This window comes from Vanessa tameamea, chromosome 6, assembly GCF_037043105.1.
Source record: "Vanessa tameamea isolate UH-Manoa-2023 chromosome 6, ilVanTame1 primary haplotype, whole genome shotgun sequence".
Classification (NCBI taxonomy): Eukaryota; Metazoa; Arthropoda; class Insecta; order Lepidoptera; family Nymphalidae; genus Vanessa; species Vanessa tameamea.
The window spans coordinates 5,815,635-5,959,813 of NC_087314.1; the positions used below are offsets into that span (position 1 = coordinate 5,815,635).

The window sequence follows — 144,179 nt, forward strand, 5'->3', positions numbered from 1 at the left end:
GTCGTCTGCAGCTTCACACGCGTTGAATTACGCGTACTTCATACCGCCGTACCTAAATATCGAATCACAATAATTGTAGGTGGTTTGTTTCCATTAAGATAGAAATAGAATCATAAAGAACTCTGCAAATTTAAATTTTTATACTTCTAGTTACACATCTAAATATACGATTTGACCCATCTATATAATCATATAATTGAATATATTTAAATAAATCTCACGAAGCACTTATACGGTCTAAATGAATTTACTAAAACAAACATTAAAATGCTTTAATTAAGATGCCTCGAGCCAAAAATAGCTCAAGATACATAAATTAAAATAAACTGTCGATACCGTATCAGCCTGTACGAGACGTGCAGATGGACAGCTGATGTATAAGATCAATCCTGAGCGGCTACCGGCGCGACGGGTTCGTGTCGTCGCCACATACACCACTATACGCTATCCACGCAAACTCAAAGAAAATTCAACTGTAATAAGTACACATACGACTTAATTTTCTATAGACAGTTATTTAGTAGAAGTATATCGTTTATTTTGTGTACGACTCAATAAATTCCTAACCCGGGAGCGAATGTTGGACGTATTAAAAAATCTGCAGACATTGTCTCGCGGTTGTGGCCGCTCGGATTGTTTTTTGTAGACGCTTTATCGACTGTCATACGAAATAAAACGTATTATAACGACTAACTGATACTCGGTTTTTATACATTTAAACATTCCTCCAAATAACGAGTCGACAGAATGTTTGTACCGACTTAAAAAGTGTAAGGAAATGCAATATCACAATATTTTAAATGCCGTTAAAGATTCTTTCTTTTTATTTTACATTACCAAATCAGAGCAACAGGACGACAATATCCCTGTAAAAACCTTAATATTTCAAAGCCAAGCAAATAAATCAGTCCACGACAAAAGGTCCAATAAACTTCGTAAAATTCGTCCCGAGTGCGTTTCCGAAACGATCTAATTAACAGAATATAATTGGAATTCCCGAGATTACAGCGACATCTTACACTAAAAGCAACTTTGTGTCGCGCTGGGGGGCGCCACGTTGGCTGTGATTAACGCTGCGCCCGCGCTTGTTTCACTTAATTAGCCCAAAGACACGCCGCATTCACACTCCAACGAGCCTAAAAAGGAGATCTCAGTTAGCTCTAAGTAGACGCCTGTGTTACGCGATTGTTCGTTTTGTTTCGAGATCCAATACAGATTATCCTATTTAGGTAAACATTCCCTACAATATTTAATATTATTATTTTAAATTTCAGTCCAATTAATGTTTACCCGTAACAAACGAAATTGTGAATGTACATGTACGGAAACAGTGGCAAAAGAAATAGACAATACATTAACGTACATGGCCAGGATCACGCGTTACATAACAAACATAGTGCAAAACTCGTCCACGACAAAAACTTGACGTTGCATTATGAAAAACAAAAAACCTCGCAAATACACAATACCGGAGAGTTGTGAGCAGTATTACTTCATTCCGCGCGCAGCTTCGGCAAGGCAGCGGCAATGTGAACAAAAACGAAACGAACCTTGCAATGCGGCCAACGGTAGCTAAATAATAAGATCGCACAACAAAATAAAGAAGTGCTCTCGAAACAAAAGGAAGGCTAGTGAAATAAGGCGAAAAGGTTTAAGGAGTGACGCGGTGTGGGCCTGCGCTCATTGTCTTCTAACCGCGCGGATTGAGAAACAATGGATGCGATATTTATATACAAACCGAAATATAAGAGGCATACATGACTAATGGAAAAATGTATATAAATAATATTATATAAAATTAATAAGAATTAAGTTAATAAAAACAAGGACTTAATTATATAAATTTAACAATTTATATAAATGTTTTCCAACTCGTTTAGCTTCCTGTTAACAATACTAACGATCTTTAAATGAATAATAAGCAAATTTGTAGTCATGTTGTATTAGCGGTAAAGTTGTAATTGTCGACGAAGTTACTATTTAAGGCGCCGGCGCTGAACACAACAGAACCTCACCGCATGACAATGAAGAATCAATGTTGATGTAGAAATACAACACCATTTAAGCCATTTTGTTAATCCTATGATAGGAAAGCTATCATTACAATATCACTCATAATGAATAATGACACACAAATACATTCATACGTAATAATCAAATAAATTATGGACACATTCATCCATAAAATAATATAATTCATGCACATTATACATTATATGCCATATCAATAATTTTATACTTCCATTTCCAAAAGGATACTGATAAAAAAATCGCTCGCAATGGGACTGGCCGTGGTACATCATTGTTGCTTCCGATACGTGCTACCATTCGTGCCACGTCGATTTTTTTTCAACGTCCTTAAACCAAGGTATTAAGAGCCAGATTCCCATGACAAGCGCTAATTAATGCTGAGAAATCATATAGGAGTCTCAACCCGGCCATTGATAAACTGACAACCAGAAAAACTTATGGCGTCTTGTAAACTTTTGTATTGTTTATTATCTTATTGTACAAAAGCGTAGCTGATTTCATTAAACGAATTCCTTTTCAAAATATTAATATAACAACGACTGAGGTCAGTTAATAAATACAAAATTAAAAACAATTGTACTATATATACGATTAAATAAAATTTCATTTTATTTTAATTTTATTGCATCTTGAGAACTGTTTTTTTTTTTATATAACTGACTATTACAAAAATTCTAGTCGATAAAACAAAAAAATCTTATCTAAAGATCGCGTGTACAGTTTCCTTTTAATTTGTTTTAGATATAACTTATGATCAGCGATAAAGAAAAACTGCACGTATCGGACGAGCAGCAACAGATTACAGCAGCGTGGTGAAATAGATTGCAAACCTTGTTAAGAGAAGATGCTGTTTTGGGCATAACATTCACGGACTGATACTGGCGACGTGCCGCAGTGTTTGTTTTAAAATTAAATTTACATTACACCAGCTATACACATGATGAGCACTTAACTGATGATCTGACTATGACCTATATATTAACTGATGACTCAACAATATTGAAAGAAAATACAAATCGTTGACTGGTACAGTCTAAAATTAGTGCATATTGCTATACAAAGCTTAACTTTAAACTAAAATATTAATAACTAGTTATCACCCGCGGCTCCGCTCGCTTTTTAGGGGTTGCACGTTAGGTGTAAGGCATAAAAAGTAGCCTATGTTCTTTCTTGGACATCAAGCTTGTTTCATTCCAAATTTGGTCAAATTCGGTTCGGTAGTTAGGCTGTGAAAGAGCAACAGACGGACACAGTTACTTTCACATTTATAATATTAGAATAGATGATATTATATGCTATTTTATAAAAGCGAATAAAGCTTATAAAAAATCGTTATTGTGTCAAAAAAGCATTAATTAAAGTTGCGTCATTTATTATATTTATCTATATTCCATTAAGTTACTCACTACCATTTAAATTTCTATGCAAAATATTATTTAGAACAAGTCGATACAAAATAAGAGCCGAGAAGGCCCAGTGATTAGAACGAGTGCATCCTAATCGATGATTGCCGGTTCAAACCCAGACAAGTTTTAAGACAATTTTCATGTGCTTAATTTATGTTTATAATTCATTTCGTGCTCGACGGTGAATAAAAACATCGTGAGAAAACCTACATGCGTCTAATTACAACGAAATTCAGGCCTTCTCCTCACAGGGAGAGGAGGCCTTAGCGAAGCAACGGGCTGTTAATGATATAATACAAAATAATAATTAAAATTTATAAATATATATAATAAATGTAAACACTGATTGGGAAGTCACTGGCCCCTAAGATACGGGTTCTCCTAGTGTAGGGGTACAGGGCCTCTTTGATGTATGTAATTTGATGTATTAACAATAAATATATTTGATATATAAACATTATTTCCATCGAACGAACCATTTTTTATCAATAAAATCAAACAGACTACATTTGTAGCGTTTAAAATTATAAAAAATGTCCTATAGTACACAAACTATCGTCCATTTACCCCCTCGACACGTCTCGAATAATTAAAAAAGTAGCCTATAGTCTTCCCAGGGACTCAAACTATATCTACACCAAATTTCAACTATTTCAGCGAGAAGAGGTAACAGAGTTACTTTCGCATTTATAATATTAGTATAGATCAATGTATGGAACTAGATAATAAAAATTCAAGATCTTGAAATGAGGCAGCAATTCGGTATTGAACCTCCTCGTTCCCAATTTCGCCGAGGGTACGTTACTCAACGTACGTGTGCGATCCACGGCCGTCACGTGCAGATATTTGGAGCTCAAAATCCACCGGTTTTACATTACAATTGTCGCTCCAACCTGCGCTCGGGAATATGATAAATCAGTACAATCGTGACAAAAATTGTCATGTCATGAAGTTTCTTTTCATTTGGTATTTTATATTTTTTTAAATGGTAAACTATGTTTAAATACACATACCAAAAGCCTAAATTTTTTTAGAGAACTATTAAAATATTGTGTAAATTTAAGATATCTGTATCGCAATATCATTGCTGGTTATTTATTTTATGGATGCTAAGCGGCCCTGATTCCCATTTGTCTTATTGTATTTTATAAAATATTTCCTAAAGAGAGATTTTCTCGGTGACTGTACGCTAGGCAACGTATCTCTGGCACCCAAATTCACTAAACCAGACAGCCATCGTTTAGATTGAGGTTCTTATTTCGATGTATATAAGGATTAAATATATTTTAAATTGTTATTTTACAATTTAAAGTTATATCCCTAGTTTTAAGCATAAATAATTTGTTATTGGCAGACATTTTAGGCCGGTTACCAGACTGTTACCAGCTCTCGGAATGTTTTTGCTGGTTGATTGGTACCACCATGAGAGTTGTTAATATGTACACGTACCCTAATACAAAAATGCAAATAGCAAAAATTTTCTTAGTTCAACACATCATTTGTGGGCTACCGATCGGTGTTTCCCATAGAGTAGAAAAGAGCCTTTTCTGCTAAACAATGAATAATTATATATTTTTAATAATTTATTTTTTTACAGCAAAAATAAAAACTATGGTGCTATCTAAAGCAGTCTAATCAATTTTATTTAATATTTAATAATTTATTAAAATATATTTTGATATTTTTATTTTACTTTAATTGGCAATTGCACCATCAAGCAACATAACGATTTAGCACGGAAAGTTTAATGATTTAATCTACGATGTTTTCTTACGCGGTGAAGCGGAGACGATGGCATAAGCTAGTGTGTGATAAAAGTGTAAAAATATATATTTTTTGTTTGTTTTATTTTCTCGTGCGAGTGATAGAGGTTTCGCGGAAGGCGCCCTAATGAAGATCTTAATTGGGTGCGCGCTTGTGTCCATGCCCTTATCAACATTGGCTCCTGTATGAAGTACTAGCTCCATAACGTTGCTGCGCTCCTGGTACTTTGGCGAGTTTATTGTTTTTAATTTATTATCTTTACCTCAAAAGTATTGATAAAATTTACCAAAAAAGGAGAAGAAAAAATACATTGGTTAGGTACCGTGATTTTAATTAAGTAAACATTTTGAAAGGTTGCGTGGGTACTTTTTATTTTTAATTTATTTTTTAAGTTTACAATAGGTAAACATAACGCACTCATTTCTCTGCCATGCTTGGCAAACCTTAAAGTTTCTGTAAGTTTGCAAAGTGAAAAGTAATGAACGCATATAATACAAATTAAATTAGCAAATAATAGACTATATTTTCAAATTACTGCATGTTCACTTATAAGACTGAAGGTTGAACTTGAACTTGGTTGACTGAAGGTAACGAGACCCAAATCTCGATTCAGAACGGTACAATATTATTATATTTCCGTCACATAAAATTCTTAGTAAGATCCTGATAGGAATTTGTCGTGTTACACTTTGCCTGCGCCTGATCGCTCTCAACGTGGGATTGCCTGTAGTAGACATATACATATATCCAGCGCTGAATATTATTATTATTTAAAAAAAAAATCATAATAGAGTTACATTCTTAGTCTTGAACCTTGTTAATAACAATTAATTAAAACAACAGCCTTTTATACTTAAAAAATGTCAACAGTATTTAAAATACAGCCTAGTGAACGAATATCATGTTACAAAGACCCCAGCAATATATTATAAAATCTAACGGATTGCGTTTGCTGACACACGTATACCGCCACCCTCGGGACTGGCCACCGCGTAACGATATACGATAAGCAAAAAATAAATAACGAAAAAACTTGGAAAAAAAATGTGCTCACGCGAAACAACCATTACAAAATAACTCCGCCGTGTAGCAAGTGATTCGATTTACCGAACGCAAATAGGAGAAGCGACTGACATAAAATCAATCGGCTGGCACGCGAGGCTTAACACCGAAATAATGTAAATTATTGCTCGTAAAAGTGTCATTTTCGACGTACGCGTGACGTCACAGCGAACGACGAGTCGACAAAACTTTGCGTAGAAATTCATACTTTAAATCTAAATATATAAAACGTAGTATCGCGTGACGGCAAATTGGTCTTCAGGAGTGGAAGTCGGGGAAAATCGTTTGCGCTCAAACTACCCCCGCTTTGTTATCTTTGTCATCAGTTAGACGTAACATTTGCATGTCTAGTAGATCTTGGTACCAATGGCTCACTGTATATCGGTATTGTCCACGGTACCATACCGTTTCACCGTCAAGTGTGCAATCTTCAAAACATGTATCTACAGAGAAAACGTACTGAAGACGCGGACGTCGGGTCGCATCAAAATCATGTTTAAAATAGGACAAAAGCTGTCAGAGCAGTAAACCTCAAACGTCGACTGCGCTTGTGTGAGTCTTGCGTAGTTACGAGGGTGGCCCGCACACTGGGACTCGGAGACGATCATTTACATACGGCGGGGTGCGGGTCGGGAGCGAGAGGGACCACCACCCGCGGGACTGTGCCCTCCCGCGCGCACGACAGAGACCACTATATTATTATCCTAAAGTAAAAAAACGAAAAGTGGGCGGGGGATTACATTATAGTAGCGAAAGTAATCGATATTCTGTTTTAGTACGCGGTTGTTAGTGCAACTGCAGCCTAAATACGCGAGGTGGTTAGGTCACGGCGCGACTCAGGTGACGCGACTCTTTAGCACCTTCGAGGGGCTCGTGTGAAGGACTACTACGTTTGCAGATTTACATCTATCGTAAACAACTTCCTTTTATAACTGTATATATATATCCCTCTTAGAACACAGACTGCTTCATAAAATCAAATGAAGCATTTATTTAATTTAAAAACTTTAGTTACACCTTACGTCAAACAATGTGTTGGTAAATCAGCAAACAGGTAATTCAGTAAACAGCAGCAGCAGATAGACTTACCACGTTTATTCAAATCAAAAAACATTCGCTTTATAATTTACACCGAGGGAGAATGAGGTGGCCCATTTCCATGACGTGAAACATTGATGCGGATTCGAAAGGACTTCATTCATTATTAACACCAGACGTTGGGTCAATGGGGTACCAAAGATGCACCGTTTAGAGGCAATGAGCCGTGGGTCATTTTGCGCATAATTTCACAACTCGGCCCCACGCGCCGGCCGTCGCTAAATGGACACCTTCAAAGATAAACGTTCACAAATTTATGGTCGCCTAGTACTACATATTTTATTTCAAGTCCTATTAGAAAGTTTTGTTTTGTTTTTTCGTTTTAGATTTTTTTTCTATAAAAATATCTTGCTAGGTCTTAGTGCCAACACAATTAACTAAGTATAATGCGACTTTCATTTTATAAAAAACAACTTACGAAATATTATTTTTGATAATTCTTTGAATTCTAATTATTAATTTAATTTACTCGAATTCAAATCAATATTTAAAGCACTATTTTAACTTTAAAATTGATATTAATACGTTTTATTGAAAGAGATCTGTATTATGGATAATTTCATGAGCCTTTCGTCGGCCGAGTTACGACGGCTACACAGCTCCTGAGAGATGATCGTCTCATTTTATGTTTGCATAACACAATGACATAAACTACATTTTACTGTATGTCCGAATATGCCCTGAGGGAGATTATGCAATCACTATTATTTCTTATGCCGTTGTAACTAGTTACTTACTCAAGACGAGAGCATATAGCAATATATTGCTATGAGAAATACCTTTATCAAAACAAATGAATTATTAAATTAAGACTCTTAGTAAATATAAAAGATTCACAATTACAAGATCATTCACAGATAAATTCATTTAAAAGAAAAATATTACAAAGAAATACCAATATGGCCATTTCATAAAATACGTATAAGTAAATCTGTATTTACGTTACGTTACGCGGCGTGTCGTAACGCAAAAATGGCGGATATTTATATAGTGATAAAATCCATTTACGAGCTGCGCTACAATGCGGGACGAACAAACTTTATTTCCATAGCTTTCATATCTAGCTGAGAACGACATTAAGAATGTACTGACGTATCGATATCGATAGAATGTTCTATTAATATTTTAAATTTATAAGCCCATTAAAAGTTTGTAACTGTTTATCAAACTATGGACTAATGAATAATCTATTTATTCATTTGTCCGACAACATTGATAGTTTGCTTTGATATTTTTTGCATTGACTATTTTTATTACAAAAACTAACAAATAATTCAATTTTCTAAGCTAGAAAGAAAGACAGTCAATCAACAATATTATAATAATATTAATTAGAAAAATATATTATTTAATTATATATTAACCCATTAAACTTGACTAGTTTAAGCAAAAAATAAAACGAAATCATCGATATTCAAAAACCAACACTAATGTCCAAAGCCACCCTCAGTTTTTCCTTCAATTTTCCTTTTGCGATCCCCGTTCACTTAATTGACGAAGAATTTTGATTGGTCCGGGTACCTCCGCCATATTTCTATGCATCCGTCGCGACGTCAATTTTTTTTTCCTTTTTAATTCCAATCTCATTTGTTATTCCACTCTTATTTTAATGGTTAGGTTCGTTATTGTTGGTCTCTCGAGTTGTCGATAATATTTTCGTCTCTAATTGCTCCGTATTCTGCGAGCTGAAGCGGTTTCGAGTGGAGCGATTTGTGATGTTAGATGTATGCTATGTATATTTGAATCTGTTTATTTGAAGATTTTTGTTTACACTTTTCGATATAAATGAGCCACCAGGCATGAGTGAACGGACACATTAAAAACTATACTTAGTTCTAGTTTCGATTCAAATATAAGTCTTTACTTACACCAGCTGCACAGATACTCTACGTTCCTTCCATTTTCGAAATTTAAATTTTCTAAAAGTGAAAAAAACATTTTTTTTATTAATCGATAACGTAAATTTTTGTGCATCAACTATGTGTATGTAGATTACTAAATCAAACTCATTATAAAAAGAAAACGATTTCAATATTTTTAAATCAAAGTATCCATTAACCGTTTTGTTCTGGTTATTGTATTTATTGAATGTTCTTAATGAAGTTCTCTTTTTGAATATCTACTTTATGTTTATGATATTTCAATCAATAAGAAAATAAAGCATTATTATTCAAATAAGCCATACAAATCATTGAATATTCGCAAGTGAATCAATACAAAAAAAAAAACTGGAGTGTAGCGTAACAAGTAACATTTCAATCGAGGTAGCAATTACTCGTCAAAGGCGGTACAGTTGAATGCTCAAATGATTAAACAGCGGCCGGCGGACGGATTGACAAAACGGCTGCGCGCGCGCCGATTCACTTGTAGCCGAGAGGATCGCCCAACAAATTTTCCAGAATGGTCGCCCATTGAAACGTCATCGGGGGCTTATTGTGCAGATATCCCAAGTCCTGGATGTGGAACCTTTCCTGCCTCTGAATATCGATGCGAAGCATTCTTTATTTCATGTGATGTAATTTTTAAATAGGATATTGTCCAATTAAGATCAACAAAATAAGGTTTTTCTCCCTAAACCTCGAAATAAGGGCGCTAACTCCGTAAGAAGATCAAATTTTGAGTGGTACAGACTCTAAATCACTATTCACTGTTATCATGTAACACATCAATCATTGATTTTGCTCACAATATTCTTCTGGTTTTGATAATTTGATCATATTTCTCACTGCTGCGCTAAACCTACATGTACAGTACAGCTGGCACTGTTGAACAAACTCCCAATAGATATCAAAAGGCTAAACTGTATCGGCAAAAACATTTTCAGAATAATATTTCAAATCTATTTTGAATGAATTCAACTTTTATTTGACTAAGACTTCTATTATAATTATTAACCATATTTATCAAAGTAACAAAAACACAAAATAATGTCACGTACAAGTTTTAGGATATAAAGTAAGTAATAAATTAATTTCTTCTTAATATTTCAAATTCTAGCTTCAATACCAACGAGCCTGTAACGCAGCACGGGCAGCGGATGCGTTATGAGAGCACAATGGCACTGCCTCTCCGATCCGTGTCGAGGCCGGCCAGCGCAGGGCTTTTACTGAGTAAGAAACCCACATAAATGAAACCCGAGTATCTTACAAAGGTTTCCACCGAGTCAACTCCTTATGTAAGGTACGTATATTACTCCTTTTTATTTAGATGATCCATTTGTTTACGTTTTATTACAACATTTATTTAATTAACAAAATCAGACAAAATTAAAAATAAACATTGTTATATACATAGCTTGCATTTAAAATCAAGGATAATTTATATTTTTTGCAAACGTTGTCTATACACAGGTCGATGAATGAAATAACTCAGGCTCACAATAATTGATTAAGCGCTATTAACATTCTGATCGCGATGTAACCGGCGCCATGTTTACTGTTCGCTACATTCATTGTGCTCTAGAGCTTTTAAAACTATATAAATATCCGTAGTTATAAAAGTAATCACTGAAACATCACTAGTTGAATAAATCATCTGCAGTTACAATTCGCTTTCCAGTTAATGAACGATCGAAATAGTACTCCTAAATATAATCACATTTATTGTATTCAAATTTAATCTATGATAACATCATATTGAGCTAATCTTTTTTTTAGTCATTAATAAAAACTTTTTGCGTTAGTTTATTAATTTATTGAGAGATAGATGTTAACAATACAATACCAGGTTTCGAATCGCGGAGAACGCAAGCGAAACCACGCCGAACAGCTAGTTTATAATATGAAGTTAATGCGTCTATATGATAAAAGGCGCTAATATCTCGAACTACCGGTCTGATTTAAACAATTCTTTTCGTGTTAAGTAGTCCCTTTTTTTAAGTAGGTAGGTATAAAAAATTACACTATGTTTATAAGGCACTGAGTACCGTTAACGACCAATCCAGGAAATTGTACGGAAAAGGCGTATATTGTTCACGCATGTAGTTTATTGAACATATAAACTGAACTGAACCATTACTGAATTATTTGTTTTGTATTTCTATTTATGAATTATGAATATCCTAAAACTATAATTTTCGAAATATAATATTTCGGAATTCAAAATTTGAAATTGGAACGTTAAATTATTATACATATTTCGCATTAGATGTTTTACGTTTGACGGTATTCAACAATAAACCGTGACTCATAATATTTTTATTATTAAATTTTCCTGTAACACTTAAGCTATTTAACGAGAAATGCCCGTTATGTATAGTGTAACTTGTAAGTCATACCGGAACATATATTGGTAATAATAGCAATATCAATGCAATGGTCGTAAAGCATATTTTTTATTGAAATGAGTGACAAGTGACGTCACTTTGAAACATTAATTTTATCTCATATTAACGACTCGTGTGCTCTGTACGAAATGTATTGAAATTTATTAGAGGTCGCATTTACCGGGTTTTACGCTAATTGGGTTATTTTCAACAAATGTAAGGTCGAAGATTTAAACAATTTAATGGAGCTTTATCGTTGATTTAACTTTATACTCTTACAAATTATCGATTACATTGATTTTCCTAAACAACAATGCATTGTTGTTGTTCAATAATATTGCTATGTAATAAGATACTAAATGGTAAAAAGAAGGCATTAGCAACCGCTATGTCTTTCATATATATATTATAAATTTATCTTATATAGTATACAAGTCGAATTCGAATATAATATCATTGAATTTTATTTCCTTACCAATTATTGTAATAAGTTTAATATATGCTACATATATAATTCAACATATAATGCTAACTTCAAAAAGCGACTGAATATTCAGGAATAAACGCTAATAGACTTCGTTTTCGTATTATTTTGTGGTTTTTATTAACGAAAGCGATAAGAAATATTATTTAAAAGAATATTTTTTTTATATATTAAAACATAACATTTCCTTCTGTCTAATATATCTCTATGTAGCAATACCTTATCAAGAGCTTAGAGAATTTGAGATAAAAGTAGAGTAAAAAGTAATATCCCACTGCTGGGCTAAACCCTTGTCTCCATTGAAAAGGCTTGAAGATTTTGGATTAAAACAATGTTAATAAAAAATTAAGATTGATATTGAAAGATATATAATATTAAGTACATAAGATATAACCAGATCCAAAAGCAAATACTCTTACAAAGCTCAAGTGAATATAACCTTCATTTGAGAGCTGAACTAATATTATTGCGAGTGCCCGACGCGCATCCCAGGTTCATTAACCGCTCCCCCATCCCCCCTACACCCCCACCACGAGCTAGAGATAAATACATAGTGCATGACTGTTATTATATATAATGTTTATATACATGTCTATGTCGATCTATTCGTATTACATTGTTTCAATCATAATTAGTGTTTAATTGACAAATCATTTATTCCAAAATGAAGGTTAGTTTCTAATAAAATGAAAACAAAATTTTTAAAATCAAAATCATAACACATAATTTATAGTCATAGTCAGAACTATATACCTGCATGTAATTTGGGTATATAATTAAATAAATATGTACGTCAATAATCTGTATTATAATAAAATTTGGAAGCGTCCATGATATGTTTAAAATATTATGATTCTTAAAAAAACATAGTGAAATTTATATGCTATATAAATTCAGATTACATTTCAAAGTATTTGAATTCAAATTACTAGTATAACTCTATGTAATTATACATCGTCGTACTTTTTCTATTGCTCAACGTATGTTTATATTTTATAAATGTTATCGAGTATTAACAATATAAATGAAATCCTACCTTTATCTATATTAGAGTAGACATTACTAACCCGCATTCTAAAAGCATCTTTATAATTTTCAGACAGAAAGCAGTGCTTCAGAAATATGCAAAACGTGAACCGAGCCCTTGACATGGACCTACTTCAAGACTTCATTATCCCGAACAATGCCCGTTAAAAGTTGACACGCACACAACCGAAACACGTGTTTACAAACAAGTAATTAGGGTGTGTGAGATAGACCACAGACTATGTGGTAAAGTTGTTTAGAAACATCTCAGTTACTTTGTATAAATAGTTTTAATATAAAAACTAAAATAATTCGCCACTATCAGTTCGAATACCTGTTATTTTTAGTATTAGTAGGTAATTAATTATCTATGCAAATTAAAGTTAGATATTACAATCAATAATTAATTGAGTCTGTTATTCTTGACTTGTTGGAATTATCAACTTGACTTCTATATGTAAACGATGTCTACTTTATTTGAGTAATTCAAAATAATCACATTTAACCTAAAATACGAAATGTATTATAAACGTTAGGCGGAAAATAATTGTTGAAATTGACAAATTTATACAATGATATACAGTATATACTTACCATTTAATATTTCGCCAAAGGTCACAAGGTTTGACGTTGCCTCGTTGCCTGTATATTGAAATGTTAGGAATTTCAAATGTATGACAAGACCAATAAAACTGTAAATAAAAAATATATAGCAATAAATAAATTTCTTAATCGACAATGAAATAGCATAGACATTATTCAACGCAGTGATGACCCTATGCCCTAACCTACTGCATTAACCAATCTGTGCCTCAGCCGTGAGCTGTGAACGACAATCGAGTGTGTGTGGGTACAGTCTCATGAAAAATGCATAAGATACGCTTTCGTACCGACTCCGCTGTCTTACGCACAGATGTTTCGATGAAAGCAAATTTTTGTGGCCGTGAAAAGTTCGCGCTGAAATTTTAATAAACACCACAAACTATTTATATTTCCTTCCATCTTAAACTACTATTTCATAGCTTACCAAATAACGAAACATTGATACAACAATCTCTTATACGTAATACAGTCCATTGCATTATGTCATTCCTATTTTGAACTTATTTTAAGCGTCCTAATTTTGCAAGTAGTAAACGTAAATAAACTATATCATGAGAAATATAGTAAGTAGGATGTCAAAAAAATATTTATAAGTTCACGCCAACTAATAGCTTGTATATGGTGATCTATTGTAATAATTTAGCAGACACAGTCCTTTGAATAATGTATGTATAATTAATAGTCTGGAATGTTTATCTAGAGCGAAAAAAAAAATGATTATGGTACAAATACATATAAATTTGCCGATACGAGCAGGGACAGGTTTACCAAAATTATTGGCATAGATATCTTAATTCGCTAGTTATGTATATGATAAAGCCATAGCCTCAAATATTCCAGACCAGTTTAAGAATGACTAATACAAATACTATTTATAAAAAAAACTTTTTACAAATGAAAAATTTAAATTATACACAAACGACCACATTGTGGATACACGGTCGGCTTTTCCAATTGAATACGGTTTTTCGTATATCTTATAGAATGGTTCAATACGATCATGTAAGAATTTCATCTTCGCCATTCTTATTAGATACCACGTTGAGTATTACCCAAATAGTAAAAGATTTAAAAATAACCATTTGCTATATGACCGTTAGACATAATTCTAAATTTGAAACATTTAATAGAGATACCGCTCTAAATATTTTATAGAGCTATATTTAAGAACATACGTTAAAATAGAATCCTATTCATGTAATATTTATCCACAGTATGTATGTTCGATTTGAAGACTGAGTGAGCCAGTGTACAGTCAGCCAGTTACAGGCAAAAGGGACATTACATTATTATCATTACTTAGCTTTCATGATCGTTTAATTAATGATGAAATAGTTACAAATCCTAATAATTTTGAACATTTTAACGTACCATAATTTACTGAACTAACTATTAATATTTTTTTTTTTACGAAGAAAGATCACGTGGTTTTATTTACAGTTAACAAACAAAGCGGTATCATCAATACTGCTGAAATAAAGACGAACTCACCCATATACCACAATGAGCATGACCTTATTCCAACAGCGACAAAAGTACTGAGCGTGGAGCGCATCGTAATGACAAGGTCGACGCCCCTTTCATCCCCCACCCCTTCCCACACACAGCTATCGAATGCTTCTAAAACAAAATACATGAAGAAACTGTTTTATCAATATCGGCTTAACAAATTCAATTAGTACAGTTATTATTATTATTGAAATATAGAGAAATATTTGATGCGTTAATAAGATTTAATAAATATTTTTGGAAGGAGATAAGTATTTAAAACTACTATAGTAAAGAATGTAATTTTATTAATACTTTATACATATAGTTAATAAAAATTAATACGTTTTCAGAAGTTATTTCCAAAAATTTAAACAAAAACACGAATCCTCTGAATGAATACCCCTAAAATAAATAAAAATATCTTTAAATAGATCATGATACTATAATATAAAACTCCTCTTTTTAATGATAAATTCGAACTATTAAAGTATTTCCGTACAAACTACTTATACATTTATAACAAAAACATTTCTTTCTGAACTACTTATATTACACGGAAAAAGTTCAAAAGTGGGTGTAATATCATCTCGTAAGCTGTTCTGAACTTTTGCGAATTTCTCGTCCAATTTTTAGGTCAAGATGTTGAGCAAAATCTAAACAGTTTCTTATCAGCACTTCGTCTATGATAGCTTAAGAGGACAGGCTGGCGATATCAAAGATCGTTGACAACACTTCACACGTAAATAGACTTACAAGATGGGCTTAGTTAGCTGTTTTGATTTAGACAGTTCCTAGTTGATGTAAAGCCGAGATGGCCCAGTGGTCAGAATACCTGAATCTTTATCAAATACCTATTTTGGGTTAAACCCGGACAAAGATCAATTAATTTTCATTTGTCGTATTTGTGTTCACAAAAACTTCGAGAAAAACCTTTATCATTCCATGAAAAACTACAACCAATCAGTATTAAGGCAGCACGGTGGAATAAGCCCCTAACCTTTTAAACGGAGAAGAACCTAGATATTTAAATTAATACAAAATGAATCTTACAAACTTACATAAGATTTTTTTATAAACAGAATTGCAGTCGATATAGTTAACATAACATATTCCATATCCTTATACATATATTTAATTCTTGAACAAACCCTTAGAAATATATATCCAACGTTGACACACGAACAGAAATGATCTATAATGTATTCGTAATGATTAATTACGTGCGATAATTAGTTCTATAAAATATTAACACCGTCAATTGCCGCCGTAGACAATAATTTAGTAAAAAATGACACTAAGAATGTCTATCGGGAAAGGATATGTCGTTTTTATAAAAGTTTTTTTTTATTTATTTTTAAATTTCTGTTTTATAAAACCGGACGATACCCTACGGCCAGGTGTACCCAGCGGTCAGAGGCATGTAAAAGTTTTTACGCAACTTCGACGCACATACGCGCGGTAATGCTGGACTATAGGCGACATCTGCCCGTGTTACTACCTCGGAATAGTAATAAGCTTACTTTCCAACTGACTGCGAGTACACGAACAACGAGCTCAGATCTAACTCACGTTTTCACATTATTGTTATTTCGAAATATTGAAAAAACTACGTTTGATTTCATATTAATAACGCAATCTTTAAGCGACCTCTTGCCTTTGCCTTTTTAACAGACCATAGAAGAACACTTCATATTTTTATAGAATATCCTACGTGAATGCTATTTTTTGCGTAATTATATTTGCATTTCTTATCCGCAAATAATTTTAAAACTAATAAGCGATGCTACTACAGTTAGTCGTTGGTTGCAGTTTTTGTCCACGTGTATGACATTGTTCAAAAATTTACAGTCAAAACTAGAATATTTCACAGCAATCATTCGGCAACAAAAAATAAAACAAATCGTATACGATTCGAATATTTTTCATACAATACTTTCCATGGCTACTTTTATAACCAACCTTACACTAATCTTAACTTTTTATTACAGATTGATGAAGTTTGAAAAGATAAAATAAATGGCGACGAAGAAGGCGAAACAAAAAATACAAGTAAAACATTTATCGATACGGGCTCATCATAACCTGTCACATATAAAACTAATCGTAGCAGATATTTACATCATCCCATGAAACAATCGTCAAGCCACACACAAGCAGATGTTTTCAGGACGGGAACTAGAAACAAAATCGCTAAAACTTAAGAGGGCGACGACACCGCCGAACCGCGCTGGAAATGTATTCAAATATATGCGCGATTAATTCAGCCTGCATAGCCAACGGGACGGTGTTAGTAGTGGCAGCCAATCTCACTTTCTACGCGGATCGATGAGGCCGTGACCTTCACAATGCCTCTTATTTGCCTCCTGCGACGATTTTTCAGACTTTTTCGGGACCTATGACTCTGGGTGAACTTGTTTTTAAACGTAGCTGGTGACATGCTTGTTACGGAGATCGATATACTCGATCCTCGCCATAGTTTTTGAACGCTTCTATCTCCAGGTGAAGATTATTTTGTTGAGATGCTTTCATAGAAGCCTTTAGCTATGTAGATTAGGATTCATAGGCCTCAAAAGATAATTGCATTGAAATGAATCATAACATGAACCAATGAAATCTTCAACACTACAGACCTAAGACAACAATTTTCCAAGGATTTATAAATTACATTTTAGGCTTTAAATCGGTTTTAAAAAAAGATAAAACTAATTATAGATCTTAAATGGTCCTACCTACGAACTTATATTGGTTTAAACAGTTGTATTGTCAATGTTGTATGAAGTGCTGAAAATATATGTATGTAAAAACGAATATAGCAAGTTTAAGAATAACATTTTTACGAAAAAAATTCTCGATTACAATACTTGTCGAACTACAAAGGACGAAATCGCATCAATACCCCCTCTATTACAGTTAAGAGCCCCCGTTTTACAACCAAAGGTTTGTTCAAAAGAAAAAGCGCCCTTGTAAAATTCCATTTCAGATCTCAGAGGAATTCAAGTACACGTAGAAGTGAGCATCGTATACACATAAAAATAGATAGTGTGCCGTGGTCGGGGCGTAGAAGGATGCGCGGGTATGTGTGTGTACGACGTGACACAAATACGCGGAGTACGTGCGCGCTGGTGTGAGTGGAATGCGGTGCACGGGAGTAAGTGTGTAGCGCGACCGATGAGTTTGTGAGCATCAGTGACGTCATGTACGTTTCAGTAATTTCATGGGAAGTCAATAAATGTAATATTAACTATGGTTTTTAATTTTTATTTATCGTAATGAATTAAAAAAAAAAACTTGTTTCAATAAACACACAAAATTTGTATTTTTTTTACCAATTGGTATGTATAAAACCACTAAATAGAAAATGATCCATTACTGATATATTAAAAAAGTTTTTATGTAATCCATAACCATCATTAAATGTTTAAACACACATACATTTTTAAATCTATCTTAAAATAGTTCTCCAGCTGAGTCTAGATCGAAAAATATGAAAAATAATATTTCACAACAAAAGATCCAGACGGCCTGATCGCAGTATGGCTACCCACACATACACAACGCTACGTGCCGTCGTCTTGGCAACGAGACGCATGCGTGGCGCCGCCTACCACCGCCCCCCCTCCCCCTCTACACTCAGTGCCAAGAGTACGGCGAGCAAATCTATTCTATATGATTGGTCATTGAAAGACAGGCTATAGGACATCGCAGGTTTTTTCCTAACGGCCATACGACACGTCCTTAATCGCCGGTCAGCCATCATTAAATGATTATGAATTAATTATACCTTTAATTGATTGTTGATTGATAACAATTTTTTGTACTTAAGATAAATATTACAACGATCAAAATCAATTGCTCATATGCTAAGTACAAGAGTTTGCAATGTAAAAAAATGCTTGGGACATTGATTTACAGGCTAAGTTTGACTGAAGTCAGCCTTAAGAGATTCGACTATACAAGCTAAAAATAATATTTCATAATTAAAAGCTATATTTGCAATAATAATAGTAATGTATTGTTATTCTAAATTACGCACATTACAGTAACAATAAAACGATCTGCTCCTAACAAAATATTAAAAAAGAAACTGACAAAAACAATCGTTTTTCATTACAATAATACATTCCGTAACGAGGACATTTACAAAACACTGCTTAGTACACAATAATGGACTTTTGAACGACATACTATATCTATAATATAATACCAGGCGAACATAGAGACATATGAGTTGGTCGAGAGCGAGCGAGATAGATAGAAGATGGCACACACGCACGATGGAAAACCTCACGCACACAACAACGCGCGTACGGAAATGGAATGTAGGTATTCGTCGTTGATAACTGCAAGGTACGGGTATGATTCCATCCCTCGACTATTATATAGAGGGTTCAGTGATTTTCCATTTACTTTCGATAATGGGAATTATTAATTTCGAACGACGTTGCTAATTTGTTCAATTTAAACTGATGCCGCCGTTTCGTTTGGTATCTTTAGAAGCTTATGACTGCGCTACGGCGAATGTTTCTTCAGTTTCGGGAATTTACAAATTTACCAATAGAACACGTAACAATGAAATATTTTTTGATGATGTCATCTATTTGTTATGAATCATTGGTCTTATTCAGGCCGCGAAAATATTAATTTGAAAACATTAAAAGGTAATTTGTAAACTGTTATGATTTAATACATAGTCTTAGTGTTCTAATTTAGAAGTTGAGTGAATTCTTATACATTTTTGTTGTCTGTATTCTATTTTTAAATTTCATTGCTTTACATTCAAGAATATATGTATTTGTACAAAAATGTTATATTATAAGTAACAATCGATGTTTATGTTGAAATACCATTTACCTATGACTTCGTTCATGCAAATGATTACCCAAATTTATTGTCGATACAAATACCTACATCAATTTTCGTGTTAAAATATATGAATATACAATTTCATGATCGGCGCAAAAGATACTTTATAATGTTTTATTTCATTAGCTCTAAGATCTTATTTAGCTTTTTATTGTAGGAAAACATCATATGTATACAAATGTTTTAAAATAAAAAACGAATATAATAAAAATTCCATCTTTTTATTTCATGTTCTTTGTATATGGGTATAACAAAGGAAAATTACTACAGCGATGAAACAATTACTAGCTTATTACCTATTTGTTACAAGTCAATAAATAATACAGATCAAATAGTGTTTCAGTACAATTTTATAAATTTATAACTTATGGAAGCAAAGCAATTCAAACGTTTAACATCAAAGTATTTTCTCGTTCTTAATGTATGCGAACAAACGTTAACTGAGTATTGTCTAAATTAAAAAGCGAGGTGGGTGCCCTTACTCCAAGAAAACCTTAATGATAATATTATAGTAACTAGATGAAATCCTTAAAACAGATTAGTTTGTTGAAGATCCGATACCGTAACCCGTCCATAGAGAATAGTCTAAAATAAACACCAAACAAAGTTTTATTAAAATGTCTACGCGTTTCGTTTACGTGGTCAGAGTTAAAACGAACGATAAACTTTTCCACTACAAATACGACTTACGATACGCTCAGCGCCATCTATGAACGAGTAGCAGAACTCCAGCGCTCATGGTTTGAATCAAAGTCTCATATTATGGAGAACAAAAAGTTTTATTATAAAAAAAAATAATAATAATGAATAATCACTAGCTGTTATGTAATAAGCGAACAGTGCAAAAAGCAGAGCTTTATAACAGGCGAAGGAAATAAATTCAAATGACCTTGCTTCATTAATGCGTAACATAAATTATACATGAGGAACATTATCATTGTTTGAGGTTTCAACTGCTTTTTCACATCGTTCAGTTCTGTAATAATCGCTTCGACTCGACACCTGACGTTTACTTTTTTAAACATATTATTTAGACAAGATTACGAGATATAACGTAACAAGATTATAAATACGTTTATGCTAATTGATATTTGTTTTATCGTATAGTTTATTAAGTTGACGAATTCTATAAAAATGTTATTCCTAAAGTTTTATTTAAACCTCTACAATTGTAACGTAGTACGATTCTAAAAACAAATATTGTTTATCTCAATTACTAATAATCCTAAAACAATATTTTAAATTCTGAAACGTACAGCTTGCATCAATTATTGTTTTTCTTATTTATTAACATATGGTATTTGACGTGTTCATAGATTCTAAGCTTCCTTAATCTCGTCAATATGTCTATCTGATAAATAGTTGGCTGTCTGTTTCACTTCGTTCGTTTGTTCGTTCAATGATAACAAATTCACTACAATACAAGTGATAACTTCTCTACATAAGTTTATCGAGCGTACATCAAATTGTCAGCGTCACACATATTTGGACTTACACAAAAACTGATCACTATTATGTAAATCATTATTAATTATAGTAACACAGCAATATGATTACATTCATATTGTTGTGTTTTTAAAAATGTATCTCGTGCGCAACGATGGTCAAAACATTATCAGACAACCTGCTTGTGTGGTATGAACTTCTGAGACAAATAACTCGCATAAATTCCGAACCTTCTCATAAAAGGAGAAATCCTTTTATAAAGAAGTAATATTACCCAGTACTTTTAAACACACTGAACCCTAAATGTAGATCATGTGTATCGTAGGTAGATCTATATAAATACTCGATATATCGGTAGATACTAAAAGTATCGAGGAAAACTTACAAAGGTTTGTTATGACACAAGTAGGTTCTATACATTTACGTTTCTCCTGAAATGTACTTCTTAAGTCGACAGACTTGCAGATAAGTTAGTTACTTCAGCTGCAACTTGCGTGGCCACAGACGGTCTGCAGATGAATGAAACTTTGTCAACTTACTGCGAAGATATATCGAAGCGAATGAGACCGTTCTGTACGTTTTCCGATGACTTTTATTATTTCATATCATATTATTTATACGAATATATACCTCTATTTTTTACCTATATTTTTATTCAGTTATATTTTATGTGTTTTTTTTTTTTAATTTATTTATGAAGGTAGACTTACAAAGCTGTAATTCGATGGTAGGTGGACCTTCGATATATTGCTCTGGAACTGCAAGTACTAACCACACCTTACACCGCCAATTAAGAATCTAAGATGTCATGTGTCTTGTGAATACGAATACATTCAAAGTTAAACTTGACTTTCAACCGCTTTTTCTTCGTATTGATGTTTTATGACAGAAAATAATTAACGAACCACTCAGACACCATTTATGTAACGGTTATGGTTATAATATTGATCTATTCAAAATTTTGGCAAACACTATTAAGTTAACAGCTAATTTAGTTCCTGTTTTAGTGCCTTGCTCACCTATAAAATAAAAACAATATAATTGGAGGAAGTTATTCTGAGAATATCAGCCCTTAGCATGGTATATATACTTCTTAGCAAGAAGTTACGTCTCGTGTATCATAATAATATTTATACCATCACTGTGACGTCGCTACCACTCTGTTCATTAAAGGAGCAAAGTCTGTCACGGTAAATGAGATGAGGCCACCGTCAAAACAGCAACGGCAGAGTCTGGAGAGTTGTGGAAACGATTTCTGAAGTAAATTTGAACTGTAAAACTGTCTGAGTAACGGTGCCGCTTTCATATAAACAATCTTAGACCAAATATCGTTAATATTATAGTTAATGCTTGCAATGCACTTTACAATTGGTATAAGCAAAAAATAAATTGCAATTGAGTTGACTTAGTCTGGGGAGAATTCATATTAATAAAAATTCATTAAAAAAAAGACTTGTTATGATATTATAAGAGATTTTCATAATATTAAAAAAGACCCTTTCTAAGCAGACCTGTATAATGACGGTAGTAAATAATTTTCTATACATACACACTGTCGTACATACGACCCGAGTTCAAACTAACAATATTTCCATGTCAAAACCCATTTCCTATATAACGCGGTACAGTTACGTGCATTGTCCCCATCGATCTGCGCCCGCGCACCCGACGCGCCGCACCAACCGTGAAATGAACAAAATATCGCAGCTGCGTTATATGCATAAAGAGTCCTTCGTAAACAAAGGGTGAACACATACATACGTATATATGACGTTTAAATACTAAACGTTGATATACAGTGATATATTCATAAATTATAGTAGGACTGAAATAAAAAGTAATTAGTTTTGTACAGGTTAATCGTAAATTCACATTGTATTTGAAATACAAACGTAATTTTACCTAGCATTGACTTCTGTAGGCTCATTGATTTACAAATATATTTTTATTATATTATATTTTATTATAGGAGGACCAATATGCCGAATTGTCGTCTCGGCTCCCACGGTCGGTCGCTCGCTGTTAAATAATTTCTACATTATAAAAATTTAATATATCATATTTATTTGTTTAAAAATTAATCCTAATTGAAGTTGATTTCTGTTGAAATCATACATTAGTTCCTGTATTTTTCAAATATTTAACTGTTTCAATTTTTCATCTTATGCAGGAATTTATCATTACAATTCCAAGAAATAGCAGTGTGTCATATTTAGCTATGAATCTACGGATTACCATTGATTACCTTAAAAGGCCACTGGCGTCTTTGTATATTTATATGTTAATAGAAAAACAATATATAGTTTTTGGTCGTTGGATATTTCAATATTTGTCATTCTCGAAATGACGTTTACTAATAATATAATAATATATTTACTGAATTGTTGATTTTTCTATGTTCGTTTAAAATAAAATAATATAAATTTTAAATGTATTTAATAACTATACACGATAAAAATTTACAAATTCGTCAAGACTTAACTTACATAATACACACTTACCAGTTTCCTGTAACATAACTAAAATATTTTTTATTATTAATTACTATTATTTTCAACAGAAAAAAAAAATCAACAAAATTTATCTACGCTTTATAATATGCAAATAATAATTATACAATCCTACATATTTTTAAAGTCGTACGTACATATTGATATAAAGACTAAAAATATTTTCTCATCAAAGTTTTTTTTATAAATTTTACACAACTTCTTTATAGCAAAGGAATTTTAATTAAAAAGTATATTTCAAAATGTATAAAGTGTTGTTCCACTAATTATAACTTTTAAGCCATTTTAAAGTAATGGACTATCGGGTTGAGGTAAAAACTGAAGTATTTCATTTAGCGCAATATATCTTAGCGTGGTGTTCTTATTAAGCCTTCAATGGCATGGCGAGTCACAGTATAAGGTAATGCAGCTGTCGATGGTGTATAAAAAATCCAAAGTGCCTTACAGCGCCAAATTAATTTTACTTTCTTATATAACACTAGTCATTGAATCATAATTTGATTGTTATTACGGATGTGGGTAAATGTATTCATAAATAAATAGTTTTGTATTTTAAGTACAGCTAGGGGTGTAAAGAAAAAAAGAAAACCATACGTGCAAATATTATTTAATGGTAAGTACTTCGCTTAGAGTTGATGTCGCCTAGAGTTACCAACCTAAGACATTATGTATTTTATTCATGTTTGCATGTTCCATTATTCTGGCTCACTCTTCCATCAACCGGTTTGGCGTCGAGTCACTGTTGAGGTGGTACCTATCTGAACGGGTATGCACCGACGTGCTACCACTATTAAATAAGATAGGTAATATATTCTAAGCTTTTAATTTTAAAGTCACATTTCATTTTTAACAGGTTTTAGGACCGCAGTACCAACAATTTCCAAGAAAATCTAAAACGCGTTAATAGGTAATTAAAAATTATACAATACTAGTTGTACCCGTGACTTCATGCGCGTTTGAATTTAACAAAAAAGTTATTGTTGTAACCTAAGTTACTCCTTGTTACATGCGCTATTTGCCAGTGAAAGTCCCATCAAAATAGATCCTACCGTTCCAGAGATTAGCCGAAACAAACAGTCAGACAGGCAGACAGACAGACAGACAGACAAAAATTGAAAAAAAATATTTTGGTAAATGTACCGTATATACATACATATGCATTTAGTAAAAAGCGGTTATTTTAATATTACAAACAGACACTCTAATTGATTATATGTATATAGATTTATTTAAAAACTATGTTGTTATATTATTATAAATATGTTTTAAAATAATGTTAACGCTTAACGTTATTAACGTAAATCTTAACAATTAACCTTGTGACCTGCAACAAAGAAAGCCAGACACAAAAATTACTAAACTTGTGGATCTATGTTCTTTATAAAAAAATACACCAAGAAAATACAACATAAATATATGTCATTTAAAGTAACAATGAAGATAGGCGTGTATTCAGTGCGCCGGCGCAGGCGGCGATTTGTTGGTAACGCGATGCGTGAAATGAAGGTTTTACAGACAGACGCCTGCCGGCACAATGGTGTTGTTTTGATACACTTTTCTATAATACACGTATACGTAACTAATACGTATATGTTACTAACATTGTTTAATACTAGCTATTGTCTTTGACTCTGGTCCACTGCTGTGGCTGCTCTACCGTAGAGGTAGCTAAAATATTTACGAATTAATTCACATACTTATGAGGAAACGATCAAGTTTTTATCATTTATTACTGAACAAAAAATGTTTTTTTCACATAAAATATTAAATGGAATTTTTTTTTTTAAAAAGATTTTTAAAATTTCAGGAATATAAAATTATTATTGAATGCGAACATGGAACGTTTGATAAGAAATTATTTTTTGATATGAAATAAATCTTGACCAATGACAAAATAGCTAGTAAGACTATTTGGAGATCACCGTCTACCATCTTCGATTCCTCGTGACGTACTTACATATTCCTATCTTACGTTTTTTGGCCTGAGCCGGGTATTTTCTGTAAGACCTCGGAATTTGCAGCCTTATTCGTAGTAGTGATTTTCAAATCCGTCTGGTTAGGTACCACCAACACATCAGGTAATCTGCAGCCGAACAGCAATACTTAGTATTATTGTGTTCCGGTTTGAAGGGTGAGGGAGCCAGTGTAACCACAGGCGCAAGGGATAAAACATCTTCCTAAGGTTGGTAGAGCATTGGCGATGTAAGGAATAATATTTTTTACAGCGTCACTGTCTATTGGCGGTGGAGACCACTTAACATCAGGTAGCCCATTTTGCCGTCCGTCTACCTATAACAAAAAATAATAATAATAAGATAACTTATTCCAACGAGGCAGTTTAACGGGTAATTTAAATACTCTTATATACTGCACATTATGAAAAATTATAAAAAAAAAACAAAAGTATATTACCACAGGGACAATGACCTTTATCCTAAATGCCATTAGCAAAGGGCTGTATGTATGTGTGCGGAGTTAAATATGGAGTAATTAAGGTGTTCACTATCTAGTTCACAAAACCATAGACGAATTTAAACTTTGTAGGCTTACAATAAAGCTCAGATTAGTTTGAAATAACGATTTTTTTTTATATAACGATTGTCTCTTAACGAGGGGTGGATATATACTTATATATAAGTAGGTAAATAACGTTGACACATTTCATATAATAAGTTAAAATCAGTCGAAATTCTTGTATTGTAATAATATTTCTGTGGATTTGTAATGTTAGAGTTGGAGACGCCCTTTGACCTAATTGGAACGAATTAGAAACACACACACACACAGAGGTTAGGACACATTGTATTTCCAACAATATTATGTTTATCTACAATAATATTAAATATTATATATCTTTATACTGTCCGATTTCACAATTTAATTAAAACATCGGTGAATCTATCTATATTTCGATTATTATATTATATATATATTAGTTTGTTAATTACTTCGTTTTAACGCTACCTATTGGCTTTAATACTCTATACCTATGGACCATCGTCTTGACAAAAGAAAAATAATTTATTTTATCTTTTTGGTACACGCAAGAGTAATTAAATAAAAATGGTCTATAAATTACCGCATCGAAATCATTTTTTTTTTATGAATCTACTGTATATTTATATATACATATATATACTAGCTGAAGCTGCGGCTTACCCGCGCGAAATTGATAAAATACAAATTTACAACACCCGTCTTACCCCCTTAGGGGTGGAATTTGGTAAAATCTTCGTCAAATCGAAAGTTCTCAACGGATGTCTACACCCTATAAGGAACCTACCTGCCAAATTTCAAGTTTTTAATTGTTATAGTTTCTGATATTTCGTGATTAATCAGTGAGTGGTATTCCGCTTTTATATACATATATAGGTTACCTCCATCGATCAAGTGGTTAAGATGTAAGGTACATACTCGTTAGGGATTACATGTCTATGTTAGATACATAATAATAAAATAAATCGCGAGTTTTCAAAAACATACATTTTTTTCATTTATAAGGCTATATCATAAATGATGATACTCTTTGAAAAATAAAATTAAAAATTGTGATGAACAATTTTAATTGTATTTGAAGAGAGACAAACAAATACGCCACCTGAAAATTTTCTCCCTCGCGTATAGTCATTGGTAAATTCACAAGTATAAACCACACCTTCATCCGTAAATCATGAACCTAAAATATATATCGAGTGTCAGTACACTTTACTGATCCTTGAACCTTGCTGATTTCAAACCCAGCATCGGATCAATAAAAACTGAGCCTGGAGTCGGGAAGCATGAAGTGAGTTCACTCCCATACCTTGGAAACTTTGTATGGCTATTGGTCCTACACTAGAGTAAAGAGTTCAGCTCTTACCGGTCATATCTGATTTTCCGTCAGGACTGGCGGTGGGAGTGAGGGAATAGAGAGTGCACATCTATTTGAATCATATGTGATGCACAGTTGGCTAAACATCCTTGAAAATGATCGCCATGGAAAAAATCGTTTAAGAGACATCAAATAGGACACTCACCTAGACGGACCTGTTCAATGTTTTACCGAATGTTAACAGTTAACATTTATTCAAACACCAAGGAATAATAACTTTAAACATAGACTCTACAATACGAAACAATACGAGATCAATTCAGCGTCAAATATTTCCGAAATGATATTGTAGTAGCCTATACGTATATATGAGTATATCCGGGTGTTTGGTGAATACAATTAAGCGATCCCCGCAATCCGTCGAATTATAAATTCCATGGGAAAAGCGCCAGGTGGCGACGTAATCGCATGAGTTCGAATCATACCGCCGGCCGTAGAGTACACGCGCTCAGACCGGCTTTTAATAAACTGATATTGTCTAGTCAAATACTACCTAAACATAACACTCAACAGTAACCGAAAGGCTTCACAATAGATTTATTGTGAGAGATAAAAAACCAAGCAAAAAATCTAATTATTACCTCTACTGGGAGAAATAAATGTAATTAAAATCACTCCGAACTTTTAATCTTGTTTCCAATATTGTAAAAAGTGCATAAAGTTCAATTTTGAAATGCAAACAATCATGTTTGTATGAAAGGATTTAAATAAAAAAAAAATTAACGCCCCAGGCGAATAGTTTAACGCAAACATTTTTTCATGCTATTAATAACCCTTAAGTGTTCATAACATTGCTATTAGTTATTCCAGATTATAATTGCGTTATATTTCATCGAAGGATGCTCGACGTGTGTAAACAAGACCACCAAGTAGTAAAAAGGACAGCGTTTCTTCATAAAAAAAGTCATTTCTAATATAATAGTTTGCACCTCATAACACACAGCAGTAATAAATCTATTCTTTCTCGAAGGTGCGCCCCTCCCCGCCAAATTATCGGCGTGCATTGGTACGAGTGACGCTCGAGCATACAAGATGCATCGTCTTGGTGTGCGTGAGATAAATAATGTAGGCATAAATACAGCAAGAAGAAAACAAATTAGATTATATTTACTAATGCCCGCCGATAATTTAACGTGTAGTGACGCGCCTTCGTGAGTGAACAGATCGATATGTACATAATATGTTTAATGTCTACATTTAGCTAGTAATATAAAAAAAAAACGATATACTCGCAACTTTACATAATATGGCCGGTCCCATGTTCGCAATTTCAGAGTATTAAAGTATTAACGTAGCGCAACCTGAAATATCCTTTAGATTATTCGCATATACCATAATTATTTTTAGCCTGTGTCGAAATGTATTTCACAGTGGGTGGATCAAAGTAAACTTCAACGAAATAATATGATAAACTTAATAAGATTTATATTTTTTATCGATCTAAGACTAATGAAGGCACGTCCCTTCACGATAAATTATCGATTATTTGAAGTTATTTTAATGAAAAAAAATTAAAATTTGATAATATTGGTTAATATTTGATAATATTGGTTAATATTATCAAATTTTAATTTTTTTTCAATTTTTATTCTTAGTCGACTCACACACACATCATGTAAGTGCGACCGTCGCTCATACTAAGGTCGTACGCACGCACGTCGATAATAATTTTGTGAGAAGAAGCGCACCTTCATGACGGAATAGATCTCTAAGTGTTTAATTATGAATTATTGATTTCGTGCTTTGCGGTAAAGGATAATGTCGTGAAAAAATCATAAACGTGTAACGTTAACATAATACTAGATTTTAAATGTACATTAACATTAGAACATTTAGTGTACATTTATGTTTTAATAACCTTTAATTTTCAGAATATGCTAAGAATGCTCCCAAGCTTTTTATAATAAAAGTAGTTAAAATAGTTTTGTAATAAAAGTTCACGTTTTTTTTTTCGATAATATCAAATATTTAATTAACACTTTATACGAAATATGTAGACACATCCGCACATTGCTACTTTTTTTTAAACCCATTTACAGAAATTGAATGGTTTATACATAAATATTCACAACACATAGTTGTAACACGTATGTACAGAAAATAATAAATCGAATAACAGTGAAAAATTAGGAAATTCCTTAATGTGAGTATAATCTATATTTACTAATATTATAAACGTGAAAGTAAGTAAGTCTTTCTGTCTGTCTGTATGATATTAAAATTTTGTAGATGTGTAAATTTATTTGTTTTATAAGATAAGAATATATTTAAACATGACGCGAGTTTAACGTTTACCACGCTGAGCTAGGGCTGATTCAAGATATACTTCATCAGAAAGTCTGAAATGCGAGCGAGGTTAAAATTGATACGTTACACTCAACACTAGATCCGCGCTACATACTAATATTTTTTATTTTTTATCTTATAAAATTACCTACACGTAAAAATAGCAAGATGCCAATGAATTTTCGTGACAAGCTGGTACTACGTTTGTGAAGACGCGAATTCAGCTTATACCTTTAGTAAGTCTATGTACATTGCAAAAACATAGCTTTTTTAAGGATTTAAGCCTAGCACTCAAAACTTGGGAAACAACTGAAGACTACTCAAATGTATCATTTGAACAGCATATTAGGAAGGCTTACACGTTTTTTTTTATTAATACAGTAACAATAATTTATCATTGAAAGATTTTTTTAAACTATGTTTATTAATAGTAAGAGATCATTCTCGCATTTAGAATTGATGTTGGATATGAAAAACAAGTCTCCTGTTACAGGTTTTTTTATAATTTTTATACCTTATTCAGGAGTCAGTGGTAGCCAAAACGTTATTACGGTAAATCTTTTTAGATATTTATGTTTTTTTTTTTTTTGAGTTTTCTAGGGTCCTTTATAGGCAGCCTATATGTCGGCCCCTTCGTTTCACGCTAAATTTAATATAATTCATTCAATTTCAAAAACTAAGACTAATTCACTTTGAGTGATTAACTATAAAATTCATATATATTGTTGCCGAAATACTCAAAGGTTTACTAAGAATAGAATTTAAAGCACCAAAATTCATAAAAAAAAAATTTAGTTCATATTTAATTGATACTCTCAATTTTTGGTTACGACCATCAAACATTACAGTACAGTAATATTTAACGAATATTTAGTTTTCCTAATAAAAGAAATCATTACATTATTTTTGCAGCGGAATAAGTTTTAGTGATATAACAAGCCGTCATCCAGAGCGACCTCAGTCAAAACACAGCGGAGGGTGACACGGCATAGTATTTGCGCAGCGCGAAATGAAATAACAAACCACAGATAACACATATCTACCGCCATTGTTTTTAGTTTGGACAGCGAGCATTATGAAATATATCCATGACTATAATACAACTACCTCGCTTGACTCTACGTGAGCCTTGATTGAAGATATTTAGTTAACCAAACTCTTTATATATTCTTAAAGATTATCAATACATTTATAATTTTCTGAGCTGTAAGTTATGTCACTTAGATAGATATTTTATTAAATTTAAATATATAACTGAAAAACAAAAACATATTTCGTATAAACTATTGTATTATTGTTTTATTTAATCTTTATATAACCAAAATCCAAAAAATAATAAATATATTTTTTTTATTAAACAATACTAAATAAATTTTACTACAAATTTTATGATTTTACATACAATAAATAAAGGAGCGAAATTATGAAGGATACAACATATAAGGTTACATGACGAAATACTTACAGTACAGTAATATTTTTTAATTTGTTTAAGGTACTTGTTTATATAAATACTAGACATGTTTCTAATCACTTAGTAGCATGAAGCTTATTCTATTAAGTTACAATGTTCAATTTCGATACCGATAATTAATTTTCTGATCCTTAAAAACTAAAGCTCGTCTGAATTGCAGTTCAATCATATGTCAGTCGAAACATAACCACAATGATATTATCATAAACTGTTATATCAAAAGTAAGTAATAATTGTGTATTTTTTTTATAGCTCTAATAAAAGTTAATATTTTTGAATCCATTAAATGAATGAATGATGAATGAATATTTAAATTAACAACTTGTAAATTACCTTGCAATAATATTTTAAATTAATTTTATAAGGTTTATTCAGTACGATGTTATAGGAGGATCCATTATGTAGGTATAGTAGTGTCTTGTGTTTAGTAAGGTTTAACTGAAGTACTCGAGTTGAAATCTGGAAAGTAACGTTATATTGTGTTAATTTGCATCTCGTGCTCAGTGAAAGTAAACATTACCAGAAACTACATAAAAATATATCGGATGAAGTTCTGCCACATGCGTAGTGGAGTGCAGTGAAATTACCTCGAACATATCTCATTAAGAGTCTTTCATAGAATTAACAAATTGTTACTTTTATAAATTGTGCATTAAATATTTTTTTATCAGTAAGAAAATAAAATTTCATAATATTCCATGGTTTTCTTTTTCTGTAAATGTTACCGTTTAAAATCGCATTTATGTAACTGAACAGTCAATTATCAACATTTAAAAAGTTAAGAATTGTTACATATTTATTATTTATTGCAGAATTATTCATGTAAACATTAAACAACAGTTTTTTTTCTCTCACATGCGTAGTCGCATCTATCGTGCGCATAATTAGAGATGTAAGTTTTATCGATAACTTACTTTAAATTGTATTTAAATTTGTATAGCCATGAAGCAAAATATTTGATTATTGATATATTTCCAAACATAAATCTGCATACTTCAGTTCATAACAATGCATTTCGACATGTTTAACAACACTATCAGAAATTGTTCCAGATAATATATGCACCCAAATGCTGACAGTATCTGATTATTGTTCCCTGCTTACTGAGCGAGGAATCTTTTTCCTAATTTCATACATTTGTAACATAATAGTGACAAGTTAAGCGCTCTTGTATGCACAATCCTAAGAATACGCTATGGATCTTGCTTTCACTGAAAGCAAAAATCTAATAAAAAACATATACATTTCGTGCGTTATTTTCTGATTGGCTTTGATAAACTATATTAACACAATTTAGTTTCATATAATATTAAAAATACAACATCGATAAATAAATAAATAATTAACATCAACGATTTCCAAGTCGATTTTTCGTCCCGTCGCGTTTAGAACTAGTAAACATTTTTGACGTGTTTACGATACAAATTTATGAGCGTAAATCGCAGGCTATTACTATAATGTACAAAACGCACGGCGAAGTACGCCGTATATGTGCGTATATAAGAACGTAAATAGCGTGATTAGATATTTACATCAATAGGGTATTAACCGTTTGTATAAAGGTAAGTGGAGTCGACGTAACACGTCACGGTTACATGCGTGATAGAAAACAAATGCAAGGAGAAAATATTCCTTTAAAGGCATCGCCACACTCTTTGACCGATCATCTGTTACATACAGAGTTTGTGATTTTATATTGAATTCGCGCTTCACCTATTTGCTGAGTGAGCGTTTTTCTTTGATTAATTGAATAGGTAAGTTTATTCTGCATGCCGGAATAAAAGATGGTAAGTTCCAGGAACAAGATACATAACAATAAATGTTACAAATTAATGTTAAGGTGTGTAGCAGTTAGCAGGCCTTAAAATGCAACTTATATAAGAAGACTTTATTTAAGCAAGCAGTTACAAGAACTTCTGAATCGCCATTTTGAAACATAACTTAATTTAAAATCTACCACCGGTGGGAAGTTAAATTCTAAAGAGAGGAACCGGCAAGAGACACAGTAATTAATCTTTATCATCCATCATACACAATTAAATTTACATGTTCCGTATGAAAATAAATGACACTATTTTGTCTATATTTTTTTTTAGTAATATAAATGAATGTTTTAAAGTGCGATCCATTCGCTGGGCTGTTTTCTGTAACAATAAATAAAGGAAAAATATTATACATATCATTAATATATTTTGAGTGAAGAAGATCAAAGTGACAGTACAATTTATAGAAATGGGAAACAGGATCGTAACTTTAACTTGAACCAAAAAGCGAATCAGTTAAAAAATATATGAAACGAATATTTGTATAAAATTCTGCACGGCTAGTATTATGTCACTGGCAGTAGGTTCTATAAGTCTCGTCTGGGTACCATCAACTCACAGCTAAACAGCTATATCTTGTATTGTCAGTGTCACTAGAAGTAAATAGCGCATTTAAAGAGCGGACGTAGTTTATATGTCTTACAGTAAGTAAAGCTGGAGGTTCTACTAATTATGTTTTCATTGATTGCCAGCTTTAAAAAAAATCTTTTATAAACTCTTTTACATGTATCTAATATATTTTCAGCGATCCGTCGGTAACCTAATAAGTCGAACTAAAATATAATCATAATCGTTACAGCAATAAATATAAGATTATCATATAAAGGTGCAACAAAGATAAATAGCGACTCGTTTATGAGTTATAAATCAAGTCGACGTAATAGAGGAAGCTGAATACAATAAAATATGCATATACAAAAATAATACGCCTTGTCTGTGAGTTGGTTTAGAAATAAGTTTTTCTGACTATAATTTTAAAAATACACTAATAATAATATGAAAAATCATCTTGTGATATTATTTATAATGTTCATTAATTTGTGAGAATCATAATGGCTTTAATCTCGATGATCGCGGTAATAATTCGAATAAGCTTCGCTGAGTTTCATCTCGTACTTTTAGGAAAATATCATCAAGAAAAGTGCCTGTGCAATATCCACAAATCCTCAGTGGAGCAGCATCTTGGAATACGCTCCAACCCAAGAGGAGAGGAGCCCTTTTCCGTGGGATATTTACTTTTTTTTACTTACCATTAACTTTACAATGACAATAATATTTTAAATGTTACTTTTTGTTTCTGCAATTTATTATGGAATTATTAAGAATAAAAATTATATTTTTTTTATGTAACACCCTCGTAATGATTTCTACACGATCCATTCGACCGAGGACGAGAATTTATTTACAACAATAAAGCTTAGTATAACTAAAAAACAAAAATAAAATCGCAGCCAACTACAAGCATACGACGCCGCAAAACGCAATTAGTCTCATCTATAATTTAAAGTCGAATTAATTGTAATCGTAGGCGTAATGTAGTCGTTTCAATATCTAATAGTCAATATCACAGCAATTACAAGGGCGCATGTTTATGTAAAAGTTGTTCTTTACAATGTTACTTCTTGTTAGCCATGATTTCCTAGTACTTCTCGAACAGACCCACGCTTTAAATATAATCTTAGTTTTAACCTTAGCTTCTTATCACTAAGGTTACATTCAAACAAAATCAAAATATTTTTTGGAAATCCATAAACATATGTGATATACGCAGATATATATACACAGGCTGAGAATATAGTCTCTTGAGATGGACGAACAGAGACATTGGTTAAGTCCATAATCATATCAGCATACGCTCATGAATGGTATGTTCTGTGAAAACTTTAACATAATAGACGGAAAAAACTTTTTTAGACTCAATTACAAAAAAATATATAAATACAACATAAGATTGCATAATAACCCGGCCCTATCAATAATAATAATCTCAAATCGCAATCTCGAAATGAGATTAAATTCACAGAAAATTATATCTGTCATGAAAACACTGGGTGGTGGGGCTTTGTGCAAGCCCGTCTAGTAGTACCTACCTAGGTGCTACCCGCTCATCATATATTTTACAGCCAAGCAGCAATATTTTGTACTGTTGTGTTCCAGTTTGAAGGGTTAGTGAACCAGTGTAACTATAGGCACAAGGAGCATAATAACTTAATACCCAAGGTGGTGGTAGTGTGGTGGCGCATTGGAGATTTAAGGAATGATTGAAATTTCTTACGGCCCCAATTTATATGGGCGGTGGTGACCATTAAGATTAGGTAGTACAATTGCCCGTATATAAAAAAATACATGCTCCATTCTCTGACTGTCGGAGTCTCGGTACCACAGTCGTATGACACGGTAATCGAGCACAACCTTAGAGGAGTCAGGCGCAGGATAAACTGATTTTGCTTTTTTTGGTACTTTTTTTCTACTTTACCGGAAAATGCCCAATAAAATTAATGCACCAAATTGGAATCTCAGTCTCATATGGATTTGTACCTATTAAGCTACCACTGGACTTATAAGTAATATAATTTATTACTTATGTATTATGTAGACATATTTATATAAGTAAAACTATTACAAGCACAATTTAAAAAATACAAGCAGTTTATTCAATATAATAAATCAACCGCAGCGCAATCTTTCACTTTCTTTTCCAACGCGTTCGGAATTATGCTTTTTTAAATTAAAAAAAAAATCAATATAAATATTAATAATACATTCAGTCCATAAACATAGAACTTGTTAAAAACTCGACTACAGCGCCATCTATTATATCTGAAAGTGAATTAATACATAATATATTTAAAAAAAAAATTAACATTACCAACCTCGGCAAAGCGATAACATAACACGATGTTCCTAACTGTCGCTTACCGTTTATTATCTTCGGCTAATGACATGACAAATATTATCGTAAACTACTCCATATAGTAATAAAACAAAGCGTTAGTGCAACCGAACGATGCTTGCATATACGCAAATATATGCTAATTTATGTATCTCGTGATCGGTGGACCCACTTCCTTCCGCCGCTAATTATGCGTACGCGCCGAATGACGTCGAATCGCCCCTCTTTTTACGCTTACTTCGATTTAAGGGCCTGCTTGACCTCTGGACGTAAAATCGTTATAAAATTAAAATAATTACTAATATTAATTATGAATACTCCGAGAATAATTCAAATAATACAACATTGTAAAGACTAAATCCTAAAAGAAAATCAGATGTTGCAGAATTTTTATTATGACACATATAGGTCCTTCACCGCTTAGCACGAGGTTAATTGTTATAAATCCAAATTATATACACGAAAACTTGCTTGCCCGCGTTTGAACTCGCAATCTTGCGTTGTGATTCACACGTTTTGACCAAATTTAAATTATAAATACTAAAGTGGATCAAATTGATTTTCTACAAAAAATATATATATATATATATGTATATGTATATTATTATTATTTTATTTTTATTAAAAATGCATAAAGTACATTTTATTTTATTCATTTACAGAATATATTATACTTATATAAAGAGATATTGGATTGAAATATGTTGAAATAAACCATGAATTTGATAAATAAGCAGTCACATTGACCCTTGGGTCTAATAAAATTAGAGTTGAGTCGTCATACTCATATTAATAATTAAAATGATGCCAAATTAAATTGACCGGCTGGATGATGTGCGATTTCAGCAAAATTTAATAAGGCTATCCCACCTTAAATCATGGGCGTTATACTTAAAAGGCAATCATTATTGAATGACAGAGAACCACTATTAAAGACATTCAAAGAGCTTTTTGGAACATCGCAAACTTCTGTTAAATGTTGTAAACGTCTGTTTTAATACGTTACATTTTTTCTAGTAGTTTCAAAACTACTGCACCGACATCTAATAAATGAAACAATGATAAGCGAATGACAACAATGATGATGATGAATGATGCAAAACTAAAAAAATGCGCGTATTATGAGCTAAAGGACCAAATATTTTATCTTTTTGACTCTTTTAAAATTGGAATTTTAGCCACGCAGCTGTTTTTTCATCCTATTGCGGCTGTCAATCGAGATATATCATAAATAATATATAATAGATTGCCTGGACACTTCGCTATCCGCGGCTAAATGCCGAGGCTCCGTGACAACATACAATTTACTCAATTACTGGTTAATCTTTAACATAGTAAGTAGCAATACACTTGCAATATATCTTAAAACACGTTTGTGAACTCGTTGATAAATATATTCTTGTTCTCTGTCATTTTTATCGTGTTTTTTTTTTACAAAAGCAAATTGGGAAGTTATTATAATGATTAGTGCTCCGCTCCCATAAATCGTAGCGTGATGTTATATTTTCTACCTTTCTAAAAAAGGGATCGAACGAAAAATGATTGCTCAAATAAGACTCATAGGTTCTTAGATAAGTGATGTCAAACGAATAAACTCTCAGCTTTATAGATTAATATGTATAACGTCATGAAAATTATTGATTTATAACCCTCATACGAATCATAAAAAATATTTTTACTGTTTACAGATATCGTAAATTCGTAATGATTAAAAACGTAAATATCTCTAAATTAATGTGACTCTACCCACTTGTAGGAATTGCTTTGCAAAAACAAAATCAAGATCCCAAAGTAAGCTGAAATAAATTTCAAAGTACTATAAGCAATTTGCGTGTTTTAATATTAGTACAACACGAACAAAATAATATTCAGTGATTAAAAAACGTTTATATTGTGATTTTTGCAAAATACCTAATTCAATTCAGAGAACCGAGATGGCCCAGTGGTTAGAACACGTGCATCTTAACCGATAATTTCGGGTTCAAACCCAGGCAAGCACCACTGAATTTTCATTTGATTGATTTGATTTGATTTTCATTTTCATCAGGGCCTTGTTTGGACCTTAATTGACCGCAATGATTATAAAGCTGTTAATCCTTTTGTCTAATTATGTTCTCTATGATCTGTATGTTCTGTATGATCTATTGTCTAATTCATGTGTAGAGTTAAAATAATTAATATCTCCAGCGCTGTCTTGTTAAAGGTGTACTTGTTTTTCCTACCGGTTTTCCTTAGAATTTACACTCCAAGCCAGTAGCTTTACATTAAATTCAATCCTGTAACGAAAAGTGCTAATAAGAGACAAATTGAAAAAATACTATTTGAGATATGTATATCGGTCAACATAATTATCTACTTCTCAATTTAAATATTTTTATAGCATACATTTTGTAATAATAAAAAAAAAAAAATGTTTTAGTGATAATGTATAGCGGAGTCTAATAATAGACTTGAAAAACATTAAACACACCTACAAAATGAAAGACGCCGTTTAAGCGTCAAAAAAATATCTTTACAAACAAAATTTCGAAACTTAATTACTTGCGGATTATGCTATTTTTTACACACGACAATTTCCCTAAATACCTCTTTAATACGGTCAGTTATCCTATAAACTAATAATGGAATAAATGTCATAGCGTGTTTTGACATTGAGGGCGATAACGAGGAGCATGTCACGGTAAATAAGTAAATAACACCGCGGAACCGAAACTGTTAACAATTAAGACATGACGGTACCACTAAGGCAATTGCGTGTGTGAAAATTAACCCCATTTTAATAGGGAGTATGATTTGGATTTTATTAAACAATGTTTATTAGGGGCAACGTGCAATAAAATACATCATATACGCTCAAATACTTTTTTTAATCGACTTAAAAAAGGAAGGAAGTAATTGGTCTGTTTTTTTTTTTTTAAGTACGTATTGCTTTAAGAATATCCTTTAACCTAGCAGCCTAAGGTGTTACAAAGATGTCTTTAGATGATATATAAATAGGTATCATATTTTATTTGTATTGTGAATTATGAGTGTGTTAAACTCACAATTACAAATTATGTCTTGATTTTAATCACCCATTTTATGTCTATATAAGTATACCCTCTATATGATTATCGATTATAAACTATTTTTAGACGTCGGTTTTTATTAAATATTATTAGCTGTTTCTATTTTCCAAGGGGAAAATTTCATACCAAAACGTGAACAAAGGTCGAAACCATCTCTTGTTTCATTGAATAATAAGTTGAAATTGAAGAAAGTTGAACAAAAAAAAATAATTGTTTTTTGCAAAATAAATTAGAACATTAAACAAACAACTACTTTAAAAATGGTCGACTTTTTTTAGTTTGAACAATAAGTGATTAAGTATAAAGTAAATATTTAAAAAAACGCACACATATATATATATATATATATATATATATATATATATATTTATATATTTCATTTTCTTTAAATTAAACAAAAGCGTACGATTTTTAAAAAATACTTTCATCCTTTAATTTTCGGTTTCTTTGTTCTTCTAGATACGAGGCAATAATTATTAAACGACAGAGTATTAGTTTATTAATCACTTTATCTAATTATGCGTGAATTTAAACACATATAGTATGAATGTAACGAACGTAGATACCGTTTTAAAGAATTAAAGTGGGTTATTAAACAACAGTGCTGTACGGTATTTCTAGGCCGTAATGGGCATGGCATATAACGATTCGTAGGCTGTATTTACGGCGGTATTACCAGTAATGGCTCCTAATAACCGATGTCACCTCGGCACGCCTCCTCTATAACATTGACTTTGTTTTCCTTTTAAAATTAATTAAATTTACAACACATTTAGCTCTCGTATACGTGTATTGGTATATTTTTTAAGGTGAAATACTATTAGTAATTTTGTTCCAAAAACTAAATATCTTAGCTTCTAAAGGATGAGCCAAGAGAGCATATTTAGGATATATTTCGTAAACTGACTAATAATTACTCTACTAGTTAAAGTTATTATTAACAAAAGAAAACCTAAAACATATATCAACTGTATCAACACAATACTACTGCTTAATCATTAATTTATATTGACGTAAGTTTAAATAAAGAACATTTTAAAACATTCATATTTAAATAATAATTTTAACGGTATCCTAGATTACAGTTTTGCATTATGACAGGAAGTGAAAAAAATCAGATTCAACGTTTTGTATTGTATTCATTTAAAATTAACTTGCTATATTTGACCCACAGATATTAATAATTCACGTTAAATAAAAAAATATTAAAGAAATTAATTGTTATAGAGCTATCGATGTAAACCAAAAATAATAGTCCGTATGTATATTGCACACAAGAGGAAATCACTGAATGTAATGCGGATACGCTCAGGGTCTTATAGAATACGCCATAACTCAAAAACGATATCCCCTTATCATAACATTTCCTTTCAGCTATATTCGCAAAAGAACACTATAATCACAACAACGGAACGAATTGAAAATGTCCCAAGTCCTAACAAAAACAACATAAAACTGACAATCAGATTTGGCCGCATGATAATTCCCGACACAGGAACCGTCCACTAACTAAATATTCCCGTCCGTTTGTACTGGACGATTTCCCACGAAGAAAAATGTTAGTCAAGTCATCGGCATATGGTCGTATCGTTGCTCATACATATTTATAAAGGCGACCCTCGATTTTAACGAACAAACCAACGTATGTTATATCTTCATAGATTGCTAACTTATCAGCTGAAACTACGTACATCGATTCCAGAATAATTGTCGACTGTTACTCATGTGTATTTTATAACAATTACATTTATATTTTTACTTTAATATCCTATCTAATTTAATTAACGGTAAACGTAACTACTGTCTTTCTTGGCGATTCTTCGTAGAATCTATTATTATCAGCAGTTCAACATTTTAATGTAAATTTAAATACGGTGTAATCGAATGATGATGAGGATTTGTTATTTTTTTATTTATGTGATAATAAATATTTATTTATTAAATATACATTTTTTAGGATGTTATATTTCGAATTTTAATACTTGTAGAATCAATTTAATTGTTATTGCATATCATTTCATAATAATTACCACATGCGTTTAAAAATATAGAAATAATAAAATAAATTTATAATTAAATCATCTTGTTACGGAAAACTGCATCTTTAGCTCTAGACATACCTAATATCAGAAGTATACCTAATAGTAATAGCGTTTAGATCAGAGACATCAGGTCACAAAGGCCTGATCTCCTCTTGAGAGTATGTTTGAAACTTATATCCCACGTCTGCTCAAATCCGATTTAATGTTTATTGATTTAGAATATGAAATTCCTTATAACAGTTATATCATTATTTCCTAATAATACTTTTTAATTCTACGTCATATAACTAAAATTGCAAAAGCATTAAAAAAACAAAAGAGATAAAACAAATAATACTAAACAGCTTAATTACATGATCATAAATATATTATGCGATTATATGATCATTTAAATATAATGAATATATTAGGTTAACAGAGCTAGATAGCTGAATGAATCTTAACTGAATATTGCGGGTTCATAGTCAAGCACCGCTAAAATTTCATAAGATTCATGTGTATAATCAATTTCGTATCAGATGAATGAGAAAATCGTGTTGAAATCTGCATGTGTCAGATTAATATCTAACACGTATGCATACGCCTAGTATGAGTCGAACAGTACATTTACATGAGAAATTCAATTAACAAATCTTTACATTTACCTATGACTTAACTAAACAATAAATAATTTCTCAGGATTAATTATTCATACGACACATTATAGTATACTCTATGACGAATAAATTTGCTTGCATTAGTGCATCGTGTCTATGTGTTTGATCACGTGATTGTGTAATGTGTTATCACGAATGACAGTATGATTCGTTCGAAGCTGTGTTACAATATGTAATTTTTAATCATATTATCATTATTGATTTGTGATGAGTTAATGGGTAAAAATTTTTTTTATTCTATTTCTTTCCACAGAATTGTGCATACGTGCCTTGAATTATATTTTTTTCTTAATCTCACCTGAATTATCGCTCCGAATTTAAAATTCGTACACAGTTGTTCGGTGATATTTCCTATACACTATTGATAACAATAAATATCAAAATAATATATAAATATATTTGTATACAAATAGTCTCAAAGTGCTTTGGAATGGTTGTTTTACAAGATTAAAAAGAACCGGTTAAATACATAAGTATATGCCATACCTATGTAACCTGCACGATTTTAATCAGCTATATTATTTTGTATAGAAAAAGATGGCTTATCTATTAATGATGATTTAACATAAACATTAAACTAAACATTAAACTTACAATTTAAACGAATGAATTAAGAAAAACATAAACATAATATTTGCAAATTAAAAATTAAAAATAGTTAATGTACGAATCATACCAACATTAAATTAATACACTGATAAATGTATATTGTAACAGAAAAGTCTGCCTAGCTTATAACGTCGCAGATTCCGAGACCTAGGTTTAAACATAGGTGCCATAATATACATGCCAAATAATAAGTTATTGGGGTTTACGTCTCTAGAAACTCTCATTGTTGCGTATCTTATAACCTTCTCTCAATATCAAAATTATACTTCTTGTTTGATTAAAGTTTTTGATAAACTATGTACTATTTGACCGTTACACAGCTATACTACGGTTACTTAAAAAATAAATAGGTGAAATTAACATGCGAGGTATCATGCGCCATCTCTCGTCGAATAGCTAAATTAGACACCAAGTGAAAATATTTATTAACGTTCATATTTTCATAAATGTATTTATTAATGGAATCTATTATTATTTTATGAACATACAATTTGAAATAAAGATAGTTTTTTTTTTTTATATACTCACTTTGTACACGTTGTGAAAGTGAAAAAGATTACTATTTATATATTAACTGTTTCAATGTTCTAAATAAATATTTATAAATTAATAATTTTTTTTTTATCTAGAATTATATAAATTTCTATAATCAAATCTAAATATATTAAGTTTTGAAAACAACTCACGAGAAATGCTGCATTAATTATTACTCAGGAACATAATAAGTAAATTTAAAAATTCTCACTCTCTCAAAATCCAAAACTACTAATAAAACTTAAATAAAAATAATATATATGTATACTGTTTCATATCAACTAATAATAATATATTAACTACAATCGGTTATATATACTATATAATTAATTTACAAAAATTACGATTGTTTAAGTTTTATTTATTTATTTATTTAATTTATATTGGTATTTTTCTTAACTTATAGACATACATATATCTATTAGGCACGTGTTTTTAAAATTGTTTCATTAAAAAAATTTGTTTAGTAAATATAACACCCGCGTAAAACCTATACTAAAAAAGCCTACCGTAAAGGTGATCACTTTGGCCCATTTTCTCATTTGCATTCCTATTATCATTAAAAAAAACTTTTTTACCCAGCGCGACAGACGAAAGTAATTTAAAGTCTGTGGCGAAGAAATATTACAGATAATACACCGTGGCGGATCTCAGCGTTTAGTGAGAAACAAAATAAAAAATAAATCCTTGATCTAACCTCGTCTGTCCAGAACGCCGGAAGGCAGGACACCTGACGTTGATTCGACTTATAACTTATATTTCTGATTATTATATTTAAGCTTAATTTATTTAATATCCATCATTTATTGCCTTCATTTAATTAACGGTTTGTTTATATTAAGTTGAAACTGTGTGTACCTACACATATACAGGTAAACACGTCTGCTTTCGGAAAATCAAAATATCATTACAAAATACTGAAGTAAAATAAGTTTTACGTGATTTTGTATGGGTAAATTCAGTTCAAAGATAAAAATAAAACATTGTTTGAATTTACAAGGATGGTGTTTGATCAAAAACATAAAAGAATATATTTTCTCGAAGGTAAAAAAATTACGGAACATCTTCTAATCTTTAAAAAAATCGACAGCGCTTTGTGTTAACTAATGTAATATTATATTTTAAGGCCGTACTATACCATACAACGTATTCTTCAGAATAATTTATACAATATGTACACGAAAAAAATAAAGTTGTAGGTCCCTGTAGATAGAAATGAGAAGGGCGTGAACAAGAGGCGCGGGTGAAATCTGAAATTTTGCTGGCTTTAGGCGCGCTCTTAAAGTAAAAATTGAAGCAATTGATGGGAAATATTCTACTGCTGGTCACAGAACCAGTCCTCTTGATGAACAGGTTTATATCAGCGTGACGAAATAACCCAATGCGTATTGGTTGATACACATGTGATAGAAATATATTCAACATATTATGCAAGTTTTCTCAAGATTATTTCATTCTCCACCGCGTTCGAGATGGACTATAAATAAAAATTTGAATCTGTCATCTTCAGTTAAAGTTCACTTGTTCTAGATTCGAACTAGATCGAACAGAAAAATAATTATAAAAAGGCTTTATATTTACAGTACAGCAGTTATTGTAATAAAACAAATAATCTTTAATGCTTTTTAAAAATACCTATTGACCTACATTTACCGTCCGTAATTTATTGTCGTGCACTTAAAAAATATAAAATATAAATATTACTGTGAGAAAGAAGGTTGGCTCCGTCCGGTGACCGTTGGGGAACGAAATAAAAAAAAAAGTATAAACAACGGTTTTAAAAAAGCGACCCATGTGCGTCTAATTTTATTCCTGTGCTCACTGGATATGAAATGTATGCAAATGTATGCGTTGCGTCGATATGCGAGGTTATCTGGTGCCATCGATGTGGGGCGATATACAATTTTTATAGCAACCTATTTAATAAAAAAAAATAGACCTATCATTCGTTACACCGCTATTAAGGTAAACGCGTGGTGGTAAGTTCGAGGGCGTTTTTTGCATCTGTTACTGTTTTCGATTCTTGTAACTGTATTCACCTTATAAGGATATATGACAGTTTCGAAGTCGTTTTTACACTATTTGCAAGAAATTACTTATTCGACTTCATGTTTTATCAATTAGTCATTTATGAAAAGTTAGATATTCTTAGTGACCTTTATTTATGTATATTGCTAGTACACCATTTGTCCGCCAAGAAAATGTATAATATTATCATACGGATATATAACAATTGCTACGATCGGAGCACATTGTTGCGGGACATTCGCAATTGTCGTGGAGAAAATGAAAATTCGTCTCACTTAAGTCATCGGTGACGTCGGGCGAATTAGGTAAGTCGTTACAGCGAAGCAAATTCAACATCGTTTAGTAAATAATAAATAAATATTGGACAACATCACATACATTACTCTGATCCCAATGTAAGTAGCTAAAGCACTTGTGTTATGGAAAATCAGAAGTAACGACGGTACCACAAACACCCAGACCCAAGACAATATAGAAAAATAATGAACTTTTTCTACATTTACTCGGCCGGGAATCGAACCCGGGACCTTGGAGTGGCGTACCCATGAAAACCGGTGTACACACTACTCGACCACGGAGGTCGTCTGAAGTTAACAAGAACAGAATTTAAGCCCAATATTATTATTATTGTATATTTTTTATATTCTTAGGGATATAGTTGACATACATATAAATACTAAAGATTTTACAAGAATAAACTTCAGGGTCCAATCAAAACTCCAAGGTAACAACATGATATCAGTTCTTTTGCCGGTCCTCTTGGGTCTAATAAAATTTAAATTGCGAAGTTGGTACAGATTACACTTAATAATGTAATAAGACCACTGACCTTGAGGTCTTGCGTTCAAACGTCAGGTCGGGCCTATAAGTTATGAGGGTTTTCTGTCAAAAATTCTCAGTAACAGCACGGAGTTTAAAATTTAGAAGTGTGTTAACTCGCTCCCTCTGAAAACACGAAAAGCCGTTGGGTCTGCGCCTGAATTCTGTGTTTATGCACACACTTGTCCTTTATGATTATATGTCCTGCGTAATTTGCTGATCTCTTTTGAGATTGTCTCTCACCTCACCATCAAGATGACATCATCATATTATTCATTTATTATTCAATTTGATATTGAATTGACGTTGGTATGTTATATGATTTAAAGGGGCCATTGCTTCATTACAAAACAATAAAAAATATTTTGAACTAAACAGTAACTGTTCATACACGTAGATTTGGAGTAAACACATAGGACATTTTTTATTCATTTACTTAAGAATAGTCTAAAAAGCTAATTTCCGTATTCGAAGCGACTCGTCTCCGATATTTAAATGAGTGAGTGATATCGGTATCGCGCGGACATTCGAAAACTTTTCAATTTATACGCGGACGTAGAATATATTATGGCGTCAAGATGAAAATTATTAAATGGAAAATTAAAAACAAACCAAGAGGGATACAGACGAACGGTAACTTTTCAAAAAAATATTCAACAATATATTCAAACTTTTAAAACGCTGGTTCGTTTCCGCTTGTCAATTAGAAGTTTGGAGATTTAGTGATTTAAATTTTACTTCAACATTTATTTTGAATACAAATATTTATGCATTATACTTTTCATTTACCTTTAATATTTAAAAAAAAAACATAATAAACTGTAATGATATTAACTTATTTTTGAACTGGGTGTCTAATTATCTTACTTACACAATACTGATAATAATGTAAGGTAAGTACTACTTAACTTTCCAACGTTGATAATACACAAAACAAATGTTGCTAAACGAGTTATCACGTTATTTAAAAATATATATTAGCCATTTAGGCGTGAAAAATCAAAACGTAAAATTACAAGTAATGTCCTTCACGTTATGGTATTGATCCAGTTATCAAGTATCTTGTAGAAGAACTTTCTTAAAACGTAATGAGTTCTTACACAAACATCAAACACGACTCAATGCCTGTGAAGAGTCCTTATTTATTTATTAAAGATTATTATTATTTATTTATCGCAGATTATTTATTTATTAAAGAACACGAACAAGTGAAGTATCAACATTGGTAAAACATTCACTACATGGATATCAGTTCATCCACTCGACGACAGAGGTCGCTACTAATTACCGAGACAGCCCCTTCGCAATTAGCATAGCCTTTGATTCCGGCTCAAGTGAGCTTTTTTGCTAAATCTCCTTAATTTCCCCCGCAAATTTACGAGACACAGAATTTTCGTCGCAAACGCTTCAAAAATCATGAATATGCACATTAGTACAGTCAGGGCCCGGAGAGGAGCCGCGTTGTCTTTCGTTTCGAATTTTCGAAATAACTTTGTTATTTTTGCAACAATATGTTGTTAAAACGTAGACATGTATTTTTACATTCAATATGAAAATTATCATGAAAAGTTGAATCGCCGATTGTTCTATTAATTATGAGTTAACCACATGTAAAAAAACTACGTTTAATAACTTTGGTTATTCCTTACCTATTCTAATTATTCTCGCTTTGGTTAGAGAACAGAAATTTTTAAAAAAATACATGATCAGATTTCGGCCAATCTCAAGATCAGGCCAATTTTTCAAATTTCTTAACAAAGAAGATATAAAAAATAAAAGGAGTGTTTTTGCTATTAAAAATTCTAAATCTGAAAGAGCACCCCAAAATGAAGTTTTTGTGGCGACAATGCAAATTCGAAGACATTAGCGTGTAAAGATAAGAAATAGGATTAAACGACTTATTGCGGAGGCGGATCTATGTAAATCGGTTGGCTAATTAGTCGCAGGCACTCTGATGCAATATAAGAGAAACCTGCTTAACATTAATCGTCAAAAGAAACTTTAAATAGTAGGTGTTCAATGCAATTACGGTACTAGTGGATTACTTTTAAATCTTATTAACAGTTGTTTACTTAAACTCTGATTTCACTTTTACTATATGAAGAAGATTCAGCATTGTATAACCAATGGTTTCCTAAATAAAATTCAGATGTAAACCTATAATATTTCACAATAATAAATCGTCTTATTCGATATTCGACGTTAAAGATGCAATACAAACAAACGAAAAAAAAAATCTTACAATCAGATCCTACTTAAGATAAAAAAATTTCAAGACATGTAGACTAAATCAAACAAACCAAAACACGAACAATCCACGAACGTCCGTCGAAACAAAAACAAGAAAATATATAAAACAACACCAAAACATTTCATCAACGCGTATAGATTTCATCATCCTATAGTGCCCATTGGAAAACAGCATCCAATTCCAAAAAAAACCGCTCACCGAATTTATCAATAACCACAAGCAGAAAAACGAAGTATTGATATAATAAGACGATAACAATAAAACATAACGGCATCAGAACGGTTCGGACTCTATAAATTTTCCTTTATTTTTCTTGCTATGTCCAGGGTGCATAACAAGTGTGGGGTGTGTCTAATTTCGTAGATAGATCGGGCAGCGGTTACATGTTGAATTGTTGATAATACATCCGGCATCGGTTGTTTTTTCAATATTTGTTTATTGACTAAATAGATATGTATAAGTTTGTTTTGATTGATTCTCTTTAAAAGATCATCTTTTAGAATTTACGTATTTTAAGTTTATGAAGAAATATTTGTTTTAAGATTACAGATTAAGTTGATTCAACTTTAATTCGGTATATCGTCTGCTCGTGATCTCCTTGTAACGAATAATTGTATAGGTCGATAAGGTTTTTCTCTTCTCCATTTTTGTATGTTTCCGACCCCACGATCAGGATTCTTAGTGGCGACCGCAGATTATTTAGAATGCTCATAAATTTAAAGATGCTATTTAACCCCAATTTATTGTTTTCACACAACACATTTATTTTAATAAAGAAATAACATGTTTTTTTTCTATTTAGGTAAGATGACACTAATGGCTGGTTTTTTAATTGCTATACTTTGTGAAATGTATAAGATTTGAAATAAGGCATATTTATCCTAATAAAACTCTGCTAAGACGACACAACATCGAAAAATCCATCGTTCTATACTCGGATCATTTATTATCTTCCACAATATTTTAAGATAAACATTACAGAGCCATCAGAGGCTTTGATCGGTGAAGCGAAATCCCCATCTATTGACGTGTAAATAACCTTCCTGTGAAGGAAACTATCCGTGTCTGAATATATGCATTTTTATTGAACTTATAGAAGTGCAATAAGAATATTAATGACAAAAAAGACAAATATTTATTGTGAAAATATAAGAGTTTGTACTACTCATATTTTAGCTACAAAAATGGAATTCATATATCTAAAAATGTATCATTTATATTACCAAAATATTTAAACAGATAAGGAACGAAAGGTATACAGCTGAAAGCTTTTCTCGTGGGCGAAAACTTATCGTCGAGATTTTCGATTAATTATTACGTAAATTTGCATGAATTAACACAATCTTGAAGTTATTTCAACATTTCACGTATGCGTAGTTTCGACATAATATAAAATCATCTCCTGTTTTTTACAAGCAAGATTACACCCAGAATTAAATAAGCCATTTAACTAGAAAACGGAGTGCTGACTAAGAAATGAGTACCTACTGTTCAGCTTTCCTTATCAAGCTATTCTTTCACTAATCTTCCAAATCTTCGTATACTGTTGCCAAATTTTCCCAAGAAAACCTCGGCCTTATTACCGTGGGTCATCAGTATACATAATTAATGAGAGCCCGCCATCTAGCGCTGCGCGGCTGAACTAAATAATCGTAGAATACGCAAGATTGATTACACGCCGAGCCTGAGTAATGGCCGGTGCAATGAGTCGAGTATTTTTATTTCAATGATCTTTGTTTATACCATTATATCATGTAATAAAATATATCGTCTAAGTTTCCACACAAGTAATTATAAAGCATAAAATGATTTTTAATTTCTAAATATGATATTGCTAATTATTTGCAAAATATTAAAACTATGTAGAGATACTTACTAGTAGGAATGTTTGTTGCATCTATTAAAATTCACATTATATATATCAATATTTAAAACGTTGATTATTATTATGTAGAAAATACTTTTCGTTTTTAGATTAGCACCTTAGACAGTTTTTTTTAATGTATTTTTTGCTCTTAGTTTTGAATAACTAACAATAAGTATATAACAAATATAACATTAACAAAGCTTATTCCCAAGAAAGATAATTATTTCACGAATTTATCATAACGACGACATAACCGCGGCTATTACTCCAATGTTGCTACATTGTCTCCCTTAAACTTTACCAGAGGTAACATTATAATACGCTCTATAAAATGCAACTATAGTCGCAACACGTTGGGAATAAAGGTTACAATGCTTTGAGATAGAAGTAAAACGGTTGCAGTATAAGTTGTCGCGTTATACGTAAGGGGTCTATAAGTAACAGGCAAGAGATGTCGCTAGTGGTCGATTTATCACCGCTCTCGTGACAAGTGGCCCGTCCGCGACAGACGCCAAGAAGATGCTTTTTACTACCCACCTACAGTTTTGGGATTAGGGCCGCATAATTTTAGCGGCAACTGTATAAAATTGTCTCTAACTGACTCTTTTTGATAGAACATATAAATTGTAAAGATTATTTGTATAAATTTTACTACTTATTTATTTTCGGATAATGTTAAACATAGTGTTGACGTTTATCCTGTTCCGAATATCAAATTGGAAGCTAAATTAATACTTTAATCTTTTGCCATATATACATATACAATTTTATCAATTAAATGTGTCACGTAAATGACATTGTAACTCCGAGACACCTCGCGACTGTGTCGATTATAACGCGAACACACTATAAAAATAAGACCTATATTGGAGTTCGATCTAAATCAGTACAATTTTATTAATCTAATTCAAATATCAAACTTAAGATTTGTCTTATTCTGGGAATTATATTTAAAACTAGCAACGCCGCCGACAGCTTAAAAACCTAATCGATCCAATATAAATATCATACGACTTCATATTTGCTTTGAAATAAAGTTAATTCAATAAACTTACTTAATTTTTTTGCAAGAGTCTCTTCCTTATTAGGAATTCAAAGTACGGCCGTAAATCAAACCAAGTCTCATAACAAAAAGTGTGTCGACTAAGTGAGTTGATATTTAAAGCTAAAAAATCGAGGTAGAATGTGTCTCAGTTCCAACCCTACTGTCAGACTTAGGAGACGTCTAGATATCAAATGCAGACCACACAAACGACACTATGACGAATAGGATGCCGTCAGTGGAATAGAAATGACATTAGTGGGATATGTATGAGTCAGTCGCGTGCTAGAAGACTTAGGGTCAGCGCAGACACTGGACACATTAGTCGCAATGCGAAAAAATGTATTATAAGCACATATATTACTACATTATTAGTAGTAAGTTAAATTTTAATAAAAAATAGTCATACTATGAATTAGGCCATGACGGTAGGTGGCAACAACTGCCGATAGACATTGACGCTATAAGAAATATTAATAAATTAATCTCTTATATTACCTATGTTACAACTTTTTTACTGGCACTTTCACCTTTCAATGGGCAAAAAAATACTAAGTATTACCATTTGACAGTAGAATATGTAACGAGTAGGTGGTACCTGGTCAGGCGGACTAATATATTTTTTCTTTAAAATTTTGAATTTAATATTTCCAGTTATTATTAAAGAAAAAATAAATTCATTCGGCGGTTTCAAAAAATATCTACATTATACAGGCAGGTGTTACTATATGAGATATAGAGCTTTACGTTAAAAACACACGTGAAACTGACACGATCATGAAATGTCAGGAAAAAATATGCGACGTTGACTATATATAATTAAATAAAACATTTAAAGAGTAAACGTATTAAAAAATTATATCGCCGTTTAATTTTCAACACCAGAATGTCATCAGAAACTTGTCAGTACAATTCGTGAAAATATTTGAGTATATGCAACGAAAAATATGTATTCAATTTTTTATGCAATTCATTGTTCTGTAAATTTATTCGCAAATGACTTCTTCATTGCGTCACATATCATTATCAAGATTAAAACGATTAGAAAGAGGAATAGTCAATTCAATTAAAACAACTCTCCATAAACACTCGTCTCCTGTAAGATGAGACGCAATTCTCGCTAAAAGCAATGAGCACAAAAACAAGTCAGGTGGAATGAAAGTCTGTGGTTTTTCCATGACTATTCATGCCTCTCGGATACCTTCAGGAGGGACTTCAGCAAACCTCGGTTTCGTTTAAACTAGTGCACCGTGTTTTGCGAAAACTAGGTAACTGGTTTTAATAAATTACGACGATCATAAGCAATGATTATCCAAACCAAAACTAAATTAAACCATTTTAGTTCTTAATTTATAGTAATTATGTAGATATATTAAGCTAGGAATGTAAAAGAAAGTATATATTTCGTAGAAAATAAATATTTAAAAATTTTCGATTCATATCTACTGGTATAAGGTTTTTTGTAACGAGACTTCAATTGGATAATATCTTCTGAAGTTATTTTATTTTGTTTAACAAATACGTAATCAAATCGAATATAACTGAACGTTTCCGACAAAATGAATTATTTTTGCTTCAAAATTACAATTGTTCCTGACATAAGTACCTCAATGTTACATACTAACTCCTCTTCGTCAGGCGCAAACAAGCGAGGTCGAACCGCGCCTCAATGAGATGCTGTGACCTCACGAAAATCGCGGCTCCACCCACATTATCATTCCTCCCCTCCCACCATTAATGTAATTGCACTCTTACGTCGAGTATTAATTAACTTTATCGGACAACTCGACCGGAAGACGGTTTATTTTATTGTCCTGAGGATAATAAATATGGAGTGGACTTGTATTATTGCTACCACATCCCCGGCAATGACAATGCTGGCAAGTGAGTGTATAGTTTTAAACAGAGTGATTACGTAATAAGTATTTTTTTACTACTTTCATTACTACATGAGCTTATACGGTTTTAGATTTAATTTACTCACTTTCACTAACGTTTATGGAAAAATAACATTGTTGTATTTAGTAAATTAGTTTTTAGGTTTACATATTTTTTCATAATATTTTAAATTTATAACGCCTAGAAAACTTAAACGATTTTACAGTATTATTTATGAGTTTTCTAGAGTAGACTTTTTTGTCAAATTTTATTACGATTAAAGCTGCACAATTTATTTTCTATATTAAAGCATTCTTCGAGTGTTACTTCGGACTTTACCATGACGACTGGCCTAGATAACAATCTTTGATTTTAATCTTTATATACTGTGTTACAGAGAAACCTTAGAACTAAAAAACTAAATGTAGTATTGTACAACGTACTTACAGCTAATTAGCTATCTCCTCGTTCCCTCGATTACTTCAAAATATTAATTCTTTACGTTTAATTTTGTAAAATTAAAGATTAATTTGATTCCTTATAAGAAATACCAAAGAACATGCTTTGAGTTAAAATCTATCCTTTAAGTCCTGCTGCTGATGAAAATTTTAGATTGCCTCATGCAATCAGACGTATACAAAAAAAGAAACCTAAGAACTTTAAAATCAAAATATACTTCATTCAAGTAAGTGTGTGTGTACATGATTCAGAAGTGCTTTTACAAGCACTTTTAAATCGTCATTTAAGAAACTATATTTTACACTATAACTATATAGAGTGTGAATGAAGATTCTACCGAGAAGAACCGGCAAGAAAATCAGTAGTTACTCTTTTTCAACGTTTAAAAATACAATCATATTAGTTAAATACATTCTCAAGTATATAAGTCGCTGAAGGCAATATTTGTACGAGCTTAGTACATAGGCTATGTACTTGTAGGCGGCGCGACCCAACCGCGCCAATGTTCTTTGAGATAACGGTAGGGTCGACACTATGTTACCATCGGAAACTAGCTTAGCCTTAATCAGATATAGCAGAAGATTTTACTTATTTAGCGTATAAAGAATGAACTAGTCTTAGATACAGGTGGTAGTGATGGTGTAATAATTCACATTTACAAACAAATGTATTTTGTACTTATAAATATAGTATAATCATTATTTCCATCAAAAAAATTTATATCCTCACCCTGTATCTACTATTTTTTTTTATTTGTATTACATAGGCAAACACAACGGCCACATTATCGTAAGTAGAAAGAGCGTATGTAACGCTTTTTGGATCGTTAACGTTGTTTCACGAGTAAACTGTAATTGTACTGACTGATATCCTGCAAACCGACAGACAACTGTGTACAATATTACTGTTTAGTAGAATAATTCGTTACTAGAAGTTAATAAACTCCTACGGTAAAATTTAATTAATTAATATTTTTTTTTATAAAAAAATCTATTTTTAAACATTTTAAACGAAAATAAATAACACTTAATATTTTTTTACTAAATGTAAATTTTTACTCTAAAGAGTTCGGTTATACATAGTTTATTTTTAAAAAATCTTGTTCTTTGAATAGGTTTCCTTATAAATCGTAGAAATATACTGACATCAACGTATAATGTACAATAGAAGCTACGACGAAGAAAAGATAAAAATTTCGATATCTAACGTGAAAAATGATTTTTTTAATAATATATAATAATAATAATATTTTTTACGAGTATGTAAGTCTAATTTTTACGAGCCTAAAATAATTCTAAAAGGCGTATAATAGTATTTTAGTAGCAGAGTTTATTTATGCGTTCCAATAAAAACATTTTCATCATATCCCGTGATTTCTCAAAATAATGTTACTCTGTGAATATCAACGCGTTATAAAGATATTATTAGTCTCCATTATAAACATTTTCCCAAACGTTGAACTAACGAAAGATAATTAATGTAACGCAAGAATTATTAAAATAATATAATTAATAATGTCAGAAAGTCAGATAATTGATCAAAATAATACTTTCCGTAAGATTGCCGTCCCTAACGAGACCGCGTTCGCGGACACCTCCCCCGCTGTAAAAGAAAACACCCTCTCCCCACCAACCCTCCGAAGAACACTCCACAACGATTGTTCATGTATGAATTCAGCACATTAGGAGTCAAGTAGGATAAAAACAGGACGAGGAGAAAGCTTTGAAAAATATACCGAGCATCGACCATTCTTCGAGTGTTACTTTTTATTTCAACTCCGTAAAAATAAAGGGATGTTAAAAATGTAAAAATAGAGGACAGATGTCCGTCAAATGGGATAAGATCTGTTGACGTTCGGAATTCAGATTGATGTTTGTGGGTTAATGCCTTTTTATACGTCATTCGACTGGTGTATTTCTATAGTCCAAAGTAAGCAGAATGATAAATTTCGAATCGAGCTTTCTTTGGGTCTTTTTGTCGAATGATTCCTTTGTAAAGTTACAGTCGGTATTGTTTCTGTAACACTAAAAATGTTAATTAATACAGTCAGTAAGAATAGATTTGTCATTTGTTTTTAAAGCTTCACCAGCGGGGACATGTGTCAAGAATCCTACAAAAGCTAAAATACATCTATAATATAGATCTAGCCTGGAACGTTTGATGTCTAATTTATATGAATAGAAGTGAATGCTTCGTTGGTCTAGTCACTAGTGGTTAGTAATAAGGCCTTAGATCCCAAGATCTTGCATTACAATCCCGGGTCAGCGATGAATCTGTTGAAAATTTTTAAATAGCAGCACAAATTCCGCTAATTTGTCCGAACTTTACCCGGTCGCGTGTGATCTGCCACCGCATCGGATTATGAGAGTGAGAGATGGACATTATAGTTGAGCTTGAGCACATACTTGTGCATTGTCATATGTGCCGCATAGTTTGCTAGTGTCTCTTTACAGTCAGGTCGACATCATCATCATAATCATGAATGGACCAAAAATTATTACTTTACTTCCTATCCCAATTAAATATACTGATCAATTACTTTATTATTTAAATTGCAATTACCAAAATTTAAAGAAATGGACTTCATTCACAAAGAGAAAAAAGGTCTTAACGTCTAACAAACTCAAATAGATAACCGCATCGTACAATATGAGGATGAAGACATAAACCCCATTCGAGCCGCAATAAAAGCTTATAAAATGTTCTGTATCTAATTAAATTGAATACCTTATTACCTAGAGTGAACGCACAAGGGCGGTATGATAATTTACCCACAATGTGTATTCCTTTTTCACTGAATTATATTCTGTTTACCCGAGCCGTGAGTATTTGATTAAATTTTTGTTTTGTATCAATGAAAGAAATATCCTTTTGACAAAACGATTTTGAAGCCACTTGAAACAATAAGCAAATATTTGTTTTTTTTTTTTAAGAATGGAGTATTAATTCAAAACAACGCTATGTTTTCTTTAATAACACACAATATATAAAAATAATTAAAGTTACTTATTATAAAATTCTTTGTAATACAAGTCTCTGAATAGTTTAGAATTCTTAACGAATTCCTTTATAACGACGGGGAAAAAATTAAAAGTATTTTAATGATTTTTTCCAAGGAAGACTAGATTCAATCGTTTTTATATAAGAGTCGATGGGCTGGAAAATCGTAAGGAATATTTGGTAAATCATTATTGTTATATAACGCATTATAATGATTTTCATAATGATATTACGATTGTTAAATCACAAAGTATTGGAATAATCTTTTATAATCTGGTTATTTCCGTCGGAGGGCTGAAGGCATGAATATGGAGGTTGGTAATGAAAGAAAAGAGAGGTGTTAATCTTAAAACTTGGGTCGAGTTTTAATTAATACAATCAAAACAAACAGCGGGGCTCAACGGCTTATATCGGACAGGGAAGAATTTGAATTCATAAAATGTTTTAATAACATTATGAATTTAAAGAACATAAACTATGAGGTAATGTAATGTGATTAATTACAAAAAAATCTAACTACAGAAGCTATACAATTATTAACAAAAAATATTTATACATTTGATTTAACTTTTAATATTATGCATATTAATTGTATTATTACATCTCATATAATTAGTGAAATTTCAGCATGATTAATTTGTTTTATAATACAAATGTATATATATACCTGTTTTAATTTGACTTGGTCTACCAACAAGATTAACGATGTGTACTTCCCGCAAAAGCAACGTTTAGTCAAATCCTTCTAGGATTTTACCTTCATTACAAAACAATAAACATTAAATCAATACATTGGATTGTATATAAAAATATAATAATTATGTACGTTGCTATTATTTACACATATATTGTCACAGTAAACAGGTAATATATAATATATACAACATTCAAGAGCTATGTGATAATCTTGATTATGTGTACACGTCATATTTACAATAAAAAAGAAAAAGACAAAAATAATTTAGTAATATAAACAATAAGAAAATAAAATAGGAAAAAATGTTAAGAGTCTAGAAAACGTCGCAAAAATATTATATTATTTACTGTTATATTTGATTAATATTAAAAAACACGAAGACGATTGTAAGCAAGGCTTGGTTGCTAACCACAGTTTTCAATAGATTTATTGCTGTGAACATAATATCGTTATCTATGTATCGTTATGTATATTAAATTACCTAACGAAGACTTAATACATTCCTCCAATTCATTCCATACATGCCTCTACAAATAACTATGTAGTATAACCTTACGATTCGAATGTAACTCAGATATGAATATAAAGAAATAATTCGCTCAAATAAATTGCTAGTTAGATTAAAAGTATTTAATTAAGTAAGCAATTGTTGTCTTGGTATTTTTAATGTATGACAAGAAATACAAATTACAAGGATAAAACTTCTCGTTGACATTACAATATATATTTTTGGCAATACTAATAACATTGACAAACAAGGACCAAAATATTTTTAGACCGAATGTTTAAAATCAAGAGAGTTACTCTATCCCTCAAAAGTACGTTTAGATGCAAAGAGCAGACCTAAAATTTTGACCATCGATCCTAGTCAAAACTACATTTGCCCAATAATTGTTGTGATATGTTTTGACAGCAACATATATACGAAGCATTATTTCCCACCTTAGTAATTCTAAATTCAAATTACTATTATGACGTCAAATAAAATACGTCCCTGTCCGTTCGTCTCAAGTAGCGACCCTCTAGTCTTTCATTAACCGCAGAATTTTATTAAAAACCTCACCTATTAATCTCCCAACGTCAACTTATTTTCATATTTACCTCTCGTTCAACTCTTTAAAAAACTCTTTTAAATAATAAATTCACAGGAAGGATTTTATCCGTCATTTAAATTACGGAAATTGATTTACTCCTGCAAATATGAATAAAATGAAATAAATATTACTAGGAAGCTAATACGAATAATTTCGTTTGTTTTACACTTACAATAAATATGACGGAATAACCAGACTTAAAATCTTTTCCAAAAAAATATTTGAATAATTTGTTTAGTCCAGCGTTTTCATTTGTTTTAGATAAGACAAAAGTTTTAAGTATAATTTTACTATAAGCCGTTTTAAATAACTTCTTCACTCAAGTTGTTTCATAAACACATAAACAAGAGAAATCTTAAGGTAATTTTTTTAAATAAAATAACTTTCATTCTTTTTAGGTTAAAATCCAAAAAAACCGGGAGATGCAAGTTCGAAACTAAAAGTCCTCCATGAATACCAAATTCGGCAGACAGACAGTTTAACTCCTGAAATATAGCCAGCGAACGGCTGAAATTTACATGAAACATTTTAATATACCCACCTGCCCTTTTTCTCACGCAATAAAACCACCAAAAAGTTGAATTTGATGCCTCCTTAAACCCGTTACGATGCTTTAATGTGTCGACACTTCCAAAAGTATATACTTTATGTGGTGCTTACGATGAAATAATGTGATCTGCGACACATAAATAAAGAGGAGAAACATACTTCTGACGGAGTGTTAATTCATCGTAAAGGGTAATGATAATTAATTATTACAAAACGTTGTCCTCCATTTTAAAAGTCTCCAAGGTAGCATTTATGGCGAGTCATATTAAAAAGACTCACTAAAATAGTAATTGATTATAACTTGGCGTTAAATTTGAGAAAGCTGTTTTGTAAAATTATACGTTACTTATGATTTTTATTTTATTCAAGTTAGACAAGCAAGTGGTGACCTAGTCGATACACAGTGCGCATGTCGCATTGGCGGTAGAATAATTGTTTACTAGTATTATATTTATGTAATATGATATTTATACATTAATGTCATATCTATAATTACACTGGCTTGCTGACAAATTATTGTGTAAAGAGGTTCGTTAACTTGTGAATTTAATATTGGTAAAGTTATTCAATGACATTCAATTATTGTTAATATTTATGGTAAAGTACACAACAAAATTCAATTTTGTTCACCAGAACATTTGTAATTCCTTACAAATTAGTTTATTTATTACCTGAATATTTGAGACATTCAGCACTCGATACAAATTTATTATACCCTGTAAATCGGCTTACGTTAAACCTAACTTTAGATATTTTTGTAGAAAATTATCGACTTATCAACGTCAAAAGGTGACCGAGGTCTGTCACAATCTCGGTAAATTTATGCACATAGATTACACGTAGAGCACTCGAGTCACACGACAGCGCGCGTGAAAATGTGCTAACACCATCAATTTTTATTTTTTTTAATATTTATTCGTCGTCTACGTAAGGTGACGAAAACAAAAAAAAATTGAGGCACTTATTTACTACACATACGGCTCAATTCTCAGTAACATCGGTATTCATTACAAATTAATAAGTCATTTTTATCATTTAATTTGTAAGAATTCCCATTTGAAAATAGAACAGTATGTATTCCTTATAAAGATACAAATATTTTATTAGTTACTTTTAATGTTTGTACTTTTTTTCTAAAATATTTATTTAATTACTAATTGAGATATCGCAATTGTATTTTATTTTCGATTTTTTTTTTTATTCTGCAAAATGATTATTACGAATTTTTATATATTTCGTTCGATCTTGAAAATATATGTTGCGTATAGTTACATACGTATAATATAATAGGAGAATATGACATGATCTAACAAATCCATACAAATAATTACAAAAAGAGACGTTTCTTTATTGATATCTATCTTAAAAACTACTAAACCAATATAAATAAAACTTATACCATATAAAACTATGTCAAACATAATGTTCCGATTATAAATGCGAGATTACACAAACCAAGTAATACATGACAATTACACACTTAAACAATTCGATCAAGCACAATACGAGCTTTATTATAGTGATTGCATTTTCATCACTTAAAAATACATGCAATTACAATTATAACAAATACAATACTCAACATAATTAAATTTTATTAAGATATAGCGTAATTTGTATTTATCTTTTTAATTCGAAAAAATAATGCAGACATTACTAAAATTTAAATTTCTTAAGTATTTATTTCAATCTACGGGTTCTTTATATTATACAAAACCTAGCGTTGATTAAACGTGAAACTACCGGTTCGGAATGTTCATTCCATCTAAAATGATCAACAAGAAACTAGTCACTTGTTGTAAACGTAGTTTGTTACTAATAAACCTCGTATAGTAAACTACTAGTTTTAACATAATTCTTCGTTTTATATTTTCAGATTGCTGAAGTGAGATAAATTAGTATGTAATTATTTCGCTTTACAAGATTAATTTGATTTTTTATGTATTTATATATATATATTCTGCATAAAAATCAAGAAATACTAATTATTTGCTTAATTTATAATATTGTATAGTGAATTGCTATCTTTCTTTAATGAGACTTCCATTAGCAGCCTGTAAATTTCCCACTGCTGGGCTAAGGCCTCCTCTCCCTCTGAGGAGAAGGTTCGGAGCATATTCCACCACGCTGCTCCAATGCGGGTTGGTGGAATACACATGTGGCAAAATTTCGTTGAAATTAGACACATGCAGGTTTCCTCACGATTTTTTCCTTCACCGCCGAGCACGAGATGAATTATAAACACAAATTAAGCACATGAAAATTCAGTGGTGCTTGCCTGGGTTTGAACCCGAAATCATCGGTTAAGATGCACGCTACTGGGCCATCTCGGCTCGTGATAATGAGACTTAATTTGAAAATATTGCATTATGCTTATGAACTTGAAATTACATGATGTAAGGCTTTGTGCAAGTAAGTCTGGGTAGGGACTAATCGGACTGGCAAGCAGCAACACTCAGTATTCTTGAGTTCAAGGTTGAAGGGTAAGAAAGTCAGTGTTTCTAAAAGCACAAGGGTCATAACATCTTAATTCTCATAATTGGTAGCACACTGGTGGTGTAAGGAATGAAATTAAAATTTACAGCGCGAATTTGTATGTATAGTGGTAACTATTTACCATCACACTAGTCTGTTCGCCAAATAAAAAACTTTCATAGTAATAAGTACTTTGAAATATAGTAAAAAATAGTTTTAACTCAATAACTCACACTGATTCTGCGAAACAGATGGCCGCAGATAGTTTGAAATAAAACAAACAAATTACCATTTTAATAAACAACATTTTAAAGAACTAATTTTGATAATAATAATCCTTACCAAACATGGAGACACAATCAAACTCATTGCAGAATAAGTCCACTGCGGAAAAATCATGGTAGATTTCGAAGACATCCCTCTAAGATCACTTAATATTCCTCACAACCCTTACCCCAAGCAAATTACAAAGCCACAGGTGCCGCTTGATGAAAGATTGATCGAGTACCTGTTATTATGTAAAAAAAAGGTTCGATGGACTTTACTGTATGACTATATATAATGTACATATGATCGATGTTCTATCTTAAACTATTAACAGTATCTTTTCCGTAATAGTTCCAGACTTGGATTGTAATGCGAAAGTCTCTCTATGTCTATTCGTTACCTCATTATGACTGTATCATTGAACCGGTTTTAGTTTAATTAAACATAGATACCTCTGTGTACCTAAGGTCATAGGTATATAACTTCTAATAAAAAATATATGAAAAAAATATTAACGTAAAGGAGTCGAAGAAAAAAGCGTAGTAAATAAATTTAAATGTTTGTTGACAGCAAACACAGCAACTTCAATTGAGGATCAAAACAAAGTCAGCATTTATCAAAACAAATCAAAAGAGTTCTAAAAAAGCAGATATTTGTACGGAATTCGTAATTACGTAAAAGAACGAACAAATAATTGTGTAAGAGCTAGGAAAATCAAATTGAAACAAGAGTGCGTTCAATCGGGCCAAGAACGGAGAGGCAATAGCCGAAAACCAATAGAGCCGACATCCAACAGCCGAGCGCCAAAAGCCGAGTTTTTGCACGCTCCGTATTCATGGACATTACTTATGCATGCAGCAGCGAAAATATTACAAGATTTTAATGAAAGAAATATTAATTTTAAGGTAAGTTTTCTTTGCGGTCTCAGCGAGGGCTAAATTAAGTTTGGTCTGGCGTAAATACTCAGAGTTTTAAGGCTTTGCTAGGAGAAAATATGCGCGGTTGAATTTAAATTTTGCCTTTGAAAATTGTTAGGTTACAAAATTATTTGAAAAGTAATCTTTTCAGGTCTTAAAGCATTTACAGTATATTATTATTTTAGCCTGTCTATTATTATTTAATAAAGACATTACTCGAAAGAGAATAATAAAAAGAAAGTACAATATACTATTGAGTTACGATAGCAGTAAAATTAGTAGCTTATAGTCTTTTAGCTGGCCTAAGATTTCGTCTAATTTTTTGAGAAGGTTTGGAGCTTACTCTACCACGCTACTTTAATTGTTACGTTTAATTGCGATCCCGAATTAATTGCTTCTGGAAGAAGGCACTGCGATCGAAAATTAAATAAAAATCAATTTAGTCTTAAAAAAACTTTATTTTATATTTAATGTACACGGAAATACCTCACTTAAAACATAAGTACATAGTCACCTATGTAGCGTGCTGTGCATTGTATATACCTATAGCTTCGAAAGTATAAACGGGAGTTAATCTTGAAGAAAATAATGTCGACGCACTTTATTCAAATCCGACGTCTAGAGCAGTTGAAGTGGAAAAAATATGAATATGATTTCCGCGTTTACTCGGAGAAGTTTCCTCGCGCCAAATGAAGCATATTTCGAGCCATAACACTCGCATTATTCAAAAAAATCCATAAAGGCCGCCATAAAGGAACCGATGTAAATAATGAGACAGTCGTTGCTTTTCTGCATCGTCTTATATTATGACGATAATTGTAGAACAGAATTAGAATAATATAAATATGAAAAATATTTGTTTTGACATAAATACTTAGCCAATTATGGTTCTATTATCTAAAAACATCTAAATACTAATATAACTTATTAGTCTTATTTTACAGTTCACCACGGCCTTGCTATCCTATCTTTGCTGGACGGACAATATTCCATTTTAGGCCACAAATTCCTAATTCATTTCACTTGAGTATCTCGAAACTTGGTTAATCTTTGTAATGATATAAAAATTAAAAGATATTTTTGAGACAAAAATTAAAAAATATATACAAAAATTAAGCAGGTACTAGTCAAATACTAATCATAACCTTAAAGCAAGATTTAATAGTGTTAGATACATCTCAGATAAATCTTTTAAATAAGCATAGGATCCGTGGAATGAATGGCGATCATTATTCAAAGTGTTTCTTAAGAACAGTCGGAGGGAAGCTTGAAGCACCTTAACTTTTATATACATTTGGCGGCTAAATGAAGTGAGACTGTCTCGCAGATGCTAACGAAAGTTATTTTTTATGTTCCCAGGGATGGGCCTCAGGAATTTGCATAAGAACCAGATCAGACGCAGCCTCGCAAAAAGCATCAGTAGTTAAATTAAAATTATAAAAAATATTTCGTAAAAATATCTACATACATTACTTACGATTTCATTTAACTTTATACTTTCATCTAACTTGTACGCAGTAACAAATAATAAGGATTTATATTAACTTACACAAACATTACCTCTTTTTTACCTTTTTTCCTAAATTCCGGTGTAACTAAACAATTTATTCAGAGCGCTTCGTGCTTGCGATGAACTCAAATTAATTACGCCAGCTGAGTCTAGCTCAAGCCAACCTTAATTTATTGAATTATTATTTATAGTTAATAAATTTACGAATCAGAAATAAACCGTGGTATAATTTGAACTAAATTATCAGTAAATTTGTTTAAACAGATTTATTTTTTTATATGTGGTCTGGATATAAGAAAAGGAAAATATAACACGTATAGCAACATTTCACATCTCCTGTATCCTATGTTCAAATTATACGGAAACGAAGAATCTGGCATTGAAAATAAAAATCCAATAAATTGATTGAAATCAGCGCGACAGGAGTGCGGAGGAGTGCGGAGGAGTGAGGTGTAACGGAGAGAGGCAAAACGTTTTTAGGTGCTGGGTCGCGGGCGCATTCATTTGAATAATTTGAAACTTCGAATCCATCATTTCCATTCTGTGTTTTATATTCCAGTTCAACGTGGAGATGAGCCCTGTGAGAACACTGTTTGGATGTTATACTTTACTTCTGAAAAATCACAATTGATATAGTTTTAAATAATTCTATTACTCGTTACTACAATTAAAATAAAATAAACATCAATTTTATTTACTTTTCAGAGGACCTATCACTTCTAAATGTACTGTATGAAAAATACCTTCATGCATAGGAAATCTCCTATATTACAACATCATAATTATTTAATAACATAAACAAAAAATAAATACCGATATATCTATATGGGGGTGTGAGCCACTCATACCGAATTAATTCAGTAACAATATTTTCCTCAAACATCCATCATTCGCGATAAATAAGGGCCAAGAGAAAATTTTGGCTCTTGTTTACGGACTCTGAACATTTTTCCCGACTTGAATTACTACTCACACCAATATAACTGTATTGCGAAAACTTGATTAGAAAAAGTATTTCATATTAAAAGTATTAAAATTAAAGTATTAGTTTCCAATTTAAATTTCTTGATTCAACATAGATTTTATTCCTAACCTTACACTTACTTATTAGTATGTTTGTGTATTTATATTAAATATATTTTATAAAATATAATAGTCACCTCATCTTTACATACGTTTGATATTCCATTCAAGAAAAAAGAAGTTTAGAATAAAAGTAATTATACTTGTAACTCTTCAAAGAAAGCACCCGTAATAAATTAAAGTAAGGTAAAAACATTATCAACAAACTTAAAATTAAAAAATTACATAGACAGAAGACGTAGCCAATCCATTAGTGAATAATGAAATCAATTCCAATGGACAATTCAATTTGGCGGGTTTTATCTTAATCAGAGACAAAGTAAAAATGTCTGGAAGACAAACAAGACGACTCGTTTAATTCCCCCACGCATACATTACGCGTTATTTGTTTTTGGTACATTAACATTTTTATGACTAAACTGAAATCACTTGAACACGTAAATGTGTAACTAACAAGCGTTTCGTATTTTTCTTGTATTAAAAATAAATGTATGTTAATGTAGATTTATCTCAGCTGAGCTTTATTATAGTTTTAACATTCGTGAAAAGTCCAACTTTAAAAACTGTACTGTACAATCATAAACGCATCTTATGTACAAATTTATACAAAATACAGTACAAAGAGCTCGACTGAGCTTTAGTTACGAAAATGTCCGCGAAATTGAGTTTCGAAAGCATTTAAGTCCCAAAAATCACGTTACCAAGTTAGGGCCAGCTTTGCTATCTTCGCATACATTAAGCGCGGTGTGAGTAAAACAAAATCATTATTCAAATCCCTTGAATAATGTTTTCGGGAATCGAGTGAGAGTTTGCAGTCCTTTTTGAATTTTAATATGGACTCTAACAAGTTTTCAGTCGTCAAAGGAAATCGGCGGAACTAGGTTTCTGTGTGCTAACGAGCGAAGCAGATACTACAATATTGGCTATTTACGGCAGAATTTCTACAAAGCTTTCGGTATTTCTAGTTATTTTCTTTCGTGTGATCTTATCTACATGTGTCTAATGTATTGAAATAATAAAAAGAAAATTATTAAATAGAAATATTCGTTTAGTATTTCGAATATCAATATTGACTTTTACAAAGAAATAAGTTCACCGATTTTGACTTGACTTTGATAAAAATATTTAAAACAATCTCGTTGTCCTAATCACTCGTAAGTCAATGATATACCGATCAAAGTAACGTGATCAAAGGACGGCGCGCCGGCACAAAGTCCGACGATAATTAGCTACCTTCCTTGAAGCTCCGGAAACGGCTGGACTACAGAAGGAAAGTTGATAAAACTACATTAAACTAGTAATGTCAGTACTCTCCTACAAAATACCTTGGATGGCTATGTTTTTTAAGCAGATAGATCTTAAATAGGTGTAGGTTTTTCATGTAAGTATATAAATAAAAGTAAATGTTGAATACATTTAGTTTCAACGCATTGAAAATATTATTAGTTACACGAAATTTCTTTGGTATTAATGCTGAATCTTGGTCGAAGGCAGTTACTTTGTAAACAATTATTTCTATAATAGTACACTTCTAGATTAGGTAGAAAGAAACGTGAAGTCTTTTTTGTATGGTATCGTGACTGATCATTCGAGCTCAAATAGGCAATACGGAGCGATGACTCTGCGACCACCCGTCGCTTCTCGTCGACGATCAACGGTCACTCGGTCATTACTGCCCTCTCTCTATGAAATATTTATGACGACTCCCATAATAACGCCGGCGACGATATCATTATACTTTGTGATGGGGGTGTCGGGCGGGGCGGAATTTCTGAACGCTCCTTACCATTGCAAAGTCGTAATCGCGAGCGCTTCAGGACGCGGGAATACGCTCTAGCGAACTTTAAAATATCCTCGAAGCAGGTAAATGTAAATATCTTTCCAAAATTTTTAGGTATACTCGCGACTGATGATTCCGATTCAAATTTTAAAACGGCATCACGTCCATCCGCCCCCTGTGCGCAGACGCGGCCCCGGATCGTCCATATTAACTTGTTAATTAGGTCCATAATACGACTTGCAGATGAGCTACAGAGTTGTGAAGTTGAATACATAAAAAGCCCTTTTTCAGCGATCGCATGCATTGTAGGCTGGCTTGCCTCGGCGGCTACCAGCTCCGAGCTCGGGAGGCGAGCCTATATCGTATTTCGTGCGTCCCACCAGCCACCAGAAGTTTGCCTGTTCATAAATAAACGCGAACGGTATTCAACAGCCCTTGGTGCTGTATGCATAACGAATTTGAAGGAGGCAAACTTGGAGGCTCTGCTGACTGGGATGGAGTATAAAATTCAGTAACAACATGGTAGAGCTTTTCATTCGACGGCTCGCTGTCGTTGAAGACATAGCTCCGTCATTCTAATTACTAATTAGTGGTTAATTAGTGCTGTCATTGATACTGTATTGAATAATCAATCGATCGATTATGGAACATGGACTATCTATATTCTCAGTGGCGTGTGCGAGTGTTTGTGTATAGTTTCTAGTGGGTAGTTATGCAGATGACCTACTGTTATGTCCGTTGCGGATGTCGTGGATAAAATGTAATTTTGTTAAGTGTCTGTGCGAAGACGGTCGCGAGATGGAGTTGGAGTGCAGCGGCCATCTTTAATGACTGTCAGACGGCGGATCGTGTGAGTACAAGAAGCCGCTAGGTGGCGTGCGTGGCGCCAATCGCTACAGTAAAATGGCGGATCGGATGGCTCCTGAATAATTTTACATTTATTTCAATACTTATAATGATATTTTCTTCCTATAATATACATGTTTGTTTTGAAATAAAATAATATCATTACCTAATTTTTGAGTCATATTATGGGATGAGCTATATTAATGATTTAGGACTGTGTGAACTTATTGAAAAGCTAGAATTTATAATATTAGCTTAGTCGGTTTATTGTTTCTTTTTTACGATTTAATTATATTCAATACTTGATTACATATTATTTATACTTTGACAGTGGAACATTGAATTACTTATAACTTTGTTAACTCTAAATTTGAAAACTACGAAACAGTGAGAGTACTTTATATCGGCATATTTATGAAAATTTTCATTCCTATATTATAGAGGTGTCGGTCCGTAGATACGAGCTCTCTAGTTGACACGTCATTTTCTGCGCCGCTGCTTGCCATCCAGGAATTTGTTTATGTCAACTGTCAAAACCATAACATACACCCATGTGCCTTATTACTTACGAATGAAGTTCATAATCCGTTGACATTTTCCCATATTGCATGCTTTGTATTTGCAAGCGTCAAAACTTTTATAATGATTTTCAATTCCATGTTTCGTTGTATTAAGGATCAGATTAAATCAGACGACATTTGTTCATTTGTACATAAAAGTTTGTCCTTGTATGTCAGGTCGTGTGTTATCCAATCTCGTTGTGAATGCAGTGATGATTTTGAATTGAAAGTATAATACACAGGTGTTGATGGAATAATGTTCGTGTTTAAATTTTAAGGGAAGAATTTTTACAATTATTTTCACATACATACAAAAATTAACATAGAATTTATAATTGTAAGATTTATAACCAATTCTGTACATTTTCGTTTCGTTTAATATAAAGACTCAGTTCAGAGGCATTGTTAATTATAACGCATCCTTCAAACCGGTACATATCATACAAAGCTTGGCTGTTAAGTGGCACATCGACGGCCGACGACGTTGACCTTACCATTAATATTACAACTGATCTTGATTAATTAGATATAAACCAATAGGTTCATATCTAATTAATCAAGAAAAATCAACATTGATTATTGCGCTTATCAGATTATTTTCCTTACAAATATGTAAATAAAATTTGAAAGCTTGTATGTATTTAAAAAATAAGTACACTCATAATCATTAGCGTCTTTATCAGCAGTTGCTAATGGTGGCAATATTTCAACCCGTTTTGTAGTGACTGTTTCCGCACTGCGGGTCATTTATTCGTAACTCTGACGTAGTATAAACAAGAATAATTTTGTATTGTTATTTTTTAAAAGATCCGTACTCTTGAATTATTAATACTGTTATATAAAATAATTATTTACCTAATAAATTTATTAATCATCGAGCACAGTTTTGCGATTCTACTTGAACGACAATTTAGTTTTATTTTAATTCTTCCATTGAGTGTTATTTTAATTGATTTTATTGTAATTGTCATTGTTATTGTGGTATAATTTGAAATAGTTACGAGTATTTGAATGACCGAAAACATCGTTAATTGTACGGTAATATCAAACATTATCATGGTCGGTTATTATTATTAATTGACTGTATTACACGAAGTCTGGTCACCAATTATATTCCTCAAAACAACGATAGTCGTATCGAACTGTTTTATATTGTATCCTAGCAAATCAACTTATTACATAAAGAGTTATAAACAGTTTATTAGAAAACTTTTCTTCTTAAATAATAAATATTACAAATTATAGTACTTTTTGTTTATTTCCAAATTTTGTACTTTCTATTATTAATTATTAAAAATATTAGGTCAATGCAATTAAATAAAAAAAAGATCTTTATTGAAATTATTTACGTTCTGAATAATGTGGAATAAAAAAAATATATAAAATGTAAATCCTATCGAGAAAATAAGCCAGTTGACAATGATCTGATCAGTTGATAATTATCCTTCTTTACCAATTAAAGTACAAACTTCTATTATTAAAATTCGAAAACCGTGCTGGTCCAGCGGTTAGAAAACGTGGACCTTAATCGAAGATTACGGATTCAAAAAGGATAAACACCGCTGAGTATTAATGTGCTTAATTTCATTTTATAACTTGCCTCATACTTAGTGTTGAAGGAATTCAAAGTGATGTAACCTGTTTGTCTGCTGATGAAATTATACCACGTGTGTTGATCCACCCGCATGCTAGCATAAGTTTCATGCTTTAAAAGCGTATGCTTTAAAAGCCTATTTGCAACAGTGGACAACATTTCACGACTGGTTCTAAAAGTACAAGTGCGATCTGGTTATGTCTTGTTTACTAATAACACACCAGAGAAGTATAATGAATCAAACAGTCACAAATTATTTCTCATAACATAACTTTCTCTGTTTCATGTCAGAACTGTTTCACACGGCAGTTATGTATAGAAAGAATAAAAATTAATGTGTGAATATTACTTGCATGTGATTTGCATTACCCACTTACATACGTCATTTTTATGATTGATTAAAATATTACTTATATGAAATTTATTTTTTTAGACATTTCACATTGATAATTATAATCTACTAGCTCTAACCCGTGCCCTCGCTCGCGTTTTAGGGCTCGGTTGTCATGTGTTAGACAAAAAAGTAGCCTATATCCTTCCTTGGAATTCAAGTTTGCTTCATATCAAATTTCATCGATTTCAGTACATTGGTTTGGTAGTGAAAGAGAGAAAGACAGACAGACAGACTGAGTTTCATATTTATAATATTAAGTATATATTAATCAATTTAACAAGCAAACAAAAAAAAACATTATGTTGTGTTTGCACACGACACGTCGAATTCAACAAATCCAAAGCTATGGTACTATAACTAACTTTGTGTTTTATTTTTATTATGAGTAAACTCAGAATTTCCGTGGTATCGCCAAAAAGTCAACTGTATTATAATAAAATAACGAAATCATTTATTTTTATTATTTAAAATAGAAAGGCCGCCTTATGGTAAATTGATACTCATTAACCGTCACCATTGTCTATAGACATGTGCATTTATGAAATAATAACCACTCGGTACACCAACCAAGAAATTATGACCCTTGTGCCTGTAATAATATTGACTGACTCAACCTTCAAACCGCATAACATCAACACAAAGTATTAATCATTTGTGGCAGGGACATGATGATTGGTTGATACCTACCCAGACGAGCTTGCATTAAGCCTTACTTTGATAAATTTATTGATCCTCAGAGGGATTATAAAATATTGTCATTTGACATACATGGTACCAGTAATTACACTGGCTAAAACACCTTTAATGCTAAGCAGACACGATAGTTGTAAGTATATTAAATAATATTAGGAAAAAATACTTGAATGAAGTGTCCCGAACGAATTTTCGTTAGAGCGTAGCGGCCAGTCTCAAAGAATAACCAACTACTGGATATTACACATGCAAAGAAGTATAAGTATATATGTATGTATCTTTGCTGGCATAGTTATAGGTTATAGTCATAGAAAACGTTAGTTTTTTTAACAAGTAACTGATAGTTTAGATGGTTCATGTTGAACGAAGATGATCGGGTGATCTATGATAGCTGGTAATGGCAGGTTGCGCGGGCGCACGCCGCGGGCGTCGATATGCGCACGCTCGTACTATCCCACGATAGTTTATTCACAGGATGACTGAAATATTAGAAAATCTATGTAAATATTCTCTTGTTACCTTTATAAGTTGAAATAACTTCTCAAAATTATAACAGATTTTATCATGTTTGTAATAATTCTCCTTTTTATTTGATTATTTTTAATAACAACATAAAAGAGTCTCATTTGCTTATTTACTAATATTAGAGAAAAAGTTTTAAGAAATTTTCTTTAAAGGAGAAAAAGCGGTGAAAAATTTGCTGTATAAAGTTGACGAAATATGACTTTCAGACCAATTCCAACATTAATTTTATTATTTTTTCCTTCTATGGGATCTAATAATAACTGTTCAAAAAACTAAGAAGCCATAACGTTTCATCTTTGCAGTTTTAATTTTGATAAAATGATAAGTATTCTACCACGCAATTTTTGCCCAGTTTTGAACTCACGGATAAGATCCAAAAATTCTTGTCTATAGCACCATGTCATCTATAGATGTGTTTAGATAATTGCAATAAAAATAATCCTCATATAATATGATCGCATCACAACGCTGCAACGATATGATTTGTATTGTATTTATAGATCTTACCACGTATAAAAGTACAATGATTGCATATCTATTTTTTAAAGATAGTTTAATTTGAAATTCACCCTGTATCGTATTGTTTGCAAAACCGTGTAGCCACTGTTTGCACAGCCGATTATCGCGTAAGAATCGTAAACGCGATCGCATCACGACATCGCCGACGCCCCGTAATCACGACGGACAATAAATCGAAGAGAAAACAGCTGATTAAATTAATGTTCTTGTAAAGATTTTCGGTGCTGATGTATGATAACAATTTCATAGACATGTTATACTCCTTTTAAACGTCAAGCATATAAATAGCATTGAACAGATAATGAGCTAGTTTATGACAAAAACAAATCAAACTTAATTTTGCAGGATTATAATATTTAAATCATATGAATTCGACGCTAATAATTTCATCTTTTTCAGTGTAATATAAATTTCTAATAGTATAATCACCGCCGTACAAAATACATAAAAAGCCGCTTTAACATTAACAAAACCATATACCGTTTTTATGTTATATCAAAAATTATAAATTAAATGTTTCTACATTATTAAAGAAAAATAATTTAGTAATTTATAGTGATAATAAAACAAAAATATAAACAATACATTACAATGCATTGCCGAGTACAATATCAAGATAAAGGTCGTCCGTATAAATCTCCAGCGAGTGCGCCGTTAGCATTTTGTACTTTTTAACGTTAGCAAACCGCATTTTTATTCAAAATAGCCACTTAGTAAATAAAATATGTCCGTATCTAAAACAATAAACATCCCCTCGCTGGGTCGTTTTCCTTTTCCACCGGGTTTCCTCCTTTTTGTGTTTTTTTAAAGCTCGTGAAACGGCAGATGCGGTCCGGAACAAATGAATAGACTCGCGGTGCTATTTAAGTATACACCTTACTATCGGCGGAATAACAACAAGCCTTTGTTCTCACGATAGCGATAAGTAATAAGAAGCAAAAATACGCTGTCATTAAAAATTGCAACTGTTTTTTAACTTTATAAAATAGTAACTCAAACATCGATATTTGTATTAGTAATATACTAGCATTGAATATTTAAATAATGTTCAATTTACAACCTGAATATTTTTATTATTCCCTATTAAACTATTTTAATCAGCTTTCTTAATGTACTAGTACCAGCTATATATTTATTAATCACCTTCCTGACAGTTTCCTAGAAAATAATCTAAATGTTTTGATTCGAAAATCTTACAGACAAACCAATTTAGAGTATAATAAAATATTCTTTCTGTAATATAGTCATTATAGTATAGATAAAAGAATCATGATCAGAATTGTCTGATAATAATACCGATATTTCAATATTATTGGCCTCGTAGTCAGATTCACAGCATCATCCAAACCGAAACGAGCATTTTATAGTGAATATTTTACGTTAGATGTGTTTACACTTTGAATTGATAATTGTATCTATGGTATCTACATTAAGAGTTAGTAAACATACCAATATTCCTCCAACTTAAATAAATCTAAATAAAAATAAATTCCAAAAGTATATACTTATTTTGCACGTAAGTGCATCCTCGTTTCGTGGGTAATGTAACCGAAAAATGTTTAGTTTCCGAAGAATTAACATTTGTTTGGACTTCGTTTACAATAGAAACATTTTAATTTATATTTTATTTTTCATTATTTTATAAAGAATAACATAATAATAGATAAATAGATACATTGCCATTCCGTTACATCCATTGAGTGGAATATTATCATTGCCCAGAATGCGTACTCACCAAATTTTATAAAAAAATAATAATGTTTAAGCAACCCACTTTAGAAATTACTTATATGTTATAATCGTATAATCGTAACAGATAATTTCATTTAAGAAGAGCTTTCTTTTTTTATTATTTTTTCCTGAGTGATTTAAGAGAGAACTCATTATTTGAAAATAAATATTTATTTCTTAAATATTATCTTATTTAGGTGAAATAGTAACTCATCTGTCCTAATGTATCTTATTCAAATCAAATATATTTATTACATACAACATATTTACGTCTTATCAATCTACTTTTACTTGCATTTAAATAAACCTAAAGTATCTATTGTCAAAACTACTTTGAATATAAAACTAACGGTGTTTGCAAAATGTACTAGCAATGCGAATAGAAAAGCGCTCGTTCAAGTTTCCTGGTATAAAATTATATAAATTTTATGAAAACAGCATCATTTTTGATAAAACCTGTATAGAATAGTATAGATCGATATTTTTTTACACTAGTTTATACTATTTTCTTCAATGATCAAGACTTGTTGAGAATATCAATTTAAATAATATATAAATATGCGGGTATTTTGACAATCCTAATATTTGGCGTTTCGTTTTAAGCGTGTATACACGAAACTGTTATTAAATGCGAAGCATGTACTTTTTAAACCTACCCTACCCCATCACTTATTAAAATTATGTTTTGTAAAATGTGATAAAATTTTATCGTCTTTACCTAAATATAGTTAATAACAATAAATCCTTCTATCCTCTCCTTGAATTAATTAATTAATTATTATTTTTATACTAAACTTAGGTACGGTAATAATAAATACAATTTTTTTTTTTCTAAATTTTAATTAATTTCTGATGTTCTGAGTTATTTATAATTTCATTTGCGTTTCATATTGTTGGTAGAAACTATACTACACATAAAGTAAAACTTAAAGTTTCGCACAAAATTAATTTTCAAATAAATTTCTATTGATTTCTGAAATAGATGCAGATCAGAAGCGTTTAATAAATGAAATTGGTTCTGAATTTAATATCTTCACGCGGCTGCATAATTTTCTTCATTAATTTATAAAAATCACAATATAATAAAGTGCAAATCTCATAATTATATTAGAATCAGTATTTCTTCTTTTGCTCGAATATTTGTATTGATAACACCATTGAGAAACATTATTTGATAAAATAATATGTATATGTACAGATATATATACAGCTGCTTCACTTACATAACATCTACTTAAAAAACAATTTATTTTATCAAAAACGGCAACTAGGAAAGTTACTTAACGTGGCACGCCCACTCGCTAGAGGACACGCCCTCGTCCCCGCCCACAGGGAGATTTCTCTTATATAATATTTCCCTGGAAGTAGAAGATGGGGGTTGTCTGCCAAGGATTATTAAATTTATCGAGCTAAGTGCTGGCCAGCCAAGATGGCGTCTTCCCAGACAAAGAGATTGCTTTTTACGTCTTATTAATAAGTAGAATAATATATAAACGCAACGAATATAATAAAATATATTGGAACTTTATAAATATCTTTAAAGTCTTTATTTATGTGGACATCGCTTGGTTTAACGAATAGTTATAGTAATTAAAGTTACAATTATCTTAAAACAAATATATCTGCAATTACCGCAATATCTGCAATTACCCCTTATGATAAAATAATGTAATAGTTATTCAAATAATCAATGGAGATATGCTAATACCGACAGTAGATTATAGATATAATAACTACATTCTTATTTTCGTATATCCTTAATTAGGGAAAGGATACCATTGGACCACTTAACTATAGTGTAAATTCAAACCCACCAGGAAAAAAAGACGTTCGTAAAAACGCCTCAACTTCAAGTAGTTACAGCTGTATTTTCATCATATTCTAATTAAACATTATGATACAAAACAAAAAACTAAGACTGCGATTTCTTTTTTTTGACCACCATCTCTTTATTTGTATTGCTATCAATGCACTTAGAAAATTTTATTTATAGGTTCGTTCCCTCTCAATTTAATGAAAATAAAACCAAATGTTACAAAGTTCAGGTCATTTTTTATTCTTCAGGCAAATTTTAACAAGCTAAAGAAACCAGAAAATCGTATCTACCTATTAAAGGTCTCAAATCTATCAATAATATTATAATTGACCATGCAGTAAACGTAACCAATCGTTACTAAAAGAACAATACAATGTTATTGCATATAAATTACTCATGAAATTTGTAACGAAAGACTATGAAACATGATGACACACATCTATTCTATCATATCCAAAGACGCGCTGGTGTTAGAGGGCGACCAGGGCGACATTGGCATTGGCATTGGCTTGAGGATATGGTAAGTTTTAAAAAACGAATAGTTTCAGAGATTTCGAAATGGTTCAATCAAAGCACCGGTCTAATGATTGCAACCTTCCCCAAATTTTACAAGTCATATCCCATCAAGAGCTTAGGCTTTCTTAATATCAAAAAGTATTGCTATCGTTCGTGCAGTGCGACCAATGTGTGTATTTAATTTAATTTTCTATTTTTACCACCGATTTAATTTTGTGTATTTTCGTTTTTTCTGCATTTTATTTGTATCTTATAGTTCAAATGAAATCAAACCAAACTCCTTTATTTAATATAGAAGTATTACACTTACTATTTGATTGTCAAATTAAAAACTAACACCGTTTCGGAAACGAAAATACCCTGACCTGAGAAGAACCAGCTAAAGAAACTCACAGGGTTTATTTAATTACACAAAAAGGTTTGGTTTACTTTTACATTATTGTGATCTTTCTTTTTTTTTGTATTTTGCACAGTATATTTCCTAACTAATTTAATTTTAATGTAATAGATAAGATATTTTAACGCCATATTTTGATGTGCCGTGGTTTCCCTGTACAGGGACTGCATACTCTTTAATTATTATAAAAGATTTAATTTCAAGGACTTTTCGCTCGTAATTTTTTTATCTCGATACAATAATTAATTTAATTGATTTAGTCCTAATTCTGCTGCTTAACCGTGACATATTATATTTAAATAAATATAATAGTCGAAATAATATTCTATTAATTCTAAAACCATGTAAAATACATATTTGTAGTAACTAGTCAAAATTAGATCTATATAACTCGGGGCTTCAAACATTATTTTGATCAGTATTTTCATTTTCAGTCTACCCGCTAAATACAGAACATAACATTGTGCAAGTACCTACTGTAATCTACTGAATAGCGTGCTGTACTTATAATTAATGCTTTTTAGGGTTCCGTACCCAAAGGGTCAAGCGGACCCTATTACTAAGACTCCGCTGTCCGTCTATCACCAGGCTCTCTCTATCTCATTAACCGTGATTATTAGACACATGAAATTTTCAGAGATGATGTATTTCTCTATGTTGCCGCTATAACAACCAATACAAAAAAAAAACAGAATAAAATAAATATTTAAGGCGACTCCTATACAAAAGTCATTTTTATTGCTGTTTTTATAGATAATGCAACGGAACCCTTTGTGACACGCGAGTCCCACTCGCACTTGGCCGGTTTTTATAGAATAACCTAGCACAATTAAAAAAAGGAAAGAATTGTCTTTAAATCTCATAAGAATTAATACAGAGTTCAATCACGACACCCTCTTCGTGATTGAATTACATATTAACTGGAAAATTTAATACAAAGTAATTATTCAAAAACTTTATTATAGATATAGCTAAGTAACCCGCATAAAGAAATCAAATAAAGAATATGGGCACATAATAACAGGTGAAATCATTTAAAAAAATATTAAGACATAATTAAAATATCAAAAATTATTACATTTTAAAAAGTGAATAAATTGTAGGTAGATGTAATAATCTCGATCATTCTTGTTTACTGCGATGTAACTTTTAGTAATCTGCGCAAAAAATACATAACTGAAAATTATTAGTTTTTAATATTTATTATTTATTTAAAATACTATCTGTTTAAAATATATTCAAAATCAAAAAGGTTTAAGCAGATTCTTACAAGCATTTATAATCCTTATTTTAAGAGATTAAATTATAATTAAATATAAATAAATGTAGATTCTATAAGTCTTCAAGAAGTCTTAATAGTTTTTCTTTTTCGACAGTTCAATTACATATTTAATATTTTAATGCAATTTTTTTTTTATTTCCTCCATGAAAAGTAAAGACGATGAAATAAGTGGTTTTAAACTAACTTGCCAATTTGCTATTATTGTGTCATGTTATATACTTATTAATAGCTGCAATAAAAATCGGTTATGGTCTCATTTTAAAGAGCTCCAGCCGTAGATGTGCAGAAAAATAAAGAGGATTCTTGATTACCCTTTATTAAATTGTTATAATTTAAAAAAAAATTAATTTTAGAGAGCGGAACAAAGTTACTGGACACGTAAAGAGCGGCGCTATGGCTATATATATAAAAAAAAACACACACACAAATGTAAATCGTGCGAACAGACGTCGTCAGCTTACAATGATGTTAAATAAAAAAGAAGACTGTCATAGGTTTCGAAATTTGTAAAAATCTGTTGAATAAACGAGAAGTTTGTAAAACAAACTAATCCGAAAATAAAGATGGTAGAACCGTCCGGGCTTCGCTCGAGTGCAATTCAATAATAAAGAATATGATATAACTACAATCTATTCCCATAGCACTCAGGAATAATGTAGCTGTCTGCCAGTGATTCTTTTTTAATTGGATCGTTCGTTCCCGAGATTATGTCCTACAAACAAACAATTTTTACCTCGTTATAATGTATTAAATAAAAGATGTAAATAAAATAGGAAAATATTAAATGTCAAATTCATAATTATTTATTAAAAAAATACTATACTTAAATAAATGACTTGGTGCTGTACTGTACATAAAAATACAAAAAAAATCTCAAAGCGATTATTATCAACGTCATTACATGGAGGTATATATTTCACATTACTGGCAGCATTTTCCCGTTACAAAGCTTAAGTTTTGCTAAAGAAGCTGCCAGCTTATTTGTATTGTATTCAACACGATTAATAATCTCGAAGTGCAAGTGTATCTACAAGCATTCGCCAATGCCTTCGGACTTATATTTAATTATACCTATTGCACGTGAATGCTCTGAATTTTATGCCATGGGGTCGACCACAATACGGTCAAAGGGATGGATGTCGACGAAACCTAGTGCGTAGTTCCTTATATGAAAGACTTAATGTTCTGTCAGGTGTCTTGATATTATAACATACTAGGTTTTTGTCGTATACACACTATACGACATATAACAATACATGAAGAGACTACCGAATGACGTTGTGAATTTCTTTGACATGAGAACAATTTTAATATATTCTAATCGAAAACCTGACGGGATATATTAAAATATATTGCAATGATATTTATGTAGTTTTTTTTTAAACTTATAAAATTATAAGAGTTGACAAGTAGACAAAAATGTAACAAATAATATAATGCTTGGTGGTAGGGCTTCGTGCTAGCCCGTCTAGGTAGGTACTTACCACTAATCGTATATTCTACCAACAAGCAGCAATACTGAGTATTGTTGTGTACCGGTTTAAAGGGTGAGTGAGCAAGTGTAACCATAGGCATAATGGACATAACATCTACGTTCCCAAGGTTGGTGACGTATTGGGGACGTAAAAAATAGTTGAAATTTCTTACGATGCCAATATCTATGTGCAATGGTAGCTTACCATTGGATGGCCGATTTGCCCTATGATATAGAATATATGTATAATTTTTACTTAAGAAACAGATTCGAAAAATTCAAACTGAATAGAACCATATACTAATATAGGTTTCAGTATTAAATGTAAATTGATGCTAATACATAATATAATCAAAATAATAAAGAACCATTTCCTAAGCACCAAACACATACGGTAAAATTAAATAAACTTGTTTCAAATTAGTAACATTAAATTAGTTACATCTATTTGCTTGTAAACTGTCTTATCTCCGGTATAAAAGGCAAAGTGCGCAGACGCAAATTGCACTCGGGCGATGACGCGGGACGTGAGTAGTTTTCATTAAAACGTTGGCCTTTCTTCCATTTACCCATGTGCTTTTTCTATTAACTTAAAAATAATTATTCATTTATATATATTTATTCAAAGAGTTTGTTTAAATAATTTTTAAGTAAGTTAATTTTGTTACAGTGAGCCAGGGTGCCCGCGGCACACGTGGTCTGTTGAAGGGAGTAAGTTAATTATTGTTATTATTTAGGTTTTTTTTTTTCATAGAAATAAAATTTGTTAGTTACATATTAGAAACAGTTACATATGCTGATGTTTATATACAATCTTAATTAGTCAATAACCTCGAAATGGGTTACTGGTTACTACTGACTTATGAAAATGTATTTTGTTTATCAGGCAGATGCAGCCTGCTCCCGGCAGCAGACCGGCGCCCGGTGCGGCGGCCGCCGGCGTTAAGCGACGCCGCCCGGCCGCGCGGCTGGCCCGCGCTGCTGTCGCCGACTCGCCACCATACGCGAGCCGCGCTCAGAACACGCGCTTAGTTTAGTTGTGAGTACCACTTTTATTATAATTCATATTAGTGCCATAAGTCGTGTAAAATGGTTTATCCAGCAGTGGAGAAGCAAAAATCTAAAACCACGTGGTACGCTTTCACGGTCGAAGGCCACGTGTCCTCTTATATGTTTATTAGATTCGTTCCTAATTCAAAAGTTTCATGGTGTCTTAACTAGTTAGCTGATAGATAGCTGAAATATTATAACTTTCCATGTTGTTTTTTTTTTATTTACAAGTGGTTAATGTTCATCTTTTTCATTTTGCGCTATAGTTTTGTTACAGATTTTATGATAACCATAGAAATAAGTCCGAAAATGGTTCTAGTTTTAAACATTTGCTTTTATGCAATTATAAAGAATACAGATGTTATAATTATTTTCCTCTTGTTTCAGCCGTTAGTATGATTCTAGTACACGCTGACGTAGACTACCGATCACGCGGCCAGCCACGTTTCAAGAACAGCCGCGGGCAGTTTACGTACAGTATTAACTTAACCATAACTGTAAGTATTTTTTATCTTTTATAATTGAAACTATTTGCTAACGTATTTAAATTTGGCCATATTTAATAATAACAATAGTACATCTCCATGCCTTATGCATGCACATGCATGCCATTTTTTGTCACTAGTGATTTTCCTGAGATCTTTCTGTGATACTCCAGCGTATGAGAACATATTTATCTTTGGTTATCAAGTGTGCTATATTGTTTACAGTTGCTTCAATTTTCTTAAAACTCCTTTTGCGGCTGGTATTGACATAGTATTGGTTTGTTCCAGATATTATAATATTAAGAAAAAATGGACTATGTAACTTACTAACATTGTAGCAAGTAACATATTGAAGACATATCCGTCAGACGAGAGCCACGAACCGCGGGCTGTCACTAGGCTATATTCTTTGTTAAACTCGTTTGCTAATGTTTGTAAACCAGATGGAGACGTTAACTTTTTTACTTTTCCGTTACTAAATTTAGAATAGTTTGTTTAAGCGTTTTAGCTATTCTTGTGGGAGTTAAGACATAAGTTAGCTTTGCGATAATAAAATAAGATTCTACTTTTGACAAGTTGTATTAATTTAAGCTACAGTTTTTTGTTTTTGTGTAAACTATTTCTAACAGTCAGTTAAGTCCAGGTTAAACGAGCGAAACCGATAGTTAAGTTATGATTAGTGTTTTTGTTACAAGTGCAACCTAGGTGTAAGTTAAGTTTAAGTGCGTGCCTTTCGTAGAGTAGGACTTGTTTTATTTCACATTTGTTTTGTAATCTTAAGCAAATTTTTTATATTATCATTTGGCCAACGACTTTATTATATGTTTTTTTTCATATATTGTCTTTTATTTGTCTAACGACTTATTTTTTTTGCTTCAGATTTTTTATATTATCCCTATAAATTAGTGTACACAATATTTAACGTATCTAAGTATTGGATTTTTTTCCAAGAAAGACAGACAGTATGCATATATTATTAGTATATTGTTATTTTTTTTTAATAATTATCTACTAAAGTCCACGTCATAAGAACTAAATATACTTCTAACCTCTTTTGCAACTAGATCATTATTCACTATTCTGTCTTGCTTTAAAAAATATTTTCAGTAACACAATATATTCAAGAAAATTTACCAATAAAAACCGTAATAAAATTTCCTTAATACTCAATTAATTAATTATGCGGATTTATCATTTAAAATAAACTTTTTTTTTCACACCAGATCAATTTATATTCGGGTTATTCGTGTATGAAAATGAATGTATTTAAAAAAATCTACATGCATTTTACATAGTCAAAGCAACTTACTTATGTTATTTTAAGATACCGCCAATAGCAATGAACCAGCTCCCCTAAACATGCAAAAATATATTAAGTTGTCTTCAATGCATGCTATATTCCATTGGCATAGCGAGCGATATTTTATGTGTGACATAAGATCATTATTAAAGTATGGTACTTTATTATTAATAATTTATTATTTTTACATTTATTTAAATAAATAGTATATTTTTTTCTTAATAAATCTAAGCCTTATAGATATTGGCTGCGGGGTGGCGTTAATACGTAAGTACCATATTTTTTACACGAAATAAATCGATGGTAGGTACTAATATTGCCATTGAGCGCCGCTCACCGGCGCTTTGATCCCACAATATTGTCTTGCTCACTGAGTGGTACACATTACACGATATTATATTATATCCTATGAAAAACAACTTATATACATTTGAATTGTTTTTTTCTTGATTCTGTTGCTCTGTATATTTCTTTTTGATGTTGTTTGAGTGAATTTTAAATAATTTATATTAATTTACTCACCTGTGTGGATAATAACATTCATTTTAATCTTACGATGGAGGGTATATGATTTATGTAGGCTATGAATAAACGAGTATGTACATTCATCTACTCTTGCATATATTCTAAACCACCTATCATAATTTAATAAATGAGGTATCGTTAGGAGCATCTTGATTGTTCGCTGGTCATAGGTTATGTGACGTCACAACAAATTTAATATGGAACATTATAGAAGACATAAGGTACCGTATTAAAAAAAAATGAAACAGCACGTCTTAGGTATCAAATGAAAAAGATAATCAGGACATTTATATTATATACTAACGACTTGACGTGGTTTCGTACGGGTGTAATTTATTATTAAAAAAGTGAAATTATATAAATATACTTTATATTTAGTTCCGGAGTTTATCCCCTACATACAAAAAAACAAATATTAGCTCTTTATAATATATGTTATATATAAAATCGATGATGTTCGTTTGATATATATATGTAGTGGTACGGTTTCATTATATCTTTTTAATTAAATCATTTATGTCTTGGTTAAACGTTGTCGAAAGGAATCGAAATCTTCAAGCCATTCAAATGAGGTGTCTCAATCAAAACTTGTAAAATATTATCACAAAAATTTATAAAAGTTATTGGCTTTTGAAATTATTATGAAAAATTAAGAATATAGATAACTTATTAGTTAATAAATAGATAATATAATTTCATTGTCATATATTTATGACAATGAAATATTTCATTGTCATAATCACAATATGCTAGAAATTCACCAGTCATTACAATGTTATCAAAAAATATAGATACTCTATGGATAATCAAAAAAAAGAAACTATGTGAGAAACGACATAGTGTAAAAGAGGCCTTTTTTACTAACTCCTAAACACCCTCACTGTCCCTCGCAGATATTTAAATTAGGATCATCTGTTACTTTGTGCTTTTTGCCGCGCCATCTTGTCCCCGTCCCGTCCCTACGAAAACGTTTCGTAAAATATTACTTCGGAAGTGTTTGTTTAACCTTTCTAAAACTTAGTGTCCTATTGGCATTTTGAAATGAGTATACTTTGAACCATACCATATAAGTACTGGTAAACTGGTAAATATAATTACATAAAGACGAAACAGGTAAACGGTACAAGTATAATAAAAATTTGGTCCTTATTTATATAAAAATTGAAGAATTAGAAAGTAAAAAATATATTTAAAAAAAAGTACACCTATTTCTACTCGCGTTTATCCCGAACGTATTCCTTTTGTAATATTAATATAAAGTATCTATTTTCACTTTTTTTTTTTTAAATTACTCGAATAAAATATGTAAACACTAATGTGTTTATCAATTATATCTAATCCAATATCTCAAAGTGAACGCGTTCAGAATAAGACATTAACATAGAGACAAGTTGGGACAGGTACAAATGCCTCAAAGCCGCCGACCATAAATTGAAATGAGACGGCGAATTAAAAAATAAATCAAAAGAGGATTTTCACAACGCGTCGCCGACGGGGAAATTGGAAAAAGAAGCGCGACTTGTAGCCTCCAAGACATCTCCGTTACCTTGAACGTCACGATTTTATTTAGTCCTTCGATATATACGATATATTTTGAATATAGCTTTACTCTATATAAGTATACATACGACAATAATTGAGTTTCATTATCTATGTTTGGTGAATGTATAAAGTAATAAATAAGTACCTACTGGTTTGTTACAAATTTTTATATATATAAAAAAAACAATTTAAATGTATTTTCATCTACAATTGTCTCGACTATTCTACTTATATATTAATTTATCCCATGTCAAATTCAGCATTAAAGTGAATGTCAAAACTCCTCATATGTAAACTTCCCAAGCCTTTCAGTTTGTTACAGAATTTATTCTATAAATTATTATACCTAAATAAAAATTATATGCACTCGAAAATATTGCTCACGTTCTCGATATTCGGGAATAAACAGACGGTCTTATCCTATTAGTGATTAGACTATTTAACAGACCGTTAAAAATCTTTTCTATTATTTATATAAGAAAATCTGGTAATTAAATTAAAGCTATTGTTCCCAAAGTCGGTTAAGTTATAGTAACTTTCGCCATAAACAAAAAAGAAAAATGTTTTTTTTTTAATATTATAGTTTTTTTTCTTAAATTTGTATAGTTGATTACTGTTTATTTTTATATAACACAGCAACAACATATTAACTTAAAATTAAATATATTATGTAATCTATAGATAAGGTTTGAACAATATTGCACGCCTAGGGAAGGATTTACGTTTTTTTTTAAACATCTAAAGCATAGAAGCGGGATCAACATGTAGTAACCCATGTAAAGCCAAGACATACATTTAGGCAATCGTTTAAATGTGAATAAGATAATAGAAGACATTTTTTTCGGGAAAATATAGCTACCGTGTTAGAATGGAAACAGGTAAACAACAGGATAATAAGAATGTTCCGTACATATTAAAGGTAAAGCGTACAGACTGTAATACAAACCTCATTTAAATATACATGATGAAATTGAAAGAACTGCAAAGGTGATGGGGACCTTTATTGCGTTCACGAAACATGATTAATTTTTTTTTTTTGAATCTACTGTTATCGTCTTAGAAAAAGAAATATTTGAGTATAAATTGCAATACTTTTATTAAGATCATTTATTATGTTATTTGGCTTTATGGGGCTGAGTTTAATACAGATTATTGTAGATTAGTATATAGTAATTATTAATATAATATTAATAATCTACTAATATAGATTAAAATAAATTAATTAATGAAAAAAATTATCCTATAAGCTTAAGGCTACATATGCACGATTTGGGAGAGGTATGTACATATAATTATTAATCAGTGTGTTATTAAGTAGTACTTATGTATATCTATAGCTATGACAAAGCTAGATTATATTGCTATTATGTAACCTTCTTAAATAGTATAAAACAAAGTTACTGTTTTCCTCAGTCTGTATGGCCTCTTACTCCCTCTAAACCACTTAACGGATTTTAATACGGTTTTTAATATCACCAAGAGAGACAAACGTGAAGGGTATGCTTATGTATAATTATTTTCTAAATATTTTATGCTAAACGGCTGAATTATGCCGTTTCTGTACACTTGAACGCTTGAAATGTATCAAAACAATTTCCTAGAAAATATCAGGTCTTAAAAAGGCCTATAAAAAATTACACAATGGCATGTTTCTATCTTTTACAGTAAATACCTTTTAATTGCTATTTTTGTCGGTTACAATTTTACGAAGCCATTTTTTCCAAATCCTTATTCACATTAAAATGGTACACTAGACTTTGTAAATTGTCTCTAAGTTATAATATTCATCTATTAAATTAAAAATTTACTAATATTTATTAAAGGACTTAATGCTAGTTAATACAATCTATTTCTATAAACGTTTCTGATTGCGATAGTAAGGAAGCATTAAAAAGTGATATTATTATAAGCCATATAATATATTAAATGAGTGACTAGGTGAGGTATCTAATACTATGTAGTATTTGTTGTTTGGTTTACTAATATGTAAAAATATAATTATTAGGTATATATACGTAAGTATATAGGATGCGTTTTCACTAAAAATGTTGTCAATTTCTTTGATAGACTTTAACTTAATGCTTGAGATGTGTAAGCGAGGACTCACAGAAACGATACATACAATTAAATAATTTTCAACGAGATTTTCGTTTGTTCACAATCTGTTTCTGGCCTAATTTAAATTAAGTGTTTTTGTCTTAACTAGTTTATATATTAAAGGTTATATAATACAACGTCACATATTATTATTTATGTTTAATATCTTTCTAAAATTCTCAAGAGAATGTAGTTATTAAGAAAAACGAAAAAATCTCTTTTTTACGAAATATTTCTTCGTTCATAAAAGTGTTACAAAAATAAAAAAATGTTATAGGTTTATTTAACTCAATTACAAATTTTAATAAAACAGATATCGAAATAAAAAGAATCAGACAAAGAAAATTAAAGCAAGTAAATATATACGTAGAATTTCATCGAAAACTCCATTTCTTTCAATACAATTGGAATGAAAAACAAAATAAAAGCCTCTCGACATGGTTTCCAAGCACCTCCCCGTCCCTCCCCGCCACGCCCAACGTAGGCCACGCCCAGCTTGGAGGTTTTTATCTCGGACTTATTACTTTGAACAGCCCGGTTAGTTTCAGATTCACAAAGTGACTTGCTCTTTGAGATCACCATTTCGTACTTTGCCTTATTAAAGGTATTTTCATTTCTACTAAGAATCTTTGATGAAACATTTAATAAATTCTTCTTTTTTTTACTTTATATTTACAATTATTTATATTCTAACAACATTTCATAGCAATAATAAATAACACATTTATTAACTGAAATATTATGGAGGGAATGACTCCATCTTGTTAATGTTGCCATTATAATCAAATAAACAAATGTACAATTTTGCAAACAAAGCGTCATGAATCAAACTCGTAGATCTTACAAAGAAATATAAAAGCGTTGCATTTGAAAAATTGTTACAAATCCTTTTGGAAATTAATATGTACATCAGATAATAGAATGCGTGACCAAAAATTTCAGATTTGAAAGCGGGAATATTTAATAAAGTACTTATTTACTAGATTTAATCAAATTATGGTTTGAAAAAAATAATAGTAAGCAGGTACGTTTTATATTTCAGAAAATATTAGAAAACGAGTTTAAAATAAAAACATTTTACTTGACAAGGCATAATTTACTAAATGTGTGTTAATTTAATTAAGAAACTAAACTTTTAATCACAGTACACATATACTGTTAATGATATGTAATATTTTAATTAAAAATATACACTTTAAAAAAAAAACATTTTTTTTTCTAAATGTTTGTGTTCTATGTTATGCGTATCATACTAAATTGTTGTATGAATGAATGAAAAACTTAACACAAAACGATATAATTTGCGTTACAAAGGTTAATATTTCCAAACATGTATTTAAACTTGTTTATATTTTTTTATTTATATTTAATAAAATATATACTAAATACTTAAATAAGAATATTTAGATATATGCACAGTTCCCGAGGAATGGTACAAAATTATTAAAAAAGGGCAGAAAATGAGTAAAATTTTACCTAAGCTATATTGGTTGGAAATTGATCCCAAAGCGATCTCAGCGCGTAGAACTATCGACACATTAAACCATCCCTGAAGAATTCTACCCTCGATTTCGTTTCATCCTCAAAGTAAGAGATATCAAAAAATACATCCGGCCGGCCTTTTGGCGCTTTATTAAGAATAAATTTAGGGCCGCTGAAGATAAGCGAATTACAAACTTGTAGCGTTTTTATTATAATATTTTATTTATTTATTTAAGTATGTATGTATGTATCTAAGTATATGAAGTACGTCAACGGCATTATTTTGTGTTGTGTGAGTATATGGATGTTGTCGATGTATATTTTACATTAGGAATTTACAATTCACAAATGATCATAGATTACATAAATATGACTGCCGTTGTCAATTTTAAATACAATTCTATTCATTTTATGTGTCTATGTACTATAATAATTTCAGTCCACAATAATCCCCACAGACTATGTCAGAAGTAATAAATAATAATGATCGTCGGCAAAACAAACAAATATTCGATGATTACCCAATGTGAGTTAATTCTACAAACAACACTTAGCGAGTTAATTTTCTTTATTATTATTATTTTAATTAAAATCAATTAAAAAATGAAGAATAAACTTTAATTAATATTAATGCTTATTATTGATAACTATGTTATTAATATTAAATTTCAGTACTTTTTTATGACATATGTAGCGGGCGAGCAAGTGGGCCACCTGATGGTAACTGGTCACCACCTTCCATAAACAATGGTGCTGTTAGAAATATTCCAACCTTGAGAACTGAGATGTTATATCCCTTGTACCTATAGTTACACTGGCACAAGCACAAAGCCCTAACACCAAGCAAACAAATTTTCTTCATATTAATTTTTTTAATAAGCCTAAGAACTTTGTTCAATTATAAAAACAGACTTCATACACATTTAATTTTATATAAATGTAGCAAGACAATCGCTACCTGTCATGACCTACACCGCAGCAATAGTGCGCGGCGCCTATCTTCAGGCTAATGCATTTATGCAAGAGGCGCGTCGATCGATGGCGGCCGTAATTTTGCCAAATATTGCGAGATCTGTTTTATTTTTATACCGAGATCCTTTGTTCTACGAGCTTCAAACGAATTTGATGATGCTTTAAACTATACAGAGTTAAAGAAACAGTTGGGGAATTATTGATCTTTTACTAACATCGGCAATAAAAAATCATTTAATATATATTTTGTGTTTTAATATAGTTTTGTCGTGATTTATCCCTGCTGGTATAAAATTTAACAAATATATTATTCTCCTTTGTTTTGGCTGGGTAGGTGATTGGAAAAATAAGCAATGGTAGCTACCACAATATTGTGATTTTTAAGTGGTCGTTATAATACATTTACATTATTAAAATAATACATTAGTATAACACATTTACATACATTTCAAAGAAAATTATCAGGCCGTTAATGTCCCGTCCTGGAAAAACGGTTCGATCCTCTTGAAGAGCTGCAGCGCCAAGGAATTTCATGTATTACACGTATATTTAGGCTGTTTTTCTTTACTGCCGATGATTTATCAGCAACAATTTAGCACATGAAATCTCTAAGTTGCTTTCCCGGACCTGTAACCTTCGGTTATAGGCGTACTTAGCGATACAATTATAAAATCAAAAAAATATTATAAAATAAAATATTACCTTTTCATTATCATTTTTCTAACAATAAATTAAGTTAAAATAGACATATTTTTATTCAAAGAAACTTTTACTTTTGAATCATTAAGCGTTACCAGCATTTTTAAATGAGCAACCATTTTATCCACCGAAACTAACCGTCAAAATTTAATGTAGGCACTCTTATTAAAATGATCTAAAATTTATATTTTTGTAATTACAGTTTACTTACCCGTCACTCTAAATACATACAACAATATACATCAGTGTATGCTTAACCAAGATTACTTTAATTACAAAGTGCTATTTCTTTAATATTCTGTTTAAAGAGTCAAGAATTTTTAATAATTCGTAATACTTTGACCCAAAAATAAATTGTTAAGTTTTAGCTAACAATGTAACTTTTCTCATAGCATGTGCTCCGGGCGAAGTTTTATTTTTATCTTTTATAACAACGGAAATATAATAAGAACGGAAGAAAAATATCCCTGCGGTATAAAGATAATTTTAATAGAAATAAGAATTTTATTTTAGGCCTTATTGCTTTAAGCAATCTATTTTATAAAAAAACAGCAATATAAAAACAAACAATCAATAAATATATTCTAGATTTACAATTTCAACCTTTGTTTCCAACCGATTATTCCACGCCAAGTTCGTCATGTAAAAGCATATTTACTAATAAGTAAACGTTTATTGTTTTTATTTAGTTGTTTAGATACACAAAGTTTTATCATACTTCTCTAAATTAAATTAAAGATGGTTTAAACTTTTATTTTAGCTACGAACAAAATAAAACAAAATAAATAGAAGAACAGAAAACGCGAAGGAAAGTTAAACAAATGCTCTTAACAAGACGAAAGAAAATCCGATTTGCGAACGCATTTGAATAAGACGGCATTTGAGTTGGGAGTATTTTTTGTTGTTTTTCGTCTTACGATGCAAAACTTCGTTTTTGATAGTATTTATATTCTGTAACGACAATAACATCGTCGTTTCGAATTTTCTATTTCTTAAATAGAAATAGTTTTAGATACTGAAAATTTCAATAAAAGTTAGATACAATTTTTTTTTTAATACTATGTAACTTTTAATATTTTTTGCGATCTTGCATTTTCGAAATAGAAGCATATGACAATCTGAGAGCCGAGATGGCCCAGTGGTTAGAACGCGTGCATCTTAACCGATGATTTCGATTTCAAAACCGTGCTTAATTTGTGTTTATAATTCATCTCGTGCTAGGCGGTAAAGGAAAACATCGTGAGGAAACCTGCATGTGGCTAATTTCAAAGAAATTCTGCCACATGTGTATTCCACCAACCCGCATTGCAGCAGCGTGGTGGAATATGCTCCTAACCTTCTCCTCAAAGGGAGAGGAGGCCTTAGCCCAGCAGTGGGAAATTTACAGCCTGCTAATGTAATAAACGATTCGCCTTTGCACACTTCTTTGATAATTGTTTTACCAATTCAGAAACTTAACTCAAACTTGCTCACCGAAGATACATACCTAATGTATGTTGGGAATGGAATGCATCAGACCCAATGCAATGCAAAAGCACACATTCACAGCGCTAATAACGTTTTCCTTTTTTACCCCTTCGTTGCCAACATAGTAAGGAAAGGTATGCATCTTGCCCAGGTAGTTTGCTCAAGCGATCCCGTAACGCTCCCGAAAAGACGGAATAGGTACCACTGATTATTTAGTTGGTATTCCGGTACAGTTGGTGTCGATGAATCCCACATGACTCTCCCACAATGGAGCTAACACGTAAATGCGTTGTTCCAGCGGTAAAAAATGGGTTTGTACATCTTTCAGTACCATTATCTATGGAGGAAAAATACGGCTATTACATGTGGCATTATAATTTACATGTACTCCCCTATCTTCTTAATTTTGCTGTTAAACTTCCGTTAATAACAGAAAAAGCTACTAACTTTTTAATAAAGAATAAAGCAAATTAACGTTAATATGATTAAAGAATTATAAAACAGCCCATCAAATACGATATGCCTTAAAGCAATAACGAAAAACCTTCCTCCAAATTACTATCATTAAGCATTGTAATGTAATAGCGATTATAAAGCTCATATACGCCTGAATACAAAAGAAATCCCAGTCATATCATAACTCGTTAACGAAATGGACGAATATGAAACGTACTAATTACATCACAACTAGCGATAAAGCAACAAATTAGATAGGTGCAAAGAGAACCTGATTAAAAAAACTCACTTATTTATAATTTTCTGGGACAATCGAGTCGAATCAGAATCTGTTGATAATATTTATATAAGTTACAGTCATCGTTACACCATTGACACAATAGAAATAATAACATATTAAAAAAATACTGCGCAGATTTTTCAAGACAGCACGCCATTAATTAAAGAATATAATCAAATTAAATTGAGGCAGCAAAAATTAGGTACATATTATACATACATATTTTGTTTTGTTCGCCTGTTAAACTTAACTCCACGGGACCCCTTTTAATTGGGTAAAAAAGTTCAATAACCCATTGTGCAACCAAAGACATGTCTGACGCCATGGATAATAATTATAATTGGGCGTTGTTTATACGTGCATTATGAAAACTCAGTTTACACGATGAACAACATCAAACGTTTCATAAGTACATACATTTGTATGGCCTATAAAATTAATTATAAAAAAATTAAATTTACAATAGAAATGAATTCCCATCCATACTTGGATGTATGGCTTTATGCAAGCCGATCTGGGTAAGTACCAAATACTCACAATATATTCTACGCCAACAGAAATGCTTAGTATTGTTGTATTTTTGTTTGAAAGGAGAGTGAGCCAGTATAACCACAAGCACATTGGACATAACATCTTGGTATCCAAGATTCAAGGTTGCTTCGTACTAAATTTATGAAAATCGATTTAATAGATCAGCCATGAAAGCGCAACAAACACACAGAGCTACTTTCGATTTTATTATATTAGTACAAATGATCGTTTTTACTATTAATATTTTATTATACATAACTACTAACTATACATTTGCTTTATTTATTGTGCTCCTTCCCACATATTACGCAGTTGGTCCCATACCACGATGATGCCGCTTGTTGAACCTAATATAATAAATATTAACTATCAATTAATCCATCAAAACTTCAGTGACCATGGAAATACATTTGTGTGCATGTATTTTCCGAGGCTTTGACTTCATACCGAACCACAGGAATATGACGTACTACTGTTTGGCGTAAAATAAATATTTGATACAATAAGTAATTTAATAGGCGATAAAATGAAAATATTCCTGCTCCTACTAATATCTACGTTTAATTAATAGTTAATGTACGATTAAATAGTAATTTTAAAGCCTTCACATAATATTATTAACCTTACCTTATTACATTTAAATATTTTCGATAAAGATTCCTCAAAAGATCGCCACGTCACTTTATTTCACAAATATGGTGAGCTTGTTAATCGGAAATTCGTTCTCATTGTAAACTCACAATACCTTCGACATCATCAGTATAATGTACAAATAACAAATATCGCCTCCGTTTGTCGCACAAAGCGTGAAAATCCAAACATTTTGTTGCCTCGTCACCTTTATAACCGATTACGTTTTCTTCAATACAATACTTACAACTTGGAAATTTGTTGGATATGGCATTTTAATAATTTTGGTAATTTTACAACAACCCAAGTAGGAATTATTTATGTAGTAAGGAATCTTTAGGTAGTAAGAAGAACAATTTGCTTATAGGTTTATCAAAAGATAAAACACAAAATAATCAATGATTTGTCTCTAAATATATATGAATACTCAATTAAATCTTTAATATTTCAAAATGTTAATAATTAAAAAAATAATGTAACTTAATTTACTTTTGCTTATTTTATTTCTAAAACCTCTCTAAAATTACTGTCCTATTTTAATTATTTTGCTCATATTGATAAATATTTTTTTGGTTTCATGATTTTGACGAAAAAACCGTCAAATCACGTCGATTAGTGGCCGATGCTCTACGGAGCTCATTGTTACCGTCACCACAATACTCCAAACGATCTACACCGTTACACAATTCAATACTGCCCGATATAACGTCGTCATTTATACGTGTCAACCCTTAGGCTATTTAAGGGAGTAATAGGAAAAACTTATCACATTTATCTATGGAAATTCGGAAAGAAATCATATACTGAACTCATAGAATTTCAAGAAATGTAAAAAAAAATCTAAATATGTCCTGGATGTAATCAAATCCATGTTTTTCAAATTATTAATTATATTAATAGTTCCAATTTTATTCGTTTCAACAATGAATTTTCAAACAGAACCTTTAGATTTATCGACCAGGAACAAATCCAACAAAATAATGAACGTTATAGATTTGAAATTCCTCGCTGGACTAAACGATCACTTGGTGAAACTATATGAACGGACAAGTCTCGTCGACAAGAGAAACCCTTCGTTGACGCAAAGAGCCTCGAGTATGAAATCAGTGCTGCCGTGTCAAGTGTGTCTGAAGACCTTTGACCGCCCTTCGTTATTGAAACGTCACATGCGTACCCACACAGGTAAAGTGCAGAACCGCAGTCCACTTTTTCAAACCACATTATTATTATGCATATATATTCATACAACATTACAATTATTGTATTGGTGTTATTTTGTAAATTGTAATTAATAATTTTACAAATTCGACTATGTCGACTTTATTTAATTTTTTTCAAGGATTTTTCTGTGACTATATAAAGGTCGGATTTATATTTGTAATATTAATGAAATAAGCAAAAATGTTATATTTTACATTCAATAGTTTCTCGTAATATTTTTCATTTTTGTATTTATTTTGCAGACTCATAAATATGAGTGTAAATAAAAAAAAAGTAAAATCATAAACATAAATATGTTGCACATGAACTATTATCGAACAAAAAAAAATGTAATCCTAAAACTTAAACAATGATGCTGTCAGATAATAAAACATACAGGAATAATAGATACACCACAGACACGGACTACATATCTGTGGATTTACAAATATTAAAAAAAAACTCTCTTTCATCTATCCAAATTAAAAATCTATGATTGTTCCTATTAAATTGTAAGAATGACTCTTGCCTTATACGGTATACATTTACATTATCTACCAATGTAGGAAATATCATAACATGTTTTCTCTGATTTTATTCTTCTGATTTATTAATGTCTATTTTCCTTGTTTTACTACATTGTGATATTTATCTTCATTCATACGTACCTATTATATGTTTATATAACGGAAAAAATACAATGCTTGACAACCTAAATAAGTCACTCGCATTCCTTTTTATATAATAAATTATTAATTATTTTTTAAATCTTGATTTATCACGACATTAACGATAAGTCACCGTTGCCTCAACAGGTGAAAAGCCACATATTTGTAACGTATGCAGCAAAGGCTTCAGCACATCAAGTTCATTGAACACTCATCGAAGGATTCACACTGGTATGAAAGAAAAACTATGTTTAATATTCGAATTCCATTCAATACAATTTTTGCACGAAACCAATTAATTTTATTTTTTAAACCTCTAAAAAGCTGTCGTAGTCAAAGTCAAGTATTATGTTACATACGTCGTACGTTTATCATCAGGGTTATATTCCAGAAATATGAATATTATATTCAAATTTGGAAAAAATGAGATCATTAATTTTTAATTATCTACTTACCTTGTGTTAGTCCATCTTGGGTATGCGAGTCAAAAGATGTAATATTTTATACAATTAATTGCATCCAGATAGTGCGCTTATCACGAGTTTACACGCTTATTTTCAGATCATTTTACTCAGAAGCTGCTAATTAAGAAATTTTCCATAAATTATCATTTTTTATTCTTCGTTAAATGGTAAAATATGGTGCTTTTTAAAAAAAAAATTGTATTTTGTTATAGGCCACGTCGTTTTAAAAACAACAAGTCATAAAGCTTTGTGAATAAATAACGTATATTCTAATTAGTAGCAATTATTTCACAAGTCGATGTGTGTAACGATAGCCGATTTTTAATCTTTCACAAACACGTGTCCGAATCTATATACCTGAAGGTTACTACGCACATAAAATTATTCAGCTCCATATGTATGTATATAAAACGTCCAGAAATGAATAAATAAGTATAAAATAATTAAAAAAAAAAAACAGAATGTGTAAAAACATAATACAAATAATCAACCAAATTATACATAATCGTATTAAAATAAAATACTTCCAAGTTAATTTTAAAACACAAACACTACTTAGAATCACTTCATTTTAGATTAAAACACTTATTTTTTAATATTATTTCTAGTCTAGTTGTAAGAATAAAATAACCTCCCAAATGTATTGATTTATCAAATAATTGAGTTTTTAACTGATTAATAAAGTCTGTAAGTTTGAGGTAAGTCGATAATTTGGAACAGAAAAAAATATTCAGTTTTTCTTACAGGAGAAAAGCCGCATAAGTGTCCTGAATGTGGAAAATGCTTTACAGCCAGCTCTAATCTCTACTACCACCGAATGACGCACACTAAGGTTTACATTTTATTATTCTTATACTATAATCACGTGTGTATAGTGGGCCGTATAGTATAGCAAAGTGAAGGTCTTCTGTTATACTGTAAATTTTTTTTAAACTAACTAGTCAAAGATAGAGTGATAAACAACCTATATATGTATATAAAATTTGTTTTCTCCTTTTTTATTTTTTAAATATGTGGTTATTAATTGATATTGTCAATACAAAAAAATATAATTATTTAATATATTGCCAAGGTTGTTGTTGCAAATGAATTAAGCCTTCATTCATGCGCAATTAGTATTACCGGGAAATAAGTGTTCCCAGAACAATACTAAAAAATATACTACTTTAATACTTAAGATAGTTGACAGAACTGACTATTTTTTTTTTTATGATATCGCTAGGCGGACGAGCAAATGGGCCACCCGATGGTAAGTGGTCACTATCGCCCATAGACAATTGCGTTGTAAGAAATATTAACCATTCCTTACATCACCAATGCGCTACCAACCTTGGGAACCAAGATGTTACGTCCCTTGTGCCTGTAGTTTCACTGGCTCACTCACCCTTCAAACCGGAACACAATAATACTGAGTACTGCTGTTTGGCTGTAGAATATCTGATGAGTGGGTGATACCTACGCAGACGGGCTTGCACAAAGCATTGATGTAAAAATTTGACATTTCAACAACACGACGTTACAGAAGGAAACAAAACCTTTCATTTCGAGGAATATGAGTAGAGAGAACAAGTTGCAAAGAAGCTTGTAAAAGTATTATTTATACGCTGTTTAACGATGTTTGCTATAACATACTAATTAAGGCGTTATATTTCCAGAACAAGCCACACAAATGCACGTGGTGTACACGCTCTTTTCCCACGCCGGGAGAACTCCGTGCTCACGTCGCATCCCACGCAGGACACGGCAGACAATCCATAGATAATACATATAAACTGAGACAATCTGCAGGAAATGTCAGCAAACATGGCGACCTGTGGCCCTTTACAATACCCCCACCTCAGACTAGGTTCAAGCAATTGCACAACAATTTTGATGAATAAAATTATTTATATAACACATCTTTTTGTCAAACCTACTAATATTATAGTCGTCTTTATCTACATTTCAAAATGCATGTAAACCGAGGAGGCTAATTTTTTGCATACCGTAATGTAAAGTAACATAATTTAAAAAACCCAATAGCTATATAGTGTATTTGATTGAATTTTGACAAACATTGAAAAAATTGGTAGCTTTAAATTAGCTAGCAGTGTACTACTAAAACGACACTCACTACCACAACAAATAGAAGTGTCGATAATTTAGTGCTGTCCAAACGTCGGAAAAAAATAAATTATTCCTTATTAATTTGTATATAGTAGAAATTACTAACATAACAGTATAAATAGAGAACTTATTGAAAAAAATATATCAGAGTCAATTATCATCAAATGATATTAATTAAAAAGTGAGCGCTCAATTAGTGCTGGCCATTTATGAAGAGAAATATAAAAGAGTATTCCTTTTTAATTTTTAAATGACAAGATTGCTTATTGAACAGTATGAGCAGGAAACTTAGTAAAAAATTGTTTCTCTGCCCAAAGGTTACTTAGTAGTGATCGTTGCATTAGCGATAAAGGCGCCTATAGCATCTATTGTCAATTCCTAACTTATGTACCTAACCATGTAACCAAAGTATCTATGTAATTATTTAGTTAATTGGCGTGCAATAAAGTAATGACTTAATAGACACAATTTTGCGTTTCTGGTAAGCCGTATATGAACCTTTGTGTATGATTTATTTTAGCGTAATAATTAGGTTAGGTACACTTTTTGTGTACATACACCCAACGGATCTTTTTATTTTATTGCCACTAATCACGCTTTTGACCTTTCTTGAAACAAGGCGAAGAACGACTAATACCAAAATGTCCCAAATGGGAAGTTTCTGAGTCTTCGCTCTTCAGCTTTCGCGCGCTAGTAACATTTCTGCTTCTTTTTACATGTATAATATAATTGCTTGAAAAAAATTTAAATCGTTTTCATGGAGATTATCTGGTATAAGACGTTTGTTTCTTCTATGCGACTTACAAAGCTCTCGAAGTCAACTCACGAAGACGCCCCTCTCCCTGCGTTACCATAACCTAATTTAGATTTTTTTTATGTCTTTATTTTTCTTCTTGACATTAGTTATCCTACGCACTGTTGTCAAGAGTCACTCATACTAATACACGCCGACAATTTAGTATGGAAGGGCGCGCCTTCGTCAGGGAATAGATGTGTACAATATTATTTTTAAATATGAATTAAACCTACTCGATTTTAGAATATAGTTTCATAATCATTGCATTACCTAAGAGTAAAATGTTGGTCTGGTTCTATTAAGATTATTACTTTTTTTTTTTTTTAAATACTTCATATTAAATCTTTGCTATTAAGCATTAAATTAACTATTTAGTTAAAAAATTACTGTCGTAACTATTTCCGAATATATTTTAAGATAAATATTCATCATAGGTCTGTTAGTATATACCAGATTTTTCGCAAAGGATGATATTTTACATATAAAATATTACAGGATGTAACTAAATTAAATAGCCAATTACATAATAATAATTAAATATTTATTCATCATCATTTTGTTTAGTTTTCTTAACTAAATCATCGTCGAGATCTTTATCGTCATCAATTTTCCTTTTCTCTCCCAAACTAACATTTTCATTAGCTTCAACTTCTTTATTATCTTTGCTATTTTTATCATTTCCGTCCTCGTGGTAGTTATTCTGCAGCGCTTGATTGTCACTCGATGTGTCTACTCTCAGTAATTCTCTAAGAGCCATCGTGGCGTAACAACTCGTGGGTAAAGTCATAGTTAGGAGCAGGGCTTTGTATTTACCATCTAAAAAATTACAATCCAATATTAATCAAGTTTATACAATAGTAAACAAATAAAAAATATGATTTGATATACAATATATTTTAGGAAAAGGAAAATAGATTCAATTTTATATATGGGATAGAGCCGAAATGGTTTAATTCCAATGGTATTCTCCCGTATGTATGTCCACGAACCCGCATTGGAGCGGCGTGGTTGAATAAACAACAAACCTCCTCAAAAGGGAGAGGAGGCCCTAACCCCACAAGGAAACATTTACAGGATACTACTTTTATATGGGATAATAATCATAGAATAAGCAAAATTGTCCTTTGACTTTGCCAATGTTCAACTATCTAGAAATTGACAGCTTTAGGACGGTGACGGCCCTCACCGTCCGCGGGCGCGCTGCGGCCGTCGAGCAGGTCGCGGTCGGAGAGCAGCAGGTCGTGCGCGTGGTGCGCGTAGTGCGCGCGGCGCCACTCCAGCGCGCGCGGCCGCAGCGCGCAGCGCCGGTACCCGCCGCACATACTGTAGCTCCTGTATAGTAATAGTAACAAATATTATTGGCGCAAAAAGCAAATGTTACAAAGATAAGCTTATAATATATATATATATAAGGTAACAGAAAAAGTATGATTATAATTAAATAATATTATTAGCTAAGTACATACTCTATTTACATGTGGTTTAGCTTTTTAGAAAGAGTGAAACTTATTATTGTTTTCGTGTTTATTTTTATAACCTGTGTCAAGGATTGTATTCGGATTTTGTTTATGTACTCAAGGAAAAAAATATTACTTCAGACACTGGCTAAGGTTTGTAGTCATTGGCAAGGCCCTTGACGCTATGACAAGCACTGTTAGCTTATTTATGAAATTATAAAACACAAAATAATAAGTTTATAAAAAAAAATGTGTGTATGAGATTTTTGACATTTAGTTAATTAACACAGGAAGAAAATTTTAAAAGCAAACTTACTTATACTTGTGTTTCATGTCCAGCTTCAGTCCATCTTTCTCCAACAGTTCCTTATAATAATCTATCATGTTGGGCGGATATTCGACACTATACCCGGGCAGCGGTAGTACGATGTCGAAAATTGTGTATTTCCCGCTGTCAATGTCCTCTTGGGTCAAAACCTTTACCGGTATAAGCTTTTTAGCTGGAGTATCTGTTTGTTCAGCTGGTTTTTGTATATTATTTGGGGCGGTCGTGCTATCTTCGGATGGTTCGTCATTTTGTAAATCTGTTTGACTATCATCATTATCCGATTCTTCCTCTATTGCTTCTATAAAATATTGAAAAAATATTAGCCAATTTAAAAAAAAAACTGTTTAGTTATTTCTTATATGTTTGTTCTATTAAAAAGGATAATGTTTACAACTCAATGTCTGAATAATGTAAACATATCAAAATTAGTCTCTTTTGTTTGACATTAAATTTAGGTTTTAAGCTAAGGATGTAGGTACCGTACGTGCACAGTTCAAATAAATATCCCAATTTAATACTTTATATTTAAAAACGTTGAGAGCCACTGATCAATAGAGCCTTTGATCTTTAGCTGAACTTATGTGAAATGGACAAATAAAACGAGGAGTAATAAATGCCTAGTAGAGTACAATAGTAGTGCAAGGACTCGCTAACCGTCCGCGTGCCCGTGCGCCGGCACGAGGTCTCCCACGGCGGCTGAGCGACCGGCGCGGCGCAGGCGCTCCGACACCACGCTGTTCCAGACCAACGACTGGTACGAGTGGATGTACAGCAGTCTCGCGTTGCGCGCGACCTGATGACATTCAATACTTCATAATTGATAATAGCGGTACCGAAAACCTTTTCAATCGGACGTCACAATCGTTGTCGTACACGGAATGTAGACTTGTGTTATAGAGAGAAAATGAAATATATGCATTAAAGATCACCTTGTCTAGCGCGCCGAGCAGGTCGTGTGGGCGGAGCGCGAGCGCGCGCAACACTCTCGCCTCGTTCCCGGCGTTACGCGACACTCTCGTAAGCGCGGCACGCGCCCCGTCCGCGCGGTATGCCGACAACACGTCCTCGCACTCCGACAGCATACACTCGATAGCCTGCGGGAGGGGATTGTATATTTATCACAGGACCTTCGACAAAATCACATCAAATTTGGTGTTGAACAGGATATCGAATAAATTTTTAATGGACAATAGAATTCAACTTTGTCATATGTACAACATAAAATTATTACTCAAAAAAATCTTATTAATCAAGTTTAAACAACAGAATACAATGTACGTATGTCAATGTCTATTCTATATAAAATAAGTGAGTCAGTAAATAAAGAAATATTTTGTTTACATTTGGACAAACTCTCCCAAAGAATATCTTACTACCGTCCAAATATAGTCTACCACTAAAGCTAAAGCCTATAATACAACACTATTCCACTTTGGTACAAACTCACATCCACTTTAATTTTACTGTCAAAGCTCTGATAACAACATCGGAGACATATAAAACGAAATTGTTTTTATGAAAACATATTAAATACCATTTTATGTATAAGTATCTTAGACTAAATGTTTATGCAGTACAAAGATATAAATCAACATATTAAACACTTACCTCTTGAAAATTCCCCTGTAATAGTTTCTTTCCTATCTCGTAAGTCGGCATATCGATACGAGACCCGAACCTCTGCAGTCCGTAGTAGTTTATAAAACCGTTCTTCTGTAGTAACGTGCACGCATTATCGATACACTCGTCTGACGCCGTCACGTTCCGAAGACATATACGGAACCTGCATTGGCAAAGAAACGAACGTATATAAATTTACCTGTATGTATTTAAATTACTGAACATAATATATATACATATATAATTAATAAATATATCATTTATGTCTGAATATAGACTGGATCGAAAATTAATTTATACAAAAAAAATAGAAGCCAAAATCCTTAATTTATTTCTATGAAAACATTTTCTAGGTGACAGTGAATCTAGACAACACCAAAATGTTTTCAAATGCTTTACTTCATCTCGTCAAATTGCGATTAAAGAACTAAATTAAAGTAAAAAAAAAGCTTACACATTTCCCTTTAACATTCCCAATTTGAGGTTATCATTGCTGAAGCTAAAGTTCCCGACTCGGATTTCCCTCAAGTCCTTGCATGCATTGACTATCTTCCTGGGATCTACTTTACGCAGACTGAACCATTGTGATGTCTTCGCTCTTCTATCTTTGGTACCGGCGTAACCGACCATTGACGGCTTTATACTGTAATGTAATCAAAATATACTTTATCCAAAAGTGTTCACGCAAGCAATCGAATCGTCCAAACAACGGAAAAGGGAGTTCCTTTGCTTTTATTATTATTACATAACAGCAATATTCAAAATATTACAAGACATTCACTTATATCGAAAATGACTCATATAGTAATAATAGTAATTTAAACTGAGAGGCGCAGCTACTTTCATAATAATATTACCAAATTAATATACCATTTTTTTTCCGAAACACGCTGCATCTTGCAGTCTTCTCATTTATTAGTAAGTATAGATTACATTGTCTTTTTAACATTTTCATTAAGTTAGGTCATATGCTCATGTGTCATATGCTAAAGTGCACATACGTTTTTGTCTTTAATTTTTAAGCTTGAATTCACTCAAAACATAATTACAGTAATATTTAAAAAAATGAATAATTACTTTAATCTCAACCGATCTGCAATACGTTGTGCGGCTTCCATAGTGTCACAGTTCTCTTTATACACAATGAAGCGAACATACTCTCCAGGCCACACCCACTTCACTCTGTTGTCTATACGCACTGTAACAAAGTATATCTTATCAATCTATATATTGGAATGTTACACATACTAAAATTGCGGAAGATTCATCACTGGGTTGATCGCTTTTTGGAAGCTCATACAGATCTCGCAAATTCAGCAATATAACTTTCTTTGTCTTACCTAGACGGAAATTATATTTAGAGACAAAAATAATGTTCTGTTTACCATTACCTTCTGTCAAGGTGCTGCCAACTTAAAAAGCACTTTTTAGGGATGTGATAAATCTAGAAATGTAATATAATGCGATATTAAATGAACAAGCTAAAAGATTATGGTTTTACAATCTTAAACATCCACTTAGCTACCATAACCATTTCATACAATATCAGACACAAAAAACGACCCATATAAATCAAATTCAGAACATACACAACTGCATAATTATATGGCAAGGTATACTTTAATTTTAGACATTTTTTATAACCATAAAATATTGGAATAATATCATTTTCCGTCTCGCATTTTTAAATTTGGACTTAAACAATTTACACAATACACTGACCTCCTTTCCTATACTTCTCAAAGACAACAAACTTCTTATCATTTTCAGTGATAGTGCTACCAACAATGCTTTCACCAAAAGCTTTCTTAACTGCATCATGAATCTTAGTTCTCTCTTCCTTTGACATGCCAGTAACATCCACCTAAAACATATCACAATTGAGTTTCTAAAATTTTCATATTCATAATTCAACATCACTTTACAAGGAATCACTAGGACAGCCAACACGGGATTCAAGAGATAGGAGATAAGAGCCGAAATTATATCAGAGGCATTCCGAGTAACCTTAAGTTAAATAGATTAATTATTATTGTATAAATTAAATTGGAGATTATATATCTCATATATAATATAAATATAATAGACACGAGTGATTAGTTAGTGATACATTTAATAATATTTTTAGAAGAGTCACTTATCTTGTCAAATGTGACTACTGATTATAGTCTACTTTTGCTTTTGACCTGACCGCTACCATACATACATATATTTATTTCTTGCAGAATATTTTTAAAAAAATATAACTTTTTAAAAAATGTAATCTTAGCATATAATAAAGTAAACTTTTTTGCCAATGTTTTACTCAAATGAGAAACTTTAGAGAACTGCTGCTCCAGTTAAAGGAAATGGACAACTAAGTATGTTGTAAAATTAACCAAATAATTCCATATAATTATTCAAATAATTATAAAACTTACTTTTACTGGTTCGAGTTTTTCAGGAGATATAGCCAATTTATTAATATTGTCCCATGTTTCCATGGGAAGGATCTCTAAATTATACTTATTAAGAATCAAGTCTTCATCATCCACTACATCCTCATCTACAGGTGGCTCAGGTGCAGACAAATCAGTAAGTTTGGCAATTTCACCTTTCTCATTTATTTCAGACACTTGAAAATCTGAAAATCTACAATATTAACAAAGAATTTTACTATAAATAGTTACACATTTTTTACACATAATATACAGTAAATTGTGCGTAGTTTTATATTAATATATTTTAGAACGGTATTTTTTAAATATTTATAAGAACATCTTACTAAGTTAACTTTAGTATCTAGTAGCAAGTTATATGCAAGTTACACCATGTAATCTGCTACAAAGATAGTAAATATATCTTTACCTAGATTTAATAATGCCATTAAAACCCTCATGATCACTTAAATACTCCGTAACTCCAATATCTTGTTCCGAGAGCCTTTTGCTAGGACCATCGCGCTTCGTTTTTTGTATCCATTGTTGATTAAATTTTCTACCATCAAAGTTTTGTCTCGGGCCGCCTCGATTGAAACCACGCCAATTAGAACCTCGAAAGCCTCTCTGAGGCCAAAATCCACCAGAACCTCTACCTCGACCATGACCTCGACCCCTATTATTTCCACCCCGCATTTGATTGTAATTCCAATTATTATTCATCCGGTATTTAAAGTTACAAAAAGATAACCTAAAATCTAATTGCTTATATATATTTTTTTAATTTACTAATTAAACCTTATACATGTGTACATTGAGATATAAGTTCGTTTTATGTATTGAGTTGAATACTATTTTTTCTAGTAATAATTATTTGATGCAGTTGTTGCTGTTGTAACTATCAATAACTTGTTGACGTTAGTTCAGCGTTATTTAGGTTGATTTATTTTACATTTGACGCATGTGCTGTTTAGAATCTAAGTGACACTAAAATATGACAATTATGGCTCATTTACGTTAACGGTTAACTAAATAACTAACTACATAAATATAATATGAATAATTTCAATATAAATTATATTCCGATTTAAATCGAGTAGATTTGGAAAAAAACTATATAAACCTATTTATAGACTTGTATTGAAATATTGTTCTAAAACTTATATCTTATTCCAATTCAATTTAAAATTTGAGTCCTTACCGTACGTTCTTATGTACAACATACAGAACGACATGCCGTCATTGTGTATGTTGTACATATTTACTTTTCAGTCTTTTTTGTGGTATCAGCTACAGTTTATAATATTTAATAAATCACAATAGGCAGTTTCCGATTTTTTACAGATATAACATAAACCTATTACAAGAGAAAAATTACGGCAAAAGGTACATGAAAAACTTTGATGTTTTCATTTGAATCGGATTTAAAATATAAAAGTTATATACTGACGACTATGCTGCATGGTGAAATACGTTTGCCTTTGCTTCTGTATATAATACTAAATAATACATCAAATGTGACAGCTTTGCAAATTTTGAATCAAAAATTTGCAGTTGTCAATTTTGACAGAAAATTAGGACAAAAATAAAAGTTATTACAGTTCCAAAATTGAAGGTAAAAGTTGTGCGTAAAATTAAAAATAAGGTATACTAATTCACGATAAAATAGAAGCCATATAGAAAAAAGCACCTATTTTTTAAAAATAGTACATTTTCATGCAGTACAAATACTTAAATTTTAAATTATATAAATCAATTTGAGGAATTATATTTTCTTACTATATATCTTGTTTTAGATGGCTACGAAAACTATAGCAAGTGCGACTGTTCGGGCTGTAAAGAAACGAATGCTGCCTTCTAGAGCAGCTCTTATATTAACCCCATCAGCTGTTCAAAAAATTAAAGAAATTATGGCAAAGGAAGAGGCTAAAGGTTTTATTGGCTTAAAAGTTGGTGTTAGACAAAGAGGTTGCAATGGATTATCTTATACTCTTGATTATGCTTCTGCTAAAGGAAAACTTGATGAAGAAGTAAAACAAGATGGTGTGACTATTATAATTGACAAAAAAGCACAGTTGACATTATTAGGTATGTGTGATTAATGAGCTGATAATTTAAATATAATTTAATAGCAATATTAAAAATAAACTTGCTTTTGTTTTTTTTCACTATAAATAGATTCAAATTTCATCTAAAATTAATGATTAAAAATGAATATTATTCCACTATATTATTAGTAATGTTAAAATAGAATAATTATTCTATTGCAAAAATTATCACAACTCAAAGTTGCTTAATAATATTCTAAAAAATATATTAAATATTAATAAATTAGAACATCTATCAATGATATTTTGCATTTTTAGATAATCATGTAGATCTTTGTCTGTATACTATATAGAAATAATATTAAAGACAATGTTTGTTTTTAATTCAAGTATTTTTTTGTCTTATTATAGGAACTGAAATGGATTTTGTACAAGATAAGCTGTCAGCAGAATTTGTGTTTAATAATCCTAACATCAAAGGCACATGTGGTTGTGGAGAATCCTTCAGTGTATGAATAATCCCAAATTAATTAATATGATATAGTATTTTTAAAATCATATGACTGCTTTAAGCATACCAAGCATATATTATTTTGCATGGTATGTGAAAAGAAGTGTTCATGAATTAATTTTTAAAAAATCTAAAAAAGGCATTGTTGAATTTTTACAGTTATTTTTTTATTATATTTTATTTTTGGAAAAAAAACACTGGGTTTATTTTAAAGTTGCTTCTAATTTTCTTTTAAATATTAGTTTTGTATATAGATAGATATTGTGTTTTCTTGTATAGAATAGCATAATTGTATAGGTGTAGATTGCTGTATAGCATTTAGTGATAAGATATCTCATATAATTATGAATTTAGTTAATTGTAAAATTACCATCATTTTGTTTAACTTGTTTAGTTAATGCTTTAATTATAGTAAAAATAATACAATCAGTTAAGAAAATGTAAACCTTGTTTGATTATCACTGACCGCAGTCATTCGTTTCAAAAATGATCCCTTAATCCTGTTGAAAAATTTTGTTAATATGAAATCCAAACCCATCTTTAAATTTAATAATTTCCTTACTTTGATGGGCAGCCCCTAAGATTAGAAGTGTGGCTTTACAATCCAGATTTTAAATTCCAATTTTTGTAATTTCTAAAATAGTGTCTCATTATAGATTAGTTTTAATAAGGAAATATGAAGCAAAAATGTATAGATTTTCAAATGCAAATATTATCCACAACCCCTCTTTCGGAATATACATATGTGCAGCATTGAAAATGTTCCTAATCTGTGTGTATGTCCAGCGGCGGCCTTACCCATTGCGAGGCTCCGGGCCGTAGGTCTTTGCGAGGCCCCCTGTCCTTGGTGAAAAGTATGTATATGATTCGAAAGTAGGTCTGGTTGTTTGGTTTAGGTATTTGTTATGTTTGACGAGAGATGATAAAGTTATACAAATAAATAAAATTTGTGTACTTTTAAAATATTTTACATCAAAGGAATTACAAAATTAACAAATAAAGAAATTATAATTGTTGTTGTTGTATCTTCCTTAGACTAAAATCTTTAATTAAAGCATGGGCCGAGAACTATGCGATTAAAAAACCAATCTTCAAGTGTTTCGAGGTGCGATATTATCAATTATGTTCTGAATTAATTAATTAGTTAACTAACTTTAATTTACTGTTATTTTATAACCTTAATAAATAATTGGGGATCAAAAACAAAAGTTTTAAATAAAAAATCTATTTCAATTTTGCTTGGATTTTTGCGCGAGGCCCCTGCAAGACCGAGGCCCCGGGCGATTGCCCTGTTCGCCACCCCCTAAGGCCGTTGCTGTGTATGTCATCTCATTTACATTCACAGTCATTATATAATAGGTTGTGAGGTTCGCAAAAAAAAATGATAATATATATATTATTTCATCCTCTTTGTTTGCAATTTGATTACAAATATCGATTCCGAATATAGTACAGTCAACTTGAGAAAGTATTTACTGTTAGTGTTAAATAAGACGAAACGATATTTGTAAATATTAAATTAAAAAAAAAACTTCTTATAGCTTAGAACAAATACTTTTATATCTATTATTAAAAAAATATTAGTAAATAAATAACTATACAATAATTTGAAAACCATAAGATAAAGTGAGTGTATTTTTCGTATTATAATCTATAAAGTTAAAATAATAATATGCGACAAGGACTATCATTTCGATTTGTACCAATGCAAAATAGAAATAAAATATGTAATTTACGTATTAACGCATTATCGTGGTATTCTAGTTAATATTTTATAATCTGATTTAAAAATACTTTACATAAAATTATCACATGGTTAAGATTAAAACGATAAAATAATTATTTACGAACGCATCCAATACAATTTTCCATTCTGTGATTTCATTTTGTCTCACTCGCTCAAATAAAACATGGAGGTAGTGTCGTAAAACGTTGTTGAAGTATTTGCCTTTGTTTACGTGTCGAAATCAACGAACGAGATTAGAAAACTAATTTAAAGTGCTTATTGTTGCGGTGTATGGAATTTGTTCGAAGATTTGTCAACGTACTGTTTTTATTGAGTACAAATATCGCAGATATTTCTTGAAATGAATAACGGGGAGGTTGGTGGATCTAGAGGTAGAGGCCGTGGTTGGAATCAACCCGAAAAGCCTCGCGAGCTCCGTCAGCCCAAGCATTTACATGAGGAAACTAAAAGTAAATTTCTTTATTTATAATTACACGTATTTCTTTTCTAAAGTAAATATATACCGATCAATGTCACTAATCGTTTATAACTACATATATATTATGTCTACATATAACTCAGGTGAAAGTTGTAAGAATTTTCATTTATGGTGACGTCGGCGTAGTTTGACATAAAGCAACCGGTCCTGCTACTAAATGAAGTAGTATAAATAATCCTTAATTTAAATCTTTAAGAAAATGATTACTGGTATTTGAATGTTTTTTATATACTAAATTTTTTATAGAACTAATTTAGGAATCTGGAAATAAGGGTCATAACATGGTAATCATTTAAAATTTTTATCCACAGCTGAACCTCTTAAGTCGAAACTATCAGCAGAAGCGGCGGAATGGTATCCACCCAACTATGTTCGCCAAGCTCCTGTAGCATATCCACCTGAGCCCTATAGAGTGCAGCGGTTTTCTTCTCCCCAAGATAGAATTCGTCAAGCGCAAGAACTAGATACTTATAATTTGTATGAGATGTCGAATTCAATTGAAGAAACTGAAAATATTGATTTGCGGGTATGTATACCTCACTTCTTTTAATGTTTTAATTTTTTGTTAAATTGATATATGTTAGTTGTCAACATTTCCTTTTAAAGACCTATTAGTAATTCTTAGAAGGTTTGAGTTTTTATCATTATTTATATAAAATTAGGTTTATTAAAATAGTTTATTCATGGCAAATTTTACTTACATAACTGTCAAATAACCTTAAATAATTAATGAATTTTAAAAACAATCCTCTCTAAAAATGAATATTTTTTTGCAATTTGTAGGGTAATATAGCCAGCCTGATTACAGTCATGTGTGAGATAACAGTTGACCCGGGCAAATTTGACACTTTATGTGGACCACTTGTCGATTCGTTTATTTTAACACTAAATGATGTGGACTACACCCGACCACTTGTTGAAGCTATTGTTAATCAGGTAAGTTTACAAATGAGACTCAATCTCAAAATGAGAGTTATAATAATCATTTATAATTATTAATAGATATTTAGAACAGTGTTTATTTTATTTAACTAGTTCAGACTATCTAGCACTTAATTCTACCAGACTAATAATCTTATGAAAAAATTCTATTTTAAGACAAAAATATAGAATCTATTCCTATGTACCTATTCTATTTCATTACATTACATGGGACAATTGTTATGCAAGTAGAATAAGTGCAGTTGGAAAATATAGTATAATAATCTTAGGGAAGAGTATGAGTAACAATGTAACTATTTTATAATAAAATTCATTATTTGTTATTTGACACAATTACAGTACTAAATATACCTGACCTTATAATTTATTATCAATGTGTCAGCTACAATAATATTTATATATTACAGTCAATTGCTGAAGCAAACTTCCGCTACAATGGAGCACGTCTGTGCTCCATGTATGATTCAGTGGTACCTCAAGAAGACTCCACTTTCCGTGCGTGTTTACTTGAACGTTGTTCGACTGAAGAGAACAAAATTATAAGTGGCATTGAAACATCTGAGGAAAATATGCGTGGTTTTGCGATGTTCTTAGCTGAAATATACACACAACTTGAAGATAATCAGGTAGCTATGATATTAATTAAAATAATATTATATTTGATAATTGGTTGAGTTTAGATATATGTGGTATATTTATTTATTATTCTTAGAAAATGTGTTTTCATATTTAGTATGTATATAACTTTTTCTCTCTTTTTATATTATATTAAATTTGTAGGTGATACTAAAATCAGTTGCACAAAAGGTATCAAAAATAGCCAGGCTTTTGAACCCTTAACCATCTCCTTAACTCAAACTCAAACATCTCAGAATGTTTTAGATTAAAATCAAAGTAATTCAATTGCCTTCATTTGATTTGGGAAACAATAAGGTACTGGAAGATATGACAATGTGTTGAAATGAAGAAAATTATTTTATAATTAAAACATTACATTCTATTGTCAAAGAAAATGAATAAATAATTTTGTGACATATAGCCAATTTATGCCACATGTTTAAACAACATATTTCAGAAGTGTATGACTTCTTTTATTATGCAAGCAACATTGTATTTAAATTTTATATTTGTCCTTGCATCTTTATTTTTAATATTTATATAGTATGAAATATATAATTCAGTGGTATATTAATAAAACTAATGCTTCTATGAAATTATTGTCTATACATCAATATCTATTTGCCAATCATTTTTTTTTTATTTATCTTACAGAGAGGAAGAATAAGGTCATTGGGAGAAAGTCTCTGCAAAGTATTGTTACACCTGCTTGACACAGATAAAGAAGTCAATATTAAGGCAGTCTGCCAGTTGTTAAAAGTGAGTAATAATAAATGTACATTTTTTTAAAGATGCATATTTTTCTAAGATAATATCTATATCTATAAGTCTAACTAAATCTATTTTGGTCATAGTTGCGTTAATTTATTTCTTCAATTTGTTAGAACACCATTTTACAAAATTAGTTACATTTTAAAAACTTAGAAACATTGCATGTATAAAATTTATATTATATGCATAAATTCTTTAATGTATAACCGTCATAAATTCTTATATCAATAATAAATGTCCAGCTGTCGGGCATCGCGTTGGACGCGGACTGTCCGGCGAGCATGCACGCGGCGTTCGAGAGACTCAAGTACCGGTCGCAACTGGCGTGCGTACAGCGCGTACTGGAACTGCGCACCGCGCGCTGGGGCCTGGCCGAGCACGAGCCCGAGGAGCGCCGCGCGCCCGTCGACACCCGGCGCCGCCCCAACGCGCCCGCACCTGCACGTACGCGCGCACACACACACACCCTCACACACCCACGCCACACACCTCTATAAAGATATTAGCTGTCCATCCCGACTTCGTAATCGGGTTGCTTATATAAATATATATTTATTAAAAAAAAAAATTTTTAAATGTCTGTCCACCATGAATCTGGTCAGACTAATAAAACATGCATGCGACGAAAGAAATCTAACTATTCCTCACTTTTATTCTTATTTTTTTTTTTAAATAAAATATTATAATAGCAGTGGATGTTTTTTTATTATTTCTTCGATATTAATTTTTCGATCTGTAGAAACAAACTCCGAAACTGATGGGCTGGTAGGCGGGTACCTGGCCGACGGTCAGTCGCTGACGACGGAAGAGTGCAACTTCCTGCAGAGTAACTTGCCGAACAAACCTGCTTCGCTCGATGACGACATTCTGTGAGTGACGATTTTAAATATGACTATGATTAATATTTACTGTCAAAATAAAAATCCCGAGTACATAATTTATATTTCGTTTATTTAAAAAGTATACTGTTATTTTTATTTTTGAAAGACATCTACAAATGTATTGTTTTTTAATATCTTAAATAATATGGACTTTAGTGAGGAGTTGGAGAACGAGGCCTGGGACACGGGCATGGACCTAGAGATGCAGGATGCATACTTGGAATTCCTCAAGATTTCCAATCAAATCAAACGATAACCGCATCTCTCCCCGTACGACACGTCCGGAACAGACCAGATTGCGTCTTTATATTAGGACAATTGTGAAAAGTATAAAAAAAGAATAAAACTTTATAAAACAATAAAAAGAGTTTCGGTGAATGCTTATAATCACTTTATAAATATGCATGAACATAGGGTACATAAACGTATTAAAATATTTTGCCTTTACTACATAAACAATAGTGTACTCAAGCCATAAATCGAGCAATAATAAATTAATAAAGATTGTAATGTAAGTATACACACGTATGGTTATATCGCAATAAATTATTCATATTTTAAAAGAATTATATCTAGATACTCTTAAAAAGCTCTTTAAGTATTGAATGTTAAAGGCTCGAAGGCTCATAGTTCGAATAGATAATGCTTTATAACATATAATGTATATTTCTTTTTTAAATGAATTATCTAATACACAATTTGGTCTGTGACTCTGGAAACTTGCTTGCTTTACGACGTGACGTGACTAATGAGTAGTTTTTAATTAACATATTTTTAATATTACTATTTTATAATCGAGCATGCAGTAACAGTACATAATGATTATAGACTAAATGTAAACAAGTAGGCAACTAAATAAATTTGAAAAACTCAATTGGTAGCAGATTAGAATTGGCAAGCCGATTTTTTTGATAACATAACGAGTTTCTTTTTATATAAAACCGCAAGGATTGTTTTATTATCATTTTGACACCTACATTGACTATGAAGCAAGTTTAAAATAAACAAGCCTTTTTACGGATAAGGTGAAAAATATAATTCATGCCGCATTTACACATGCTCTCTCGTGTAGATGATCGACAGTTAACACATTCTACTTATATACGTCTACCTAACTCGTCCACATATGTAGATGCGGCTTTAGGTGTCAAAATTGTCGATGTTTTTTTTTTTATTAATAATAATGTTCTATTTAGTCTTACAATTTTTCATAAGAAATTTCAGTGAAACTTGTAGTTTTAAAAACATTAGTCATTTGAATGAGTATGGCATAAATGGGGAAAACGAAAAAGTATAAATTATGTTACACATTGAATTCTTCCATAATAGTTATATACGAAAGTGGTGCTGTTATCACAAAACGCAATAGAAAAGGCCTTACAATATGATCGCGATACAGTTAATTGAAATAAGCTAATACAATTAAAATGTAATTTAGAGAATGATGTAAATTTAAGGTGTATTTCATTCATTTTGATGAACTTTTTTACAACTTGATCATAAAAGGCATAGCTTTGTTTTTGATGTGTTAGGTTCACGTTTAAAGATTTTTAATAATACTATTATTATTCTGATTATCCGTCTTATATATAATAACATATGTAGTACCCACCTCTTCTGATAGAAATAAGCATGTTTTATCTACTTTATTCTTGTTTACATTTTGTCTAAAATGTTAAAAATGTTTAGTGATCTCATTACTTTTCCATTTATTTTGTCTAATTTACGACAATAAATGCCATATTCAATCTTAATATCGAATATCTTCCTCTTAACACGTAGAGTATATTTATAACACAAATGACATTTTTCTATAGCCTTATCTATGATTACTCAACGAATGTTAGAAAAGAGCACAAATTCTTTTATCAAACGGTTAAATTAAAATTGGTATTTCTTTTATTACCTTCATATATATTCTGCACTATTTCGTGGCAAGAAAAACATTCCGGTAAACATACACATGCATTTTTATGTTAATGATATGTTATTTTAAAATCATTTTTCAAATTAATTATTAATACTCAAAATTAATGCTTTTTTTAAAATAGCAATGAAAAAAAAAATTAAAAATAAAGTTAATACAAAAATAGTTTTTGCTTTATAGTTTACTTGTCACGGTTTATAATTTACTTTAGAAGCATGTGATAGAGCTTTTAATTTAATATTATTAAGTTTTATTGAAATGATGACAATATTTTGTTGTGGAGGTCAACATTATGCCAAATTGTTACATTTATTTGTTGTCATTACATAATAATGCGTGTACGATAATGTTTGGGAGAGTGTGGTCGTGTCATGAACGCCGTGAATGCTAATGGCTGTAATAAATACTGAGAACGAATATGAGAAGTAATACTTTTGTGTTATTATTATTATTCTCAACATTACATAATAAAATAATTTTTTAATGTGTTTATGCAATATTGGTTTTATTTATTTGAAGCAATTAGGCGTATGTTTATAATATTCCATTGTATTTTTTTGCAGTGATATTATGAATGTTATAAGAATAAATGGATATTTTAATAAAAGTCATTTAAATATATATGAGTTTTATTTAAATTTTAATTACCAGTTTTGTATGAAAACATTTTTTTTAACAATTCGAAATAAAAATGAAGGCTCTCAAAATTTTTGAATGTTTCACGATATTTTTTTATTCAATTAAAAGTATATGTCTCTATCAATCTTTCTCAATATCAGGTACGTCTGGTAAGACTTTGTAAGGGTTGAGTATTCCATTGGGATCCATAGATTGTTTCAGATCTCTCATGAGCTGTAACGCCGTCTTGTCTTTGCTATAGTGTATGAATTGTGGTTTTCTAAAACCAACTCCATGTTCGGCACTAATGGATCCTCCGACCTTTGCGACCTCTTCGTAGATAAATGGTTCCAATATCGCGTATAACTCTTTACTGTATTTCGACGCACTCACGTTTATGTGAATGTTCCCGTCGCCTGTCAACAAAATTTATTTATATTATGTAAACGATGACGTCTGTAACTTAAATAGTTGACTTTGGAAATTATAGACGCTGTGGAAAAGACTCATCACTAAACATGACAACCGGTTCAAGAAGTTCTGTATATTTTAATTTGTAACATGTACTTAGATACACGATAAACATTTTACATTTGTTCGTTAATTAGTAGAATAATTTCGCTTCATTACTGTCAGGAAAAGCCAGAAAACTTATACATTGCACAATAGTTAAAGTAGTTTTAATATGCTGATAAATATCCTGTCTAAGTGACTCGCTCCGAACACATTCCAGTTAAACATGATAAATGTCTTCAATTACACCACGTTCAGTGCAATTGGCGGTTGTTACTTTTTTCCTTCGATACGTAAATGAGTTTAATGGAAGGTGTTTGGAGCGAAGTCTTAAAGCCGTAATTTGATAATTTGGTAGGTCTTGACGACTATCGTCACATTTATCTATCCAGGGCTTATTCCAAGGTGGCTGCAATGTTCTATACCACATGCCCTTTTCTTTTGAATTTAAATGGTTTATGAGATATTTTATAAAATATCGCAAGAAATTAAATGGAGCATACAAATCATTACGCATTTTATTATTATTATGCATGTTATTACGTACCAACGTGTCCGTATCCGTAGACGCGCGCGCGGTCGCCGACACGAGTCCGCAGCGTGAGCACGAGGTCGTAGTAGTTTCGTAGCGGCAGCGACACGTCGTATTTAAAAACGTAGCCGTTTATCAAACCCGCCCCAGCTATACTCTCCCGGATATGCCAGATATTCTAGATATATTTATTTCAAAATTAATCATCGGAGGATGTTGTAGAAGGAGACAAAACATTGTAATTGTGTGTAGAAGTTATATAAACCATATTTCTTATTGCCAGAGTCTATTGCTTCTTTGCTAGTCTGAATTCTGATAGATTTAAATATGCGTGCATCCATATTTACAAGTCACCACCGCCCTTAGTTCTAAATATGTATATCAAATATATATATTGACTAAGTACTTAATCGAACCATCAATGCGTTCCCAACCAACTAAGTAAATAAGATATGTGCCTGTTTCTGTACTGGTTAACGCGTGTCAACTAATGAGTTAATGAGATTAAAGCTATCATAACTAACTAACTTGCACAAAGCCAACTAGCTATAAATCGACTTAAATTGAAGTATTTTTTATGTCATGTAAGTTGACAAAGTTACAAATGATAAGCGGCCAGCACTGCCATTGGTACTGTAAGAAATACTAAGTATTTCTTATATAAGCAATGCTCCACCAACCTTGGGAAGCACAAGAGACATATTAGATGTTATGTTTCTTGTGCCTATAGTTACACTGGCTCACTCATCATTCAAACGAACACTAAAATACTAAATATTGCTATTAGAAAAGAATGTATGATGAGTGGACGGCACCTAACCACCAAGTAAAGAATGAAGTAAAAGTAGTCGACACGTTTTACTAATGAATACCTTAATTTTAGCAGGTTCGGAGGTGACAGTTCCGTCCAATATGAGTCCACTCTCCATTTCTTGGGAGAGAAACCGATTCAGCTTCTCGCTATCGTGGGTCTCGTCACTGCCGTGCGTCTCTATCAGCACATAAAACGGGTAGTCACCTATTGGGTTTCTATACATAAAGTAATAAATTGCACATTAGATTTTTTCTGACAACAGTCGTATTTTCATATAGCAACTCTTGCCATTTGTTTCGATGAAATTACACGGGTATATGGAAAAATAGATTTCAACTCAATATCTATCAATTTAAAACGTAACGTTTATCTCAGTGTCTGATGTATTGACGTTAATTCATTTTTGTTAAAAAATTACATATATGTAGTTATTACTATTTTGATAAAATAAATGAGTCTGCAACACATTTTTACATATAACTGATATTTTTGGTAAATATTTGGTATCGCGCCACCACCACATATTGACACATTTTTTTATAGGTGCTTTATATTTTCTAGACGTCATAACTACACTGACTACGACAGTGAATGACCTTCTTTTAAAAATCCCTCAGCGTGAGATCGGATGATGACCATCGTGGTGATTTTTGTGTATAAGATGCCCGTTTTATTAATCCAAAGTAGCACGCCTTTCGCGCCCTATCGTTTTCTTAAAAACACTAGGGCCAAGACCCTATTTTATGATAATAACTCTACTGTTATTTTAAAGTAATTTCTAGCCGATAAGAGCTTAACTCACGAAACATTAGTTTATAGACAAACTGAGGTATTTGCCGGTTTTGTTTTCATTAAAATACAAAACTCAAATATAACTCATATGAGTATGTTTTTTAGGCTAAATGGTTTTCTTTTAAATAATATTTCTTAGTCGAAGAATATAAAGAAACAAAAAAGAACAAAGACAAATAGGTAAGTTGTATACATAACAAATAATACGTAGGAAAGACAAAAACAGATAAGGACACGATGTTACATAATCGATTATGAAATAAGAAATCACGTGAACACTTTACAAAACAAACTGATAAAATAGTATGTAATCAAATATTCATTCACTATGATACTTACGAAAGTTTGCAATTTTCAACAGTTAAACTAATTGATTTGTTGTCCGCCATTTCGAAAGCTGAAAGTATTTCTCCCAACGACGACTTAGCACTTTTGTATAGCTTAAGAAGATTTTCAAAATTCTCTACACCTGCAAATAATTAAAATTACGTATTCTTTATAGAGGTATTTAGGTATATCAATATTTGTCGTTAAGGTACTTCGATGTACGTATGAGATATAGTCTATGGATGATACAATGATGATGATCAAAACTGAAGAAATAATCTCTATAAATAGGCTTTTTTATAATATTTTCTTTTAAATTTGATCTTTGTGTTTGCCGAATTTGTTAAAAATACCTATATGATTATTTTAAGCACGTTCTCTAGTATGTAGGTATGCTGTTCGGGAAACCTTTATCCCTAAACCTCATGTAAAACTTTCATTTTATATTTTTATTATAAAATAATTGTGTGCTTAATTATACAGAATCGCCTACCAAAGAAACCAAGAGACACTGCCTTGGGTAGAGCGGGGCAATGAATAGCGACTTTAGTAACTACTCCCAGTGTGCCTTCGGAACCTATGAATAGGTGTTTTAAGTGGTACCCCGTGTTGTCCTTCTTGAGAGTTCGGAGACAATCGACAACAGTGCCATCTGCTTTCACCTGCAATAATATGGCTTATACATTAAAGTACGAAAAACGAGGAAATTTATTTATTTTCCGTTTCTTACCCTAGTTTTGGTTGTTTTTCAAAGTAATGGGACATTAAGTACCTAAGGATTCCGATGTAGTTACCCACATTTATTAAACTATTATTTTATTTTTTATTGAGAGGCATCTAATTACGAAAATTTTAAGCAGTTTCATTTGCAGACAGTTAGCGTTTGTCAATACATATTTTGTATTGAATCTCAAAATTCAAGTAAGTAATTTTGTAAAATGATCAGTGTCAACTTCGTCTCTAGTCTTATTACATATATAAACAGAAACATACCTACATACAATAAGTTTGCCCATGTAAAAATGCCCTAAAATCATTACAACGATAATATAGATTAATAGGTATAGTCAGATAAAAACTCACAGCCTCAATCCCTAAAACCGACCCGTGCAGATTGCCATATCTGAGTAGTCTGAGGCCTCCCGCATTGGTGCTGATGTTTCCACCTATATGACACGAGCCTTTGGCGCCGAGGTCCAACGGCATAATAAGGTTGTGATCACGTACATAATTATCTAGGTTTTCTAAAATACATCCCGCTTCACATACTAAGGCACCTGTTAAAATATATATACTTTTACAAAATTTTAATAATAATACACAGTCAAAACTACTGGAGGTACTTAGAGGTTTGTTTATCTTTTTTCCTACTTCCATTGGAATAGGCTATAGTTGTGATTCGATCGAAGTTAGAACGAAATATAATCGGAATCGTATCGCAACCGTATCATATATAAATAAGAAGAATTAGGCCTCAGTTACTTTATCTAAAATGAAGTTTATTTGAATAGTTGAAGTTACATCAGAATAGAATTGGGAATGTATTATAACCGATAGTAGAAATGTTCCCCAAATTTTAGAAAGCTGAAATTTAGAACATAGGTTTCTTAAAACGTGCCCTAAAAAAGATTTACTGGAGTTAGTAAATGTTCTTGTGGTGTTACGGTAAACTTTTTCTTAAAAATCTTGCCTCAGAACATACAAATAATTCTACCTACGAATATTGTTAGATTTTAGAGATAATAAATTAATCATTTTATTTTAATACCGCGTAAAGCATGGCAGATTTGAAATAAGTTCTTGGCGAAATTCTTTTAAACACAAGTTGTTAGATACGTGGATTTATGTAAGGTTTGGTACACAAGATATAGTTATTATTCAAATTACCTGATATGTCGTCTAAGCTGATAATTTTGTTCATATGTACAAGATTTATGACAATTTCATCGAAAACTGGAACTGAACCTCCGACCAGTCCGGTGTTTCCACCTTGAGGGCATACTGCTAAACGATTTTTGTTGCAGTACGAAAGGATCTGAGAAACTTCATCTGTTGTTTTTGGTTTTAAAACAATTTTTGATTGCCCTGTGCAAAAAAATGTTGTATATTTTTCATGACTTCATGCAAATAAAATTAAGTATACATTATCTTTGAAGTAGTTATACCTAGACTGCTATCTCAATTTATGTTTAATGACTGAGTGCGGTAAATATTATCAATATTGAATGATAACAATTTACGTAACATTATTATTATTTGATTGTTTATTTTATACATTTAAAACGACATAATAATAAAACTTTTTATAAAAAAATAATTTAAAGCTATTTCAAATTTACCGTACGTGTACAAAGGGAGATTTATCCCAAAAAGGGATCTCTTGTAATCAAACTTAAGTTAGAGTTAATTGCAAGTTAGAGTAGCCATCTTGTATTATTTACTTTGAGTACATGTTAATAAAAATATTTTTAAATGTAAATACAGACCTCTACAATTTTTAATCCAATCGATATTAAAAGGGAGAACATCTGATTCATCGGTCAATACCCGATCTTCACTTAAAACAGATTTGAAATATTCAACATCTGCTGATTTTAAAATGCCAAAGTTTTTCCTTTTCACTGCATATTTTTCCTACAAATCAATTTGCATATAAACTTGTGTGTATCTTGTTATCAGTCCATATATAATCCACACATATGGCTAATGTTTTATATTATATATTTAATAACTGTCATCAGCAATATAACGTGATACAAACAACGTTAACCTTCATAAATGGTAATTAAAATTATGTATGCCGATCGCCCAAAAATGTGTATATTATTTTAACTAATATATACCTATCATATTATGCGTTTTATTTATAATTGTTACATTATTTATAAACAAAAACCATTTATTAAAACATAATATTTCCTATATTTTGTCATCGTAAAGATATAACGTGTAATACATTTTTAAGTTGTCATTAAATAAATGACAATCGATAAATAATATTGTATAGCTCACTTACTGATGAAAATTGTGGAAGGACGCTTGTTGTGTATTTTGCTTGAGATATAATATTAGTCTTATTTAAATTTGAAATAAGAATTGCTATCGATTTTATCATTGTTAAAGATTATTTCGATAATCGGCATACGCGAAATTAAATTTTAATCCGTAGATATTTTCACACCACTATTGCGCAAGCATTCACATCTGCGTTTGCTTATCTACTAAATTATAAGTCACAACTCGCATAACGCATTACGCATTTAGATACATTGACGTATAAGTAGTAATGATGTCTAATGTGCTGCTGTGTATCAATGTTTCTTAAAATATGCAAATTAGTGCTTGAAAAACGTCAACTACATATTTGTAAAAGTATCTATTTGTCTAATACTTCATGATATTTATTTCTTTATTCAAATATGAATAAATAAATTCTAATACTCATTTCGAATATCGTGAACGTATAACAGGAAAATAAAATGTTACGAATGAAACCTTCAACCTTCATATTATCTACTCATTGTATCAATTTATTCTCGCAAAAGTCGAAAGTAAAAAATATAACAATAATGATATATTGTTTAATGTTTATTAGTAGAACACAATCTTTCAATAAAGAAAATAATTTTTGGTACATACATACATACATACATTAGCAGCCTGTAAATTTACCACTGCTGGGTTAAGGCCTCCTCTCCCTTTGAGGAGAAGGTTTGGAGCATATTCCACCACGCTGGTCCAATGCGGGTTGGTGGAATACACATGTGGCAAAATTTCGTTGAAATTAGACACATGCAGGTTTCCTCACGATGTTTTCCTTCACCGAGCCACCGAGCCTGAGATGAATTATAAACACAAATTATGCACATGAAAATTCAGTGATGCCTGCCTGGGTTTGAACCCGAAATCATCGGTTAAGATGTATGCGTTCTAACCTCTGGGCCATCTCAGTTCTGTCTAGAGTTTTGGTAATATACTCCTACAGCTTTAATAAAATTCCGGGTAAACAAGTAACTGAAGTTTAGATTTATTAAATATCGATCCTCATTTTATAATTATTTAGCACTGAGCACTGACAGCAAGATAGAAAAATAAATATGGCAAGGCAGCTTCAGCAAATACGATTTTCGAAGATTCCGATTTACAATTATTTAGTATTTTAAAACACATTTTGAATTAATTTGTTGCATTATTAATTTGTTATGGCCCAACATATATCTAAATGCAACTACAAGCACAGAATTAAATTCCGCCGTAAAAAACTATTAAATTTTTAGCCCTTTGTCCTTGTCCAACAGCCCCTTTTCAAGAACCAAGGTGGAAACACTGCCTATGAAATGTCATTTTTCAGTCGTCAGTTGTCAAATTTATAATTTAATTGTTTATGTGATAAACACGTGGTTGTTCGATTTGTAAAGTAATTAAATACGTACTAAATTATTGAAAATGGTGAAAGTTAAAGCTAAGAAAACTAAGAAACAAGATAAACAAGTAAAGGAAATCAATAAAGAAGAAAATGAAGTTATATTACCGCCTGTTCGTATGTCTGATGATCCTACACCTAAACAGGTAATACTTTTAGAGTATTTTTAATAAATTGTTTTGTTTCCTTATTGTACTGTTCTGTACCTTTATAGTTAATATTTAAAATCTACGTTTTATAGGTAAAATGGATCAACAGACAAAGGGTACTTGTCTTTGCCGCACGCGGTATTAACCATCGCCATCGGCATTTAATGGAGGATTTAAAAAAAATAATGCCACATCATAAAAGTGAGTCTAAAATGGAAAGAAGCAAAAATTTGTACGTCGTGAATGAAATCAGTGAAATGAAAAACTGCAATAAATGTATCCTATTCGAAGGTAGAAAAATGAGAGACTTGTATCTATGGCTTGCAAATATACCTAATGGACCCAGTGCTAAATTTTTAGTCGAAAATAGTGAGTATTATTGTTATTACTTCATTTGAATAAATTGTATATTAATAATTTTAAATTTGACTAATTATTTATAAAAGAAAAAATATAGACTTAAAAACTCAATATTTTGGGTACTCTTGGTAACTAATCTATAAATTTTATTTTTTAGTCTACACAATGGGTGAATTAAAGATGACTGGTAACTGTTTAAAAGGTTCTAGGCCTCTTTTATCATTTGATCCACAGTTCACTAAAGATCCTCATTATAGTCTTTTGAAAGAACTACTCATTCAAATATTTGGAGTTCCAAAACATCACCCTAAAAGTCAACCATTCTTTGATCATGTGTATACATTTATGATTTTGGACAATAGAATTTGGTTTAGGAATTACCAAATATTGTCTGAAGATGGAGCTCTAGCTGAAATAGGTCCACGCTTTGTGTTAAACCCAGTAAGTACTTTAACCATTACATACTTGCTTTCCTCGTGAAAAGAGTTTAGAAGCTGTTTCTTTAAAAACTGATTTATTACTTTGTGTTATTATCACTAAAATTATATAATCCTTGTTAACATTCAAAAGAAAACAACATAGTAGTGTTTAGTCACTCACAAGAGTACATTTATAAGGCTGTTTATATTATATGAACATTTTAAACAATATGTAGCTACATTAATAAATTATTATCAAGTTTATGTTTTCTTTCTTTATAGTCTTTATATCTTTATACAGTAGTTAAAAAATATAAAATTTTATTCAATAATCAGGTAAAAATATTTTCGGGATCATTTGGTGGAGCTACTTTATGGGAAAATGCTAAGTATGTAAGTCCCGCTAAGCTGAGGCAAGCATATAATAGAAAGGCTGCTAACAAATATGAAAGAAGAATTGAGAAGAAAGTAATGAATGAAGCTACTAGACCAGAAACAGGTTATCCCGACATAGAAGGAGCTGATTTCTTCAAAGGTGATCCCATTAAGAAAGCTGAAGATGCTCTCATGGAAGGTATATCATTAGATTGATTTTATTTGGATTAATCTTTTTTAGACTTTTTTATTGATACCTATTCAACTGTTTAAATGTTAATAAAAGTGAAAACAAAATTGTTATTTCCAGAGGAAATTAAACAAGAAAATGACTCAGTGGCTGATGAGAGTGAAAATGAAACACCAATGAAAACAGGTTTTAGTATGAGGATAAGCAGGCCAGATAAAACCATAAGACGTAAACAACTCAAAGCAAAGAGTAAGGCAATATCAGATCAAATAAAGAAAAGAAAAAAGTTCATCAAGAAGAAGGTTATAAAAAAATGATTTGAAAAATAAAAATCATATTAATAATTTCACACTTGTCTTTATTTATACCAAAGCATGTTTAAACAAGTCCATGTTAAATAAATGTTTAACAGAAGCAGGAAAACATTTTACCATCACTTAAATATTATCATAGTACACTTTTTTTAATATACTTTAATTATGACGTATTATTAGAAGCAAGTCTAAACATCAACTCCAAATAATTTTCTTGTAAATAATGGAAGTGATTTTGTGAGGTAGAATTACATGAAAACTATATAACAATTTCAAGTTAAATATAATTTATATTATGATGCCTAAATAATTGATTTGAGAATTATGTACTCAGGTTCGTTTTTTATAAAACAAATTTATAATATTCTTATAATTAAATGTCAAAAAGAATAGAAAACAGTTCTATAAAAATATATAATCTAACCTAAATCTAAAAAAATATGAGCTCCAAAGAAATGTAAAATATGTTACATTCTATGGCAAAAACTGCCTGTTACAATTAAAATTAATAGAAATTGTTAAAATTTACAAAACACAGTTCTTAAATACATTGATTATGCTTAGTTTACTTAGAAGGGGACGGCATTGTATTTATGTCATTATAAAAACATGATTTTGTAGAAAACTAAATCTTATTTTCTCTCTTACTGTAATTGATATCCCTTAGTATTAATGAGATTCCAATCAAAGTCGAAATGATTATTCATCATCCAAATAATAAAAGGATAATAAAAAAAATCCTTGTGCTTGGAGGAAACGTGATTTTGATAAACTATATGTATTCAATTAACAATATGAACAATATGTGCTTATTTATGAAACTATAAGCCACAATAGGATACACAGCACCAAATTGGGTGTCCTAGAAATATATAAAACAACTTGTGCAACTTGTGCAATGAGTATGTTTCTTTAATATAAACCTTTAATGGAATGGCATTTGAGAATCTCTAAATACAAAATGAGTTCTCTATTCATTACTTCATAACTTGTACTCTTTACGTATTAAAAAAATCTTGTAACTTTTTTCAATAATAGTGTATAAAATTATAAAAAAAAGTAAAATCACAATTTCTGAGATTATGTCAATTGAATATTTAGCGATATTAAATTTAGTAATAAATATTCAAATATCGATTTCTATTCTAGTACAAACGTTGCCTTAGATCCTAGAACACCTATCAATTATAATAAATATAATTTAAAAATGTGTCAAAATGCAGCTGCACCTAAATAATACTGTGAAAATAATTCAAATTGGTAATGCAATTTAGTAAATTTGAATGCTTCATATAACAAACACGATTATCTGAAACAAAATATAAATTTGCATTGTATTAATAAAATAAAACTCTTTTATATATATTTTTTAGACAAATATAAAATTCCTGGCAGCTATTTAATTAAAAATATATATATAATTGCAAATGATGTTAAAACTTTTTTAAATATAAACAGCTACATAGTATAATTAAAATTTATTGATTCTATAAATAGTAATTGATATCAACTTGCCATTATTTGCATTATTTTTCTGATTATTTAAATATATCATATTTTTAAAATAGCAATTCGACAACACTTAAATATTATTGGTCATATTTACATTTCACGAAAAACATTAAAACCATTTTTTTGAACGTAAAATCATGACCGAAATTTTAGTTGTTAATTTCCTATATTAAGTCATTCAACTGTTATTGATTGTATGTAACTAAACATGCAGCGTAATATTTATGAAAACAATATACCATTTCTCGTTTTGATAGGAAACTGCTCTTCAGAATGTTGCATTACTTTACAAATCACCGCAAACCAACAAGCAAGCTGTCCCATTTAAAACATTAATTATTGAATTCTTTTAAGTAGTTATTTTGTATCAGTCAGCACATGACAAGCACTATTCATTAAAAACACCTTTATGGCAAATCATGAGTTAAAAGGTACCCCGGGTGTCTAATAGTTCCCCTTCATATTTATCCAAGCATACATTAACATTCCCGCAGACTTCAGTCCAGACCTTGCAGTCTGGACAGTGTCTGTACACTATAGTGGCGTGTCCAGATTTGTGTAACGTGTTATATTTAAATGTAACGCGAAAAGTTCTCAATATGTATCGCGTAACTTGTATTCCGGGCCGTTCCACACAATTGTTTTGAACTGCTGTGCCGAAAAGAAGAGTCGAGATTGCTGGTCCTGTTTTTATTTTTAAAAATTTATAATTTCATTACGAAAAACCTTTGGTATCAACACAATAAAAGATCAGTGCGTACGTTACTGTGTAGATCGTAGTACACATGTTCGTACATTTCACGATACATTATATTACACAAATCTAGACTCGCCTTAAGAGAAGTGTTTGACAGTCCAATCACTTACAAGGAATGAAACTGAAGAATTTTACAAAGCCAAAAGCATCCCTTACCACAATACAAATCAGGTGCATGCACTAGCAAGAATCAGTACTTCTCTTGCAAGTCCTGTGTCTCGGCTCCGTCGCCGACGGTGCCCAGCTCTGCGAGGCGCGAGTTCTTCCATCGCCCGTCCGCACTGTTCATGTTCCGGTCCTCGCACACGCAGAGGAAAAGGCAGTCCACTACCATCTGTTACAATCATCATTCATCATTAGATTACTGTCATTCTATGCGTGAATAACAACCCGTTTCTAGGAATATTTTGCGTTTTCGATTGCTCTTCATAATATTCCTAATTCCTCTTAGCCTACCAAGCTACGAATTATCTGCTATCACCGTTTTGAATACACACTGCTTTTACGGATTACGGCTACTTTCTTTAAGAATAATAATAGAGCCTAAATATGGGTCTCGAGTGGTTTAAGATCGGTTACTTTATTCAAGAAAGAAATAAATACCAACCCAAACCCGAACTAAATGTCCACCAACCCGAATTGGACTAAACTAAAAAATCTTAAGAGCCTTAGCCCAGCAGTAGGACGTTTAAATACTGTTAATTTTCTTTTACTTTTACGTACCTCATATAAAGAAAGTATACAGTGCGCGATGAAGAAAGAGTATATGCATATGACGAGCGTAGGAACTGCGTAGAAATGTAAATCGGTGTTTCGCTTCAACAACAGCAGGCCGATGATCCCGGTGACCGCGGTGACGATACACTTGCCCAGGAACAAAATGAAGTCTCCCACGCTGTTGATTGTCGCCACTTGTAACGCGTTGTTTACTATAGTGCTAAAAGCCTGGAATTATTTTTTGCTCACATTAAAACTATAATTATATATTTAAAAAATTTACCCATCCCCATTTTGCGTATATATAGAACCTTTATATTGAAGGACAGGCAAACCGACAAAGATTTTTTTTTTAACAATTGACCAACAATATATTACAATTAGATGCAACGCAACAATCGCATAGCATAGAGGCCAAAACATACAAACATTCTTTTTATCTATTACAAAATGCGGAAATAACATTTTTGTTATTTGTATTATGTGCCAATATTTTAGAAGTAGTCAGAAATTACTATTTTGAAATGCAAGTGGCTGATATATTATTTTTAAATTTTAAACATAAATAATCCATTCTACCCAATTATTATTATTATTAATTAATACAAACCTTGGCTGTGTAATATAATACCTACATACAATAACAGCACTACTATAATTAGTTTTACTAAAAATAAATATATGTAGCAAATTTAATGTAATATTATTTATATTTTCAACAAACAATCAGATATCTAATATGTTGCACTAAGTATGTATAGCTCTAAGAATGAAATACTTGTACTACTAACTGTAATGCTGATTCATATAACAGTCACCATGACCACATTTCCATTTACAGAGATTACCTAATAGAGGATTACATACTACCAACCTACATTATGTAGGTATTATTATTTGCTATTTATAAAACTGAATCACAGTCTCAGAAGTGAGGATAAAACCAAACTCTGTAAAATCGTCGTTGAATTGATCTAAAATACTTTAAAAAAGGCTGATGAATTTTTTTTGGACACTCAGAAGATTCCAGTCCGATTTGAACAAATCTTTAATCTGTAATAAGATTTATTATTAAGAAAGTTCTATATTACATAACATCTCCCTACTAACGTTTAAGGCGTTTGATTAATGTTTATTTTAGGATTTCTATTGGAGTATTAAAAAAATATATTTCACCTTTGCCGCAGCTTTACAAAAATTGCACCTCTCGATGGTAATGATAGTGTATGCATTATGGTTCAGATATCGTATAAACTTTTCCAAACAATAGAAACAGCAAATACAACATTTCAAGCCGCATTTGGCGCAGTCTGAACCCTTTTCAGCTCTTGCCGATAACCTATAATGTTTTTTTAAAAACAGTTAAGATTAAGACAGTTGCATATAAAAAAATTTACAGTAATAACTTTTCTTTTTTACTTTCGATATTTTTGGCTGCATAATAAAGACCCGACTCTTTATTGACTTTTATAATATTATGTATGAGTTGTACGATTTTTTGTTTTCTATTGCAATTTTTTTTATTCTGTTTTTTGTTTATTGTATTTTTACATAAAAATGGAAACTGGGAAATCTGTTATCGAACATTACCGGAAATTACACTTACTTAGCATGTAAAAAAGTTAGAATAAGCCGGGGAACTTTGAAAAGTGTAATTAAGAATGATCCCTTAGCTACGGATCCCAGGTGATACTTTAGAAGTTTTCCAATCGAATATAAAACTGGTGATGGATGAGCATTTGGACCTCTGAAAGAAAACATATCTATTAAAGAAAAAAAAAATTAGTATTGATAGAATTTAATTATTAAAAATATGATGAAATATGAACGGCTAAGGCGAGACGACCGCAAAGAGTTCAAGCCGAAGAGCAACGGTATTTTCATACTTTCCCTGGCATGGAAGTAATAACACTGCCAACTTCCTGAAAAGTTTCTGAACAAGGGACTTCGGGATCAGCGGCCTTATAAGCTAGGTACTAGCCAGAGGCCACAAATATGTATTAAATTCATATTTTTGACGGCCATGATACTTATTTGGGTCACGATAATTAAAAGTCGTTTTAATGGAATTTCGTCACGAATATTATTTCACTAGAGTATTAATTAGCGACAGTAATTAATTAATTTATAAAGTTCAAATTCAGTCACATCCATACTAAAAACTTTAATTATTTCTGAAAGTAGCATTTTTTTTATAAGTCTTAATATTAATAAACTTTCACTATATAATATACTATAATATATTTTGGGGGCATGAGAGTGAACAATGTCATTTTCATTTCTTAATAAATACAACACAATAATTTATATATTACCTAAAGTACCAATGTGAAACAGCACCTGCAATTGTCATCTGTTGGCATCCGAGTATAAACTCACTTCCCCAAACGAGACAAATCAGACACATCCACCACATGCTCTTTACCCACATTGGATCAAACTGTATGTCATCTAGAATATAACCTATGAGATTACATTAGTAGTAGAGTATAAACACAAACATCATAACATATTTTGATAATACATAATAACAATTACACAAAGTATTTTTTTAACTTACTCTTCCAATTAGTGCTCTTGTTCATATTTTGTGTTCGAACTGCAGCATTTTGCACATTCGCTGATGATTGTGTACCATTTATAAGGAAATTATTTGTGCCTGGATAATTAGCTGTTGCCAAGCTGACCTGTAACCACAATCATTATACATATATATTATTTGAATACAAGCAATTATTACTAACTGATTGTTATATATTTTATCTTACCACAACAAGAGACCAGAATGTAAAAAATAATATTAGGAAGAAAAATGTGATAATTGGCTGTAAGAATAATGCAGGAATTGATCCTAAACAATGAGCTGTTTCTTTGAATAATGCTGCCAAAAATGATACACGTGACCGCATAACCCAGACTAACAGCAAGAGTATTACCTGAAATAAACAAAGTAATTTTAATTATGGGCCAAAAAAATTTTATATTTGAATTTGTTATTAAGTAATTATAATACTTACTGTTATTATTGTAGCTATGATTGAGTACCATAAAAAGGCCTTTTCATTTTTGAAGGACTCCTAAAATTATCAACAAAAATTAAAAAGAAAACAGATAATATATTATGATATTTATAATTAAATAAAGACTACAGTTTAACAAATTTACTTCACAAGTTTAATTTTTTTTTTTTGTTTAAAAAAATGTATTTCACATTTATGTATATTCATATTATACTTACAGCTAGACCTATAGTGGTGTCAGAAAAATCTTTTTGTTTTGTTTTTAATTCATGATATGTATACCATAACAGAGCTGTTCCAGCTACACTCACTATTGACACTATGATCATAAATATCCAAGAAACCAAAGTGGCCAATAAGTGTAAAATAGACACCATTATTAACGAACAAACTAAAAAAAATATATACTGAATTAAAAATTGCAATATAACCAAATATTATAAAAAATTACTTTATATAAAAAAAAAAAAACATTAAAATAGGCTATTACTTACTAAATGCAACTATAACACAAATGATCATTTCCTTCCAAGAAGAATAAAGGTCAGATAACATCTGTTCAATAGTATCCCAACTGTTAAGCAAAGCATAGAAATCTGTGAATACCTTTTTTCCTAAATCAGTCGCTGATTTCGGAAAACACCTATTAAGTAGTGGAAAGGAGTCATATACAGGCAAAGTAGGGCATAGCCATTTTAAACTATTATCCAATTCTTTTGCACTTGTTGTATTATCGAGATTTATGTCATGACTACAAAGATTTGAACCAGTCTCCTTGTAAAAATTTTGAATGTCTTTGAAAGATTCCATCTTCCTATTTGGGCATTGTTTCACACATATCTTAAGAGATTTTCGAATATCTTTTATATTTAAGAAAAAAAGATATTTCTTATCAGCAGTACTGATACCAGCTAATGGGTAATCAATTAGCTTTTTGTTAGTTTTGACACCACAAGTATTACCAAATGAATCATAGCCATTTATTAATCTTTGTGGATTTCCATACACAAATGATATTGAGGCTATTATTATCTGAAATAAAAATAATATTAACATAACAATAATTTTATTTATGATTAGAAATAAAGAGGAAATCAAAGTAAAAAATTTTAATATAACATACCATCAATATCCAGAAAATAACATAAATTACCACCCACAAAATATCAGTACAACCTTTTCGAGGGGTTTCATTTTGAGGTGAAATTTCACTTTGAGTACAGCCCATTTTTTTAATTTTAAAAAGTTATTTCATATTTTGCAATGCTATAACACACAATGCTATAATTCACAATAACTAAAACTGAATTACTAAACAGAGAAACTCCCAGTACCCACGCCTACAATCCTACCAAAATTGCAAGCAAAACCAAACAAAACGAAAACATAAACAATTTATTAAAGTTAACCATAACAAGTAGTAGTAGACCACAGATAAATAATTATATTTTGCATAATTCAAAAAATTGTTACTTCAACATATTCAGAAAACTTATTTCTAAAAATAACTTTGCGATGAAAAGATAACGGGAAGTATATTTGTGTATAAAAATTAAAAAGTGTCTCAAAATATATATTTAAAAAAGCGCTTATATTTGGTAGAGTTAGCTCTACCTTCCATTGATTGAGTAAAACCGAATTAAAAAGAGAAAATCATTTAACCGCCTTCAAAAGACGCTATTTTCAAATGATTCTCCTTATCAAATTTACAATACGAAATGAATTAGCGCTCTTTATATTATGTTAATTCTGTGTAAGTACTACGTATGACAAGAGCTTGATGTTGACAAATGGCAATTGCAGTTTGACGTGATACTACTGTCTTCGCTTCAGACTTGTAATTTTAATTATAAATCTAAATCTTTTTATGTTAATTTGAAATTGTTCATAGACACACAATGAATATAAAAAATATATTAAACCTTAATCCTTATGTATTTAATTTGTGTAGCATACGAAGATTAAATTGTAATGTATCTAGTATAACCAAAATTCACAGAGAAATTTATACAAGAATGTATCCTACGAAAATTGTTTTACCAAATGGAGCTTCAATAAATATTAGATACCACGAACCCAGACAAATAATAAAGGTAACAATTTATAATTTTATTATTAATATTGCAATTGAATATAGTTCAAACTGCGTAAATGCTATAAACACAGATGGTACTTTGTTCAATTCTGTTATTTATTAACTCATAGATATCTTCAATCCATTATTTTATTTTTTTTTAATATAATATATACCATATATTTGAAAGATGCAGTTGATAATAATATTTCTTCTCTTATAAAGAGAGCTTGTTGCATTGTATCGACATTATGTATTATAAGCTAATAATTAAAAACATTTGGATATTTACATATGGACATTAATATGGATACAGATACAGCTTTATCGATATATATATTAACAAGTTGATCAGTATTGCGCACCTTTTATATAAAACTTTTGCTATAAAGTATGTATATTTAAATAATAATTAATTGAATGAAGTATTTTAATACTGTTAAGCAATTAAAACTTGATTTGACATATTATTTTTTTCAGTTACCTTTAGATTTAAGTACATTGCCTGAAGAAGAGCGAAAAGCTAGGTTAGACAAGAGGAAACCAAGAAGAAAAGTAAAAATAACCGACTCTGTTGAGGATAACTTTAATGCAAAGAAATATTTAAAATACATGAAGAAATAATATTTCATTATTATTTATTAATATGTTAGTTAATGTATTTGTAGAATTAAAAAATATAATATAAAAATTCTTGATACTATGTTTTAATTTAAAAAATATATTTTTTTATAATAATACAAAACTAACCAAAATTATTAGTACAGTTTATATTTTACGTAAATTTTTAAAATTATAATAGTGCCATATATCATTTTTTAACTTATTCAGTACCAGAACCCTCTCAATTTCATAACATTAACAGGTCAGTGTAAGGGTATCCATAATAGATTATTTTTAAAAATAGATCTATCCAAATAAACCATGATAAAATAAAAACTATTGCCTATATTAATAATATTGTGTATGGTTTTTGTTTTTTTATTGAATTTTGTCTTCTTTTGTTTACATTTTTTCCTATTTTTATTAAGAGTTAGAGTCTAATCGATTTTGTGGCATAAAAGAATTCCAACCTTTGAAAAGTTCTTGTCATGCCATTGCCATCAAATATGCCTGAAAAACAAAAAAAACGTCGAATTACCAATAACCCTGTATATTACATATTTTTTATTAAATTGATTAGTACGAAAAACCAAAGATTACTTATTGATGTAATTTTCTGTGTGGTACTTTAATGTGCAGTTATTATCATATTTTAAATCATGGATACTTAGTAGAGTAATATTTATTAATTATATTATTGTTGACGCCTCACTTGGTATAGTGCGAATATAAGCAAAAAATGTTCTATTCATTTCACGAAATGCTATCAATATGATTTCGAGAGATCAATACTTTACTGTTGCATGAATTTTTAAGTATCTAGTCGCTGGGGGTATAAGTTTCTTACCCTATCACAGCGTTGCAGAACTATCGATAATTTGAGTATCGATAGTTGACCTCAAAAACTATCCAGGATATCGATAGTATTGCTCAAAACGATACTATCGATATTGACACGTGACAATAATATCGATAGATTTTTGATACTATCGCTAACACCTTAACTATCGATAGTCTATCAATAGTGGACTATCGATAGTCTATCAATAGTGGACTATCGATAGTCTATCAATAGTGGACTATCGATATGCAACACTACCCTATCATAATCTGTTGAAATAACTATTTGACTTGACATTGACAGCTAATCACATTTGCACTTGGAAATTTACGTTTGTATCAGGTTCTATCTCATAATTTTAATTTTATAACGTTTCTAAAAATGTGATAATTGAAATACTGGGAAAACTAATAAAGTGGTCGAAATTATTACTTACATTTTAATTTACAGGAGAAAAATGAAAACTATTCTTGGTTAACCTTGTGACCTTACGTAAGATTATATGAATTATATAAAATGGGCAATAAAGTGTCTGCAGAAGCAATAAACACCAAAATTCCTGTCAATAATGTAAATCCACCACCAGAATGTCCTATGCACAAAAAAGACCCAAATACGAAAAACGAAACACCCTCGGAATGTCCTGTTCAACACGACAATACTATAAATCCTTATAATATGGTAATGTTTATTTCTTTGTCTGTAAAATTGAAAATTTAATTTTTAATTATTTTAACTATAGGGTAAAAAGTAATGTTATTGATTCATTTTATAAAGTAAAATAAACAGCCTGAGGAAATCTTTGAGTTTGTAGCTTATTTAAATGCAGAGTTGTTGGACTCACGTTTTATCACCAATTTATCTCGCAGATGCCACCTGCTAACCAGCAGCCAGCCCCAGATCAACCATTCTCATTACCAACAAATCGTCAAGTATCTACAATCCCTCGTGCTATGCCAGATGGATCTACAGAATTCTGGGTGTATCCTAGTCAGCAAATGTTCTGGAATGCAATGCTTCGTAAAGGATGGCGTTGGAAAGATGAGGATATCAAGCAAAAGGATATGGAAGATATCATAAGAATACATAATGCTAACAATGAACAAGTCTGTTATATATATATATATATATTACACAAAAAGAAAGTTTAAATTTGTCCTCAATTGTATATTCATTTTATAAATTTAATTTCAGGCATGGCAGGAAGTCTTGAAGTGGGAAGCATTGCATGCCAAGGAATGTGGCCATCCCAGACTGAAGAGTTTTGGAGGCAAAGCTACTCAATATAGTCCACGTGCACAGTTTAGATCTTTATTAGGGTATGATATATAACATATTATTAAAAATATTTATTATATTTAGTAAATTATTAAACTGGTGTGTTCTCTTGTTATAGGTATGAATTGCCATTTGATCGCCATGACTGGATTGTAGACCGCTGTGGAAAGGATGTCCGTTATGTCATTGATTATTATGATGGAGGTGAAGTTGACAACAAATTTCAATTTGCATTACTTGATGTCAGGCCAGCTATGGATTCAGTTGAGAATGTTTGGGACAGAATGAAAGTATTTTATATGAGATATCGTTATGAATTCATTGGTGAAAAAAAAGATAATAAATTGACAAATTAGTAGTAAGTATTTAAGTCAATTTTGATTGAGTAGATGTAGTTATACAACCTACAGTCAGTTAAAATATAAGGATATAGGTTAAAAAATGAATAACTTATGTGGGGTACTTCTGTCGACATAATTTGTCACTGCTGTAACTCTTTGTGATTTTAATTGTTTCATCATATTGCATTGTATCATTAATTCACAATTTGTTAAAAAATATTTATTGTGATATTTTGTTCTATTTAAATTATAAAAAATATACAGCAATTAATAGAAATTATTTATTTCAAGGATTTCTATTATTTCACTTAGAGAAGAATTTAACAAACTTTTAAACAGTTGTAGTTTATTATTATTAGATGATACAAAAATGTATTAAAAGAATCAAGCAGTTATGAATGAATAAAAATGTATTAATCCGAAATATATTTCATTTCTATAACACAAATGTTTGGTTATCTTGCATACTACTGTATTATTCTACATATGATTATTCTTCTTGTTAATAACTTTTAACTATGTTAACTAATAAATGTTAATAGTTAAATAACCTTTTATTTTATATTAACTCCAAATAGTATTTTAGAACCAAAATATGTAAAAAACATAACATTATGTTAAAGAATTATTTTTACACTTGGTACTATTCATATATTAATGTTACAATTTTACTTAAACTTACAGTGAGTAAATTTTTTAAAATATGGTTCTACTAAACAGATAAAGAACCTATATTTCCAGAGTGACTTGACATTACATATTTTATTAGTAATATTTATTTTTCTTTCATTTTTAATAACATTTTGTAAGTAGTATAAAAATTCTCAAGATTGCAATATACTTAGTCTTATTCGAGATTTAAAGTTTGATGGATTTGAATAACTCCTTTGCATTCATTTTTAAATATTTCTGCTTGCTGCTCTATGTATCCTTCGAAATTGTTGTATGGACAGCTAGGAAGTATTTTGAATTTGGGCTTTCCTTTAGAACAGTGATAAACAGAACGAAGTGTCAGAATTGGGGGTTTTTCTGGAAAATTGGTACCTGAAACAAAAATATCAATTATCAAAATCATAGCATAAGGTAAGTTTTTTATTTATGTATTTTGTAATTATTGTAACAAGTAATACAATTATTGCAAACTTGGAAATAATTCTATCTAATAAATTACTCATAAATAAACATAACTCAGTCTGTATACACATGGAAATGTATAGTTGTAATATTTCGTTAGTAAAATCTCACCTATATCTATTTGTAGAATCCAATGAAAATCATTCATTTCAAATAAAAGTGCTGCACTACTTGCATCATGCTCCAATATTGCTCCTTCATATTTGACAATAAGTTGAGCTAATAATTCACGTTTCAGTCGGTCATTATTAAGAAGATCTTGAATCTAAAAAACAAATGGTATGTTGACAGTATAATATTTGTCTTTGGGCTATTTTCACAGGTTGGTGGAAAGTTAATGTTAGTTTTGTTGACCAAGACTTGTTAACATTATAAAAGTAGCCAATTTTTTGTGGTGGAGATGATTTTGATAATTTTAATTACCTTGTTATTTATGATGTCTGTTACCATAGGAACATAATCCATTAGAACTCCTGATTGGTGCATCCTAAAATTTGTTTATATATTTTGCATATTAATTATGTGAACAAAAATGATAAACTAATCTTAATACAGAAAGCAATATTACATAGGTAAGGATATGTTTCCTAATACTTTAGTCAGGAATGGTGACAGAATCAATTCTGCATTGGTGGAGTTAGGATAACGAACAAGAAGAAGAGCTGAATCAATTCCTGGATTTCGATCTATCCTGAAATAATTAATTGATTAGTACTATTATTATACATGTAATAATTTATACTTAATTGATCTTATTAAATAGATATATTACCCATCATTGTATAACTCTGGTAATCGGGATGTATTTATTTTGAGTTTAATTAAAAATTCCACTACATGGCCTCCCACCCATACTTCGACATCTTGCTCAGTTGTCAAGGCATTTCCTAGTAATGCACTATATTCAAATGAAGCACGCGAACTTTCATCTTCATTTAATTTTTTCACCTAATTTTTTTTTTAAATGATTACACAAGATTTTATAAATTCATTTAAAATAATTAATATTACAATAGGACAACTATAATGCACAGTATTAATATAATTATATAACATAACATTAATTATTACCTGGTAAATTTTATACATATTAATCAGTTCTGAGATAACTTCACTAAGGGATTTTGGATCACTAGAATTCCATTTTGTAAGACTTGGAACACCAATTGCTAAAAGTTCTTCATCAGCATTGTTTAAGAAAGTATCATCATCGAATCTGAAGTCAGGTGCAAACCAGGGTGTCGATGGATCAAATATTATATCCCACTTTAATTTTTTCGAACAATAAGGTAGTACCAATCGAAACTGAGTTTCTGAACCGATAGGAGTACTACCAATTCTTTCCAAGTCCACTTTAGTTTTACAAAGACCTAAAACATTACATAAAATAAATAAGGTTTTAACTACGACGCATTGAGTAATTTATGCATTATGTACCTAGTTTTAAATCTTGAAAAATATTTTGTATGTAGGGACGAAACATCGGTGATATATCACTTATGAAGCTGTAATTATCAGTAGACATTTTTATTATTAAGACTTCGAACCAAACGTAAAACTTATTTTCAAATCTTGGTTTTCATAACTTATTACAACTTAACAAAAATATAAAAATTATTAAAAAGAAAAATTTGAAAGGATTCGATATTTATTTTGACAGTTTTGAGTGAACGAACAGTGCTGCCACTCTCCCAATACCAATAAAACCAAAGAGTAGAAGTATGTCATAAGTAAAAAAAGGTATTGTATTTATTAGATTATATAGCAATTAAAAATATTTTTAGCCAATTGTTTAATTATATTCATTTGTAATGTCATCAACCCCAAACAAAATTTAATAACACATTTGATTTTTTTTTTAACAAAATGCACTTGCGTTTATTCATTTTAAGCTTTTCAATTCCGTTTTTTTTAAGGGAGAACTCCGAAGGCATGAAACACAAGTATGGTAGTCTTGGTCTTCGAAAAGGGCGATAAAACCCTACTGAAAAACTATCGACCCATCTCACTTCTGAGCCACGTCTATAAACTGATTTCAAGAGTCATTACGAATCATCTCGCGCGGAGACTCGACGAATTTCAGCCAGTGGAGCGGGACGGGTTTCGAGGAGGATTTAGCACCATAAACCACATCTACATAGTGCGGCAGATTAGACAGAAGGCCGAGGAGTTTAATCGGCCCCTGTGCTTGGCATTTGTGGACTATGAGAAGGCTTTTGACTCTATAGAAACCTGGGCTGTTCTAGAGTTATTGGAACGGTGCCAGGTAGACTAGCGATACATCCAAGTGCTGAGATGTCTGTACGATGCCACTACTATGAGTGTCCAAGTAGAGAATCAACAGTAGAGAACCAAACCTATCTCGTTATGCAGGGGTGTACGATAGGGAGACGTTATTTCTCCGAAAATGTTTAGTAACGCCCTTGAAGATATGTTTAAGACGTTGGACTGGAGAGGTAATAAATATTAACGGCGAGTACATCTAACACTTGAGATTTGCAAGATTATGTCGTCATTAAGGCAGAATCGTTGCAGGATTTGAAACTAATGCTGCACAGCTTGGCTAACGCTTCTCTAAAATTCGGCCTCCAGATGAACTTGGATAAAACCAAGGTCATGATTAACGATCACGTTAGTCCGGAGCCGATCTCTGTCAACGTTAAAGCTCTCGAGGTTTTTCAAGAGTACGTATACTTCGGGAAAACTATGCAATTAGGTAAAAACAACTTCGAGAAGGAAGCCGATAACAGGGATCAGCTGGGCTGGGCAGCGTTTGGGAAATTACGTCGAGTTTTCACGTGCCTGTTATACCCCAGTGCCTGAAGACGAAGGTCTTCAACCAGTGCGTCCTACCGATCATGACCTATGCAGCCAAGAAGCGGACACTCACCATGCGGCTGGTTCAAAAATTTTAATTTGCGCAGTGGGCTATGGAGAGAGCTATGCTTTGCGTTTCTCTGAAGGATCAAATCCGAAACGAGGTGATTTGACAGAGAATGGAGGTGGTAGACTTGGCTCAGAGGATTCTGGATTAATCAGCTGTAGTGGCAGTGGGCCGGTGACATCTGTCGAAGAACTGATAGCCGTTGGGGCAAGAAGGTTCTAGAGTGGAAACCGCGAATCGGCAAGTGTAGTGTAAGATGCCCTGTGGCACGGTGGAGTGATGATCCACGGAAGATGGATGGTGGTGGGTGAGAAGGGGCAAAGATCGGGCTCAGTGATACACGTTGGGGGAGGCCTATGTCCAGCAGTGGACCGATACAGGCTAATCATGATGATGATTCATGCATTTTATAAGATATTATTTGTCAAAATATGATTGGATGAAGAAGTTTAGAAGATATTATGCGGGAACAGATGAATATATTTAGTTAATTAATATACCTCCATAGCTTAATGAAATACTATACTAACTCTCTGTAGTCAGGTAAGATTTTCTACTTTTTTATTTCAATAGCCACCCAATATCTTTTACCAACCTCTCTTTTAGCAATCTAACCTTATGTATAATATGATTATATTTGGCATTTATATTTACGTTAATTTTAATTATTTCATTTGAAGTCAATTATAACAATGATTTTGAACTATAAATTTACTACCCAATTAATTAATAACTACTGTTTTACTTTTAATTATGTCTAGCTATTTTGAACTTGAATAATAATGTATATGAATTAATCTAAGATTTTCATAATTAGTGTAGACTTTAAGAGTTACTTCTATTCTCCATATATTTTTTCTAAGCGTTGTCATAATTGTGTCTATTTTAGGTCTGCCTATGTATAACCAAATAATTTATTTTTGAGATATTCTTGATATTATTTTAAATCGATTCTTTGTAGTCTTATTTGTCTTGAAAAGTGAATTAGATCGTATTGATTATTTTTATATTTTATAACGTGAACATAGTTATGTTTAACAAAATGAAATCAATAATTTCTATTAACGGTTATTAACTATATTGATATTTTCTATTCCATTATTTAACAAACACGCTAAAGCTATACTTTAATTAAGAATGCAATTGGTCCATTCGAATAATAATTCATGAAGTATTAGTACAAATGAATAAATTTATAGGTAACAATAATCGATTGACAGTTAGTTTTTTTAAAAAAAATAATCGAGTAGTGAAATCGATATTATACACCACAAGTTAGCTTGAAATTTCTCATTGGAATTGTGTAAAATAAATATGAAAGATATGAATTCTATAAATAAAAATAACATTTCAGAACTAACGAAATTGGCGAGGAAATTTAATTGTTTTTATTTATCAGGTTTGTTTTTTAAGGTGGTGGTGATGACAATGCAAACAATAAATGATTCCGTGCCGTGTACCTTCAAATATGTTTTATTGTTTAAGGACTTCATCAAGGAATATGTAAGCCGTTCTTAGTTGCTGGACATCAAGTCGGACTTGTTCGACCAGATATTCTTAAACACCTCCAAAGATTCCCGGAGGTATTTATATATGCGTTATTGATGTTTTCTATTTATTTCACTGCGTTTATATAGTAACTCGAGAATAATAATTTATCAGTTTCAGTTATTACATTTCTGTGGTAATAATAACCTTTTAAATGCAGGTATTCAGAATTACTGGAAAAGTTGTGGAACTTAATCCTGCGTTCAGAGATTACCAGGAGAGAACCTCGAAAGTTGCTGGAGTATTACAAGGTTTACGTAAAGAAAATGAATTATGCGCTCTAAAGGGTTGGCGAGATGAGGTTTGTGTAGTCTTTATAAATAAGAAATGTATATTTTAAATATTGTTAATGTTCTGATTGAAATAGCACTTATTAGATACCAGAATGTTTTGTTGTATATGAGTAGTTTAGTTATTAAATGCATTAGACATTTTTTATTTAGATATAAAAAATAATAAAACTAAATTATTATTCAGTGTTTCGAGGTGAGCACCCTTTTCCATCATGAGAGCCTGCTGGAAATGGACAGAAGTGCAACATGTCTTTTTGGTATTAGAAACTATGGGGTCAGTGTAAATGGCTACTTGTTTCACCCAGTTAAAGGACTTTGTATCTGGTTACAGCAGAGGAGCTTTACTAAACAGACCTGGCCAGGTATATTTTAACTTAATTGCTAGAACATATTTGTGAGATTTGCGACATATAATTAATGCATGTGATTGGTGATTAATGATTTAAGGGATTTAAAAAACAGGCCCCTTTCTACTTTTTGAGATCTGGGGAAGGCTTGTCTTGGCTCCAACAACTGCAACATCAACTATACATAGTCTTGTAGACAAGTAAATTCCGGTATGATTATTAGTGGCGTGTACAGTGCTCGCAAAACACTTGATAGTACTTGTTCTGACAAGCATGTCCGTACTGGCTCATACTTTAAATTATATTATAATAAAAAAGTGGTTTAAGCAATAGCTGTTGAACTATTATATATGGTTAATTTAAATTTGTAAAATTTAAATAACTAATAATCCTTAGTTATCAATTCTGTTATCAATTTTAGGAAAATGGGATTGTTTTGTTAGTGGTGGATTAGCAGTGGGCTATGGAATTCTTGAAACTTGTGTTAAAGAGGTGGCAGAGGAAGCATCTGTCATGGGGGAGTTAGTAAAAAAGTTGGTGCCTGCTGGGTGTGTTAGGTATGTAATAATTAACTGTTATTACAATGGACCTTATTTCTACATTTAATGGTATTTTATTGATTTATTTCTTATGAGAAACATATATCAACCCTTTTGATACATGATAAATTTTGCTTACATTTTTTTAAATTATTTTATGAAACAATCTCATGATATCCATACAAAAATTTCAGCTTCTACTTTGAAAGTGAAAGAGGGTTGTTTCCCAATACAGAATATGTGTATGATCTTGAGCTTCCATTGGATTTTGTCCCAAAAAATGCAGATGGTGAAGTAGAAACATTTGAACTTTTGACTGCAGAAGAATGTGTGCAAAGAGCTCTTTCCCCTCATTTTAAGACCACAAGTGCTCCGGTTCTAATGGACTTCCTTATAAGAAGGGGATATATTAATCCTGAGAATGGTATGTTTTTTTTAAATGACTCATTATATAATTATCACTGTTTTTATAAGTACATTTTGCTACTTACTAGCATACTTTGCATATTTTGCATACTATGAAATATTTTTTTTTAATTTACATGTTATAAATCCTGGAGATGGGACATAAACAATTTCAGGTGTTTAAATTGTGTAATTAGTGCCATACTGTAACACTGTTACTGTTTTGCTTATTTTTTATTAATAACTTAACAAACCCAATGTAAAAAACGGAAGATGCAGCTATTATTAGAAACTCAACTCAATATTTATTATTTTGTAAAATTTCTATAAGTGCCTTAAAAATATCATGGGGCAAAACTCTAATCTAATTTGTACTGGCTACTCATATAAAATGATTTACTATGAACAATATTAAAGTGTTTGTCTAAGTGGAGTCTGGGCATGTTGCTCGTCAACTTTAAAGTTTTTTTTTTCAGAACCGAACTACAGATACATTGTGGAATTACTTCATGTACCACTGCAGACCATCTACAATTGGCCCCATTCTGATATTTCATCAAATGGTGATGTACAGAGCTTAGAGTGTTAATCACTGTATAGCTGTTCACCTAGTTGGATTTGATTGTATTATTTAAATTTGTTTGAAAATTTATTAGAATGAAATATTTATTGGTACTTTTATATTTACCTCGTCTTAGACATTTCCAAGGTATTTTTATGAATAAAATTTTCATTGATAAATGGCCTAATTTATAACTATAATATTAGGTGTTACGATTGTATTCTTTCGAATGTAAGGTAAATAAAGACCAAGTCCTGATAATTTCTTAGTCTTGTTGGAAATTATTAGATGCCGCGATAGTTTAGCTAGGAATGTTTTAATTTCTGTGATACTTTACCAGTGGGGTATAAGGTATTTGTATGTAATTTTAGTTGGATTGATTACCTCTTAGAACTGTTTGCCGATTATCATTTACATTTCTTTGAATAACAATTATAAAAGTAATCCCAGTGAATATTTTATAACCTCAAAATAATTTCATGTGAATCCATAATCTAGTCATGCTGTTATGGATTAACAGGCTGTCTTCGTTTTAGTTAATTAAGTATATTCGGTGTCTACAATTAAATTTCTATACAAAAGTGGTGTCCATTATTCCATCAGTCAATCTGTCCGGCTACATGCTAAAGTATCACTTCGCGCTTGCTTATACATTGCTATCGTCTCGCTGCTGAAACGTGTGGTTTGTAAGTAGCCTCAGTTTTTGCAGAAACTATAATGTTTTGCGAAATATTTACGTGTAGCCGAACCATTATGTCTTTTGAAATAAATGACTAAAACTATTTGACAATCCTGATCATCAGTTCAAAGGTTATATCGGAATGATTGATTTTAATGTTTTAGAAATACATAGTATTACCGTCGTCATACCATTTGTATAACAAAACGAGGGATTTTAGTTTAATTAATTGTATTGTATCATTTAGACAGAAGTTGATTTATTGGTTTATATTCCACTTTGATCATGTCGATTTGTCTAGTATATTTTATAATATATAGATATAGTGCGTGTAGTATAATAATATTTGATATGCTAGTGGTATCTAAATAACGTCAACAATTTTATACATTTCTATGGAGTAATGTTTTTGGCGAAAGATTAACGATATTATTATACCACAAAGATAATCTTGATTTATTAATTAATGTAATCGTTTATATTTACTTCTTATAGGAAAATAGAATTTCCTAAGGGATGAAATAAAATTATTAAAAATAATTGATTTTAATTTTTTTATCCCCTATTATAATTATATAAATAAAACTGCTATTTATATATAAGAAGTTTATTCAAATAATGACCTGATTACTTATAAAGAGGTTTTGAGTACTAATGTACTCAATAAGTTGTTCATATTAATACACTCTTAACAACAGTAACATATTTGTCTCAATCATGATATAAACAAAACTCAACAAAACAAGCAATGACTAAGTCATCATAACATAAAGCAAGTGTTATTTTTTATACAATTTATACATGCTGTATTGTAAAACACTGTTATGAAAACAATTGCTTCATCACTATTTTGTGAAATAGTATATTTACGTTTGTCAAAAAGTATCTATAAAATATAATTGATAAGGACATTAAAAATATGTTAATAATCATCACCACGAGATACAACCTCCTTAC

General features: G+C 31.1%; 12 protein-coding genes across 17 annotated transcripts in view; 7 read left to right on the plus strand and 5 right to left on the minus strand.

Moving 5' to 3' along the window:
- Positions 1–35,095: 35,095 nt before the first annotated feature.
- LOC113393428 (iron-sulfur cluster assembly 1 homolog, mitochondrial) lies at positions 35,096–106,907 on the plus strand. Of its 3 annotated transcripts, none has more exons than XM_064215174.1 (3): positions 35,096–35,107; positions 105,719–106,027; positions 106,399–106,907. In XM_064215174.1, the coding sequence occupies exons 2-3, from the start codon at positions 105,736–105,738 to the stop codon at positions 106,500–106,502; spliced, it is 396 nt and encodes a 131-aa protein (XP_064071244.1). In that variant the 5' UTR covers positions 35,096–35,107; positions 105,719–105,735; the 3' UTR covers positions 106,503–106,907. The 3 variants fall into 3 exon arrangements, with proteins under 3 accessions (XP_064071244.1, XP_026486084.1, XP_026486083.1); XM_026630299.2 differs by lacking the exon at positions 35,096–35,107 and adding an exon at positions 105,435–105,584 and having other exon boundaries at positions 105,736–106,027; positions 106,399–106,898; XM_026630298.2 differs by lacking the exon at positions 35,096–35,107 and adding an exon at positions 105,532–105,554 and having other exon boundaries at positions 105,736–106,027; positions 106,399–106,906.
- LOC113393347 (putative zinc finger protein 833) lies at positions 93,807–97,095 on the plus strand. Its single transcript, XM_026630193.2, has 4 exons — positions 93,807–94,065; positions 94,899–94,982; positions 95,962–96,047; positions 96,871–97,095. The coding sequence occupies exons 1-4, from the start codon at positions 93,807–93,809 to the stop codon at positions 97,093–97,095; spliced, it is 654 nt and encodes a 217-aa protein (XP_026485978.2).
- Positions 98,642–104,893, minus strand: LOC113393280 (pseudouridylate synthase 7 homolog). Its single transcript, XM_026630087.2, has 11 exons — positions 104,370–104,893; positions 103,943–104,153; positions 103,245–103,386; positions 102,600–102,720; positions 101,977–102,165; positions 101,511–101,685; positions 100,832–100,996; positions 100,557–100,695; positions 99,891–100,200; positions 99,304–99,449; positions 98,642–98,933 (listed from the first exon to the last, which is right to left on the minus strand). Exons 1-11 carry the CDS (start codon positions 104,660–104,662, stop codon positions 98,659–98,661), a joined length of 2,166 nt encoding a protein of 721 aa, XP_026485872.2. The 5' UTR covers positions 104,663–104,893; the 3' UTR covers positions 98,642–98,658.
- A 1,471-nt stretch (positions 106,908–108,378) lies between the features above and the next one.
- On the plus strand, positions 108,379–114,481 carry LOC113393168 (polyadenylate-binding protein-interacting protein 1). The gene is made up of 8 exons (XM_026629906.2): positions 108,379–108,694; positions 109,035–109,249; positions 109,507–109,659; positions 110,073–110,291; positions 110,938–111,042; positions 111,297–111,498; positions 111,794–111,923; positions 112,092–114,481. Exons 1-8 carry the CDS (start codon positions 108,586–108,588, stop codon positions 112,189–112,191), a joined length of 1,233 nt encoding a protein of 410 aa, XP_026485691.1. The 5' UTR covers positions 108,379–108,585; the 3' UTR covers positions 112,192–114,481.
- On the minus strand, positions 113,995–120,721 carry LOC113393166 (D-2-hydroxyglutarate dehydrogenase, mitochondrial). Its single transcript, XM_026629904.2, has 9 exons — positions 120,475–120,721; positions 119,945–120,092; positions 119,346–119,543; positions 118,542–118,735; positions 117,952–118,120; positions 117,471–117,600; positions 116,398–116,554; positions 115,541–115,703; positions 113,995–114,896 (listed from the first exon to the last, which is right to left on the minus strand). Exons 1-9 carry the CDS (start codon positions 120,571–120,573, stop codon positions 114,622–114,624), a joined length of 1,533 nt encoding a protein of 510 aa, XP_026485689.1. The 5' UTR covers positions 120,574–120,721; the 3' UTR covers positions 113,995–114,621.
- Positions 120,722–121,800: 1,079 nt separating this feature from the next.
- On the plus strand, positions 121,801–123,723 carry LOC113393170 (uncharacterized protein). Its single transcript, XM_026629908.2, has 5 exons — positions 121,801–122,027; positions 122,123–122,399; positions 122,548–122,831; positions 123,146–123,383; positions 123,495–123,723. Exons 1-5 carry the CDS (start codon positions 121,905–121,907, stop codon positions 123,689–123,691), a joined length of 1,119 nt encoding a protein of 372 aa, XP_026485693.1. The 5' UTR covers positions 121,801–121,904; the 3' UTR covers positions 123,692–123,723.
- A 232-nt stretch (positions 123,724–123,955) lies between these two features.
- On the minus strand, positions 123,956–131,108 carry LOC113393165 (choline transporter-like 1). 3 transcript variants are annotated; one of them, XM_026629903.2, is made up of 12 exons: positions 130,818–131,108; positions 130,189–130,726; positions 129,913–130,085; positions 129,692–129,751; positions 129,443–129,610; positions 129,235–129,361; positions 128,990–129,125; positions 128,281–128,421; positions 127,851–128,013; positions 126,681–126,902; positions 126,114–126,291; positions 123,956–124,997 (listed from the first exon to the last, which is right to left on the minus strand). In XM_026629903.2, exons 1-11 carry the CDS (start codon positions 130,920–130,922, stop codon positions 126,148–126,150), a joined length of 1,977 nt encoding a protein of 658 aa, XP_026485688.2. In that variant the 5' UTR covers positions 130,923–131,108; the 3' UTR covers positions 123,956–124,997; positions 126,114–126,147. The 3 variants fall into 3 exon arrangements, with proteins under 3 accessions (XP_026485688.2, XP_026485687.2, XP_026485685.2); XM_026629902.2 differs by having other exon boundaries at positions 126,155–126,291; positions 128,990–129,137; XM_026629900.2 differs by having other exon boundaries at positions 128,990–129,137.
- A 393-nt stretch (positions 131,109–131,501) lies between these two features.
- On the plus strand, positions 131,502–132,461 carry LOC113393174 (large ribosomal subunit protein mL55). Its single transcript, XM_026629914.2, has 2 exons — positions 131,502–131,787; positions 132,249–132,461. The coding sequence occupies exons 1-2, from the start codon at positions 131,593–131,595 to the stop codon at positions 132,390–132,392; spliced, it is 339 nt and encodes a 112-aa protein (XP_026485699.1). The 5' UTR covers positions 131,502–131,592; the 3' UTR covers positions 132,393–132,461.
- Positions 132,462–133,478: 1,017 nt separating this feature from the next.
- On the plus strand, positions 133,479–135,381 carry LOC113393173 (holocytochrome c-type synthase). Of its 2 annotated transcripts, none has more exons than XM_026629913.2 (5): positions 133,479–133,543; positions 133,663–133,893; positions 134,082–134,318; positions 134,407–134,531; positions 134,609–135,381. In XM_026629913.2, exons 2-5 carry the CDS (start codon positions 133,729–133,731, stop codon positions 134,844–134,846), a joined length of 765 nt encoding a protein of 254 aa, XP_026485698.2. In that variant the 5' UTR covers positions 133,479–133,543; positions 133,663–133,728; the 3' UTR covers positions 134,847–135,381. The 2 variants fall into 2 exon arrangements, with proteins under 2 accessions (XP_026485698.2, XP_026485697.2); XM_026629912.2 differs by having other exon boundaries at positions 133,494–133,554.
- Positions 135,382–135,621: 240 nt separating this feature from the next.
- Positions 135,622–137,635, minus strand: LOC113393171 (BRISC and BRCA1-A complex member 2-like). Its single transcript, XM_026629909.2, has 7 exons — positions 137,403–137,635; positions 137,037–137,335; positions 136,738–136,913; positions 136,534–136,656; positions 136,389–136,452; positions 136,077–136,230; positions 135,622–135,875 (listed from the first exon to the last, which is right to left on the minus strand). Exons 1-7 carry the CDS (start codon positions 137,488–137,490, stop codon positions 135,679–135,681), a joined length of 1,101 nt encoding a protein of 366 aa, XP_026485694.1. The 5' UTR covers positions 137,491–137,635; the 3' UTR covers positions 135,622–135,678.
- A 2,454-nt stretch (positions 137,636–140,089) lies between these two features.
- Positions 140,090–143,762, plus strand: LOC113393172 (uncharacterized). The gene is made up of 7 exons (XM_026629910.2): positions 140,090–140,248; positions 140,335–140,432; positions 140,558–140,698; positions 140,875–141,052; positions 141,459–141,594; positions 141,771–142,000; positions 142,458–143,762. The coding sequence occupies exons 1-7, from the start codon at positions 140,164–140,166 to the stop codon at positions 142,568–142,570; spliced, it is 981 nt and encodes a 326-aa protein (XP_026485695.1). The 5' UTR covers positions 140,090–140,163; the 3' UTR covers positions 142,571–143,762.
- A 51-nt stretch (positions 143,763–143,813) lies between these two features.
- Und (uninitiated) overlaps positions 143,814–144,179 on the minus strand; it is a 3,679-nt gene continuing 3,313 nt past the window's right edge. Inside the window, exon 8 of the mRNA XM_026629905.2 lies at positions 143,814–144,179. This exon is cut by the window's right edge and continues 218 nt beyond it. Coding sequence (XP_026485690.2) covers positions 144,145–144,179 — 35 coding nt within the window. The 3' untranslated portion in view covers positions 143,814–144,144.

Excerpts from the sequence above, each read along its gene's own strand:
- LOC113393347 (XM_026630193.2), top strand. The coding sequence starts at position 93,807 with ATGAATTTTCAAACAGAACCTTTAGATTTATCGACCAGGAACAAATCC. Across the intron at positions 94,066-94,898 it reads TCACATGCGTACCCACACAG|GTGAAAAGCCACATATTTGT; the intron begins GTAAAGTGCAGA and ends TTGCCTCAACAG. Across the intron at positions 96,048-96,870 it reads ACCGAATGACGCACACTAAG|AACAAGCCACACAAATGCAC; the intron begins GTTTACATTTTA and ends TTATATTTCCAG.
- LOC113393280 (XM_026630087.2), bottom strand. The coding sequence starts at position 104,662 with ATGAATAATAATTGGAATTACAATCAAATGCGGGGTGGAAATAATAGG. Across the intron at positions 100,997-101,510 it reads TACAGGGGAATTTTCAAGAG|GCTATCGAGTGTATGCTGTC; the intron begins GTAAGTGTTTAA and ends CCCCTCCCGCAG. Across the intron at positions 100,696-100,831 it reads TGCTCGGCGCGCTAGACAAG|GTCGCGCGCAACGCGAGACT; the intron begins GTGATCTTTAAT and ends GAATGTCATCAG.
- LOC113393428 (XM_064215174.1), top strand. The coding sequence starts at position 105,736 with ATGGCTACGAAAACTATAGCAAGTGCGACTGTTCGGGCTGTAAAGAAA. Across the intron at positions 106,028-106,398 it reads AGCACAGTTGACATTATTAG|GAACTGAAATGGATTTTGTA; the intron begins GTATGTGTGATT and ends GTCTTATTATAG.
- LOC113393168 (XM_026629906.2), top strand. The coding sequence starts at position 108,586 with ATGAATAACGGGGAGGTTGGTGGATCTAGAGGTAGAGGCCGTGGTTGG. Across the intron at positions 109,660-110,072 it reads TTGAAGCTATTGTTAATCAG|TCAATTGCTGAAGCAAACTT; the intron begins GTAAGTTTACAA and ends TATATATTACAG. Across the intron at positions 111,043-111,296 it reads CAGTCTGCCAGTTGTTAAAA|CTGTCGGGCATCGCGTTGGA; the intron begins GTGAGTAATAAT and ends ATAAATGTCCAG.
- LOC113393166 (XM_026629904.2), bottom strand. The coding sequence starts at position 120,573 with ATGATAAAATCGATAGCAATTCTTATTTCAAATTTAAATAAGACTAAT. Across the intron at positions 119,544-119,944 it reads TTGGATTAAAAATTGTAGAG|GGCAATCAAAAATTGTTTTA; the intron begins GTCTGTATTTAC and ends TTTTTTGCACAG. Across the intron at positions 116,555-117,470 it reads GTTGAAAATTGCAAACTTTC|AAACCCAATAGGTGACTACC; the intron begins GTAAGTATCATA and ends CTTTATGTATAG.
- LOC113393170 (XM_026629908.2), top strand. The coding sequence starts at position 121,905 with ATGGTGAAAGTTAAAGCTAAGAAAACTAAGAAACAAGATAAACAAGTA. Across the intron at positions 122,400-122,547 it reads TAAATTTTTAGTCGAAAATA|TCTACACAATGGGTGAATTA; the intron begins GTGAGTATTATT and ends TTTATTTTTTAG. Across the intron at positions 123,384-123,494 it reads TGAAGATGCTCTCATGGAAG|AGGAAATTAAACAAGAAAAT; the intron begins GTATATCATTAG and ends TGTTATTTCCAG.
- LOC113393165 (XM_026629900.2), bottom strand. The coding sequence starts at position 130,922 with ATGGGCTGTACTCAAAGTGAAATTTCACCTCAAAATGAAACCCCTCGA. Across the intron at positions 130,086-130,188 it reads TTGTGTTATAGTTGCATTTA|TTTGTTCGTTAATAATGGTG; the intron begins GTAAGTAATAGC and ends TATTTTTTTTAG. Across the intron at positions 128,422-128,989 it reads GTTTCACATTGGTACTTTAG|AGGTCCAAATGCTCATCCAT; the intron begins GTAATATATAAA and ends GTTTTCTTTCAG.
- LOC113393174 (XM_026629914.2), top strand. The coding sequence starts at position 131,593 with ATGAATATAAAAAATATATTAAACCTTAATCCTTATGTATTTAATTTG. Across the intron at positions 131,788-132,248 it reads AACCCAGACAAATAATAAAG|TTACCTTTAGATTTAAGTAC; the intron begins GTAACAATTTAT and ends TATTTTTTTCAG.
- LOC113393173 (XM_026629913.2), top strand. The coding sequence starts at position 133,729 with ATGGGCAATAAAGTGTCTGCAGAAGCAATAAACACCAAAATTCCTGTC. Across the intron at positions 133,894-134,081 it reads CTATAAATCCTTATAATATG|ATGCCACCTGCTAACCAGCA; the intron begins GTAATGTTTATT and ends TTTATCTCGCAG. Across the intron at positions 134,532-134,608 it reads CAGTTTAGATCTTTATTAGG|GTATGAATTGCCATTTGATC; the intron begins GTATGATATATA and ends CTCTTGTTATAG.
- LOC113393171 (XM_026629909.2), bottom strand. The coding sequence starts at position 137,490 with ATGTCTACTGATAATTACAGCTTCATAAGTGATATATCACCGATGTTT. Across the intron at positions 137,336-137,402 it reads TTTTCAAGATTTAAAACTAG|GTCTTTGTAAAACTAAAGTG; the intron begins GTACATAATGCA and ends GTAATGTTTTAG. Across the intron at positions 136,231-136,388 it reads CAGACATCATAAATAACAAG|ATTCAAGATCTTCTTAATAA; the intron begins GTAATTAAAATT and ends TTTGTTTTTTAG.
- LOC113393172 (XM_026629910.2), top strand. The coding sequence starts at position 140,164 with ATGAAAGATATGAATTCTATAAATAAAAATAACATTTCAGAACTAACG. Across the intron at positions 141,595-141,770 it reads GTGCCTGCTGGGTGTGTTAG|CTTCTACTTTGAAAGTGAAA; the intron begins GTATGTAATAAT and ends CAAAAATTTCAG. Across the intron at positions 142,001-142,457 it reads ATATATTAATCCTGAGAATG|AACCGAACTACAGATACATT; the intron begins GTATGTTTTTTT and ends TTTTTTTTTCAG.